Source organism: Pseudopipra pipra, chromosome 17, assembly GCF_036250125.1.
Source record: "Pseudopipra pipra isolate bDixPip1 chromosome 17, bDixPip1.hap1, whole genome shotgun sequence".
Classification (NCBI taxonomy): Eukaryota; Metazoa; Chordata; class Aves; order Passeriformes; family Pipridae; genus Pseudopipra; species Pseudopipra pipra.
The window spans coordinates 9573945-9718123 of record NC_087565.1 but is presented as its reverse complement, the minus strand read 5'-3'; the positions used below and the strand labels follow the sequence as shown (position 1 = coordinate 9718123).

At 41.9% G+C, this 144179-nt stretch overlaps 1 protein-coding gene and 5 long non-coding RNA genes across 7 annotated transcripts; 1 reads left to right on the top strand and 5 right to left on the bottom strand.

Annotated features, from left to right (window-relative positions):
* Nucleotides 1-27328: 27328 nt before the first annotated feature.
* ZFP64 (ZFP64 zinc finger protein) lies at nucleotides 27329-39474 on the bottom strand. 2 transcript variants are annotated; one of them, XM_064674187.1, is made up of 7 exons: nucleotides 38209-38749; nucleotides 38071-38124; nucleotides 37647-37886; nucleotides 36071-36232; nucleotides 34994-35056; nucleotides 34140-34391; nucleotides 27329-30518 (listed from the first exon to the last, which is right to left on the bottom strand). In XM_064674187.1, the coding sequence occupies exons 1-7, from the start codon at nucleotides 38231-38233 to the stop codon at nucleotides 29218-29220; spliced, it is 2097 nt and encodes a 698-aa protein (XP_064530257.1). In that variant the 5' UTR covers nucleotides 38234-38749; the 3' UTR covers nucleotides 27329-29217. The 2 variants fall into 2 exon arrangements, with proteins under 2 accessions (XP_064530257.1, XP_064530256.1); XM_064674186.1 differs by lacking the exons at nucleotides 38071-38124; nucleotides 38209-38749 and adding an exon at nucleotides 38945-39474.
* Nucleotides 39475-43262: 3788 nt separating this feature from the next.
* On the bottom strand, nucleotides 43263-47228 carry LOC135423688 (uncharacterized). The gene is made up of 2 exons (XR_010434884.1): nucleotides 46555-47228; nucleotides 43263-44886 (listed from the first exon to the last, which is right to left on the bottom strand). It is a non-coding gene; the product is annotated as an uncharacterized LOC135423688 (long non-coding RNA).
* An 11994-nt stretch (nucleotides 47229-59222) lies between these two features.
* On the bottom strand, nucleotides 59223-68533 carry LOC135423852 (uncharacterized). Its single transcript, XR_010434985.1, has 4 exons — nucleotides 68379-68533; nucleotides 64551-67226; nucleotides 62380-62427; nucleotides 59223-60027 (listed from the first exon to the last, which is right to left on the bottom strand). It is a non-coding gene; the product is annotated as an uncharacterized LOC135423852 (long non-coding RNA).
* Nucleotides 68534-70566: 2033 nt separating this feature from the next.
* LOC135423393 (uncharacterized) lies at nucleotides 70567-71373 on the bottom strand. The gene is made up of 3 exons (XR_010434801.1): nucleotides 71290-71373; nucleotides 71128-71201; nucleotides 70567-70686 (listed from the first exon to the last, which is right to left on the bottom strand). It is a non-coding gene; the product is annotated as an uncharacterized LOC135423393 (long non-coding RNA).
* A 60000-nt stretch (nucleotides 71374-131373) lies between these two features.
* Nucleotides 131374-132287, bottom strand: LOC135423851 (uncharacterized). Its single transcript, XR_010434984.1, has 2 exons — nucleotides 132152-132287; nucleotides 131374-131626 (listed from the first exon to the last, which is right to left on the bottom strand). It is a non-coding gene; the product is annotated as an uncharacterized LOC135423851 (long non-coding RNA).
* A 60-nt stretch (nucleotides 132288-132347) lies between these two features.
* LOC135423850 (uncharacterized) lies at nucleotides 132348-135959 on the top strand. The gene is made up of 3 exons (XR_010434983.1): nucleotides 132348-132542; nucleotides 134331-134514; nucleotides 135571-135959. It is a non-coding gene; the product is annotated as an uncharacterized LOC135423850 (long non-coding RNA).
* Nucleotides 135960-144179: the final 8220 nt, after the last annotated feature.

The following is a 144179-nucleotide window of genomic DNA, read 5'->3' as shown; positions in this document are numbered from 1 at the left end:
TTTTTTTTTTTTCCCTTCTAACTTTCGGTAAGTGACAAAGCAATAAACAAAACGAGGGGGAAGAAAGTTAAACATCTCCCTTATTTTTCTGCTTTGTTCTTATCAACCTAAGTTAATTATACTGCTTTTATTTAGAGGAGTTTGCTATGAAAAGGAACAGGATTTGAGCAGACTGAAAGCAATTTTCTTGTAAAGGTTCGGAAGAAAGCAGAGGAAATAACAACTTTATGAGGTGTTTCATGGCACAGCATTATAATAAGTTATAGTACAGTAGTCATGGTTTAAGGGACAAGGCTACATCACTAAAACCCACAAAAATAATTGTGTTGTAAGTTTTGGTCTGTTCTCTCATCCTTAGGGAGGAGGAAAAGCAGCAGAGAAATGAGTCAGTTAAGATTATGTATGTAAAATATGCAATACTAACGTTCCTTTGTAAAAATTCATCTTTTTCAACTTAATCCAGCTTTCAATTGTGCACACTCCATGGACTGCAGTCTCAAAAAATTGGATGCAAAATCTGCACATCATTTTCTGAAGACTAACCTCAACTGGGGGAGGGAGGAAATTAGGACTATTCCAACTTATTAAAAACTTGCCTGGCCGGGATGACAGCTTGAAAAGCATTTTGCAACCCCTTGATTTAAAGGTATTTTGTTGTTTTTAAGGTCGATGGGGTGGTTTATAGCTACTGTGAGTGTGGAGGGGTTGGTGTTGCAAAAGATCTGTGTTTTCTTTGCATGCACACAAAGCAGGGCTGTGCTGCCTCGGACACTGCCTTCCTTGTGACAGCTGAAATTAGACTCTGACCTGAAAACAGTGAAACATCATCTCGGCGAGTGCAAAACAGAAATGCAGGATTACACCAAAGCAAATAAAGATATGCATCGGTTAGTTGTCACCTGACTGTTTTTTAACAAACATAAATCAGGTTTAATAAGTTGGGTTACTCGTTAAGTTTTCCTTTAAAGGAACTCTGATTTCTGTACCTACTATTGACCCTGAAACGTCTGTGTGTCATACAAACACACCAATTTATCTGGCTTCTGCATATACATATATCTCCTACCTCCTGCCTGGAATTTATTTTACATGGAGATTCTCAGGGGATGTAAATCAGTAAAGCCCCATTGATTTCGGCAGATCCTGGCTGCTGGGGGCAGCTGATGTATCCACAGAGGTTCTGGCCTAGGGTGTTTATACTGCCTCTAAATAAATAAATAAGAAGCATTAAGAGGTGATTATGTTTAGAGTGCAGCTCTGCTCCCAAGCAGGTTACAGTGTGACAGTTAAATAGAAATCTGGGCTTGTTAACTACCCTTTAACAGACTTTATAATAAATAAGCTTGCCCATTAGTCATGATGATCGCTGTGGAAGGGCAGTGGCTTTCTGAAATGAAGAAAGGAATAAAAAAAGGTGGGAGGGCAAAGCCCCAAACTGCTGAGAGTGTGAAATAGTCCTGACCTGAACCACAGGAACAGAATAATCCTGCAACAGGATACTGAGCAGCTGTGGCTCAGTACAGTATTTTGCCCTGAGTGACAAGCACGTTGATACCTCATCCTTCTCCAGGAAGGGCCAACCTTGTCTTGGAGACCTGCTGGAAGCCATGGGCTGGAGAAGACATTGCCCATCCTCATGCTGGTGATTGTTTGCTGACCTTATGAATTGAGTTGCACCGGGAAGAAATTACCTTTCCTAAATCTAGAGAAGGTAACTAGTAAATGCTCTTCTTATTCATGTTTCTAATCCCTAAATCCTACTAAACTATTTGCCTCAGTAATATCCTACTGCAGTAAATTCCACGGGTTAATCATACACCAAACACAAGATTATTTGCTTTTATCCATTTTTGTTGATGCATAAAAGGACATTTTAAATTTCACTGCTATTTATCCTTAATCATCAGATGGGTAAATATGTGTAATTAGCCACACAACTTCAGAGTGTGACACACAGAGAAGCATCTCTGGTACTTGTGGGGACCCCCAGCAAGATGGGTGGTGGCCCCTGTGTACTTGAAGACCTCAGTGGCCATGCCTACAGGCACAACTGGGTGGGACACAATCACCAGGACAAGTGCAGTGGCAAGGCAGCCGTGCTGTAATTCCTCCTGAGGAGGAAACTTGGTTTCTATCACTGAAATTCCTCAGAGATCCATTCAGTTAATGTGGGACATCAGTTGCCCTTTGATGACAGAGTCCATGGAGCCTATATATGCCAGCAGCTGCTCTTTAATTATAACATTACCCCAGGACCTGTGGGGACAAGCAGTTGCAGAGCATATGTGGGTCAGTAGCTGATGAAGCTGAAATTTATCATCGGAATGATGCCCAAGTGCTTTGCAAAGCAGGAGAATGATTAAGTATGAAGGTAGCACTAAGCAAGGTTTAAAGATTAAGCTCAGATGAGAGGTATTTAAACTCAGATAATGATGTGAAAGCAATGGACAGTACTCTTGGTAAGATGTTAAAGGTTAGAAATACAAAGTTTTACAATAGAGAGGCATCTCTTGGATCAGGAAAGCCTTTCTGCAGTCAGCAATAGACCAAATCAACTCTCAGTCACACTGGGTTAAATCACAAAGTTACTCTCAGTCATTCCTGTGTAAGGGAGGTTGAATTTAGCACATTTTGCTTGTTCTTATCTTTGGTTAATTTTGTTTCATTGGCAGATGCAGATTGGACCTCCTTGTAACACAGACACAGGAATAAAACAAGCACTATATAGATATGTAGGTATTTACTCCCTGCATCTGCAGTCAGGAAATTGAAATTGTTCTTCAACAAGAGGGGGGGAAGACCTCTGTTCATAGCACATATCATGGTGTTAGGTTTCACATTACTGATTCACAGACCTGAAGCTGCACTGAATCACAGAATTCATAGATTCCTTTTCTTTGGAGAGTCAGAAGTCCCCAGGTCTGTCCTTGCTGAATTTCAACTGGGACAGTGCATTTCTAGTCAGACCCTGTCCTGAGCACACACTGCATTTCTCATTTTGAGACCATCCTTTCACACAAGAAAAAAACCACAACCAACCCAAAACTTAAATCAAGAGACTGACAGGTGAAACCAGGGTGCAACCTGGACTCACTGTATTTCACTCAGTTATGGACAACTTCACCTTTATATAAAACAGCTCAGATTAAAAGACTTCTCTGACAAATACAAGAGGAAACATGCAACAAGAAGTGACTAAGGCTTGAGTCATCCACTTGAAATATTTCCTCCTAAGAACAGTTTGATGCAGACAATATTCCTGAATATCTACAGTGCAGAATAGCTGTTATTTTTAGGCAACTGTTTGACACAAACATGACCAATGATTTTACTTTTTTTTAAACAAATTCTAACTCCTCTGTTGCTCAGTTATCCACTGTCTTTTTACTTAATGTGGAGGTTAGCATTGGACATTTCCTTAAAAATACTTCATATTCACAATATTTCACAGACTGTAACATGACAGTTGTGACTATTTAGCTGCTATTACCACCCAATTTACACTTCTTGCACTCTTCTATTGCCTTTTTAATCAGGATTTTTGATTATCACCTTTCCAGCACAACAAACAAAACACGGGTAGTGGGATGAATTTATCAATCTCCATTAATTATATCAGCAATGTGGTGAAATCATCTATTCTGTCATCTCTGGAATATTGCTTGGCTTCAGGTTTGGCTCTCTCAATCCGATTTGTAGATACTTATTCTTGCACTCATGACCTCCTGATTGGATTATTGGAATTCTTTGCTGACAGCTCCTCCTGATAAGGCCTCGCACAGGATTCAATTAATCCAAATGCAGTAGTGAAGAAATTCTGTTAAACAACTGTTCTCTTCTGGTGATGTTTATGGCCCTTGAGTAGCTGTTTTAAGGGCTGCAGAGGAGCCCTTACTGTATCAGGAGGCAGCAAACATTTCGCTCTCCCCCTGCTCATCTCTCTCATCAACCCTCTTCCTGGCTCCACAGCAAGATGTGCTGACCTTTGGGGTGCTCTTAATCTCTTTATCTACTGACCTTCCATTGTCTATCTGCCCTAAGTGTTGAAATAATTTCGTCCTTAATATCACTCTGTGATTAAGAGGGAAAATTCTCCCCTTCCTATTTTACAGTGTTGTACTCAACTCTGGAGTCTATAAAGTTAAGTTTTCACAGCAGGAGACCACGAGGAACATCACATAATTTACCATCCCTCCCTGTGGGCAACTGAGATCACTGTGGTCTTTCCACCCATAGTGTTTTTGGCTGGGGGAGGGTGGAGCAACCCCCCAGCAAAAACTCTACAGGCTCTTCCAGTAGATTTATATTGAGTCACAGAACCCTTTAGGTTGGAAAAGCCCTCCCAGACCATGGAGTCCAAGCTGTGCCCAATCCCCACCTTGTCACCCAGCCCAGAGCACTGAGTGCCATGTCCTGTCATTGCTTGGACACCTCCAGGGATGAGGACTCCACCACCTCCCTGGGCATCCCCTTCCAATGCCTGAACACTCTTTCCATGAAGAAATTCCTCCTCATATCCAACCCATTCCCTTTTGTTTGACTGGAAGCTTGATAAGCAACTGCTGTGATCTGTAAAAGCCTTACTGAGAAACAGGAGGAAAGAAGTAGGAGCCTCCCATTTTTGAGTAGAAAAGGTGAATACACTCAGAATTCAGAAATTAAAAGAAGCTAAACAAGCAAAAAAAAGTTTTAAGATAATTAACAAAAGTAACAAAGTAATACTTCACTGAATATTCTTGAGATTTAACGAGTAATACATGAAAAACTTTTGCCACTGTCTCAAGACAGGTAGAACTCAGTACTAGCAATGCAGCCTGGAGTGCAAAGACACTGCAGTCAGGAATGCTGGACAGACTCTTCCACAAGATCAAAACTTAAAGCATAAAGTTTGCCACTTACAGATTTGAGGGCAGTATTTACTTGGGCCTTCATCTCTAAACGAAAGAAAAAGTCTGGATGACACCTCCCTTTGCACAGGATGTGACTGATTTCCCTGGGATGGCACCTGAAGCTTAATGTTTGCATGGACCTCTCCCAGACCAAGATGAAAGTTCTTTTTTGTTTTCCTCATAATTTTGAAAACGTCTTTCATTGTTATTTTTAATACAGCCTATTATAATGACAGGCATGACATTTTTATATCACAGTTTCAACCTACTACAATATCTGACTTCACTGCCATACACCAGAAAAATCAGGAAAAGTATTTCTGTTCTTTTTGCACAGAACATTGATTATATTTTTTAGTCAAAACCTTAACTGGGGTAAAAAGCTTTCTCTTAACTGATACAGATTTTAGACCTCCTTGGTTGTATTTTCAGAAACTAGTGGGATGGAGAACCTGGTGAGGCAAACTACTGCATCCATTGGTGTAAGGCAAAGAGGAGAAGCTGGAAGTTATCCATGCTATGGGTAGCCACGTGTCCACACATCCTGCTCACACACAACCTGAGCAAATAGTTTTAAAATTCCAGAGCCCACAGTATGTGTGGGAGGGATGAGGGGACCCTCATGAATCTTCCTAGTAAATCCTGAGGCTTATCAAATATTTATCAAAACTTAGCAGCTGTTTTGCCAAGGGTTTATGATAGATAGAATTTAGATAACTTCTGAAAATTAGGAGTGGATAATAAAGTTCACATGAGGAATTTGTTGTTGCCATTCAGGAGCGTGATCTGGCACAGGGTTCAGAGGTCCTGGCCTACTGATATTTAGAGAAACTAACATTTCACTCCAAATTTCAGCTGAGTATATTTTACACCACAGAAAAGCAAGCTTGTGTCAACGGAATCTAATGTAACCCAGAGCTCAGAATCACAGATTCAACAGGTGGGGTTGGAAGAGCCCTCTGGAATCACCCCAGTCCCACCTCCCACCCAGACAGGGTCACCCAGAGCAGGTGACACAGGAACATGTCCAGGTGGGTTTGGAATGTCTCCAGAGAGGGAGACTCCATTTCAGTCCTGAGGAGCTGTTCCAGGGCTCTCTGCCACCCTCGTGGGAAGAATTTCTTCCTCAGGTTGAGGTGGAACTTGTTGTGTTTTAGTTTATGGCCACTGCTCCTCATCCTGTCACTGGGCACCACTGGTACCATCCTCTTGGCTTTGCCTTTGAGATATTTGTCTGTACCCATGAGATCCCCTCTCAGTCTTCTCTTCTCTGGATGAAACAGGCCCAGCTCCCACAGTCCCACACACTACTCTTGGGTTGATGCTATTCCAAGGAGGCTTGGGAAGCTCTGAAACATCTGTGGTGGAGGACTTTGCTCCTTAAAGCACAGACCCACCATGTCCACAGCCTGCAAACCTGAACCAGCTACTTCTCACTGCTGCCAGGCAGGTGTCCTGTTCTCCTCCTGCACATTCTGAGCTCCCCACACCACCCTGCAGCTCTCAGGAGCTTTGCAAACCACCAAGCCCTGGAAGGGCCATGGGCACCAGTGTCCCAGCAGGACACACCAGGCTTGATCTTTAGGGGGTAACCAGATGCTTTAACTAAAACCTGCACCTCTGTGGCCAGTCTGCAGAGAACAGAACAAAGATGGATGGGCTAACACCCACTAAAGCACTGTATGTTGTGGCCTCTTTTTTCCAAGTAAGATGTTCCCAGCCAGTGGATTATAAATGCCATGCTTCATTACATTTTAAACAATAAAAATGAATGACCCATCTCCAGAGTGTCATATTTCTGGAAGGGAGGATAACCTGTGTGGTTAGGAACATGTCCTAAATCTATCTGCTCCATTAACCTTTGGAAGTTAGAGTAGTTCTAAGGTTTGAGAAGCAATTAATATCTCACAGGCAACAACATTCTTGGATGGATGACCCAGGATTTCAGTTACACCTGAGCAGAAAGTAATACCTCACCAAGCTCTCACAAAGGAAAAAAAACTCATTTGAAAGTGCAGTGAGAGGTCATAAAAATTGTGGATTACTTTAGTTAGTCATTTGTAACAGGTAAATGCATGAGTATAACTTCCTGGAGTGGGGGGAAAGGTCTTTATGATTTTTCCAGGGTTATGAATACATAAATAACAATGGTCACTTAAGAAGGACAGAAGCTTTGGGATTAACCTTTCTACACATTTCTGAATAACCTGTTGACCCAGCAAAGGATTTTTTTCTTGTTTGCTCTCCACATCAATCATATCTATAGGAGATGTAAACATTTCACCATCTAGTTCAAAATGAAAACCAGAAAACAATCACTCGACCTTTACAATTACTTGTTTACACTCAAGCTGCCTTTTGGTAAATGCCTTACTGCAAGAACTCTTGTGTAAGGAATGAGGAGTTTTGACTACGTCATGTATTTGTCCCAGTTCAGACACGAGTCCTTTCTCCAGGTTCACAGTGACCCTCCCCACTGCTCAGGGTACAAGAAATCCCCTCCCCACTACAGCTTCTCCTCCAGGATGGGTTTAAACTGTTGTTCTGTCCAAGGTGGGGTGTGTTCTCCAAGAGGTTCTCCCTTTCCATGCTCACATCTGAGAGTGGGACCCCTCACACACACCCTCAAAGGGCATCTCCACCTCCCCAGTCCAGGGCTGGGAGCCTGTGCAGTTGGGTCATTAATAACAGGCCTGAACACTAACCAGCAAAACCCCAGAAATTTAAGATTAGATATGTTCTAGTGGGCTCTGCCAGTGTGAACATCAAGCCACAACACAGAAAATATTTTTCTTTTAGACTCTACAACACGCAAGTTTGACTGGGGACAGGAGAGGCCCACATGTTTCAGGCTACATTATTGTGTGCCAACATCTGGACCTTACAGATAACTTACCAAGCTTTCCCATGCAAGCTTTCCAACATAAAAATAACATTATTTGTCCAAAGTGGTCAAATCAGATAGCCAGCACAGAATCCCATGAAGACAGCAACTGATTTCTGCTGGCATTGGGATAGGCCTTTGTTGCCTACCAAATATTGAGTAAGAACTAATTAAACTCAGTTTAGACACTGCCTCACCCAGGAGAGTTTAGCTCATGGTTCATTTGTAAACACAGCTATTATTTATAAATTGTGAGTCAGATGGAGGGACACAAAAAGCTCTGCACTGTTGCTTTATAGGAGCCTTCATCAAGTAAATAACCAGTGAAAAGAAAATCGAAAAGAAAATCAAAAAGAAAATGGACTCCAGAGCAATGGTTCCGTCCTAATCACAGCGAGTACATTAATCTCTTAATAACACATCAGGTTACCTTTAAACTGGGCTAATTCTGCTCTTTCCATAAGCTTTTTTATGCAAGGGGTTCTTTCTGGGTTTAGCTTGTTCTGGTTTTGCTTATGCCTTTACAAGGTAGGCATTGAATTCAGGTGCTCAACCAGTTTCCCCGTGGGCACCCAGCTCTTCCCATTGGCTTTGTAGGGCACCCAACTCTCATCCTGCAAAGGATGGTCATCTTAAACCATGGTTCAATACCACAAAGCATTCAGCATGGAAAAGCAGCTCATGGCACTGCCACCCCAGCTGTCCCTCCTGTTGGACCCAGCCCGGGAGATTTCCAGCCCTCCCATTCCACCACATCAGGACACTAGTCCAAGCTGAAAGCAAAATAATGCCCAACAACTGCATTGGTCTGTCAGAGAGGCCAGAACACAACAACAGGATAGAAGAGGGTGGTGGAGGGAAGGGAAGCAGGAGCTGATGGAGCTGTCCTTGCCCTTGCAGTGCCCATGCCTTGGCTGAGGTGCCCTGAGCAGCCTCAGCACCCACATCCCTACAGGAAAATCAATGGGATCAGTCAAAGAGGCACCACTGACTCCAGTGGGTTCTGAATAAATAATTTTGAGTCTGAGATAATTAAAGCAATGATCTGTTCTAACTTGTCACGTCAATGAACTCATACCACCCACAGCCATCTGCATTTATGGCCTCACATCTACATCAGGATCTACTTTACACTCAGGTTTGTCAAAAGGAATAAGTGCAGTACTTGGGATGTAAAAATCATCAAACACCAAATTGTACCTTTAATTTGCACACACATTTTCCATGAATGCATATGGAAATAAGTAAACCAGAACCTAATTACCTAATCAGCAGTGCCACCACTTCTGTCTGCAGTAAATGCACATCCAAATTCAAAGTAATCCAAATGGAGACTTCAGAAATACAAAAATCCCAGTTTCCCTCTCCTCCTCTCCCCCACCTTTCCCTTTAGCTCAAAGTGGACACCACGGGCTGCATTTCACCTTCTCTTCAAAACAGTCATGATTAAAATATTCCTTAAGAAACAATTCTCCCCTCACTACCTTTTGCTCCTGCTGGAGGGACGTGAAAAAGTGCAAGAGTTGGCAACACTGAAAATAAGCAATGCCTTTAGGGTAACACAACCTAGGAATTCCCAGGCATTTAGGGTTTACATTCAACTCTGTCAAAGTGGAAAACGGTTTCAATCTAGTCCATCAAGTCACAAACTAATACTTTATCACGGATACATTTCAAGGAGGCCAATAAATTAAAGCACATAAGGTAACGAGCTGGAAGTTCATCACAGTGGGGGGAAACACCCCAATTCCTTGCATTGAGAGTGCAAAACTGGATTCCTGGTTATATACAGCAGATGCTTTTATTAATGTCCAGAGAACAGCTGAAGTGGGGCAGGGACTGACCCTGGGCTAATTTGAACAAACCAAACCCAAAGGAAACTTGTGCTTTCATGAAGCATCTCTATTCACATTCCTCTATCCCAAGCACGATTGTTTTTGGGGAAGAAAACTATACTGTGAATGGATTTGAGGTTTTTATGCTATTGAATTGTTTATCTCTAAAACCAAACTTTTGGGTTTTGTTTTTTTCCCCCCCCTAGAATATACACATTGCCAGAAGTTCCCACAAGTTAAATGACAGAATCTTCAAATGGCCCCAGCACCAAAGCTCACTGCTAATGAGTTGCAGATCTGCACCATAATTGAACATGCAGATTTCCACTTACAAAAGAAGGATGTGGTCAATAAGAACAAAAAACACTACAGAGCCAAAAAAATAATAATTAAGAAGAAATTTGCAGGGTCGAGAGTACAGTAACTGACATAAATATCAGCCTAATTGCTGAAGACGCGATTCGTGAAAAGACTAATCAATATGGGCAGTGTTTCATTCTTTGTCTGACTCCAGCAACGAGGTGATATCAGCTTTAATTGTACAATCCCCGAGAAATGTTTGCGAGGGCGTTTTCATGCTTCTTTCCCCTTTTAAAAGGCAAAGGACTTGGGAAGTTATTTTCCTTCTCTCCAGAAATAATGCACACACGCAAACAAAGAAGACAAGGGAAAAAAAAAATGACACAACTAAAAGAAATTAAGCTTGCCATGATGTCTGTGTTTCATGTTAACAGGCTCACTGTCCTGCTGGGTTGTCCATAATACTCTATCACAAGCACTGTCAGGGGCCCATGCTGGGTGGCTAATTAAAACAATTACAAAGACAAAGAAGGTATCAATAGCATTCCAAGCAGCAAACAAAGAGATAAAGTAGTGAAGATTTAAATCATCAATGGTTGATCTCTCCAGGATAGTTTTGATGTGGGGACCATGTCCCCAACACTCTCTCTCCCCTCTCAAACCCAGGGAGCTCACTGGGTCACTTGGTGTTATTTCATCACAAAAGGTGTAGGAATGGTTCGTTTTTTAAAACCAGTTTCTTAAAATTGCAGTGAAGTGAGGCTTTGCTGTTTGGGAGTTTCAGCCTTGTAAACTTGGGATAGTTTTGTGTTCGGTTTTACAAGATGATTTGTTTAAAGTTCACTAACCAGCTCTTACCCATAACCCCCATCTCTTCCAGCAATTACAGGCATAAAATAGAAAAGCTTCACTTTTAATTCCAAGTTTTTACAGGCGGGGGGATAAACATATATCATGGAGGGAATCAATAGAAGGAGAAGAGATGGCTGCATAAATTAGGCAAGTCTCTCAGATTCTGTTAAAGATTTTCCCAAAAGTTTTGATAAAGACAATTCCACAGAGCAGTCTATATATAGAAAAATGGTAAGCAAGCTTCAAGTGTTTGCAAGCCAGGCTGGAGTAATACTTTAGACAAACATGCTTACCTTGAGTGAAGAGTGTAAACAGTGACAGTTGTTTTTCTCATACTCGAAAATAAAGGCAGCTTCTCCAAAAGGGCCGTTTCATTTCATACAATCTATATGCCCCAGCACAAAATGTTACTTTACAGAAAACCACTTTTGGACAAAAAGCTTTTGGAAAGCCTTTGTTCTTCTGATTTAGTTATCTACAGGACAGTTTACCCAAGGCTTACTTCAAACTACAGAGCCACGGTGGGTTTGTATAGGCAAAAAGTTATGTGAGTTTACTGGAGTTTCATTTGTTAAATTAATCAGAGTAAAGCAAAGAGCAGGGCTGGGTGTGTCAGCTCTGTAAATGCTTTCTGACTTCCACTCAGCTGTTCTTTCAAACATCAGGATAAAGAGCCAAAAACTCCAATTAGCCAACGAGAAACCTTGAAGGGGCAATGGCAGGTTTTTCTGATTACTTCCTCTGATGGAAGCAAAGTGATTTGGGATGTAATAGTTACAGATCAGCAGCTGAAATAAATAAGTAAATAAACTATTACCATGAAATACTACAAATATGTTGGTTTTTTTTTTCATAAGAAGTGTGCCTTCAAAAATGTCTTTAATAAACTTGGAATAAAAACTTGTCTACATAAATGTGCAGTTTCCCTCCAAACAACTACTGCAACCATTACTATGAAAACACAACCACTCTAATTAAAATTAAAAACTGAGGATGGTAAAAGAGAAGCTCTGTTTTTAATGGATTCTGACAACTCTGTAGACAGCCTGAAAAACCATGATTCGTCTTGAAAGAAGAGGGTAAATCTGATTTTCACTGCAGTCTCCGAGTCCATTTTTATATGTGGAATTCTTTACTGATGCTGAAAGATCCCTATAACAGGGAATAGGGGACAAAAGGTAGTTTTATAGCTTATTAAACATATTTTTACCTGGGAAGATTATTGGGTTCATAGCCTCAGCAAGCCAAAATGTAACAGAAGTAAAAAATTCCAAGCTCTGAATTAGACTCTCACAATTTATTTTGAGAGAACTGAATGACAGGAAAGGTCTATTTGATTTTTTAACACATCCTAAACTAACTATGACATTCTGAACAGGTTTCAAGAAATGATTGTTGTTATTATTCTTTCATAGCAAAAGCTCCATGAAACCTCTGATTTCTGTTGGGAGATTTCATGCCAATTTTGTAGTAACTTCTACTTGAGCAGGGTATGAATAACCTGAGGATTTCATAAATTAATGACTCAAACTTCAGAAGGATTAGGCTGACACTGAACATTCTGGCCACGAGCTGCTTTGCCAAACAGAAAGAACACATTCCTCCTAACGCAGAAACATAAGCAAATGAGGAATTAATTTAAAACCTCAAAAGTTTTCTCACTGAACAGAGGCTAATTTGTTATCTGGAATCCAGCCCCCACCAAAACTGGCACTGGCTAGATTTTACAGCAACACTTCTGCACAGCTCCAAACCAACCTCCTTCCAGATGTGCACCGGGATGAAGACACGAGGCTGTTCACTTTGTAAAGTTTGATAACAGCAGATGATTTCAGCAATTTCTGCTGGTTTTGTGCCTCAAGGTATCTGAGGAGGGGGATCAGACCATGCTCTGCCTCACGTTCTGTGGGTTCAGGGGTTCTGTAGGCTCGGTGTTCCCAGCCCGTTGGTGACATCTCACCTGGGTGTTCTAGATCTGCCTCCAAGCACACCAACAAATCCTCCCCTCTAAGCACTGCTCCCATGTCATCCTGCTGGCTCCTGACATTGATCTATTTATTGGTAGTTGGTATCATGAACAAGAGAGGCAGATTAGGTTCAAGACTAAATGTCAGGCCACTGAATCACAGTAAAGAAGGAAAAAAAAAGGAAGATTTGCTGCCCATGTGTGTGCTGTATGGTTAAGTTGTTGCTCCCACAGCAAAATATCCTCTATACATTCCCCTGTGTTTTTTTCTCTCTTTGACAGTTTTATAAAGTCTCTGTTGACCATTCTGGTTGTAACATGGGAAATGTGAATTAGTTTTCTTAGCCATAAGTTACAGATATTAACAAAATTACATTACCCAGCTTTCTGAAGAGGCTCCATCCACTTCATTTTCTCCTCCCTGATTTTTATTAACCAGTGCAGTTGCTTTTAACACATCAGGGAGAAAGACAAGGACTTTAAGCCCTGTTTGTATAATAATGGAAACACTGTGGTTGCTAGCTGGGGCTAACTCTTAAAACATCCCATCTTTGTCTCTGGCCACCAGCAGCAGCTTTATAATCCCTGACCCACAATAGTGCTCTGTAATACTCTCCTTGGCCACTGTCTAAATTCATGACAAGCCTTTCATCATATCCACAGAAGAGAGATTAAATTCATATAACTGCTAATGGCAGTTCATGCAACTGCTTGTGAAAACCCCTTATTGGAGCATGGAGGTTCACTTTGTAATAAATATCTGAACCCAGAGAGGCCTGTTAAATGTGTGTTACAGTCAGAGGGGCAGCACCTACTGCTCAGTGCTTGTGAGACTGTGGGCAAGGAGATCTGGCTGCAAGGCTGCCCCACAAAAACCTCCTCAGGTTTGCTGCCCTACATTCACTGGGAAGAGCCAAGTTGGATGGAGCTCTGAGCAACCTGAGCTAGTGGAAGGTTGTGCCCTCCTTCCTCTCCTCTAGCAGAGGAGGACACAACCACTTCTCTTGGCAGCAATCTTTCACAGGAAGGATGGGAACCCTCTTTCAAAGAGTGAGACATTTGGGATGCTTCTGGGATATCAGTCACAGGTGAACACTGCTGGCCTCCACAAGGCAGTCAGGCTGTCCTAAAGTTGTCTTAACGCTTCCTATTGCACTGATTTAGTGTTCCAAGCTCAGCACAGCCTCTCACCATCCTGTTGTGGGCTGCTGAGTTTTCTCTGTGCAAACAGCACGAGTCTTGCACCTCCCAGCACTTGAAATCTCCTGCCAGAGCATTGCACCAACATCACAGCCTTAGGGAAGGGGATTTGATCTAGCAAAACAGTCAAAATTCATTTTTGGCCACAGTTCTAGAACTCTGTGTGTAGTGCCATGTTTTCTGACTGTGTGACTGCTGTGATTTTTTGTTCCTCAGAGCAAGAAGAGTTTAGCAGGGTCTGTCTTGGCATTGCCTTAGATAATTTCAAAAGTCAGAGCATCCCTCAACAAAATTTCTAGGGGAAACAAAACTAAAGTTGCTAAATAACAGAAGAACCAAAGCTGCTACATTTTAGACAATTTTAATGGACATAAAATTAGAAATTCTGTAAGAAATAATTCCTTCTGCTTTTAATAAGAGCTTCAGAGCTAGAAACCTTTTCTATTTAATCAACCTGCTTAAAATTCTTGCCTCCAGCAGGAAAGAATCTCAATCACAGGGAGACAAACATTCATTAAGCCTTGTACAATAAACCTGCTCTGCAGCTGAAGTGCTATTAATATCATTTTACAGAAAGAGGAAATGGAAGAATAGTGAGATGGGAGTAACTTGCTTGGGGTCACAAAAAGGTTCATGAAACCATGGTAGAGTAGTAAACCTTGAATCAGAGACCTCTACCATAACCCAGAGCCAGCATGGTCCCTGTGCCCTTACACATTACCTGGTGTTTACCAGCCATTACTTTCTTTATTTTAAAACAATAAATTTTATAAGATGTGAATATATTCTTTTCTTGAAGATCTAAACATGTAACACCAGTAACTTCATAGTTTCACTCCACAATGTGAAAGCAATTTTTTTAATACTCACTTATTTTCCTAATTAATGAGCACTATTAAAGAGGTGTTCAGTCCCCTCTCATGCCCAGAATCTTTCTCTCCCCCAGGAAAGGTAATTCTGAGGAACCTGACAGACAGCAGCTTTTCCTGTCCTGGCAAATTGTGCCAAGATAAGGATGCTGTGAATTCTCACCAGGTGAAAAGAGGCAAAATCTGAGCTGTAGGAGGATGGCTTTGTCAATATGACTCCTGTCACCTCAGCTGCTGGAATGTGGCTCGTGGTTGTCCTGTTTGCTGCTGGGAATATGCTGTGCAGGAACAACAGATGGCTCCTGTAAAGCCACTAGTTAAAATAATTTTACTGGTAAGGAAGTAAAATGCAGACCAGATCCCAATTATTCACTGGTAGAATTATAAGAAGAAAAAGTTTATATGAGAGAGGATGAAGGAGTAGAAATAAAAACCCCAAACCAACAGATGCAATAGATTTTGTCACAGATTTGTACTTCAGAAAAGTGTGCTTTAAAATTGGGAATTGACATATATTTTACTTATATGAATAAGATACAAAAATGGAGTTGTTCATACTGTATTACACTGGCTGGTCAGGAAGCAGTGCAAGGAGAGCTTAAACTGCAGCATCTGACAAAATATTAAGAAAAATCACAATTACTTTTGTTTTAGAAATACAATATCTGTTTAACAACTGTAATTACGGACAAAGGAGCTGAATGATAGAATATCTTTCCCAGTTTAACCTTTATTCATTGCCAGATGCTCAGGGGATATGAAGCATGTCTTAATGCACTGGAGTAGAAATTCCATATTAAATTCTAGTCATTGGAGTGCCCAAAGACTTGCTCAATGGAGGAGACAGTTCTGGCAGCAGGCCCAGCTCTGTGGATGGCAGTGTGAGGGATGCTACAGATCTAATTCAGAGATCACTGGGAGTCCTCAGGGGTTGTTATTTTGGTAAAGCTCAGGGCAGCATCAACGAGATCTGAAACAGCTGAGAGCTAAACAATTGGCAGCCCAAGGCCTGGCAGAGGTAATCATGCATCAGCTGGCTTAGTATAGTCTTACCCCGCTGCAAATGTAAAATGAAACATGAATTAACACTGTTTACAGGGGTTTACACTGGTGGATTTCACCAGAGATGTGCCACCGCCCAGCCTTGCAGTCAGTTACAGCAGCTTGGTGGAAAACAAATAAAGTTGCACCAAACTTTGGCTGACTCCTCCCTCCAAGCTTATCCAGGCCTCCAAAAACCTCCCTGCAGCATCCCACAGTACCGGGAGCTCAAGGACCTGCCCTGGACTAGGGATAAATCAATCCTCCCCCTAAACACTTTTCTACCAGTCTCCAGTTACATCCATCCATGCACCATGCATGTTCAGTATTTCATTACAAACCATCACAGCCCAAAAGAAATGTAAAACAACCAGGATTCAGCTCAGGCAAAGCAGGGGAGAACAAGCAGACTCTGGAAACAAGCTGACCCCACAGAGGGGCTTCAGCAGCTCAGAGCAAGGCTTGGGGAGAGCAGGGAGAGGTGAACTGTGAAAAAAGATGGGGGTTTTATGAAAGAGGAGTGAAAACACTGAGACACTTGGCATAACCCTCACAACAGAGGTGTTCAGCTGGGCCCTCACATGAGGAATGTTTGATGCAGGACATGCACCATGAGCTGACAGGGACTGATTTCATACCCAGCACAGCTTTCTCCCCGAGCACTTCCCAGTTCTGGAGGTTTCCTTCTGCTGTCCCTGCAGAAGGAAATGGAAACTAAAGGGACTTTTAGCCTATTTAATTAATGCCTGTAACACTAGCCAATTGACATCAGCACCTTGTCTGTCACTCACCGTAGGAGGGGGAGATGTGTTAAAAATAACAGCCTATTTCCGCTTCTCCAGCCCCAGCTCCACTGCAAACCAGCAGGAAAAGCCAAGGCCAAGTCAGTTAGTGACATCTTAAGGCTACTCACAGAACTGGCTGAGTGGTTTATTTGGATGCATTTTGAATTATACAGCAGAAGGGTCAGCATAACAGAGAACTTACGGTCAGAAACATCTGGGCACCACTTGGTAACATGCTGGTTATGCAGAGACTGGTGGCGAAATATGCAGCTTAGAAAGAAAGTTCAACTTTTTAAAAAATAAAGATAAAAAAATTTAACCACTCCACTCCTATTATTACCAGTCTTTCTACTTTTAAAATTGAAAACAAGTGTCTCTAAGTAACATGGATGCAAGAAGGGAATCTCTGAGGCATCTCTTGTCTTTACAGAGAAGCTCACTTCAGGCTCGTGGGTTTAACTTCACTGTGTATGAATGCAGAGAGAGAAACTTCCGAAGGGTGAGTCAAAGCTGATACTGGTCTGACTCAGCCCTGGAGAAAACTGCTTCCCTCCTGTGATAGGGAGCAGGCAGGATGTGATTGGTCTTATTAGGGGGTGGCCAGCCTTTGTGACTGTCCCCATCAGTTCAGATTGCAGAGTTATAAATGCAGTTTTAAAACAAGGATGTTTTGAGAAGATTATTTCTTTCGTCTTCTTCTATTTGTACGCCACTGACGGAGCAGTAGGTGCTTTATAAATAGGACAGGGCCACTTTTGTCACCCTAAAATTTCCCATCCCCAGGAGGACTCACCAATATCAGCCGTGACTAATATTGGGCAGGACATTCCATCCCAGAGCCAGCCCAGCCCAGGGCTTGGGCAGGAGCCGAGGAGTTCACCCAGGTAGTTCCAAGCACTGCTGCTCCCAGCTGCCTCTTGCTCTCTCCTGGAGGCTGCTGAAAGCCTGGCCCCATCATCCTGGCTCTCAGCACAGCACAACAGCTTTAACCACCAAGGATGACATCATTTTCTCTAGGAAGATAAATCAGAGCAGCCACAGGGAACCCAAATGCTCCATAAACCAACTGCAGATACCACAGGGTACCTCTGCCCCAGCAGGTGACCAAAGCAGGGAACATCAGTGTCTTACATGGGAATTTCTCAGCAACTGTCAGGGCAGTAAGAAGGAGCTGGGACTATCAGAAAACATGATTTCAAAGGTGGTGGAGCTGGTATACAGAGAGAAGAAGGAAGGTGGATGTTCTCCAGCTGCGGCCTGTTGGTCAAAGCACACTTGCAAGGGACAAGAAGCAGCTGGTTGATCCTGTGGGCTTTACCCAGCTTGGCCTTCAGCTGAGGATGGTCTGAAAAGAAATCAAAGTACTGAGTACTCAGCAGTTATCAATATAAAGTCACTGATCTAATTCCTATGGGAATCAGACTGCAGAGAAGAGGGGGGTCATCAAAAGTCCCTGTTTATCTCTAATGTAGAACACAGCTACACCTCGGCAAAACAAGCAGGCAAACCTTTCAGAGGATTCCAGCATTAAATTACTTCCTCCAGTCTCAGAGTACCATAATTTATGTACGACACAGCTGAGAGGATTCAAAGGGTGAGCTGTCCTGGGGGATGTTTCATTTCACAGCCCCTGAGTTCACACACAGGCAGAACAAGCTGGCTGAAAGGAGAGGTTGCCCTCACTGAACAGAACAGGCTCCACACCTGCTGTCTGAGGACAGCTTTGCTTGTGTCCGGTGCAAAGAAACCTTATTCACTCTTTCAAATACAGTACTGGCTTAAAAACAACTTTTTAAAAGCTTGACTCATCTCTGCAAATGATTTTGATATAGCTTGCTTTGTATGCTTTTATATGACAAGTTTAGCAAGACAAGATGTCTGAGTGGCTACAGTCTCACACAAGAAAAAGAGGTACAAGGTTTAATACCTCTCAGGGAGACATATCTTTACCTCCTGTGGTAGAGATGTTGTTTTGGGAGCAAGAGTTTATAGGCTCTGTCACCACTGAAATGAGGGCACCTCTTAAATCACTGAGCACAGAAGAGTATCAGCCTTCCTTTGTAAATACGAGTAAACTTGTTCCTTAATCTTTACTAGAGGTTTTATTCATTATTTGGTGGATAAACTCCCACAAGAACCTCCTGCAATGGACAGGCTGGTGGCTGTGGCAGTCTCAGCTTCCTGAAAGGGTGTCTGTGAGAGTCCAATCTGCATTAGCATTTATATGCTTGATATATAAAGTTTCTTATTTAAATAACTGAGATGGTTGCTCTTATCAATTCACCAAACAACGTACCCCGGTGTCTGATCCCTTTAAGCCACGGCTCGATTTTGTCAATCAAGCCTGTTAGGACCTCTGGCACACAAATGACAAATCACAGTGTTACCAGAACTATTGACACACATTTTTAATACATAACTACTGTTGTTATATATAATCAGAGCTGATAGACTTCAGCATAAAAGGGTATTTTAAAGTGCCAATAAAACCACTTAGCTTTTACAACACACTGCGTCGACTCCATTCCCCCCTTCCTCCAAAAAAAAACCTTTTCTTTTGAACTAAGCAATTTATATATTGGGTCAGTGTTATAAAGTAGGTATTTATAGCAGATTTCAATTGAGTGGGAGCTGGAATAAAGGCAACTTGCTTTTAAATGCAGCACGGAGGCATCTTTGCAATGATAAGATTATCAGCTGTTTGTACATAGAAGATGATGTGGTCACTGAGGGGCCTCACCTTGTTTCTATAACTGTAACCAAATTTATTTGCTTTTCTAACAAATCCCTTACACTGCAATTTTTCTTAGATTCGTTCAATGTGAACTGAGCAATTTGTTTAGCAAGTAGGAGCTGGACTAAAGAATTTAGCTGATAACACCACACTGTCTTAATTTAATCCTTTTCTTTCCAAAACCCACAATAACTGCATCACCAGGCGAGTGATAAAAGCAGCTCTGAGCTGTATAATCACTGTAAGATGATCACACACAGACAGTTGGCCATAACTTGTGCTTTGTCATGCCTCAGTCATGGGTTTGTGCTGGAAATCAGTTTGGTATTGATGGCATAACTCATCAGCAATGTTAAACAGCCCCCGAACTGCTCCTGATTACCATAGTGACACCTCCTCCTTCAGACAAACCAGCTCAAAGAAGCAGGACAGGGGCACATAAAATTAGTGAACACCCAGATTTTTACCTGGCATGAATACAGTAAATTATATAAAATACTTAAATTATATAATACATTTAAATGGAACTTCTTTAAAATTAAGTTTTTTTGGGAGTCCTCTTCAAAGAAATTCTCTTTCGTAGTTGTTTTCCGCCTATAATGAAGAAAGAAAGGGAGGAATATTCTTAATTTTATGGTACAGTCTATGTCTAAATATGAGCAAAAATAATGATAGTCTTTGTGATTTAAAGAAATTAACACCTTTCTAGCATGGAGAGGTGTAAACCAGAAAAACTCTGATGAACTGGATTTTCTGTATGAATTAATACTGCTTTAATGGGGAGCATGTTTGTTTATTTGTGTTTTTAAAACTTGCTGTAAGTTATCACAGTAAACAGAAGAATTGTTTGGGTGGCTTAGTTTTTCTCCAAATACAAAGTGTTTCTGTTTACCAAATGCAAAAACTGAATGCATACAATGAAAGGGCAAATAATAGAAATTTGCACATGCAAATAGGCCAATTGTGCATGAATGGGCCAAAGACTTCTGAAACAAATCTGGGAAAACTGAACCCAGAGCAGGAAACTGTCACGTCAAAAAGGAAAAAGAACAAGTAAAGTTGTTTTTTCTGTTCTTTTCTGTTTTCTGATTTCTGCACCAGTCACATGACAAAGCATATTTTAAATAGGGATCTGACCTAAAGCCTGGTGAATCCAATGGAAGGATCACTTCAAAGTTCAGTGGCTACATGGATAATATCTGCAGAGCTTAACAGAGATAGAAACTTGTATTTCTGTGCATGGATTTTATGGATCCTACCTTTTCAGGAACACTGGATTGATAGCTGGATTTATGATTAAAGACTTATGCACAGGGGTAGGAAAAGAGGATTAATTCAAATTTAAATACTTTGCTGCAACTGCTCTGTACCAGCTGGGATTTCATCCCTCAGTCACTGTGTCCTCATGGAGGGGTTTTCCTTAAAAAACTGCATCCATCCCCTGTGCCAGGAACCTCCTCCTTCCCTGCTGCCAGTCCTGCCCATCTGCTCCCATCCCATCGGGGGACTGGAGGCTCAAAAAAATGCCCCAGCCTGAGCTCTTTCATGGCACAAGCCTTGTTTCTGAATCTGCTGCCTCCTTGGCTTTGTACATCCTGAATAAATAAAAAATGGGGGAATAAATCCAGCAGGGGAAGGATTTGTTAAACATCCTTCGTGCACTTTTATTAATTTTATATTGGAAGGAGGATATGATTTAACTGGGGGAGGATCATTGCTAATTCATGGTCCTGCCCTGAAGGACTGAAGGATGAATCAAAGGCAGGTGGGCTTTTCATTGGGTTTGATACCATTTTACCATGATCAATGCGCTGGTCAGCACTCCTGAGGGAGCTTGGGATTTATTGTAGAGGATTTATAGAGCTGTAGAAGTTTAACAAAAAAAAAAAGAAGGAAGAAAAAGAAAAGGAAAAGATAGGCTTAGACTTCTTTTACTTCATTACACAGGAATATTGTGCCATTGGAGAGGAATTTAAACTAAATTTAAACAAAAGCATTTTCTTCCTGCAAAGGATTTGGTATTGAGAGGGAAGTGTAAGGTCTGCACTCACCTTCCCTCTCTGAAACACTTGGGCTTTAGCTCAGTTCCCAGGTGCTTCTGACTCCTCCACCCGGGCACTGAGCTGCTGAACCAGCTCTGTGATCGAGTTGGAGTCACCAGCAAGGTTCAGTTCCTGCCAGGCTGTTGTTTCATGGCTACACCTGCATGAGCTGGGCCAGGTGCTATTAAGGCTGCAGAAGTACAAACTACTTCGACTCCATACACCTTGTGTAGGTGATTTCAGAAAATCATAGGAAAAGGTGAGTAGAGGACAAGGGGCCAGTCCCTCATGGTGGCTCTTGCTCGGGATAAACACCTTTTCTATTATCCCTTCATCATCAAGTATCCCTAATTCTCTGCCTTCCTGTTTTCCTTAGAGACAGATGGACATTCCTTCCTTGTTCTCCTGTTTCTCAGTGGGTTCTATGCTGAATATTCTCCCTTTCTGTCCCTTATTTTTCCTTCCTTTGGAAAAGTCTGGAAAACTGGACAGTGGTGAACTGGTTTGGCCCTGAGGGACTATGCAGAGGAAATGAGCAGTGAGTGTCTGTGGCTCAGTTTCCATGGCAACAAAGACTAAAACCAAGAAAAAGGCACCTTCTCATAGCTCTTGAGATGTTTTGGAGCTGAAGAATTCCTTGCCCACCTTTTCTCCCACGGCCTGTGGAAGCACAGGACAGGGACCAGTGGCACTTGCACGGACAACAGGCTCAGTCTGAGGTTGCAGCTGGAGATTACAGCTCCTCTAGAGCACATTTTAGCATGAGACAGAGGGGTAGCTCCCTGCCCACAGCCTCAGAGCCCTTGACGTCAGCAGGGGAGCAGATGGTGGGGCTGGCCAGCAGGGCCAGAGCAGAGGCTGCATCTGCAGCCCTCGAACAGTTCTGTGGTCCAGGACTTTTCCCTGACTCACACAACCACACAGCTCAAACCCTCTTTAACTATTGCCATGTAAGGAGTCCTGGAGCACATCAGAAATTAAATAAGATGGTAGTGAAGTAAGAAAACCTGAGTTATTTTTGGACAGTCTCCTATTTCAGTAGTTTTCTGTTGGGAAGAGCCTTTCCCCAGCGTTCCTGTTGGTAGGATGGCATTGACTGCTGGCTCTATCCTCATTGAGTGCTCTTCTCTACATGGTGCAGTTGGGATGCCAATATATCATGGCCATAAGTCTTGGAGAGAAGCCCAAGCAGTTCAGGCAAAGAAGCCAACAAAGAAGTTACCTGTGACATGACAGGAATGTGTAAGGAAAGACCACTGCTCAGAGGGCACAAGAGGCAAAGTAACAATGGCCAAGCACATGGGCCACCTCTGGAGGGTCCTCCAGCCTGCTGCAGTTCAGTCATTCCACAGCAAAATGGCAAGAATATCATTGCTGAAGGAGCCTTCAACTATGCAACCTGGAAATGTCCTCAATGTCCTTTTATTGCTCCATCTGCTCCCAAGATAAGCTGTGGGTAGAAGCCTGTAGCCCCTCACCACGTAAAAATCCATCCGGCCCATAGCATTTGGCATGTTGTGAGGGAACCTCCTTCTGCCACCGCTGTCAGCTTTCTCCTTCTGCCACTCTGATGATTCTTATGAGGGCTGTCAAAATTCAGAGCCCACCTTCACCCACCCAGGGCCAGGGCAGCCCCTGAAAGGCAGGATCACCTCGGTGGTGGTGGCACCTCTCCCTTGATCCAGGGTCTCCTCACCCTGATGGCACCTGACCTGCCACGAGGGCTCAGCTGCAGATGTGAACTTGGTTTTCCACGGAACTTCTCTGCTGTAGCTTTGTCATAACACTGGCTTTACCCAGGTGGCCCCAGTGCTTTGAACTTTACTCCTGAATCCGAATGAAATTCCAAATGAAGCACAAATGGGAGCCATTGACACTGTACTGAACTTTTAAGGCTGACACCCTATTTAGCAACTTATTAATGCTGGATCTTTTGAGGGAAGCTTTCACTCACCATCCACTCTAAAGAGCTTTGTCAAACTGTAACCATTTTAATTTTACTACAATTGCCCCTGGAGGAGCTGGTGAAAGTTATACCAGCTGTACATTTATTTTACTGTTTTTACCTCCCCTTTTTTCTGATCATCAGTCTGTCAAGGCTATCGAGATTTACATTTAAATGTAAAACTGGACTGTCCACCAAATAGCCTTTGAAGCTATTAGCTGTGAAAGATAATCAATTGGGAATGGGCCCCTGCAGAGCACTTTTCAAGCAGAGTCATCACCAAAAAGCAATTTTGCTGGCAGGCTTTTTTTTTTTTTTAAAGGAAAAAAATCATGAACATTCCCAGCTAATTAAAGTTCTATCAATGGCTGATCTACGCAATCCTACAACAAAAGCAAAATTTAACATTGCTTAGGCAAATTAATTCACATGATAAATTCTGAACTTTTTAGCAGGGACTAAGCAGCAAGGATTGGCAACTTTTTAATAATCCCCCAGCAACTGTATGTAATTCAAAAACCAGAATGATCCAGTATGCCCAGAGATGAGGAAAAGTGCTGCTATTTAAGAGAATAAGTCTTACATCAGTCTTGTAAAAATTTAAAACCAAGGTACACTTTTATCACCTCTTTAGCTTTACAACTTTAACATGGCATTGCTGCTTTTCTCAGACTGTGTCACCATTTGTAGTCCCTTCCCTTTATTAGAATAAAAAAGCATGTTTCACAAAGAACTTTAATCTATTAATTATGACTGCTATGCATTATGCAGTTTAGCTTTATGCATTCCTGTTCTTTCAGATTTTTCCTCTGGGCCATCAGGAAGCTGTGACTATCTCCAGAATCTATCTGGGTATTTGCATCTCACTCATCACCGAGGTATCCAAGTTATTCTCATCCTCACAATATACTTCTGAGGTGCACCTTCTCCAGGTGGGGAGAAACACAGCAATTCAGCAACAGAACCCCAGGGAAAATACATATTACTAATATAATGGTTAAATCTGGCCAGCAACAGTAAGTGCAGACACACTTTGGAAGTATGAAGTTGTGATCTCTGCTAAAAGGTGTGGGCTGGATATTTTCTTTCACAGTCTGGCATTTAAAAGGTATAAATAAAAGCACCAGGTGGAATGAGGGGATGGCTCAGGGCTGGGAGACCCACTGGGCATCTCTGGCCTTGCTCTGCCTCACCTGGCCCAGGACTTCCCAAGCTTCCTAAACTTCCAGTTTGTGATCAAAAGCAAAATGACAGACAATTGTCTGACAGCTCAGAGCACCAGGGGTACACAGCCTCAGTCTGCTCTGCAGGGCCAGCCTATTATTCCACATTCTGCCTATACAGATAACACAGATTTTAACAGCTTTCCTTCATTTTTGAAAGACATCAATGGAAACTCGAGCTGAAAGTGTTTGTCTCTCTAAGCTTTTTTTAGGTGTCTGTCACATCAGGTTTGATAAACTGAAAGACACTGATGAAACATGTTTCATCCAGGAGCACAAGCAGGCATAAATGCATCCTTGTATCCTCAAAATATAACCAAACCAAAACACACTAACCAACCAAAAACATACCCCCAAAAAACTCTACAGGTCCTCAGGTAATTATTTCTCAAATAACGTTCAACTTTTACTTACAGAATCCACCCACTCACTAATCAAAAGAGATTTCACTTTGAGGTTTAAATGAGGCCTGAAATTAGGAACTTAGAGAAAACACCTCTGCCAAAGCTGAATCTGCAATAAAACAAAATTCCTGGTTTTTATAGAGGGAAACACAGCTCCTGAAATAATAAATAATTATTTATTACTCCTGGAATAAATTATATCTCAGGTCACAGAATTCAGCCTGAACAGGAGTATGTTACCCTCATGGTACACAGCATTTAAAAATCCAACTCTGCTTTGCCATGGACTTTTTGACTTCCCCACAACATTATGAAGTCTCTAAAAGATAAAAGACAGCCATGTAACCAAATACTGTATGTTTTCTGAGTCCTTCTCCGTGTCTAGCAACTTGAATAAAGACAAAGGCAGAATTGGATACCTGAGAGAGAAAAGAAAGCTTTTCCTGAGAGAGACTTTTAATTCACAATGATACCTGAGCCATTATTTCCTCAGGTCACTATAGAAACCTTTATCACCTTATGAAAGGTCATTGGGTAAGTGACAGGAGACATCAGTTTCTCTTAACAACATTGGTTTCTCTTCTTAAAATTTAAATAACAAGGCTAAAGATTTTCCAACTAGAGATGTAAAAAGCCATTAGAGTATCCAGTCAATATTCCTGAAATTATAGGATAGAAGTCTTTCCATTGGGGACATAGCAAATATTTTTACAGGCACCAGAGCACCAAATGGCAAAAAGGACAGCTGAGTCTATTTTGACCACCAACAAAATAAATAAATAATCAGAAATACAGACTAAAATAAAGGTATCTAAAAAAAAAAAGAAGCCTTTCCACAGTTGTTTGTAATGTAGAGAAAAAATGTATTGGCATGGCTCTAACATTTTAAACCCCATAACAGAAGGTACTTTCCAGTGCAGTCAGATGATAATAGCAATAAATAGCTCTGCCAAAATGATTGGGAAATATTTTGGTCTCAACTTTTTAACTGCAAACCCCACGTGTATTCAATATAAGTTTGGTTTTGCCCCAGATACCAAAGGACCCAGCTTTGGTTTTAGGTCTCATCTCAGGTGAGGACTTGATCCCATTCACCCATCCAGGAGGGGCATCTGCATATCCAGTAACCCCCCTGTGCACAGGACAAATTGAGGCTGGTTTTGAGCAGGAATGTGCCATTTTGATGCAAATGACAGCTAAAGTTTTTATCCAAACCACCTGAAAGGTTAAGCACCACTGGCAGGGCTCAATCCGGAGTGCTGCTGGTTTGCTGCTCAAACTCAACACCGAGCCTTGCTGGGAACACTGAGATGGGGCTCACTCCCACACCAGCCTCCCCAAAACACAATTAAAGGTGTCCAAGGCAAACTTTTCTTTGGAGTTTTCTTTTCCTGCTGAGCGTTTCTACCTCCCAGAAACACGAGGGGACAGCACATTCGAGCGGGTCTTGCGGAGGGTGAGCCTCTGCTCATGGGATACTCGGTCTGGTTTTAGAAAGCAGCATCATGGAGTAACAGCAACAAAATCCCCAAAGGCTGGGAAGGCCCAAGAGCAGGGGTTGGGTTATTGAAATGCACACAGGCCACGCTCCACTGCCTGCCCAGTGCTCTGCCTCTGTGTCACCTCAGCTCTTTAAGCAGCCAGATTTGCCCTCACGCAGGAGGGAGGAGGGAACACGCTGTAAACTCACACTTGGGACCCCACAACCAAACTGTGTAAAAAGCACAAGTCTGTGCAGAGAATGGAACCTGCCAGGGATGTCCTGGAGGAAGCAAACCTTGGAATATTTAGTTTTACATTTCCCTCTCAGAGCCAGTGCATCACCCATTGTGTAACCAGTGAGCAGGACTAAGTCATGCTCCTGGGGCTCAACACTTACCAGGGGAGCTTGGGGATCTCCAGGCAGCAGGAACAAAAATTCATCCCAGTATTTCATCCTGGAAAAAGACAACTTGCTCCAGAGCTCTGAGGCTCTGGCAGATCTCTGGGGAGGGAGGGATAGGATTTATTTACCATGTGCTCAAAAGCAAGTGAGCTCTACAAGAGACACTTGTTATGAATTACCAGGCTCTCTCCAGGGATAGTTCTGTTGATAACATGAAGAATGTATTAAATGAATATCAGAGATTAAAACAATCTGCTTCTGCCAGCTCCAAAACACAAAGACCATTACTGTCATACACAGAAATAAAGCTGGAATATTGGAAGAGAAAATTGAAAATAAATTGCCCCCATGTCAGCCTGGGTTATCAGCTGCTTTTTTTTTTTAGGGTGGAGGAAAAGAAGTCTCTAGATTGTTCACTGAAACATGATGCAATCAGCCTAACAATGTTAAAGAAGCAGCACTAAGCTTTGTCTATTCATTCACACCATTTTATTATCTTTCCTGTTTATCTTCGAGGCACAGGCAGGACCAGAACCAAGGGGTCTTTACAATATGACAAATCTGCTGGTTTCCTATTTTAGAAGATAAAGGAGGCTTTTTGTGAAACTGTAGTGCAGGTAACAGAGCTGTGTAACCTCAAGTGTGACATTATACTGAAGGTGAGATCCCAGGAGGTGCATCCCCTGGCACCCTTGCAGGGCTGGAGGCAAGGGCAAACACACATAAATTGCAGTTCAAACCATCAACTTCCTCGGAATCCCACATTTTGTGGCATTCTTGCAGTGCCCGACAATTCTGTAGCTGTCAACTGTGTACAGAATACGATTAACAAACAGGGAGTAAAAAATTATCAGTTTAACATAAATTGTGAGGTAAGTTTTGGCCACAGATCTGCTTCATGTAGAAAATGTTGGACATTTCTTTTTATTTGCTGTTTTTTATCTTAGGTGAGAGTAAGATTTTTACAGCCAGGCTTTTTGTAACGTCTTCTAGAAGTGAATTTGGAAATGCTTTTACCGGGTAGAGTTAAGAGCAGGGAACTCTTAAACAGGAAACATCATCCAGGAGAACAGAGCACACTCCAAAGTTTCTTTGGGCCTCTGGCACCACCTATGGATGACACAGAATACTTGGAGCTCAGGAAACCCTCCCTGCAGAGTTCACTTACACCAACGAGTATGGGAAAATCAATTGCCTTTTTTAGTTGCCAAATTGTGGTACATTTGCACTTAGAAGTTTGTAGGCTTGGTGTAACTTTCTACACTCAAAAGCCTGCCCACCTTACCCACCAACATCAGCACTTTGTCCAACTACAGCTGTCGTATTAGTTCTTGTCACATCTCAAAACTCAGATATCACAGCCAAACTTTTATCTTAAAATCAGATTACCACCCCTTTGCAGTCATGTACAGCCACCAACTCTAACCCCTCAGCCCATGGCCACCACCTCCTGTCCCATGTCCCAGGCAGAAGTTTCCTGTCCAGCTGGAGCCCTTTGAAAGCTCCATCAGCAGGGTCTCTGACGTGCAAGCCCCACATGAGTGAGACTCAAACTGTAAAGCACTTTTACTACCCATGCAACTCCAAACAGGCAGCATCAAAATAAAAACAAAATGTTAGGAGTGTTTGTAAAAAATATATTTGCAGTCATTTTTCTCTTTAAATCACAGGTGCCTCTGACAGAGATCACTGTGCCAGGGAGGGAGATAATTTGCAATTGTGTTCTTGCTAACAAAGTTAGTTACTACTGATGAAGGGACAAAATTCTTTTGCTTTCTAAAAACAATCACCTGGTCTTCTGCCTAAGTATTTCCAAGTGCCAGGTTCCAGCAATTTCTACAGATACTAAGGAACAGCCCCACTAAACTTTACCAGGGCTGGATTAGGCCCAGTAGTAGGGATTTCTTAGAGATCAGCCAGGAGCAGTGAATGCACACACAGCATGGAACTGAAAGACACTTCACTAAAATAAACTTCAGAATGGCTCAAACTTTTGTCTTTTTGTGTGTGTATAAAAGAAAAAGACTGCTGGGATAGTAATTCAGCATAAGGTGAGGCTTTCTTATTTTAGGCAGCATAATACAGGAGCCATACTGTGGGAATCTCACTGCTTGGGGACACTGGCAACAGCTGCTTTGATGCTCAGATTTTACAAAGAACACAGCCTCCCATCTCAATAGAGGCACATAAATATATATAAATACATCCTCCTCTTCAGGAACAAGAATGTTTCCATGTACAGACAAGTAAAATGTATATTTGGCTTTGGAGGATAAGTCCTGCAGTCACTGATGTCCTATGGATTTCTGCTGAGCTCAGCACTGCCTCTGAGAGAGAGATGTGAGCAGGAACAGTGTTTGTGACTAATCTGGTATGGAGTCTGCTGGGCACAGCAGAGCTGTGTGTGCTCCACTCTGGATGATGGAGTAGGTCTGCTTTGGGGCTTCAGTGTGGGAGGAGGAAGAGAAGATGGGAGGAGGGGGAGCTGCAGTGGACACCGTTATACTCTGCCCCCCATCACTGACCACAGTCACTTCTGTTGCCCCTTCCTGTATCAAGGCATTCAGGCCCTCCAAGTCGGAGCAGCTGATGCCGGAGCTGGTGATGAAGGCCTGGCTGGCGGCAGCCTCGTGGCTGCTGACGGGGGCAGCAGGAATCAGAGCCTGGTGCAGGGCACTGCCATCACCCTGGTCGTGGGTGGTGAGCAGCACTGCCGGCTGTGCCACGGGCCCGGTGTCCCCTGAGGCCATGGCAGAGGGGGCTGGGGCCACCAGGCTCACCTGGCCCAGCAGCTGCAGGCGGCCGTTGGCCGGCAGCTCCTCCTGGCCCTGGCTGACCAGGGCAGGAGGCACCACGTTCACCGAGGCAGCCTGGACAATGCTGTTCGTTTGAGGGACCTGGTGGCCCACGATGATCTTGACCCTCCCCTCGTTGTATGGAGAAACCTGAGCAGGCTGCAGTGGGACCTGGAGGTGGCTGACGGTGATCGGGGCGCTGTTCTGCCGGCTGGGGTCCATCTGGAGCTGCAGGACAGCCAGCTCGTTATTTTTAGATCCATTATACAGACTGTGCTGCTTCTTATGACTCCTGAGAGAATCTTCTCGGACAAAGGAAGCATCACACAGGTCACACTTAAATGCTTTCTTGGCATCCAATTTGGCAACTTGCCTGGAGCCACCTTGCTTTGGCCTGTCTCCTTCCTTCTTCTCCATGGACTGCTTCTTGGTCTTGACTTTGTCTCCATGAGCTTTCCTGACGTGGGTGGTCAGGTTGCTGCGCTGCTTCGTGTCAAAGCTGCAGAACTCACACTTGAAGGGCCGATCTTTGCAGTGGATCCTCTCGTGCACCTTCAGCGCTGCCTTGTTGGAGCACGAGTAGCTGCACTCCGAGCACTTCACTGGCTGCTCGGGCTGGTGAGTTCGGATGTGTTGCCGAAGGCTGGTTTTGTTTCCACACTGAAAGTCACACTCTGGACACTTGAGAGTGTTCTCCATGCTGTGCTTGATCCGGATGTGGGATTTCAGGTTGCCCTTCATGGCGCAGCGGACCTCGCAGAACTCACACTTGTAGGGTTTCTCTCCGGAGTGCACACGCATGTGCCTCTTCAGGTCAGAGTTGATCTTAAACTTAGCAGGGCACATCTGACACTGGAAAGGAGCATCTCCTGCAATACAACCCACAGCTCAAATTACAATGAGACACTGAGATCTAATGAATTATGTACAGGTGACTTGTTCTAAACTCCCAGTGTATTTTCCAGATGACAAGAACTTCAATGCACAGGATTATCACCCCGTCTGACATATTTGTGTGCAAACTCTCCATGAGCACACCTGCCCACATCTGTTGCTTTTTCACAACTGACCCTTGGAAAGTCTCCATTTTTAGTTCATTTTGTGTATAAAACTGCTCAGTGTGCTCCAGAGAAGTGACTGAAGTATCTCATTTGTCTCTCTTTAGCAACAGGATATCTCGACTAGCGTGTAAAATTAATAAAAATAAACACTGTAACTTTAACAGCTGCTGTATTTTTAAGTCTAAGGAAACAACATAAACACATCCATGCCTCAGGATTACACCACAAGACTTACAAGGAGGCTTGCAGGTTAACTTTAAGCCTATGTAAAGGGTAGGCTGCTGCAGAAACAAGTGCTTAATGGACACCAGCCTTACTGCTCAACCATATATACCTTAACCATATATCCCTTACTGCCTTCCCTGTACATTTGCTGAGTTAGATTAGTTGACCAGAAAAACAGATGAGTTTTTTTGGCCTGGTTCATTTGGCTGGCACAGGAAGGCAGTGGAAAATCCAGGACAGAGGGAGATGTAGGGACAGAAGTCCATACCCGGGTCAGTGTCAGCTGACTGCACAACCATAGCAGTACCACAGTTACAAGGGAAAAAAAGGAACAAAGAGGGATCACAGCTACGTAAATTCACCTGGAAAAGACAAATGTGAGACTGTGAAAAAGTATGTGACTCTGGAGAAATGTGTTTACATAGAAAAGTAACACTGAGCTTTTGTTCTTCTGGCATTGCAGCAACCAAGACAGAGATATTTGCACCATGTATCACACCCAGTAATGTTCCACAGGTCATAGAAGATCAGTTTGCATTCAAACTCTTAACTGATAAAGCATGAAAAATGAACACACATCTGCAAGGTCTCTGTAAGCCTGTTTATGTGATTCTCCCTAATAACCATTCCAATTGCCTGGATCTAACCCACTATTTTGCATTTCCTTTATTTGCAGGCTTATGTCACAACATGCATGACCACGTTAAGGTGGAGCTCTGCTTAATGCATAATCAAATCCAGGGTAAAGACCAGTGACTTCATTCTGAAGTCATTAAAAAAAACAAATCCAAAGCAAGCTTAGCAACCTAACTAAATAACTGTTTCCTTTTTCTCTTAATCTAAATGTGTAGTTCTCTAAAATACCTGAACAAGAAGTCTTTAGGCAGGTATTATTTTGAAAAAGTGGAAGAATTGTGTTATTAGGTACTAAGACACCCTTGGTGAGAGAAGGAAAAAGAAAGTGTGTTTAGTTCAACAAACATTTATCCTCTTTAATAATCAAACTGCAAATGGCTGATTTATTTTATAAGTTAATATTTTATAGAGTTTGTGATAGCTGTATAATTTTGCATAATTTGCTTACCCAGCTACATATGTCACAGGTTTAGCTGCATATTTTTCAAATCAAGTTGTGGCCTACTGTGCTAATCCATGTATCTGTTTAATAATTGAGATACATAGTGTACTATCTGTATTAAACAGATTTTATTAATGAAGATGCACTGTTTGTTCATCTAGTTTATTTTACAGTCTCAGCTGCACACTCAGCTACTGAATTTTTATCTGCTTTGCTGATGAAGGCACAGTTCGTATTTCAATGACTTAATTTTCATATACAGAGTAGCACAATATATGAAAAATATATATCTCAATACATGAAATAAATTACTAATTTTACTGAATAAAGCAAAGTATGCTGGTTCTGTTTGCTTAAAGAATGGTCTACTATGTGTATTTCTTTACATTTCTGCCCATAATTGACACTGCCTGAATATACCTAAAAAAGTTGTGTCTGACCCTGGAATTATTAATTCTAAGAGAAGTTTTACTCCAATTAACAGGAAACTGATGTTTAGATGACTAGTTCAGTGAGTACTGCTGTGCAGGTGATCTCACTCTGAGCAATGTAGATTACACTTACCTTCTAAGAATAATTAATTAAATTCCAGTAAGCAATATATTCTACATACCAGTCCTTTTCTCCTAAAATTGGTTTTGTGCACAACAGCTTTGTAACCTGACAGGGATGAAATGATTACTTTCAAAATTCTTGCGCCTCCTTTCAGCAAATTTGTGAAGATTTGTGAGGTATAAAAGATTCTTTTTTTGTTAGAGAAAGAGTGGTTTAACCCTCCCCTCCTTCACAATGCACAAGGGATTTATTTCCTTTATCTACTCAAAACAAATCCCATCTTGCACACATCCAAACTGCTGTTGTTTAGGACTCGAATCCAGAATCAGATGCAGGACAGGTTCAAAGCTAATCTAATAATCACTGAACCATAACCACCTTGCAGCTAAAATTCACAGAACTAATCAAATGTATAAAAGACAACACAGAAAGTAATCCATTACCCTGGATTAGATGAAAAACAAAATACAGAGACAACTGTACGAAGACAACAGTACAACAGTATCTTTACAGCAAACCTCTTCCTGGAACAGATATAAAAAAGACAGACATTTGCAAACAAAGCAAATAGAAAATGATGCAATGGTTATAAGCCTGGGGGCTGAAGCTTTCTATCCATAGAGCAAAAATTCCATGAGCAAAATACAGTTCTGGCTGCTCATCCTACACTGTTAATGTTCATCAGTCTGCACAGGGAAGGTACCACACAGAAAGGTCACCAAAAATGTCACTTAAATTGCTAATTACTTGCTATTTTACTGATGCAAGAAAGATTAAATTATGCAGCTAAGTTTTGTACTGATATAACTAGTTCAATTATAAAGTAGTTTCAGTGTTTCTAATAGAGTGGACCAGATCTGAGAGACACAGAAACCTCCATGCTCTTAATCAATCAATAAATTAGATCCTTCAGTTCTACCGGTCTGAGAACATCTAACAGGCAGTTTCAAAATCAATTTAGCAGAAAGTCTACCAAGAATCAGACCTGTCTTCTTATTGCTTCCAGGTATTTTTAGTAGAGCTGGATTGCCCTACTAGATTCTATACCTAAGAAGTTCACAGAAGGTGGATGCACCAGTGATTTTGAGAATCCGAATCAGCCCTTTTGGGCATCCTGACACTTGCATAACTTTTTAAATTTTCCCTAGGACCTTCAAAGCTTTAGAGATCTGAATTTTAGCCTGTAAATGTAGAAGACCCTTCCAGAAGATTTTACTAGGAGGAGATTAGGGTTTTTTGCTTAAGGAAGGTTTCCTGCCTGGAAGAAGACATCTTTCCCAGAGACAGTTTCAGATGTTTTCTCCTCCTGCATTCCAGAAGAGCTGACTCCTGGCTATGAGAGAAGATAAGTTCTTGTAGGCATGTTTGAAGGCCCCCACAGCAGGAGGGTCAGGGATGACAAAAGCCCTGAGAAGAACGGGGGGTGTGTCTTTTCCTTGGACCGGTGCAGATTTGCACCGAGATATTAAACATGTTCTCGACTTTGGAAAGAAATTCCCCTAAATCCTTCCACTGCCTGGTATTTTCGGGGTGCCTGCATGCATTTGACCCTGACAAGCCTGAGAAGGTACCTGTGTGGGACCTGAGGTGCACAGTGAGCTGGCTGGAGTTGCGACTGGCGTAGGGGCAGATCTGGCACTTGAAGGGGCGCTCGTTGGAGTGGATGCGCTGGTGCTTGTTGAGGCTGCTGCTGTCGGCGGCTGCGTACTCGCAGTGCTTGCACTTGTAGGGCTTCACCCCCGTGTGGCACCTCATGTGCATCTTCAGCTTGTCCTTCCTGCTGAAACACTTGCTGCAAACCTCACACTTGTGGGGCTTGTCTCCTGGAACGAGCGGGAGGGCAGCGACACGCTGTGAATTTTTGTGTCATAAGGATGTTGTGATAAAACAAACACACACCAAACACTCGATAGAAAAGGGACTGGTTTTCAGAAGCTGGACACTGCATTTCACCAGCCATCCTATTAGCTAAAGAGTTCTTTTATGCTTCAGAAAGCTGCAGGCAGAGGTGCAACGAATTTAGCAGATCCTTTGGAACTTTCTGCCTTTACAACTCTGATATTGAGGTTTAGGGGGAGGGGAGGTAAAATTATAGAATTACTGTTTCATATGAAGAATAAACTTCTGGGTTTATGTACTTCCACCACATAAACACATGCTCCCTGATAAACCCATGGTCTGCACCCCTGTGCCTTCAATCAGTGTCCAGTGTTCATGTCTCACAGTTGTCAGTGGGACTGCCTATGGTGGGACATGGCTTGCCCAAAGAGGGCAATTCTTCAGACACAGGGCAGTACAATACTAAAAGGTACAGACTTATGTGTACATTCTGTCTGTAGAGACGTTATTTCATAGGAAAATACCTTTTGGCAAAAAGATAAAAGGAGGAAACAACCCAAAACTAAAATACAGCAACTATATAAACCTGTGTGTGTTCGTAGGTGACGTTCCATATCCTTCATGCCATAGGAAGTCTTGAACTGGCAGCCTGGAAATGGTTAAGATCGAGACCATTAAATTCAAGGAAAATCTAACAAAACAATAAAAATACACTACAAAATTCTAGGCATCTTCTTTATTTTCAGTAACATTTTTTTAAAATTCAGTATGAACAGAGAATGAAATCCCCATCTCGTTTACTCACATCTGCTTAAAAGAGTGACCAGCTTACTTCAGTTTTCTAATGCTTCTCCTTGGAGGCAATCCACTCCTACCTTTTTCTGAAAGCTTTGGAACAAGGGTCACTGGAATCTCTGCCTAGGGTCTGAGATGCTCTTCACTGGGCACAAGGGATGCTGGGGGAACTAATCCATTCCACATAAGACTTCCAGTTAGTGCAACTGGGAACTCAGGTAATAGCTCTCCATTCAGGAATTCTGTTCAAGTGGAAAAGGCTACAGTTCTAGAGCAGAGAAATTAAAACTCAGCATCTCAAATGTGCCTTTCAAATTAAGGTAAGTTTAAGAAAAGAGATGGAACCTTCTGCCACCATGAACAGAACTACTCAGCTACATGGATGGTTCTGTGCTCATTTTCTGTGTCCTGCAGGGTTTTCACTCATTAGGTCTCCAAATAAGAGACCATTTTATAAAGATGGCTCAATTCATCCTTATAAAAATGCTAAATGATCAAAGGCAAACCATGAAATGCCAAATTCATATATGACATTTCTCTCATACAACAATGGTAGTCAGCAAAAAGGTAACAAGATTCTACCCTCACATTGGCACAGATGTGGGCAGAGGCCAAAGTCTCCACTCAAACCCACTGCAGCATCACCAGAGGACATCACAGTGCAGGACCAAAGTCTAAGGACATGTGAATTCAACAGGAAAGCTACTCCTGGTATCACTAGTAGTTCATCACACCCTCAGTAAACAGGTTGTCTTCCAGGTTCTGCACATCTGAACTGCTCAAGACAGACAAATCTGCCGTGTGTATTCACTACAGGACACCTCCCACTGCTCAGATGAAAAGCAAGGAGGTACAAACCCCATCTTACCTGGGTAGCAGCAGTTTAGTTTCTTCTGTGTGAGGGAGGCAGTGGACTTTTTGGACCGTGCTTTAGGTGGTGTGGACACGACAGCAGCAGCTGGAGGCTCACTGCTCTCACTGGGCAGGTAGGTTTGATAGCCATGCTCAAAAACAAACTCTGGGGCAGAAACTAAACACACAAAAAAGCTTAATTTGAGAACATTAACTTCTCTAATCAGAAAAAAATGTAATTATTGTCTAGTTTCATGAATTACTTCTACATTCTGTTTTTTTTTCCAGCACCATTCCTGTTCCTGTGTTCCTATTTACCTGAGGGAGGGGGAAAGGAAAAAGGCTTTTTTCTTCCAAATATCAAATAAAGCCATATTTGTTTTTCAACACTGGCTGTGCTATAGCCCAAAGGAGAAAAAAAAAATCCTTATTTACGTGGCAAATGTGGTCAAAATGGCATAAATGCAAACAAATTTTTTTATAATTGTTAAAAAAGTTCAGCCTCTTTCAACTCTACTGTTTTTAGCTGTTACTCACAAGAACAACAGGTGAAACTATCTCAGCCAAAGTAGCAGCTTTTAAATCAATGAAACAACACTGTACCCCAAAAGGGCAAATGGATAGAACTGCCCTCATTTTAAAGATGAGTAAATATGAAGCAGAAAAATGACTCATCCAAAACCCACACTGAGTTGAGGGATTATAATACAAAAATTCCTGGAAGTGAGCCCTGAATTCAGTTTGTTTCACTGCTCTTCCAGATTCTCTGCCTTAATCTGTCTATCCAAATTAAAGTCAAATAATTTGGATTTTAGTAAGGTCCCACACCAAAATAAAATAAAACTATATATAGAAGGGCGAACCTTCATACATGGAACAAAATTCTAAATTTATTTAAATGTCTCTAGGATCGGGACCTCACTTGAGCCTTCACATAGGCAGAAATTTTGAGCAATATTTTTCCTGCCAATTAGTTGTGGGAGCAATGTTAGAGAATGCAGTGTTCTCACAAAAAAAAATGCCTGGATTGGTGCCTGACAGCAATTCTGTGTCTGTTTTTCATCAAGAGCACTCGTAAAAAAAAATTAAAATGCAGAGTAATTTCATTATTTTTCATAAGTATTGACAATTTTAATTAGTTTGCACAAGTTGGTTATACAACACAATAGACTTGAGCAATTCTCTGCAAGAGTGTGTATCTCAATTAGCAAATTAAGCAACTATTGTCACTCCAAACCCAAGGAGGCAGCACACCACTATTTTTCTTTCTTGGGTACATGACAACTAATGTGAAAACTGCTGTTTTAGCTGAGTGTGATGGGGACACATGAACAGAGGGCTGCGTCATGTTGCCACTTCACAGAATCACAGAATATGCTGAATTGGGAGGGACCCACAATGATCATCGAGTCCAACTCCTGGCCCTGCACAGGACCATCCCCAAGAGTCACACCCTGTGCCTGAGAGCATCATCCAAATGCTCCTTGAGCTCTGGCAGCCTTGGGGCTGCGACCACTGCCCTGGGGAGCCTGTTCCAGTGCCAGACTTGGCACGAGTCAAGTGCCTCCAAGCTGCAGGTGTGACACTGCTACCTGTGATGGTCTGTGTCTCCGAGGCGATGGTCCTGGTCGTGGTCTGTGCCTGTGTGGACGGCACCGTTTCCTCCGACACAAACTGGACGGTGCTGGTGGCCCCGGCCGTGGCACTGGTGAGCTGGCACCCGCTCTGCTTGTGCCCCACGAAGGCGTCCAGGTTGTTGAACTGCTGCTTGCAGATGCCGCAGATGTGGATGTCGGGGGTGAGCTCCACCAGCACCGTGGTGCCGCCGGGGACTGCGGGGACAGGAGCGCGGTGAGGAGCTCAGCCCAAGGGAGTGGGAGTGGGTGACACTGCTCCCAGGGGCACAGGGACATCCTGCTGCCCTCATGACCTGAGCTGTGGAGTCACTGCAGGACCCCCAGGTGGGGTGGGGGGATGCTTCCCCAAAGGGCTCGGGGTCCTGCAGGGGGTACTCACCCAGTGGCTGCAGCATCACTCCACAGAGCCTGCCTGGGACCTGCGGACCACTGCCTGGGATCCATGGACTACAGACCACGGACTACAGAGCATGGACCACCATCTGGGATCCATGGATGACAGATCATGAACCAACACCTGGGATCCATGGACTACAGACCATCGTCTACCACCTGGGACCCATGGACTACAGACCATGGCCTATAGAGCATGGACCACCATCTGGGATCCATGGACTATAGAGCATGGACTATAGAGCATGGACCACCACTTGGGATCCATGGATGACAGACCATGAACCAACATCTGGGATCCATGGACTACAGACCATGGCCTATAGAGCATGGACCACCACCTGGGATCCGTGGGCTACAAACCATGGACCACTGCCTGGGATCCGTGGGCCATGGACCACCGCCTGGGTCCCAAAGACCACGGACCACTGCCTGGGGCCCACGGACTATCAATCATGGACTATGGACCATGGACGACTGCCTAGGGTCCATGGATTGTAGACCATGGACTATGGATCACTGACTGCCTGGGACCCATGGACCACTGCCTAGGACCCATGGACTATGGACCACCCCCAGGGAGCCATGGACCACCACCCAAGACCCGCTGACCACTGACCACTGCCCAGGACCCGCGGACCATGGGCTACACCCGGGCTACCACCGCGACACCCCCGCCCTTCCCGGCGCCGCGGCGCTCACGCAGATTCCCGGGTTCCCCTCCGCCCCCCAGCCAGGTTCCCGGGCTCCGCTCCCGCCCGTTTCCTGCGCTACTCAGGTTTCGGGGCCTGCCCAGGCCCCGGCTCAACTGGGCTTCCGCCGCGCGGGCCCCGGAGCGCGCATGGCGCGGCGGCACTTACACTGCACGGGCCCGGGGAAGGCGGGCGCCGCCCCCGTCGCGCCACCGTTCATGGCGGCGGGGCCGCTCTGCGCCTCCCGCGCGGGGCTGTGGCCGGGGGAGCCGCTGCCGCCGGGCACCGCTCCCGCCGCGTCCCGCGGCCGCCGAGCGCGGGCGGATGTGCGGGAGCCGAGCATGCTCAGTGGCGGCGGCGAAGCTGCGGCGGTGCCCTCAGCGACCGCCGGCCGCGGGCAGCGACAGCCCTGAGGAGCCGAAGCGCCGTTGTTAAACCCCAAACCTCCAGCGTTAAACCCAGGATTAAACCTCTCTCCCTCCCGAAACCTCCAGCATTAAACCTACTATTAAACCCCGAGCCCTGCCCAAACCTCCAGCATTAAACCTGTATTAAACCCCGAGCCCTGCCCGAGTCGCCATCGTTAAGCCCCAAGCCCTGCCCGTGCCTGTCCCCGCTGTGGCAGCGCTGAGGCGGCCGCGCTCCCGCCATGGCCGCGGGCCGAGGGCTCGCACTGCGCCCGCACAGCCCCGGGTGTTAGATTAGGGCTTTAATTAGCCCGGCAGAGCTTGAGGGAGTTAGGGCTGGCACTGGGGTTAAATCTTGCGGTAGTAGAAGCGGGGAAAGCCAGCCTCAAGTTTTGGACATTTCTTTTGGGTTACATCAGAATCAAGGCTGCGTTCTTGCAACAACTCTATTCACAGTCTTTTTCAGCATGATGCTCCAAAGGGCCACGGCAGACCTCGATGATCAGGACGGTATCTACATTTGATATTGTACTGATGGAAGCCTCATCAACCTAAGACAACTGAAGGCCCACACTAAGACCTTAAACCAGCTGCTTTATGCTGATGACGCCGCCCTTGTTGCCCACACAGAAGCAGCTCTGCAGCGTTTAACATCCTGCTTTGCAGACGCTGCTGAGCTCTTTGGGCTGGAAGTCAGCTTAAAGAAGACAGAAGTTCTCTATCAACCGGCACTTCAGGAAGCCTTCCATCATCCCCACATCACCATTGGCCAATCAGAGCTCAAATCAGTCCAGCAGTTTAATTACCTGGGTAGCCTCATCTCCTTGAATGGCAAGATTGACAGAGAGATAGACAACAGGTTAGCAAAGGCATAGAGTGCCTTCAGAAAGCTTCATAAAAGAGTATGGCGTAATAAACACTTGAAGAAAAGTACCAAGATCAGTGTTTACAAAGCCATTGTGCTGTCCACTCTTTTATATGGATCTGAATCATGGGTCATCTACCGCTACCACCTGCGTCTCCTAGAATGCTTCCATCAATGCTGTCTCCGTACAATACTTAACATCCACTGGTCAGATTATGTGACCAATACATCTGTTCTAGAGCAAGCAGCAGTCACAAGTATTGAGGCCATGTTGATGAGAACACAGCTGTGCTGGGCAGCGCACGTCTCAAGGATGAAGGACCAACCACCCCCTCCTTAAGATCTTGCTCTGTGGTGAACTTGCCACCGGCTGCCGCAAGAGAGGAGCCCCGAAGAAAAGATACAAGGACTCCCTGAAACAACATCTCAGCCTTGGCCATATTGATCACCATAACTGGTCTATTCTGGCCTCCAATTGGGAAGTCTGGAGACACACCATCTATAACGCTGCTGTTTCCTTTGAGAACACACGCAGGATCACTCTTGAGGAGAAAAGACAACGCAGAAAGAACCGTGCCTTGCAGAATATACCTGCTAAAGAGTCTTTCTGTTGTGCCTTTTGCAATCAGACGTGTCTATCTTGCACTGACCTTATCAGCCACCAGTGTACTTGTAACAGATGTGGACAGAGCCTTTCCCAAATCTTCGTTCACAAAGCCTAGCCATGAAGGAACATCAGAATCACACAGAAGTCTGGGTTGGAAGGAACCTTAAAGCTCAGCCTTTCCCACCCACCCCGTGAGCAGAGACACCTTCCACTAGGCCAGGTTGCTGAATGTTCTAAATGCAAAGAAGTTGAAGTAATTGCTCATTACTGTTCTTCATGCAAAATCATTTCCTTTTTTTTGCTATCACAACACTGATAACTGCCCAGAGAGCCAAAGTGGCTGCTCTGGCACGATTACTAAAAACCCACTCTGATATTCCACCTCTTTTTACCAAGCCTTAGGAGCTCTCCTTTGTGTCACCGTGGCTACACAGCCAGTCCCTACAAAGCATAGCACAGAAATAAGAATATGGTTAGTGCTGATGAGACTATTTTGGGAACAGATCCAAAAGAAATTAAATCCTAGTAAAAGTAATCAACACAAATCTATTTTTTTCCACAGTATAGATAGAGCTGTGGAACTGAAAACTGACTTTTAACTCATTTTGTTGTTTTTTCCAGAACACTGTGACCCATTTCCAAAGCTGACAGAGTGTCTGCCTGTCTGTCTATCCACCAATTATAGTTGCAACCACAGGTGTGCTTTGGAACATGGCATATATTATCTTTATCTCTTTCTCCCCTAATTTGATGCCTTTTCATTAGGCTGCAAGCCTGCTGGCCTTGATTAGAAAAGAATAGGCATTGTGTGTTGTTAGAAAGCGGATTTTCACTTACACAAGGACCAGCGATGACAGCAGGGCAGGCTGTGTGCCCCTCCTGACTGCCAGAACAAACACAGCAGGGAAGGAGCCCATGGATGTGCTTCTCCTTCCCCCCGGGTGTCAGGACAACAATACTTAAGTGATACAGGACGCTCTGAGGTTGCACCACTGAGTCAGATATGATTGGTTTCGTTTCTCGTGTGTTAGTTGCTACATTATTCAGTTGGACACTATTAATGAGATGCGTTAAATTAACGTACAGGAAAAGCTTCAGGGAGAGCTGGGCTGCTCCAACTGGCATCCAGAAGAGGAATTCCCTCCACCCTTTCCATCATTCCTTCCAGCTGCCTTGCAGAAAGCGTTTGGTCAGTAGCAAACTGAACTGCTCAGTTCCCTGTGCTGGCAAGGGCTGGAGGCATTTGGAAGGGAAGATCTCTGTCTTGGACTGCACTTGTGCTGTTCTTCCCTCCTCTGGTATTTCCCAGCATGCTGCAAAGATAGCCAGGCTGGGAATGGTCAGGCTCTTTTTATGGAGGAGAAGATGAGATGGGGCCAAATTAATGTATTTCATAGGAACATATGAATTTTGGTAATGATTGTGCTGGTTTTTCATGTCCAGGCAGCTCTGGTTAAAACCAGAGGGAGAAAGGCACCTGCACCAGTAGCTTGTAGTGCAGGCACCTGTGGTTCAAATCCTTGGCCTTTTGTATCCTAAGGGAATATTAACTGTCAAATCACTCTCAGTTTTTTTTAATATATGGTTAGAAAAAGTAAAAACAGTCATTGAGCACTGACTTCAACGCAGTGCAGAGCTTGAAATACTTAAAAAATTGCCACATGCATTTGGGGGAACAGTCACCTTCCAGAAAACAAGTGACAGGATAAGAGGAAATGGCATCAAGCTGTGCCAGGGAGGGTTCAGGTTGGACATCAGGAGGAATTCCTTCGTGGAAAGGGTATTCAGGCATTGGAAGGGGCTGCCCAGAGAGGTGGTGGCGTCCCCATCCCTGGAGGTGTCCAAGGAAGGACTGGATATGGCACTCAGTGCTCTGGGCTGGGTGACAAGGTGGGCATCGGGCACAGGTTGGACTGGATGGTCTTGGAGGTCTTTTCCAACCTTGATGACTCTGTGATTCTGTAATTCTGGCTTTGGCATGAACACTGGAAACACTGTTATGATCTTATTAATAACTGATAACACTCACAGATCAGGGCTTTATCGAGAGATGTTCTGGACACTGAGTTTCCATTTCAGTGGCTGAGGATTGATGTCTGAGAGTGTAACACTGCGCTGAGCACTTGAGTCATCGAGCCCAGCTCTGCTGAGATCACACTTGACACTATTTCCAGCCTTTGAGGCATAAATCAGCGTGCATGTGTAATCCTCGTCACCCTTAACCTGACTGAAATGAAAATACCGCAGCGCTGCGGGCTCCCTACAAGTGCAGTGCAAGCAAACAAGGCCCAGAAAAGACTAATGTCAATCATGAGAGAGAAGGAAAAGAAAAATCAGAGGCATAAAAAAGTCAGGGCTCATGAGAGCCTCGGCGACAGGCGTTCCCAGGCACAGTGTTGGACAGCTGCAGCCTCAGTGCTTTCCCAGAGACAGAACAACAAGAAATGTGTAGACTTTTACCTTCATACAGAGCTTCCATCCACACTGCCATTGTCTAAGATCACACAGGAGCAAAGTATCCTACCTTGGAAGCACAGAAAAAGCCATCCCCAAGTAGTGGGGAAGAGAGTTACCAGCTGAGCCAGACAGGAGAACAAACCCCAAACCTTTAAATACGATACCATTTATTGTTCTGTTTGCCTTTCTGTAGCGGGAGAAGGGTTAAAAGGCTTAAAAGAGAAAAAGAAAAATATATAAACTGGTGATATAAATATATAAATGGACAGAATATATCAATAAGATGCAAAAAACCCCAGAAAACCCCAACAGCATTGTAAGGAAAGAATATAAACTCAGTTGCAAGCTTGTGGTCACCAAAGAGGAAAACCTTCTCTCTCTTGAAGGCCCTGGTGCAAGAACATCCCAAGTGAGATTGGGATGTGGCCTAGAGGACAGGCAGAAAAAGAAATGTGAATTGTAATTAAAATTTCAGATGTTGAAAGTGGAGAGAAACAAATGATGGATTTAGAGAAAAAAGTCACAATAACTTAAAGATTCAAACCCCAATTTTTAGCATTTTAATGGATAATGACACACAGAGCAACATAAATGCTCTGAGCTCAAGTTAATTATGTTAAAATAATAGGTAATCTGTCTCTGTGTTGATAACATATAATTATGATGATTTTTTCAAATGTTTTAAAATAATGTCATTTCAGTTCATAATGCAAGGGAGGGATGTTGCTGTTTAATGTATTTGCTATTTATACAACATTTTCAATGTCATCACTTTCCTGTACAATAAATAAAGTTGAATTAATCAGTTAGTACCTTAAGATATTTCTTACTGCTGTATGAACTGTAAAATAACTCAATGTGAAAATACTGTTCACTGCAATAGCACATTGACAACTGTGATTAAAACTCCAATGAATACTGGAACAAAACAGAAATGTATTTTTGTGTTGAGTTGTCTAATCTTAATTGTCAGACCTGAATCCACCCAGCAGAAATGTCAGCTGTTTATGGGGTTAACTGTGCAAATTTGCTTCAGTGTTTTTCCCACCATGGAAAATACACAGAAATTGGGATAGAAAATTAAGGAAGATAATTTCAGGATGAATTCAGTTTCCTGCGCCTCTTATCTCTTTGCATTTCTGTTTCAAATATTTTTTTTTTCCTAAATGCAAATTGCCTTCCCTCATATGACCAAACTTTTAAAAGAAACTTACATTCTGATGATGATGAATCTGTCACACCTAACAGTAAGCTCATTAATTTATGGCATACATTTCAGCCCTTTTTTTATAAATATAAATGTACAGTAAAACTCCACTGGGATAAACATGATAACAAATAAATGCTGAATCTAACATTGTGCAGCTCCAGTCTAATATTTAGTCATTTTTATTATTATATTTGAGTTAAAAATGGAAAGCAACACCAGCAGAGGGACTCCCCTGATACTCCGTGGAGCTCTCCCTGGCAGGGCAGAGAGGTAATTTTATTCCAGAAGATTTTGAATGCTTTACAAGTAATAGGAACCAAGTGGGAAAAGCATATTCCATATTTTAGTTCTGACATTCTCATAGAAAAGAATATATATAAAAAAAAATTAAAGATTCAAAATACTTGCCTGTGATTCAGTACCTAAAGACTTCCTTGTGTTTTTCAGAATTCCCTGGGGACGTGTAAATGTTCTGGAGCTGGAAGTGCCCGTCAGAGCTGGAGTCACTTATGCCACTTTATCAAACTAACGAGCCATTGAGTGATGCTATTCCCAGGTTCAACTCTACCGAGGAGGGAAAGGAGAAAACAAAACTGAAATTTAGACAGAATGGAATTCCTAAGAGCTGGGACAACTAGAATTTATTAATTCATACCCCCCAAACCTTACAAAAAATAATCTTCTTCCTTCGGTTTTGCTCTATAAATCTTGCCATCTTTCTCAAAGTCTGTGCATGCAGAAGGCTGCAGAATTCTGTACAAGCAATGCCTATCAATGTGCCACAGAAGCACAGTTTTTGGGTTTCTCCTTCACAGAACCAGGTGTGCAAAGGTGCATAGACAGGGAATATTTCACTGTCCAATGGCAGAAGGATTTCTGCTTATGTTTGGCTATTAGAGATCAAACCTCTCCAACTTTTAACAAGATTTCTTCAGCCAAATTAGAAGATAAAAAATAGATAAAAAGAGCATTCCTTTTGTGTTGCATAATTATCCCTCAGTTATTAAATACCACGTCCCAAACCATTGGAGCCACAGCTCCTGGCAACTGCCAGCTTTTCTTAGGAGAAGAGTCCTGTTCTGGGCTTAGTGGGATTAAGTGAGCAAGAATTGAGTCTCTGCTTATGCCGTTGTCGTTTACATTTGATATTGTTAGAATGGTAAACAAAGTGTGTGAGACAATTAAAATTTGCACACAAAGGAAGTAACTGAGCCATGACACAGAGGAGAAGTACAACACCACATCTTCTGCATCAGAACTAGTGTGCATTTGAGCTGTATGAACACGCTGCTGTTTTACAGAGCCTCAGAGGATATTCCAACTAGAAACTCCTCTCTGCTGATCTATAATTATCAGGTATTTAGCTTGGTCAGTCCTGGTGTAAAATAAGAAAGTATTTTGGTTTTGCGTCACAACTTAACAGTGCTATTAATGAACTCTGTGCCACCCATTGCAGAAAAAAAATTTATAATCTTTCTGAAAAAACCAGCTTTGCTTTGTGTTCATGTCACAAGATGCTGGTACTTCATTTTTTCAGGCACTGAAAATATCATGAAAAGGGTAACAAACACGAGGGGATGGCATCTGAATTTCCTTTAAAATGATGTCTGCACACAGAAATCACAGCCACGAAAATACTATCTGAACTTTACTGCTACTCATTTTCATCTTAAAATTAAATCTTTATCAGGGTAATATTCCCCATGGTCATATGTGTTTGCTTTCCAGGAATCCTGTAAAAATTCATTCATCTGTTATCAGGCTCCATGAATCTGAGAGAATGTGGCAGTGTATTCATCCAAAGCAAATTTTGAATGTGCATTGAGAACTAAAGAATCAAATTTATTTGTTCAAGAATCAGAAACATAAGAGCATCTTCCTGAAGAAGCCAGAATAGCAAATACATGAAATATATTTTCTCATAAAGAACTAGACAAAAATATCTTTTTATGATAATATTGGAAGTAGTTAAAAATGAAGTATCTGTTGGATACAAAAAATTATTACCTTCGATCTGTTGAGTGACCCACCTGAAAGATCTCACAGGAATGATAAAACCGTGATGAAAATGAACCTTTCATAACTAGGATCTACTTTTGAAGCAGATTGACTCTCTGTTTCTGTTAATTTTTCATGACTTAATATCAAACACGGAGAAAAATAAAAATAGAATTATATTTACTGTGTTTTCCTCGGAAAATGGAACGTGAAGCATTATCCACAGCCTCTTACCTTCTCTCCCTTTCTCCTTTAGGACCAGCATAGCTCTTCTTTGCTGCAAAATGGGTATTTTTGAGTTTCACTCGGGGGCTGTCCAGGAGAGGGTGCTCTTTGGTTGGATTTGTCATTTTTTCCTGTTTCTGCGGAACGACTGATACAATTGAGGATACTTTGAAATCTCCTTCCACACATTGTTTTATTTTAGGCTCATTAGTATGAAATTCCATTTTAAATAGCATAGCCCAGCTCAGAAAACTTCAATGCCAGCATAATTTCTTGCTCAGCCCTATTAAGCAAAACACCAAACAAGTTTAAATTCCAAAGGTCCTTTGTGTCTCTTGACTAGCTGCTACCTGTATCTTATGATATAAAGGTAACTTCAGGTAATATAGTTGCTGTTCCCTGGGGTCTTCATAAAACTCTCATGAAAATGAGATGCACATCTTGCAAGGATATTTCTGTTGAGTGCTCACAAAGAAAAAAAATTCTCAGAAAAACAGGCAAAGAAATAAAACCACATTGCTCACCAGAATCAGCAGCTTTTCAGTTTAAAATAACTTGATTATTATTATCTAATTAACAAGCTCCCCCTCCTTGGAGATGAATATTTTTACCTGCATTTTGCATGGAAGTAGGAAAGGAGCAGAGGGGAGCGAGCAGTGGTGGCCGGGCTGGAGCCAAACGTCCTCCCTGAAATCCAGCTGCCATTTCCAGATCCTCAAACGTCCTCCCTGAAATCCAGCTGCCATTTCCAGATCCTCAAACGTCCTCCCTGAAATCCAGCTACCATTTCCAGGTCCTCAAACGTCCTCCCTGAAATCCAGCTGCCATTTCCAGGTCCTCAAACGTCCTCCCTGAAATCCAGCTGCCATTTCCAGGTCCTCGTCACCGCTTCCTGTGCAGGGCATTTCTACCTCCACCCCGTCACAGCTCAGGACAGTCACTGAAAGTGCTCCCCACTCCATTTCAGTCAATGCTTTTATGTGATTCAGGGTTGATTTTGGGTGGCAGGGGTTGGAAACAGCCAGACAGCTCTGCTGAGGGCTCAGCTGGCTGGGCCATGGTAGAACCTTTCTGCTCACAGAGCTGCTTCAGAGTTTCCACTTACACCCTCATGCCTGCAGCTCACATTTGTAAGGCAGGGACTGTCAGACTCACCAGTTTGTGATGTCCTGTAGTAATTAGTTAATTATGGGTCCTCAGGGAGAATAAGGCCCACCCCAGGTTTGTGGTACACACTCCAGCATCTGGGGAAGGAGATAACTTATGTCCTTGAGGATCACAGCTGCTCATCCAGATCATTCCCTACATACTCACGTGGGCATTCAGTGTATCCTGTGTGATGGGTCAGCCCAGAGTGTAAATGCTTGTGCTGGTCTCTTTGCCCAGGGTTTTTTACCCCAAATTGATCTTTTGAGTGATGGAGAACTTCACTGTCCACTTCAAAGTAATGGGGTTAAACTTCTGAACAGAATCACTGAGGTTGGAAAAGACCTCTGAGGTCACCGAGTCCGCCCTGTGCCCAATGCCCACCTTGTCACCCAGCCCAGAGCACTGAATGCCATATCCAGCCCTTCCTTGGACACTTCCAGGGATGGAGACTCCAAACCTTGCTGGGCAGCCCCTTCCAATGCCTGAACACCCTTTCCATGAAGGAATTTGTCCTAATGTCCAACCTGAACCTTCCCTGGCACAGCTTGAGGCTGTTTCCTCTTGTTCTGTCCCTTGTTCCCTGGGAGAAGAAGCAAAAAAGGTTATCTAAAGCCAATTCATCTTAAACATCTTCAAAATTTGATTGAGGTTAGTGACAATAAACAGCTGCTATCAACACCATAAAGTGTTGTTTCTTCAGAAAGCCTGGGGAGCAACCTTACATTTATGGTTGTAACTGAATTAGATTCAGCAAATTTTGGGGGCTACTTACTTGCTGTGATTCACAAGCCACTCACACATCCAGCTAAGCATAAAATAGTTGGTCAGCTCTTAATTTTTGAGGAAAATGCCCCTGCACATTTTTATAGCTGACATTCTTTGAACATCAGCAGAAGTCTGTGTGGAACATTCCAGTGAGAAGCAATCAGCATTTTGTAGAATTTATGGACAAATCAGTTTTGTGTGGGGTTCCCACTACCAATGTCTCCTTTTATATTCCAAAAACCCTGGGCTTGTACATGTTGTGGTGCTGTTGTTTCTCGGCTGATGCTGCAGCTGTTCTGTGTGGTGGGTAAAACAAAAGGTTTTAATTAAAGCTGACATTGCTGCACCTTGTGCTGCCAGTGACAGTCCTGTTGAAAAGTATCATGAGAAGTGTGGAAGCCCACTGCAAGAGTCTGTGCCCCCCTGTTTGCATCCCAGCATCAATGTGCTTCCCAATCTGGCAAGTGAAAACATCCCTTGGAATTTTTTTTTTTTTTGATGGAAAATTACTTTTCTGACTGAAATCACCCTTCAAAGTGTGCAAACAAATAGTCTTCAATGCTAATTTTGGCCAAAGACTGAAGGAAAAAAAGGTCATTTGGTGCTCTCAGAGCTATCAGCAAACAAGGACATTGTCTATCAGTTCCCAGCTAAATGTTTCCAGCTTTTCAAGGAAAAAGAAAACAGGTTCACAGATTTAACTTTTCCAATTAAAAATCAATTTTTCTCAGAAAGCCACTCTGATTAGTTTTAATGAGAGGTAAGCAATCGTAAATGACATCCTGTGCCTACAAATTACGCGGGTGGGTTCAGAGCTGCCCTGCAGCCTCCATTTAACACCACGAGGACCTGGAGCACCGTCTTGTTCTGTGCCACTCTGACATTTCAAGGATTTGCAGGAGCCAGTTTACTGCAGGGCAGTGCCCATTAACCCTGCCTGGCAGGGCACGGGAATTCTCAATTACACCGTGCCGTGTGCCCTCTCCCCGTCCGCGCTTCCGTTTAAAGCTTCACTTTTCTGTTAGAAAGGAATTAAAATATTTACAGGCAACCCTTGCTCGTGGAACTGTGTGGAGTCCCCGCAGTGGTTTTGTGTCCTGTCGTGTCCGCAGCATTTGGGGCTTTGCTGTGCCAAAGGGAATCTAGGGAGGGATCCAGCAGTGTTTCACTGGAGCACTGCCCCATATGGACTTAATTAGCCCATAATTTCCTAATGTATGTTGGAGATGAAGCTTAAATGCTCCTAAATTGTGGGGAAGAAAGCATGGCTTAAAACTGCTTTTTCTCCACAACTCGTTTTGTGCACTCAGCCAATAAAAGAATTCTATTCCTGATTACATTATTTCTAATTGTAAATATAATTATGAATGCATAAACTGAGCCATTGAGGCATGCATTTAATTCTGAAACCTGAACTCATATTTCCACTGACATATACCAGTGAAAAGTCAAACAGCAAAGGGTTTCCCACTGATAAGAAATTGCAAAACTTCTGTAACTTCCATTATTCTGATAATGGTCATTTTTGTTTACTGCTGCTCAAAAGTGTCCTCAGAAGCGACCAAACTCAGAGTAAAAAACCAAATCAACAATAATTTAATAAATATAAATTATTTGGAAATATTCTGGGGAAGTCTGTAGTGATTGACTTTCTTTAGTGTCCCATATTTTCTAATTAGAGGGGGAATATTTTCCAATTAGAGAGGGAACACTGGACACAATGGAGAGTGGACAAGGTCTGGCTGTAGGCAGGACACCAGCCCGTGGCCATTTTTACATTTTTATATGTTCTTATGCTCTTCATTGCACAGGCAGAAACAGAACGACAATCCCAGCCTGGAGGAGTTTCCAGCCCCTGGAAGATCAAAGTCGGGCTGCTCAAATCCTGAAAGATAAAACGACTGAATTTGCTTTCTCAATGCTCCTGTTTTTTTTTTAATTGAACATTCAACTGCCAAAAGTTTTCCAAATCTGCTCTTCTCCCCTGACACCAAATCCCACAAGTTTGGAAGGTGTTGTAATCTGGAAGGAACATAAGGGAGCATGCAAATTCCCCAGACTCTTGGTCAATTCTTAACCTTAAGCCATTGTTGAGTTTGCAGCTGCCACACTGGGCTGGGAGAGCCCGAATGATTTATGTGATTCCTACATGTTGGTGAGAGATCCCTCTGAATCTCTGGGGTGAACAGCACGGGAACCTCAGGGTGTTTTTCCTGTAAAGAAGCTGAACAAAGCAGCTACTCTTTGCAGATTGAAGTGCAGAACTGCTGAAGAGAGAAAAACCCACCAGGGCTGACCATCACCTGCTATCACTTCATTACCTTATTTATGTTCCACGAACGCTTGGTGGCATCAGGCAGGAGCCAGGGCTGCTCTGTACAAGGTGCTGAACAAAGACAAGAGACAGTCTGTCTCCTAAAAACCTTGCAAAATAGCTGTAAGATGGCAAACAAGTAGGACCATATGGACATGCAAAGCAATGTTAGGAAGCAGGAGTCAGCGTGGCGGTTCAGCATGACACGAGTTCTGATCTGCTTATGAGGAGAATGGATTCAGGCTACACTTGATAAGCTTATCTTGAAGTAAGACAGAAGTTGGGCTGCTGCAATTCCTGCCGTTTCACTGTCATTATACAGCTGAAAGTCAAGAACTGTCAAATTACATGAATAATATCTATCCATATTTAATACAGAGAACTGTTGACAATTGCCTCTCATCCCTCCCTTCAGTGCAGAAGCCCCACGAAACAGTTCGGAGTGATCAGACTGAATATAGGCAAATCTGTAGCTGCATAACTACACTGCAGATAAGAGCCTCACTGTGTCTAAAATGGAGAAAAAGAGGAGATAGCAGCAAACACAAAAAACTAGAGAGATAATTCTTCCTGGACCACAGCAAGGAAAAATGTTGGAGATTGTGCTGACACCACTGACGTTACAAATGCTACGAGGCTGAGGATAATGCAGACTAGACTTTTCCCCCCTCCCCGTTTCAAAACAATCACATTATATCTTCTCATAAGATATGAGGAAGATTGTTATCTCGCATAATGAAAACCAAATGACAGGCAGATAAACTTAGTAGCTGTTTATAAAGTCTTGTACAGTATTCTCAATGGTCCCCAGATAAGGAAATCGCATAATTGAAATGGCTGGAAACAGCATTAAGAAAGCATAGAAGAGGAAAATAAGGAGATCGAATGCAGAAGGCAGACAAATTTGAGATTACTGATGGAGGCGTTCGTGCAAGGCACTTGGATCTCTCGTGGGAGTTGAGCACCTGCTTCTCCCATAGGCACGTGTTGCCTGAACCCACAGCCCTATTTCCCTCCTTCAGCGACCCCCCCCTCATCCTCACCCATCTCAAGGACTCTGAGGCTTTACAATTTGGCTCCTGGAACGACCCCCAGGTTTACCTTTTGTTTTGAATTCTTTGCCCTTTAGTGTCTTCAAAGATACCTTTGCTTGAGCATCTTCCAGAAATTGGAGGCACCAGCTGCTGCTTACTGTTCTCTTCAGAAACTGGCAAAATTCAAGTCTTTTCCTATCTAAATAAACAGCAAAGTGTTTTCTTAATTTTCTCAAGTACAGAAAACCGGGGAAACATTTTTAACTGTGGGTAGAAGAATAGCACAGAGTTTCTGCTCTGAGGCAGTTTTAAATGGAAACCACATTGTTAATGTGAGATCTTCTGGAGGTCTCAGACCCCACAGTTGAACATAAACCTCATACAGAGGACCTGTGTTGTGTTCTCCAGTGCAACATCTCCAAGGAACTAGAATTCAGGTCACAGTGGAAGTCCTTACACTGCAATAATCTCTAATTAGAAAAGGAAGAAAGAATTCAGCTGGACAAATGAGCTAAAATCAGGAGAAACTTGAACAAACATCTCAAGCATTAATCATTTATAGAGAAAGAAGAAGAAAATCATCAAAATAATTGAGCAATTGCAGACAAATGTCACAATGCCTTGTATTGCCAAAAACTCATCATTGGAAATGTATACGTCTGATTTCCAGGTTTATTAATGAAACAAAAAGGCATCTACAATAGATAAATAATACATCATATGGAATTCACACAGTCTATTTATAATAGAGATCAGTGACACCTATCAACTCACATTAAATCACATCATGCATATTTTGCCTACTCTGCACATTGTCAATCTCTGCTCCCTGTTTCGCTGCCGCCGTCGCTACATGGAAAGAAAAAGTACTGCACGGAGCAGCTGAAAGGAGCTGTTTCAAAAATCCCTGAAAGAATGTGTAAAAGAACAGCCATATTTATATGCTTTAAAGGCAATAGTTCTGTTTCACCTCTTAGTTTTCCCAGACATGAGTGAAGTCTGATGTTACAGCAGGTATTTGGCTCAGAAATTGGAAAATCAGGGTCGTACAATGAATCGAGGTCATGGAATGAGTCAGTGGCAGGTTTGGGACTAGAATTGGGGTATCAACCTCCTGAGCTGTAAAGCTGAACTGTCTTTCATCCCTGACCTGTGTCCTGATGGAAAAAGTAATGAAGTGGATTCTTTGAAATAAAAGAAGTTTATTTTTGAGTCCTTATGAGCATCGCCATTGAAACATAGCTTGGGCTTAGAAACATCCTTCAAAAACAACATAAATAAGTTATTTTGCAGAAGAATTATTTACCATGAGAAGAGATAGAAATTTATAAACCAGTTCAGAGATCTGTAGGGGAAACAGTTATCATTTACATCGTCAGGAAGGGGGTCTAAGGGAGCTGAGAAGCCTGAATTTTGCGTGCAGCTTTTAAAATATAATTAGCCATGTAACATAAATAGACGTCACTGGCTGGAGTAATGTCTGTGGCAAATAAATAACAGTCGAACACAATAAAACTCCCTGTAATGTACTCTCTTGTAATATTGATGGCAGCATATGGCAAACATCTGACAGCTGTTAAACAGATGTGGCAATTAGCAAACCTTATGGTCATGCTGTTAAGATTATTATGCAACACGTTCTCCAGTAAAATTAGATGACTTCCTACTTTGGGTAGCTTTACACATGTGGAGTGCTGGTCTAATGTCCCATTTAGACAATATTGCTCGCTAATGTCTCCTAACCCGTATTTTTTTAGTTGATGCCTCATAGAAGATTTAGAGAAATCCAGAATTTAAACAAGAACAATATCAATTCAGCTGTGTAGCAGATACTTCAATTATAATAGCTAATGGACAAATTGAGAGATAAAAAGACTTTTCTATCATGTTGAAATTCAATGAACAGTTTTCAATTAGGCTCTGAGTATAAAAGGGGAAAAAAGGAAGATACTTTTCCTTGATGTTAACATTGCAGGAAAAGATGAGAGTAACTTCGCTTTTTCATTATACAGAAGAGGTGCATATAATGATGCATATTTAAATTATAAATCAGGTCACTATCTGCCAAATGAAAGCAATATCAATTAGAGCTAGGGTGGATCAGGCTTTAAAACTCCTTATATTTAATGACAAAAGTATGACTGTTACCCTCACCCAGCCAACAAAGGGATAATTTAAGGCAGTAAGAAATCAAAGAGTGATGTCACAAAAATAAGCCCTCACAGCTTTTTGGATGGTATTATTATAATTAATAGACTTCCAATGACTTTTTTTTTGCGGGTTATGGGCTTTCACAAAAGCATTTATTGCAGGCATAAAATATATAAAACTCTAAAGAGTGGGTTTGACTAAGGTTGACTTGAGGGTCTGTAGCCTTTCTACTACAGTAATTCCTGTAAAATCATAGTTTCATTTATAATCTCAATTTATAACGTTGAATTTATGCCAGTTCATCTGATATCAATCATGATAATAGCATGATCTATTGTATGTCACTTGTGCTAATGCAAATTAAATATCATTACATTACAAAAAAGCCTTATGTTAAAATAACATTAAGAGTGTAACTCATCCAAAAAAATTAAGGATGAATTAACAATTTGGGGTTATCATATATACAGATAATAAATGTAAACCCGTGCATATCTTGTATATAAAATTATATACATGCTGAAAAAGGAAAAGCTAAGCAAAAATAAAGTAGATTAAGGCTTGAGTAGTAAGATTAACACTGATTTGCCCCCCTTCATTGTAGTTAAGGTCAAGTAGTAAGCAGTTTATTATCTTTCTTTTCAGCCACTGTGGTTTTGAACCTCTGTCTTTGACACAGGAGTACTGGGAATCAGGTTTTAAAAATCTTCAGATCTGCAAATAAAGTCCTTTGAATACCTCTATGTCTTTATAAATTACATACTCACATGCTTATTGTATATGTGCATTTTGGGTATAAAACTATCCAATTCACATCAGCTGAAATAATTTATAGGTACATCCAGATAATGTAGTTCTGAGATTCAAGTGTACCCAAAGATATTTTTGAAAATTGTAAAAAAATAGGGGTTTTTTTTGTTACTTTTAAGATTGAGTGTCACTGAAGTCCATGTCCACTCTTCCCTGCTGAAGTGGCAGGACTGTCTGTCTAGATTAAGTAAGATGCATTTCCATGCATAATTGCAGGAACTTTTCTGCTAAAAATTTGGGAATATCTGTAATATTTGTGAAAACATTCATACTGTAAATGTTCTGAAGTTTTAGGAAGAATCAGAGTTTACCAGCCTTGCCTCTCAGTGTTAGACACCCTTTACACAATGTAAAACACCGAGTGGGGCTTGGTTGCGTTTTCTTCTTGAAATAAGGAGCGAAATCACTTTGCTTGGAAATGTTGTTTGTGAATTCTCCTGGCCTTGGAAGTTCTGTTACATTTCTTGGCTATAAATTAGACATGGGAATTTTCTTTTTAAAGTTCCCTGCAGTGATAAAATCCTGCCCATCCTGTTCTGGCCTGACCTGTGGCTCTCTGTGCTCTGCTTACAGTAAAGCTCCTGCAGACATTGTGTTTATTACCTGTGATGGTTGTATGATCCTCCCTTTTATTACAGTGACTGAGCATCTTGCAATCATTAGTATATCCACCTGTTTAGTTATTAAAACATCAGAAAATGATATTGCTTTCCTTTACTGATAAGGGAGTGGAGTATAGAGGGGCCCAAGGCTGCTGCAAGAGTTTTTGGAGTGACCTATTTGTGGCCTTCCAGTACCTTCCATACCTGAAAGACGGAGAGAGACTATTTACAAGGACCTAGAGTGACAGGACAAGGGGGAATGGCTTCAAATTGAAAGAGTGGAAATTTAGGTTAGATATATGGAAGAAATTCTTGGCTGTGAGGGTGGTGAGGTCCTAGAACAGGTTGCCCAGAGAAGCTGTGGCTGCCCCATCCCTGGAAGTGTCCAAAGCCAGGTTGGATGGGGCTTGGAGCTACCTGGACTAGTGGAAGGTGTCCCTGCCCATGGCAGGGGGTGGGAGATGTTGTTTAAGGTCCCTTCCAACCCAGGCCATTCCATGATTCTGTGATAGTAACTGTGGAAAAAACCCCATCACGAACCTTGCGAATCCCCAGCCAGTGTCCCGCCTTCTCTGCTTTCCGGGAGCCTTCATGGAAAAAAAAGCAAATAATTTTTCAAGTCGTGGCCTCTCCAGGGAAGCTGAGATTGGCTCATGTTGTACTGGGATCCCTTTCTCTCCTTCCTGATACCTGGAGGGAGGGAAGCATGAAGCACAGTCCTTGCAGTGTGCCTGTGGCACTTTATATCAGGGTTCAGCATCTCTGGGCAATGCTTTTCCCGAGGTTTGCGTAATTAACTGCCCTCCTTAGAGGTGTGTAGAAGAAACTCAGAAGATCAAAACTAGCAAGAGCCTCCTGTTACACACAGCAGCCTGCTCTGCAAAGGCATATTCATTATTTCACATTTTTCCTCCTTCAAATGGTGGCACCGTTTGTTTCAGCAGCAGAACTGACACTCTTCACCGCTCATCGCTACAGATGTTAGAGATATTCTTTAATGTTGGAAGGAAACACAAACCTCCTAATGGAGATCTTGGCAGCTAAGTGAAAGGAAAATAGATTGTTTTAAAATATATTTATAGGTCTTTTAACACATATATACTCTGACAGTGATTTGGTAGTTTAAAAAGTCTATTATTAAGTTTGTTTTAACACCTCTGTTTACGAAGTTTCATGTGCTTCTTTCCTTACCTACTTCACATATTTAAATTCCAGGCTTTCAGTTGCATTTGGACGTAGCTCAGCCTAGTTTCATGTACCTCTTGAAAATTTTATCCCAAGCTAAAGTAAACCCAGTCCTTGTGCTGAATTTAACTCTTTGCCACAAGAGGAAGCCAAGTGTTTAACAGCTTTCAAAAAGGTCTTAGATCTTCCCTTGCGTTTATATAGGAGCAATATTAAGTCTGTCTGTCCATGATATAACAATTCCTCAGATGATAAGGTGACCAGTAAATGATCCACACATGTACTCTACCACTTGGTCCCTGCATCTGCTTAACTTTAAAGAAGGGAGCAAATCTCTGCTCACATTACAAAGTTCAAACATGTGGATACAGCTGCCAGCTTGGGAATACAGTCCTGGTTTTGAAAAAACCCTTTCCTCCCATTTCTGCCCACTGCAAGAAGCTTCCTGTTAGATAGTGACAGAATAAACCAGTTGCAAGAGTTTTCTTGTGGCTTTCCCTCTAACATCAGGTACTGGCTGGTGTCAGGGATGAGAAACTTCAAATACACATCTGGTTCCAGATGGAAATTCTGCTGTGGTAATGCACCAAAATGATGCCTTAGAAAATGCCAAATTCTGAGGTTTCTTCACATTCCAGAGAAGTCTGACAGCCCGAATCAAACCCTTCTAAGTGTGCCCTGGATTTCCCATGAATTATTCAGTCTGCAAATAATTTATTAGGTGAATTTAACCCCCTTTTTCTGTTCACGGATTGCCCCTGAGCATCTTTTAGTTTTCTCTTTGAAATTATTAAGTGGGTATTTTTAATGAATAATTTTGAGGACCAGATTCTCCATGACACTAAACCTTTCAGATCTTCCTGCAGCACGAGGGGCCTCTGTGCTGCTGTACAGGTGTGATGGGTCTGGGCTTTACTCAGAAACCTCAGAAAAGGGTGAGGAGACATGTCAGAGCTTCACCATACCTACTTGTCTAACTATAGACTTTGATAACTTTGCCCTTGCACGATGCCCCAGCAGCAGAGCAGACACGACCCAGACTCTTGTGCTCCACACCTGGCTGGGGATGCACCTCCCAGTCACTCCAGCAGAGGACTGGGAATCCTGCCCTGCATCTGCAAATCGATGCAGACAGCTCACCAAGGTTGTTTGACCTGAAATCTAATCAGCAAACATCCTCTGCAGTAGCCTCCTTGGAATGCTGAGTTGCTGTAAACAAAAATAATAAAAATAATAAAAATCAGGGCTTATGGTGTCAGAAATTCCATGGAACATGGGCAACAGTCATCTGCCAACGCTCATTTTCCTGTTTGACAAGAGGATCAGGAACACATCTATAAGTAGTTGATAGAAAACTTAGAGGTAGCAGCAAATGAGCAACTGTCCAAAACTCTTAGGGAGGTCGTAGATCAAGTTGCATATTTGGTTGGTAGAAGCAGTGAATGCACTCACAACTAATTCCATTCATTGGGAAATAAGAACAGAAAGAAGATGGAATGGAAAAGAGCAGCATCAAAAGTGCCAGCACGAGGAAGAGATAAAACCAAATCAGTATTCAAATTACATGCATGTCTCAATTTTGCTTTGTTATTGTGTCACTATTTTGAAAAGCCCAAATTATGCTCATAAAAACTTAAGCTATCCATACATATGTATGAAAGTATTCAGCTTCAGCAGGGTTGAGACAGACAAATCTGGTAGTGGGATTCTTTTCAGGTTGCAAGAAGCAAATAATAATCAAGTGTAGTTGAGTTGTGTGAGATATTGGAGTCCTGGAACCACCTCCTTTGTCTTGTTCTTCTCCAAGAGACAAGGAAAGGTATGAATATATTTTGCTGTCCCATCTGGGGATTTGTTCCTGTTCTGAGTGAAATTGCAATGTGCAATTCCAAACATGTTCTGTCCTAAATTTGCAATGAATATTTTGTAAGTTAGAACATAAACCCCATCTCACCTTATTTAATGTGTCTGGAGTGTCTCTGGGTGCCTCAGAGAGTGATCGTTTAGAAGGAATTTTATAAAAGTAGAATTAAAGTTTTCCAAAAGGCCTGAGAAGGCAGCCCATTGATACACCTGCAGCAGTTACAGTTTGGCACAGACTCCTGGGAGGTACCTACGTCTGCAGAACTTCCTCTCTGTGATGGAGAACGTGGGACACATCTGCATTGTCTCCTCAGACCTGCTCACCTCTGAATATAAGCTGTGAGAATGCAAGGCAATGAAAAGAATAATAATATTTAGCAATTTTCTGGCTCTTTGCAACTTCCAACGGCTATAAAACATTCACTGACCAATCCTCACAGCACCCCAGTGAGGAAGGGAGGTTACATCTACCACGCACATCTTCACAGGGCAACATTGTCCCTGTGTGTGTCACCCAGTGGTTTTTCCACAGTGGAATAGATCTCATCTTGAAGGAAGGTGCAAGTTTTTTTTCCCCGTTTTTTTTTTTTTTCTTGATATTCACCTCCTCATTCCACGAAAAGGGAAAAGGTTATTCACATGGAAACCCAGGCAAGCCTAAAATATGGGCTAAAACGTGCTTGTTTAAAGCATTTCTGTGTGAGAAGAAAAAAAAAAAGGCGGAAGCATATGCTCCAGAAAATAAAAAGCAAGAAACAAGTGCAGATTAAGATGACTCGAAATAATATGTCAGTGATACCCATGTCACCAAAAACTAGAAGACTGATGATCTGTGTGACTGAAAGGAAGCAAGTGGGCGGTGAGAGCAGAAAAGGGCTGTCAACCATGAAGATAATGTTACAAGGACCCACGCTTTAGGTTTCCAAGCTGAGGAAAGAACTAGTTCCAAATGAAATTAGAAGAATTTGCATTATCTCAAGTCAAAATTGCACATGGGGGAAGAGTTCACATAAAACATGACGTGGAGTATTCGCAGTGGACAGAAGCGAGTAGAGGGGAGGGATGCTGAAGGTGACTGGTGAGCAAATATCCAGATTAAGGTGTCTTTGCTGTTTACTCTTCCCATTCAAACTGATCAGGTGAATTCATAATTGAGGGTTTACCCCCTTTAATCTGCTTTAACAGAAACAAATAAAAGATACTGGAGATGCCTGACTCTCCCAGCTCTTGTCCACCTTCACTTCAGCTCTGTTCTTACAACAGTGACATTTAAAAAATATATTCAGGGATGTGGTTGATGGCAAACATGGGCAAGTGGAGTTCATCTGCTTCTAATTTTGACACTATACTGTCACATGTTATAAGTGCTGAACAGATGATTATACCTGTGATTTTGTTTGTTGCTGCATCAGTTCTCTTTGGTCTCCTCTTCCTACAAACACCTTCAGGGTCTTCTCTGTGCTGTCTCTCCTACATGAAAGGCAAAGGATTCTCAGCTTCTCACTCTTCTTCCTCTTCCCTTCAGAAGATCCATTTCTGTTAGAAACTTCTGAGAGAAATTTCCCACTGTTGGAAAGCCAGGGCTGTGGTCACTTTGAGAGCTTTGACCCTAAATTTATAGAATTCAAGGAAAAGCATGAGAAATTTATAAAACCGTTAAGAAGTTTGCTAAATGCACATATTTCACTGCTTTCCCTAACTTTTGTAACTGAATTGTCTTTGACTGCAGCCCCCAGTTTTGATTGGAGACTTGTAATATAAATATTCAAGAATAACAACTGTAATAAAAATGGGTAACGTGGCTCCACCCCTTCCTTCAGGAAAATTTTATCCCACTGAATGATTGCAAAGTAGCCCCAATTCTAAGTGCCTCTACTTCAATCTTCAGGATATTTCTTAGGAAGATTAGAATATTCTCCCCTGTTCTGTGATGAATTAACTGTGTTTGGTCATATTTTTTGAGGGGGGCAGGGGGAATTACCATATCACTATATGCACAAGAGATCAACTGTATGATTAAAAATATTTATAATACTGATGTGGAAAAGAATGATATGTTAAACAGATAAGCATATAATAATGCATGTCTTACCCATAAAATTTAATTTATCCCTTGGGCAGGGCATAAACTTTGCTCAAGAACAACATGTTTTCCATCTATAGATTGCAGAGCTAAACTGCTTAATTTTACAGCAAATTGATCACTGCTGTAATATTTCAGGAGCAAAATGATCCTCAACAGTCAGTTCAGTTTCAAAAGCCAAAATTTATAGTTCTGCTTCTGATTTAGTGATAAGGTTTTTTAACATATTGGGCATTTCATCACTTTCTATCGGGAGTCAGCGTTGAACCAACAAAGAAATATTTTTTGAAATCAACAACAACAACAATAAAAAAAAAGGAACATAAATAATATACATCCAACTGACAGAAGAGTTTAATATTCCCTTCAGATGGGAGGAAATTACTCAGGTTCCTGTCCTTGTAAACACATGTCCTGGCCCGTTCAGGAGATGCTGTACCTGCGGCATGGTTGGAATTGCTCAGACTCCAGAGCCCAACTCTCTTCCCGAGTGCCAAGGAAACTATTCCACTTATTTCCCCAAGTGGCTAAACTTCATTTCACCCAGTGCAAATAAAATTTAGTGGATCTAAAGTTATTTGACACTTTTGATATGTTTAAAATAAATGTAGAGAGATTTAATGATGTGAAAGTTCATGACTCAGTAAAGATTGCTCCCTAGCTGGGGTCTTACGATAGACACCTATAAAATCAAATTATTATAATCACAGGAGTCATGAGAAAAAAGTAGGCCCTGCTGAGCTCTATTCACAGAGTTTTTGCATTCATTATACTCCTTCTAGTTATGAAACAAAGGGACGAGGTAGGCTGAAATCTCAAAAGGTTTTATCAAGTAATTCTTTGCAGCAGCTCTTTGTGATTACTACAGAGAATTTTTAGAAATCCAATTCATATGCCAAGAGAAGAGGAAAAAGACACATCTTCTTCCTTACCTCAATGGGGTAGTAAGTGCTCGTTTTTGAACAATAATCCCCCAATTTAGGCACACTGGGAAAATAAAAGTAAAGGTAGGGATTTTATTTGTTCTCTTTAACGGGGAGTGTTACTCAGCTACCTCTGGTATAAGTTACTGGGAAAAATATCCAACTTAATGACATTATGTGTGATGCAAAGGTCAGGATTTAAAAGGCTAACTCCCACTGACTGATGTTGTGTGTGAATTAGGAGAGAAATAGCTTTAAAAATCCTCCTTAAACATTCCTCTCTCCCCCATCCATTCCAATACCTACTCAGCAATACCAGGTGGGTGTATTTTGGTGAGTGGCACATATTTACACACAGGAGAACATGTATATGGCTCTTTTATAATCAAGAAGATTATTTCCCAAAGCTGCTATTGCCTTTATGCAAGTGTCTGCACACTGACCTGGGACACACTGAACGGAGACATAGTAATTAGGTCATTTGCTTGGGCCTGATGTTTCTTTGGAGGCTTAAAGGGTAAAATGTCTCTGTGCACAGTGCAGAGTGTGAAGGTCTAGTTTTCATGGTTGTGCTTTATAATAAAAACAAGAGAAAGGGAAGGATCAAAAGCCAACTTTTTTTTTTTTTTTTTTTTTGGTGAGCAAAACAATATGGGTGCACATTTCACCTGCAATTATTTACAACTGGAGTTTAGATCAGGGAGATGTCTAAATCCTTGATGGAAGCTCCCAGGCAGCAGTGCAGACGCTTTGTCTGGCCACAGTGTGTTTGGCTCGATGGGATTATGCTGGGGAAAGAGATGCCAAGCACTCTGGCTCCCTTTAAAAACTGAGGCAAAAGATTTCAGCTGCAGGCTCAACTGATTTAAATGCACATGTTCTTTCTCAGCCACATAACACCCATTAATTGTCCAAGCATGGAAACCCTCCCATGTTTCTGCTAACAAGCACTTACCCAAATAATTCAGGAACGTGGTCCATATCCCCAACTTGTGCAGCTTTACTGAAAATAGTGGAAAAAAGGTGATTTATGTTAGCCAATATTTCAAATACATTTTCTAAGGCTCAAAATCCAGCTTTGGAAATACATGCAAGATCTCTAATGGAAGAATGCAACAGAGGCTGTGAATCTACTTTTAATTACAGGGTGAAGTGTAGAAAATCCTTTACCAATCAGTTGCAATTAAAGAAAAACTGTCTGAGGACGATTTCGTGGGTTTGTTTTACTTCTCAGCATCTTTCTCAGGTGGTTTTCAAATTAGATGCCTTCTTCAGGTTTTAAGCTTTACAACTGTGCTCAAAGACCTGACCATGGTAAGAGGTAGCATCAAGGAGTGTCAAGTCTGGGCTGTGCTCAAATTAACTCCGTGTCTGTGTGCCTGGAATTGTCCATTTACGAGTAGCCTCACAAAAACACACCGATGGGCATAAATCACATCCTGTAATTATGCTTGTCAGGGAACGTCCAGCAAAATATTTTAATGAATGTTTGCGTCTGTAATGGCTGTGTCTGCACCCAGATCTCAAGGTGATAATCAGGTGGAATTGCTGCATGCTGAGCCCACCATTTGAAATACAAAGTACAGGTCTAGGCTCTTATGAAAATGGGTTCACATTTGGAATGTCTCCAGAGAGGGAGACTCCGTGCCTGCCCTGGGGAGCTGTTCCAGTGCTCTGTCACCTCCATGGGAAGAATTTCTTCCTCATGTTGAGGTGGAACTTGTGGTTTAGTTTATGGCCACTGCTCCTCATCCTGTCACTGGGCACCACCAGAAAGAGCTTGGCACCATCCTCTTGGCACCTGACAGACCTTTATGGATGAAGTGGTAAGGATGGGGATTACATTTCCGAGTGACTTTTGCTAAAAGCAAGTTACAATTAGTAACAAATGGAATGGAATGAATTAAAAGAGAAGTTGCTTAACAGTGAACAAACAACTCAGTGCCCAGATCTTTGCTGTGTTTCAAACAGGCTGTTATGAATATGGACCTCCTGTGTATGCAAAGTTCAAAAGCCTGACATAGATATTTCCAGGAAACAAAGGGAATTAACAGTGTAATCTGATATTACATACCTGCAAGTGAGTAATGCAAATAAAGCTGCTTCTGTACTTGTTATGGGGAAAATAATATGACTTTAGTATAAAGCACACATTGCATTCTTTTGTGGAAATATATAAGTATACATTATTCAAAATTCAAATATTAATGATCGCATAAATATTCTATGATCTTGGCTATTACTTTCAGAACAAACATTTTAATTTTAAGATGTCATATTTGTAAAAGCTGTATTTTGAGTAAGAAAGAGAGAGACAGACCCTTTTAAAGGTGTCTCAGTGTCTTGCCATGGTATCTTTGCTTAGCAAATACATGGCACGTTTAAATTTCTTTTAGCTCTACAATGTTCACCTGCTGAAACATTTACAATGCTACTATTGGGGAAAAAAAAAAAAGGTATAGGAGGAAATAAAAAGCAAATGTGTGTGTGTTTGGGTGAGCTGTGGATGTCTGAAAGTTCGTGCCCGTAGGTAGAACTAGATTTATGAGGCTGGGTTTATGTGTGTAAGTTTAGAACAAACTTCAAGGGTATGTCTGAGCAGAGCAGTGGGATTATGTGAGTAGCCTATAAAACTATATCCTCCCATCACTGCAACTTTGCTGAGAGACCTTTCCAAATTAATCAGAATGGAAGGCGAAATAATAAATTATAAAATATTAAGCACAAATGAGCCTTTTGACTTGTCTAGACAGTCTGGATCAGATTTTCAAAGGAAGCTAGAAGAAAATTTTATTCATGCCAAAAGTCAGCTTTTGTATATGCAAATGGATAGTTCTTACAAATGCTGCAAGTGGATTTCCAGATACTGTTTCAGGATCAGCTGCCAGATCGGAATGAGCTGGATTTTCCAAGCACTCAGCACACGCCCTTGCAGCCAGATTCCCAGATGAGCTCAGCAATGGCATCCCAGTGGGGTGGGATCTGGGAAGCACTTTGACAAAGCTGGGGCTTACTCATTTCATTAAATAGAAACAAAGTGCTTATGGAAATCAGGAGTTTGTGGAGAGTAATGAACATATAGAAATGGGCCCTGAGGTGTTTTGAGAATTTGCATGTGACTCTTACCTCTTAATATTTGTTGATCCTGATCAGTTCCCAGGGCTACCCAGGGGATGAGAGTTCCTTCCATATCCTTGTGGTGGGACCTTGAGCTCTCAGAGGGTCTGGAGCCCCCCGTGAGGATCCCTCCATTGCTTTCTTGTGAAGCCCATCAAGTGCCAGGTGTACAGAGAGATAGACCAGCACAGAATTTCTCCTGGAAGGTCTTTAATCCTTCTCATGGTTCTTGGCTTCTGCTGCTGGAGCACTTGTGGGAACCCAGGCTGGAGCTCCCCCCAGGTGAGCAGGGACTCACTCCCCACCAGTGATGCTGTAGCTGCTCCGTGCTTCATCCTGGAGCTCCCAAGGAGCCAGGCAGCATCCAAGGCATCTTGCTGCAAGAGCAGCCACTGCCTTTTCAGCTCTCTTGGTTTCAGTAACACAACACAAAGATCATTTGTGTGGAGGACACCGACGTGTTTCCCCTGCCCTGTTTCATTTACTTAGTTGTAAAAAAGTACAACCTGCAGTCTCACTTCATACTTGGAAATCATTACACCTCCAAAGCTTGTTTTATCGTGGCTTTCTTGAGCAGCATTCATTTGTTTGCACCTTTGGCAGCCCCATTTCCTCGGGGTGGGATGCAGTGTGCTTGGGAAGTCTTCTCTTAGAGGAAGGAGCCATTTCAAGGAGCACAGTGAAGGCTCTGATTTTCCAAGGAGTTGGGACTTGGTTGGACATTTAAAAGAATATCTAATTAGCACACATCTGTCACAGTGGTAAACAGGGTAGTTCCAATCATTTGTGTGCACAGAGGCAAAAAGTCCCTTCTAATACTGTTAAAAAATATTGAAAAGTCAATCTCAGGATGGCTTCCAGAGGGGCCAGAGGGACTATTTAAGAAACAAGATGCCTGGAGTAGGATGCATTGGAATAAGATGATATGACAGCCCATGCATAAAGATGCTGCTCACCCTTTGGTGACCACAGCAGTTACTGGGTGTACATGCCATGTTTGGAACACTGGTTTGCCTTTGGCAGAGCAGAGTTGGAAACACCTCTGGGAAGCTCCTGTTTTCTTTTCCCATTCTTCTGGGGATGGGCTTTGTTTTTTTTTCCCATTCCTCCTGCCTGGGTCATGTTGGATAAAGTGGATCCCCTGCACGGTGGGGACAGGCCCTGAGCTCCACAGGCCCCCAAACCACATTTGGTTTGCCATCACCTGCAGCCAGGTGATGAACACCTGCAACCAAAAAACATGGTGAACCTTCCAGCTCTTGCCTGATGTCATGGAGAGATAATGTTGCTCAGCTCAGCAAGCTTCTCTTTGCCACATTTGTGTTCATTGCAAGGTTTTCACTTACTTGCTTTTCCTTCTGTGCCTTCCTATTTGTCCAAGCAGAGGATGTGTGCATATCATGCCATATTTTGTGTTATTGGGCAAGTTTTTTTTCTTCAGCTTGCTTTACATCATTTACAAATTCTTGGCAGAAATTCCCATCAGCCAGTGACTAGTTGGCAGAATTAGGAAATGCTTCTTGTATTTGCTCTACAGAGAAGTGCTGGATAGTGTCCTCTATAAAATGAGTGATCAGCATACTGATAGCAGGAGCTTTTTATTGCTTAGCACTGCCTGGGTAAAACTAGACTTCAAGCTTGCAGGAATAATTCTTCAGCCAGTGGGGCTGACTTCTTGTTCATGCTGTTGGCATCCAAAACTGCTGCTGACCAAATGGTGCTCAACAGGGTCACACCTCAAGGATGCAATTCATTTTCCTTCTAATTACTGTTCTGCTCTCAGAGCCTGGACCAGTCTCTTTAAAGACAGTTTATATAAAAGCACTCCAACTCAGGGAAATAACCTTCAGAAGCTTAGCAGGACCCCAAGCAGGACAGGGGGAGCTACAGCTCTGCTGGTGGGTGGCTTCCAGTGAGCAGCTCCTTGGTGGACACCAGAGGTTTGTTTGATTTAACACCAGATCTCCTCAGCAGAGGAGGATGGTGAGGGTAGTGCAGTGGTTACCAGCTGCTTTAACTGATTTACAAGCCTGCAGTTTGTGGTAGGATTGCTGTGATATCTGATTCAGGTGCACAGTTTGGCAGCTTGGCCTGCTCAGGGAAATGGAAGGTTTGGGAAGGTTTCTGACAGTGTTTCAGCCCCAGATCACAGGGACTTGCAGGGAGTGGTTGCTGCTGGGAGCTTTCACTCACATCCCTGTCAGGAACAAGGAATAAAGTCCTTCTGCTGGTGAATCTCTCAAAATCAAATCTTCCACAGTGGGTTTTGGTCCGTTCACTCAAATTTGACTCACATATAAATTCAAAAGTATTTCAGACTGAATATCAGGGTTTGACCCTTCCAGGGTCTCCTGTAATTCTGACACTGTTGGTTTCTCTGCACACACGGTTCTGCCTTACATTTTACCTTTGCATTTTCATCTCCTGTAATTCCTTCTGATACATTTCACCACATGATCTTCAGACAGGATTTGTGTTTGCTCTCGGGCTGTTTCTCCTGTCCTACATATGTCAGTAACTTTTTGCAGAGTCAGACTATCTTCCCTGAAGAATTTTCTATTGTCATCACTTCTGAGCCCCACTCCAGTTGCTGCCCCTGTTAATTCCCTTAAAAAGATGTTCAGTTTTGTGCCACCAGCAGGTCTGTGTTGTACTGGCTGTCCTCCATCAGCTGCTCAGAGCTTCCTTTGGCACACAAAATAAAACATATTTTCCGGACATAAAAATCATACAATGTCTTGGGTGATAGATCACGCACATAAATACAGATATTAAATTCTTAATTTGTTATTAAATTCTTATTTGTTATGTGTGTGCTCCTATGGAGTTAGTCTTTGTTTAATATTGTAACTATTGAGGATTTGATGATACTCCTCAAAATAAGTACATGCCTTGCCTTCTTTATACATGCACCTGCTTTTTCAGCCCAGAATTGTAACACAGTGCATTACAGAAGGGAGGTTTTCATAGACACAAATGGGAATTAAGTGTCCAATTCAATTGACTTTTAATTGGAGTTGAACAACTAGAAAGCCTTTGAAGAACTCTGCTACACTGAACCTCTTAATTTACCCTGAACCTGTTTGTTGATGTAAATCCCAACTCCTCTGCAGCAATAGGGAAAGGTTTCCTTTTGCTCCAGTAGCCACATTATCATTCACAAAATGTCCAAGGAGCTTGGTCTTAGTACAGTTCACATCTGGCTGAGAAATAAACTTGCTCTAATTTTTTACCTTGTAGTCAAATAGTACAGAAATGTCATTACAGTGAGAGGGAAAATCAATCACTTTTAAAATCATCCCTGTTTTAACAAATAAGTTATTATATGTTTCGTTCAAACATGATTTCCTGTTACTAAAAATTTTCCTGTTTTGGAATGGAAATGGACAAGGGATATTTTGAGTAAAAAAAAATTATTTTAAAGCTATTTCTTCAAATGATAGTTGTACATGATACATACCTTAATAAAGTCCAATTGCTGATTAAACAAATTACAGGAAATTTCACATCTTTTCCCAGGTCTTTTTGGTCTGTGAACATCTTGATACATATATAAATAAATAAAACAATTCTTTAATATATTAGAAAAGCAAACATCAAAACCCAAACTGTTTCTGATGAAGAGTCAAAAAAGAGAAGTATATTTTGCATGCTCTGAAAAGATGACCAGTGTTTTAGAGATTCTGGCTTAAGTCACACAAGGTTTCCTGAAACAAGGATAAGGCAGAAACGCATTTTTTCTACAATTATCTCTCATTATTCTCTCAAATCCTTCATGTGCCACAGCATTATTTTAAGGCAGCCTCACATTTGCTTTCATTTCTGTTAATTTGGTACCTGAGGTGGTGGTGCAGGGGTTGGTTTTCAGGTGCTGTGCTCAGTTCCTGGGAGAAGGCAGAGTCCTCCTTGCGTGGATAATGTGTTTGGCATCTGCACATGTACATCAAATGCATATTTTACTTTCTTCCTTTGTATTCCACGTCTACTGCAGCAGATAAGAGTAGACAAATGCACTTTCATTGACAAAGCCTCACAGGCTGCTTTGGGGTGGAAAGGATATTTGGCGATGGTATCTTGAATAGTTTGTCCCCTCTGCACCATGGCAGGATTGATTGCTTTATCAGGAAATGATCCCTGATGGATGAGGATTGGGTCTGGGCATCAGTTAAAAGTGAGGATGATAATTCAGTTTTACTGATGCCACTGAAAGGGGAAGTTAATCTATTAAATTGTTTAGAAGTTTTACAATTTCCCATGAAGTGTTTAAAGCAGAGCTTCTCAACCTTTGCCACTGCATGACCTACTCTTTTTCTTACCCTCCTTTTTATCCATGCATAGAGCATGGAATTAACCTGGTGGCCTCCAGCACACCATGGAGGGAGACAAGAGGATTCCTCCCCCTGTTAAGGACATAAAGAATCTCATGTACACATCAAAAGGAACGGGGAGATTTGTTATGAGAGTTACAAATTATAGGGGCTAATAATTAAAGGTGGTTTGTGTCACATCTGATGTCAGGGCTGGGACAGCACCTCTCTGAGATCAGTCTTGGATCCCTGCCTGGATCAAGTTGTGTCTCCTGTTTTGCTCTCACCTGCTTGAGGTTCTTCAAGTGACCTCCTTGTGCATGTCCCCACTGTCCAGCCTGGCACACTCAGGGTCCCCACTGGATCTCGCTCCACTGCTCCTGGAATCAAGGAATCATAGAATGGTTTGGGTTGGAAAGGACCTTAAAGAACATCTCATTCCACCCTCTGCTGTGGGCAGGGACACCTTCCACCAGACAGGTTGCTCCAAGCCCCGTCCAGCCTGACCTTGGACACTTCCAGGGCAGCCACAGCTTCTCTGGGCAACCTGTGCCAGGTTCCCCATCCTCACAGGGAAGGATTTCTTCCCAATATCCCATCTAACCCTCCTCTCTGTCAGTGTGAAGCCATTCCCCCTTGTCCTGTCACTCCAGGCCCTTGGAAATAGTCCCTCTCCATGTTTCCTGTGGAAAGCCACAATTAGGTCACCCCAAAACTTCTCTTCTCCAGGCTGAACAATCCCAATTCTCTCAGCCTTTCCTCCCAGCAGAGCTGCTCCATCCCTCTGATCTCTTGGTGCCTCCTCTGGACTCTCTCCAACAGGTCCATGTCCTTCCTGGGAACCCCACAGCCTCTATCCCAGTACTTTACAGCACTGACTGGTTGGCATGTGGGGTGTCAGAGCCACCCCAGCCCAGCCCACAGTCCTGTGACAGGGAGGAACAGATGAGAACTGGCCTTCTGGACACAGTTTCTTTCCCAGGGTGCTGTTGCTCTGTGCCACCTCAAAGGCAAAGCTCGTGCAGAGCCAGCCCAGCCCCAGACTGATGAGGCACAGGGACAGATGGAAATGAGGGAAAATTAGAATAAAAGAAATTAATATTTGACGTGTACAAGCATATGCACATAAATATAAATACATTTATATCTAAAATCAAATAATTTCTCCCCAGAGTGAGCGAGCTGTAGTTGCTGCTTGGGTTGTGCTGTCACTCCTGAAGGTGATTGTAGAGCCCCTCAAATTACAGCACAGCCTTTTACCCACCCTGGTGCCACCCACCTTCCCTCTGTGTCGAATGTTGATTAGGAAGGTCTCTGAAAGCTCAGCAGAGGAAAAAGCTGGAAGACAGAATTATGATAATGGAGAGAGACAAAGGTACAGAAGAAAGGGAATGGATATTATCAGCATGTTACATTTTCGTGCAAGAAGCCAGACAGTATTAAGCTGTTTTGAATAATGCAACTGACAACTGCAATGAAGAAAATTTGCCAGTGTTGGACTCCACCCCAAAGTATCCGATTTAGTGCACATCTGACATAATGGGCCAGGGATGAGATGCATCAGAAATTCAGTTATAGAATCCCAGAATGGTTTGGGTTGGAAAGGGCCTTAAATTTCATCCAGTTCCACCCCTTGCCATGGGCAGGGACACTTCCACTAGCCCAGGTTGCTCTAAGCCCTGTCCAACCTGGCCTTGGACACTTCCAGGGATGGGGCAGCCACAACTTACGGTGAGAAACCAATGGCAGAGTCCTCTGATGGTTGAAGATCAGTGAGAATCACCACACAAGTTATCTGATTTGCCAACAAGTCACCAGATTGCTGTTTCCCCTGTTAACTGGGTCAGGAAGTTTTTCAGAGAAGACAAAAAATTGAAAATGGAACGTGAGGAAGTATTTAGAAATAAACACACAAGCCAAACAGTTGGCTATTGGTGGGATGGTATAGGAGAGGATGGATCACTAGGAGGGATAATGGTCACCAACCAAAGCTCCTCTGTGGACAGTCTGCCCTCTTAATGAGCTGAGCAGGCATTATCTGACATGTGCTTAGTTATCACTAGCAGGGCAGGATTAGGTCAATTAATAGAGCTACCTGTGTCATTTTTTTTGCCTGAACAGGTTTTCACTGGAAATTACTCAGTATTTAAACCCATTTTTTGTGTGGAAATGTATCAGTTTTGAGTAAGTGTTTATCAGGAAGATTTCTTGAGTGTCAAGAGGATTTTCTAGTCCAAAGCAAAATAAACCACAGAACCAATGGTAGGTAAGACACTCACCAGCAACAGAGATGTGAGTTCAAATGCCTCCATGATGTTGGTTGCTTGTTAAGATTACTCTTTTGTAGGTCCTCCTTCCACAGAGAGGAGATAGAGAGAGCAATGAAGCAGCAATCAGAATATTTGGAGTATTTCTTCCAGCAGAGAAAGCATTCTCTGTACCTGATTACACTGCAATGAGGGGCAGCCACTGTCCACTCACTCCTTCCACGTCGTGCTCAGAGCTCACTGCCCTCTCTGGACCTGGGGAGGAGAAAGGAGACACTGTCAAAGAGCCCCTTCAGAAAAGAAAATGATTTGTTGCTGATTTTGTTGCCAGGTCAAGCAGAAATCTGGCTGTGTTATTCCCCTCCCAGCAGGCTCAGAGGTGTGCTAATGGATCCAGGGGACCACAGTGCTAAGTTACTTGCAAATAACTCTTTCCATGGATGTGGTTGGGTTGGTGGGAGGGAGGCAGAGTTCCCTCATCACTTTAACCATCAGCTGTTACAATTCCCCTTCCCGTCCTCACACTGGCCAACACAGAGGTGAAAATTGTGAATAATATGAGAAAAATCAATGTTTGGGAATGCATTTCTGACATTTCCAGTGATGAAGACACAGAGGTACTTGTGTCATCCTCCTCCCCCAGACATGGAGTTCCTAAAACTGAACCAGATAGTGCTGGTCCAATCCCATGGACACCACTAAAACTCACACATGAGCAGATGAGTTTTGCCCTGGAGAAGATCTTTTTAAATCTGAGTTTAGTAAGTTGCCCCAAGCAGGACACTCTTTTGGAATGGTCATTTTGCTTTCTGAACTAGCCTTTATTGTCTCTGTCACAAAACTTACCTGCAGATCATCAATGCACTGGGAAAATATGTGGGATCTTCAGGAACCATTTTTAAGCAGCAATAACAAAATCAGAGTGATGGTCCCTATTCAGAGAGAAAACAAACCTTTGCCTCAGAGTAAACATATGGGGAAAATAAATAAAAATGTCTAAACAACCAAGACTGTCTGAGCTCAAAGCCTCCATTCATCCTTTGCATCCACACTACTCAGTGGAGAAGAAGAAAGAGTCAATAGAAATGAATACATTTGTAGAATAAGATACAGTCCACATAAAGTAAAACCCTGACTGCAACTTTGCCTCAAACTGAGCAGAACCTTTTTCAAGTTTCAGAAAAGTTTGAATCATTTTTCCTACAAGTGAATAAGATTTCTGCTGCTTCTTTACTTCCTGATTCAAGCAGAGATTTCAAAAAACCTGATGAGCGAAATATTTAAGTAACAGAGGATGCAAAGGGACATCAATGGTTCAGGGAATGACAGAAGAGTCTGGGATTGAAAAGCTCTGTGTTCAGTTTGAAGCTCTACTCCAGAGCTGCTGAGAGACTGGGCAAAATAATTCATTACCAACCCTTAATTTCCTTTCCAGCCCTTATTTATTCAGAATGTAAGAGAATCTGGCAGCAGAGAGGGATGCACTGGACCCCTTCCTACTCCAGTAACAAACCACAACAACAATAGTAACAATTGTTATTGTTTTGTGTCTTTGTGCCAATTCTAACTTTGTACTCTCAGGCTTAGAGGGTTATTTTCTTCTACATGTACAGTTCTGCAGTTATTCAGCAGCTTTGCAGATTAAGTGCCCAGCTCATTCCTACATGCTCTGAGGTTCGTACACACTCAGATCAGGTGAACAGTTACAAAATTCTGACTCAGCACACATCCAGAATTAGGAGCTTTAACTCAATCTGAACCATCTTTGTGGCCTCTGCTGGACCCTCTCCAGTAGCTCCTCTTGAACTATGGAGCCCAGAATTGAACACAGCCCTCCAGATGTGATCCAGCCTTTATTTGATCTCTGTAGCAATGCTTACCTGCACATGTACAAATACACCACATTTTCATTTTTCCCAGGATATGAACATTTCTCTTGCTGGGAATCCAAAGCACCCTGGGCCAACATTCCTGCTGGCATCCCGGGGATCCAGTGTGTGCTCCTGGCACAGGGGCCATTAGAGGGCAGCCCAGGCTGCTCTGGGAGTGCTCCATCACCTGCTCCTCTGCCAGCTTTAATAGGCTTTGTCTGGTTCAGGGCAAACCCTGTTAGGCATGAAAAGGCTCAGCTGTGTGAAGGAACTTGCACTGACAGCTTGTTCAATGAATAAGATTCTGCAGGATAGTGGGATTCAGCTGTTTTGGGAAAAATTATACACAGAGACATGCATTTCACATTTTTTTTGCTGTCTTTTTTTGTCAGGTCAAAATAGGATCTCAGTTTGCTGAATGTATCCTGGGCTGAGCTGCACTATCCCTCATGGCTCACGTGCCATTTTCTCTGTGATGGCCCAACCACATGAAACAACACTCCCATGGCATTACAAAACACATGCTTTCTGCTGTGTCTTCTAATACTTTGATTTTACAGAATTAAAATGTCCTACGCTATTAGAATATTCTATTCTAAATATTTTACAAATAAATCTTGCTAAAAAATAGTCCTGGAGCAGCAGCACTGGATGATGGCAGTGGTCAGTGATACCTGTAAGAGCTCACCTGCACGTGCAGGACTTCAGCCTCTGCCAGAGGATCAGCTCCAGCCCGGGAGTTGGCACCTAGACACAGAATCCCAGAATATTTGGGGTTGGAAGGGACCTCTGGAGATCTTCCAGCCCAACCCCCCTGCCAAGGCAGGGTCACCTGGAACAGGTGATTAAGGAACGTGTCCGGGTGGGTTTGGAATGTCTCCGGAGAGGGAATCACAGCCAGTTCCATCCACCATCCTCAGGCACGTTCGACGTGAACTGCAAGTGTGAGAAGGCCAAAGTAAGACCATGTAGTTACACGTGTGCAACTTAAATAATTAAAGCCTCACATGCCAGTGATGTGAATATAAGGCAGCTTTTATTTCCTTACAAAAAACGTTTCCATTTCTTTTTTGCTTCAGCTCGCAGGTAATGGAAACTCAGTTTTTGCTGAGCTTTCCTAGGCAGTGAATGGGATTGGTGTGTTTGGGTCTGGCCCCAACTCCCAGTGACAGGGAGAGGCAAGAGAAAAAGGGTCCTTTAAGTGCATTTCTGTTTCTCCAGATCTTGTCACCGACACCGTGTGCAGCTGCTGGAGTTAAGATTAGGGCTGCAATTATTTTTTGCTGACTCTGCCGGTCTGAGCTTTTCCAGCAGAATTTCTCTAGAGGGCAGTCAGGACTCGAAGCTGCCTCGGAATAAATATATTTATATATATAGTAGAAATGACAGATCATCTTTGCACAGCAGTAAAGGTTACAAGAGTGGGTGCACATGTTGCAGTGTAGGGTAGAACAGCTAAAAGCACATAAAGCACACTGTACACTCTCCCTCCTCATAGCATCACCCAGCCTGGTATTTCATTGCACATTTGTATTGTAAATTACTCCAAGCATTCTGCTTTGAGTCTTGATGAGAAAGGGCCTTTTTGTTAGGGAAGATTTAGTTTGGATTACTGGAGGGTTTGATAGCAGGGAAACAAACTGGAGAAATAATTCAAGGGTCCAGATGGAAACCTTTGGTTAACACCCTCAAATTGCTCCTGTGACTCTGACCTGCTGCTTCCAGAAAAGTGGGGATACCACAGTTAGACCTTGGTCCAAATACAGCACTTGTGACCATTCTCTGGCTCCAAAATTATGTTTAGCAATGGCAAATGTAAGAATACCTGTGTAATGCCTCCTGCAATCCCTTTTGGATTTTCATAAATTAGGTGGGTTTACTGGTAGGAAAGATATAAGGTAATACTGAAGGTATGGAAATTTTTTGGAGCTCTTTTGCACCATCTCCATTATCTTTGCACAGCCTATTTGAAGATGAACAGTGAGGGCACCTCAGGAGATTAAATCTTCAGTCAGAACATTCCAAAAACCGGGAAGACATCTGGTTGGAGAAGGGTATCAACAATTATATTATGGCCAATACTTGATAATAAGGTGCCCTTACTTAAATCCAGAATTGAAGCTGTTTATAGGCTTGATGATACCATGAATAACAAAAGATCTTTGTGCCATTCTATGACATCATTACACAGCATAATAGTGGCTTCTCTATTTCCATGTAATAACCATTTACTCCTGGTTTTAAATAGGGCAGGTGTGGTTGAATCTGAGCTGTGCTGTTGTCACCAGCTGCAGGCAGGCTCACGTTTCTGCAGGTGCCTGTTTTGTCCCTATAATGAGACATAAAGCTTAGAGCTGTGAGAGGTATAATCAGATATAAAACTCAGAGATCCAGTTGTTTACGGTGCCCAAAGTAGTTGAACCCTAAAATCTGAGTTCACCCTGGTGTGTGGATGTGGAGAACCTAACTGAAAATGGGATATATGAATAATTCAGGGGAGCAGATGGATTTCTTACCTGTGCTACAACAAGGTTCCTCAAGTTTAGGATTTGCTCAGGAATTCACAACAGCATCTCTGCTGCTTCCTGGTGTTTTATTAACTTCCAAGGCACATGTAGAGATAAAGGCATGTGCCCATCCCTTCCCTTTTCCTCTTTACTGTGCTATAAACAACCCCCCTCCTTCAGCAGCATCCTCAGACGTCTCAACTACCTAAATCTTAACTACTTGCCCAACTACTTGAGTCGTTGTCATCTCTTTCAAGTCAGATCTCTCCAAGACCATTTTTCTCCTGGTCCCTGAACTCTCAGTGCCCAAACTGCTCCTGAGTGGAGCTGCCAAGGGATCTTGCAGGCTCTGGGTTGCTGCTGTGTGCTCCAGACAGGCACTTAACCCCCAGCCTAGGCCAGGGATCCGTGCAGGAATCAGGGAGCTGCCTCTGCCCGACACATCTGAGCGGTTCACACACCAGCAGTACCGTGCCTTTATGTTTTGAGAGCTTCAGATGTGCATCATCATCAACATATGTGCAAGTGCTATGCCAAAAAATTAAAAGTCTGGGGCAAAAATATCAGTGGGGTACTTTAAATAAGCGACCAAGACGCAACTTTTGAAAAACAACTGGTTCAAGCAGAGAATTGGGATGTTACAAACAACGTGAGTTTTTATTGTAAGATTACGTTTTTAAGGAATACTAAATTTAGGATCTAAAGATGCTCATACTTGAATATATTTAAATAATTACTCTGTGAAATATTCATCCTACAATCTGTATTCTTGCTTTTCAGGTGTCTTAGCATCTAACAAATCTGTATTCCTGACCTTAAAAAGTATGTTTCTTGCCTGAAACAATTTTAAACAATAATGTAAGATGCCATAAAACTTGAAACCTCCTATGTCAAGTCAAGAGGAGATTCATCCAAGATAATTCCTTCCACATCTGGAAGAGAGTTTAGATGCTTTTAGCTCACCTTCATTCAACATTTTCACCTGAGACCTCTTCCATTTCCTCTCACTGGCCAAGTGTTCTCTCTTAGGCTGTAGTGGGGCAAACATATTTTAGGTGTGGGTTGACAAATGTGTTTTAAGCAGCTCCCAGCTCATGTGAGAGTCAGTGCTCTGACAGTTTTGGTGGTGTAGCTGTTTGCACACCATTTATGGAACCATGCTGAAGATTTGACCTCATGCAAACCCAGTCCAGGTTAATTCACCAGTCCAAGAAAAGGCAGCAATGGAAAAGGTGCTCAATACTAGAAATGAAATCAGGAATAATTTCCAGGAATGGACAGGTTTTGAAGTTAGAACTTTCCCCTGGTTGACACTGAGATAGAACAGACATTCTTCCAGGATTCTCATGGAAAATGGGTCATAGCCTTGTGTCTTGGTTCTCACTGGGGCACCCCAACTGACAGTGGGGAAAAAGCCCTGTCCCCTTTCCACCCCACACATTGCCTGTGATGAACATCAGCGTTATGTGTTTACATCAAAAGTGCTCAGGGAGCCTTCACTCCCCCAGCAGGTTATTTGGGGCGAGCAGTGAGGCCCATAAATAGGGTTAGAACAACCCCTTCCAAAGAGGAATATCCACCTAAAATAGATCTATTTCAAAGGCAGTGGCCCAAGAGTAATTGCTGTTTGGGGTCCTCAATATAATTCAAACCACACTGTCTCCCAGAAAAAGCTTTTAGTTAAGGGGCTGTGATTTTAAGGAGGCTTTATACCCCATATGTGCACTATGGATCATGGAACTAGGAAGCAGTAAAAGTTCAGCACAGCTACTATACCAGAGACTGACAGCATTATGACTTTTATCAGTTGTGTGAGAAATAAGTCCAGCCTTAGTAAGACAGTTAAGCCAATATGACCATACCCTGTGCTCCAGATTTACAGTACACAGTGCACCCTTTACAGCAATTGTTTAGAAACCAAGGGCTTGAAAACCCTCCTCTGGTCAAGAACAGGTCCTTTTTCTCGAGTTCTATTGAACTTCAGCCAGAGCAGTCCCAAAAAACCACATCAGACTGAGAGAGACCCAGGCCAACAAACATATCATTTCACATCCAGTCCAACCTTATGAATTCATCATCTGGAGCTACCTGGACCAGCAGAACAGACCTGGACCGACTTATTCTTGCCTCTACTGATGACATCTTCTGTTGCTCATGCCTCAGTTCCCCCAGTATATAACTGTAAAGAGTTTTTGCAAGGGCCTTTTACACCTGTAAATGAAAAACATGTAAATGCCACGCGTTGTTGTCATGAAAAGTATTTTCCTGGGCTGCTCAAAATCAGTAGGAAATCCATATTGGACCCTGCTCCTGGACTGTTATTGCAGAGGCACTTTTACAGCAAGAGTGCTTTCCTCCAAAAATATAAAGGCTTGAAAAGACAAAGTAGATAAAGTTTAGTCGGTTCCTCAGCGTTACTAACAGTGAGAAGGCAGTGAGGATGGTGATTTCAGACAGGTACCTGCAGGGAGATGTGTGCCAGGATTCAAGGCTGGTGATTCATAAGCTGTTCGTCAGGAGCTGTTAAATATCTGCTTCTTGCCAACGCTCGGTGTTTCAGTCTGCCAAAGATACTGGATAAACAGTCACTGTAAAAAATTTATAGTTTCTCTGGGGAAAACAAAAGCTTTTTGTGGCATAATGCAACATCATAAATTAAAACTTTTTTTTTTTAAATTAAGAAGTTACATCATGTTTTGATGTAATGTGATGTGGCAGGTCATGCTTTTAATTTTAATAAGCTTGAGAAAGAGAGAGATATTAAGATTTGGGAGTATAAATATTGTTTCTGAACCTGCAACTTCTCTTGTTGCAGGCTGGCAAAGCAGGTTCACCTCTGCCATCTGGGTTCAAGTCTTATTTCAGGAAAACAATCTGAAATGACTTGTGGAGGTATCAGCAGCAGTTAATGAACTGAACTTCCACTCCATAGACCTCCCAGGAAATTGCCAAACAGCATTAGCACTTCTGTAGTATTTGTCATACTCAGGTATTGCTGTGCTTTAAAAAGCACATCATCCCCAGCTTACCTTTTTGGAAGCCTCCTGTAACTTCCAAGTGTCTTCAGTTTTAAAAATTCCAGTGTGTGATGCAGGACTGTGTTTCAGTGGTGCTCACAGTAAGTGCCTTCAGATTGCAGGAGCATTTGCAGGGCTCCAAGGGCATCTCTGAATAGCTGGTCCTTGAACAGAGTCATCTCACTTTGGAATTCAGGGCCAAACCCCATCCTGTCAGCAGGCACTTGAAGCTGGAGGTTCTTTTGGCATCATAAGGTTATGACAGAGAGCAGAATTCGTGTGTCTCTAAACTGATGTGAGCCCTCAGCACTTCTAGGCCTGCAAACAGGTACAGAAAATTCTCCTCCCTTATGAGCAGTGGACCTGGGTCCTCTTTTCTTTTCCAGAAAAAAAAAAGTCATTTGTTTTTATGCATGATCCAGCACAAAAGGAACATTAACCTTCATTTTCACCTTTGGTCACTGCTGTGGGAAGTGCAAAGGGTCGGGCACATTGCAGGACTACACAAAGGAGAAATAATCACCTAGTCAGCATTTCACCTCCCGAAATTGCTTCGTTTTTCTTTCAACTCAGTCCCTGAATGATGTTTATTTAGTCATATCTGACACGACTTTACTGGATGGCCATTGCTCTGCTCTCACTTACTGGCTCTGATGTCACCAGATGCAGATCCTGGAGGGGGATTGCCCTCATCCCACGTTGGCCTTGGCTGCAGAGGGATCCTGGAGCTCTCCCTGCCTCCCTTGGCAGAAACTTGGCACTTCCTGGAGGAGCTTTGCATAAGCCTTGGGAGAATGGAATAAGAAATGACTCCTGTAACCCAGCTGAGTGATGTGGTTCATTTCCAGCCACTCAGACACCACCTCAGCCTCTGCTGAGCCAGAGGTCATTGGTTTGAGGCTGTTTCAGGCACTTGCTTTTCATTCTCCTTTCTGATTTCTCTTTTCAGTCCTCTTATTTATCTTCTTAATAGTTCATTTCTTCCATTCTAACTCCCATTTTTATATTTTTAATCATATTCAGAATAGAGGAAAAAGGGTGACCCATTGTCCTCATAAGTGACATCCAGTCTATGACTTGACTGACAGGAGGTACCATTAGAATAAACATCTCTCCTCTGATGGAGACTATCCATGTTAACATTTCTGTACTCTGGGCTATATATTTGATCTCACAGAGCTGTAAATTATGAGTGACTCCATCAAAGTCAGAGGCATTACTCCACTGCTAACAGGGTGTAGGTCAGCTCAGATTCATGCTTTCAGGATTTCAGATGTCTCGCTGGGGTATTGCTGCCCACTGCTGTCATTCAGTCCTGTGTGTGCTTGGAGTCAGCTGGCAAAAGGACCTGCTGCATGAGCTTCTCACAAGAATCACTGCCTTGAATTTCTTGAAGATCAGGTTCACACTGGTGTTTGAACTTGGCTGTGGAGACAGACCAGTGCAACATGTTACTGTAAATCACATCAAGGCAATATCAAAACACAATAAAAGTTAAACAAAACTCCTGAAATAATTTTCTCTGTGTACACAGAGTATGTCTCCTAAAACTGACCTTTCAATTCAGAGTTCACGTGGCAAGTAAACTACTGGAGACGGAGAAGGTTCGGCATAATCAGCTGAAAACAACAGATTAAACATGACCAAAGTTAAACTGTGAGTAGGAAAATGGTTTTGCCTTCAGCTCCACAATTTCACACTCACGTTGTATGACTGGTTTCTGTGCTGGTAATTTCTTTATATTAGAGAAAGCTATGAATGTTCTGGAGGAGGCTGCACTGTTCGAGGGGGCTCCGTGGGAAGGAGGAATGCAGAGTTTGATTCATGCGAGAAGGAATGTGCTCAATTGGAATAAAGTTTACAAAACTCGTTTCAAGAGTTACAAAACCACTGTGAGATCAAAACTTGCATCATCAGACTAACTTGGAAAACAGAGTAAGTAGCTGCAGAAATTGGTATGTAGGGAAAGTGGGGAGGGTCAAAGGTGGAGGAGCACTTAAATCTCTTTGTAACTGATAGAAGACAGAAAGAAGATTTTTAAGAACTTCATACTTTGTATTCTCTTAGATAATGAGAATATAAAACGTCTGGTTTTCATCTTTTTTACACTTATGTAAAATTAGGATCAACTCAACAAGTTAATGGAGTTACATAGGTTTAAATCTGGCATATGTGAGATAAGAAACAGGCCTGTCAGTTCATTAAGGACTTCATTAACTGTGACTGGAATATCTGGCAAAGCCTGTGTTCCTGCAAATAAAAACATGCTTTTGAGGCCACAGGAAGGTATCCTGTGTGCCCCAAAGTGTGTTGTACAACCAGCTGCCTATTTTAAAGGCTAAAGCTAGAGGGCCCTGCATAGTTGTGTCTGGGAGAGGGTGAATGTGTGTTGGTACAGCCACAGGAATTGTGCCTGGAACAAGGTGGATGCACAGGCAGGTGAGTCTGACCTATCATCAGTGCCAAACTGAGCATGGAAAAGATGCACAGGGCTGCATTCACAATCCATTTAAACTTTGTCATGACTTCTTGGCTTGCAAAATTCTCGTGTTTATGTTTATCTCACTTAGATGGAAGTTAAATATATAACTACACTCCACCATTCTGTGTTTTCTGCCCAGGGATATGCTTGTGGTCTCATGATGCTACTCAACCCACTCTGTACCAATTTTACTCAAACATCAAGATAAATGTATATTAAAAAATCCATCCCCAGGAAGGATCTGAATAGCAAAGGAATGAGCAGCTGCCTCAAAAACTTTATTCCCCTTCATGATTGATGGGCTCCATTGCTTCAGCTTTGCTGTTTGATCAGATGGAAAACGGTGTAAATATCCCACATCCCAAAGAAGTTTGGAAGAACTGAAATTTTTTGGTTCAAGTTATAAGTCAAGCAGCAATTTCCCAGAACAGCCCCTAATGAAAGCAAAGATTTTCTTCCTTTTAAGCACACATCAGCCCAATCTAATTTACTAGGGAGCAAATTCACTTTAGTGCAGAAGGACAATCCAGATGTATACACTACTTATGGCCTTGTTAAGGGAAAATTGGGATAAGTGGTACTAAGTGGGTGCATAGATCTTAAGCTTGTCCTCTTCAATAGGGTGAATTTTACCCTTAATAAGAAGTATAAGTAGAGCATCAGTGTTGTCCAGATTCTTCTGAGCATCATTAACTGAGTTTCACCATAAAGATGTAGCAGGAAATGTAAATTAATTGAGCTGTTTTACTAGTTATACACTTCTTACTTTTTGCTTCTCACTTGTAAACTGTGAACTCTATTATGTCTTGTCCAAATTATGCTGAAGAAAAGGTTTTGAATTCATTTCTATCAATCCTTCCTGGGATTTCCTTATGCATTTCTACTCAATTTCTGCTTTGTTCTGCTGAAAATTTATCATATCACAAGGAAATCCTGCAGACACTTAATTTAGTCTTCATGTGACTTGCTACGTTTGTCCTTGAAAAGGTCTCCAACAGCCTCAAATGCAGAGTGAAGCTCAGATATGCATATTTGATACAGCCCTCAAAACAAACTGGATCTTCACAGCCACAGTTCCAGCCATCAGGGAAGGGCCCATGGCAACCTTAACCTGGGAGAGATTCAAAATATGCCTGAGGGAGCACCAGAGGACAGTTTGGCTGCATTTTTCAAGCTGTCCTTCCTTTAGACAGCACCACCAGACACGTGAAAGGCCCAATTCTCTCCTTCCTGAGGTATGTTGAATGTAGTTCTCAGACTGGTGTAGCTCTGGAAATGAATTTGATTTCAGAGAAGCAGCTCTGCGAGGGAGAATGGTGCCAGGGAATGTGTAACAACAGCTACAGGCTGCCAGATCTCCATCCTGGAAAAGGGAAAGGAAAAGCCTTCAAAGATGGTTGCAGAGCAATTCTAACAAACCTTGTCAAAACAAAGCTGGGGAAGGGTCTGGAAAACGTGTCCTATGAGGAGCAGCTGAGGGAGCTGGGGGGGCTCAGCCTGGAGAAAAGGAGGCTCAAGGAGGCTCATTGCTCTCCCCAACTCCCTGACAGGAGAGTGGGGTGAGGGGGGTTGGTCTCTTCTACCACGTCTCAAGTGAAAGGATGAGAGGGAATGGCCTTAAGTTACAGCAGGGGAGCTTCAGATTAGAGATTAGGAAATTTTTTTCCCTTCAAGAGTGGTCAGACACCTCAGGGAGGTGGTGCAGTCGCTGCTCTGGAAATGTTCAAGAGGTGTCTGGATGTGGCCCTTGGGGACGTGGTTCAGGGGTGACTATGGTGGTGCTGGGTTGATGGTTGGACTCGGTGATCATGAAAGTCTCTTCCAACCCTGATGACTCTGTGAAAGCTGTGGTCTGACTCTGCTCCTCTCAGTGTGGTTGCATTTCTGGTTCCTAGAGATGGTCACTCCTGTCATTCCATTGCCCATCATCCAAACCTCAGAGGGATGAGAAAGGACAATACTCCAACAATCCTGAGCAGTCACTTGAGAGAATTTCATTAGACGTTCACAAGTAGGTGTCTTGAATTGCTAATAAAGCTTGGAAGATTCTCTTTTCCTGTTTTATTATCTTTTCCCTTTTTTCCAGCTTGACCCCAAATCGATCTTCTTGCTGGTTCAAAAAGCCTCCTTGTCCCAGGGAGATGTAACTGACACCTTGGTGTGAGAGTTAGCGAGTTTGGCTCATGGCCCTGATGTCATTTTGTTGCTTTGTACATCAAAAGAACGTCCCCTGACACAGACGTTGGTTTTACCTTCGCTGGAGTGACTCATCATTTTCCCACAATTAAATTTTTGAGCTCTAATGCAAAGCAGACTTATCTGCTTTGACAGGACAGTACAGAATAAACAGAAAAGACTAAATTTGTATTGGCAGCTACCACTGCGCTGCAGTTATGAGTAATCCAGCACAACTAGAAAGGACACCAAGAAATCAAAATAGATTCAAGTTGCTGGAGAGCCAGAAGAGAAGCAATAGCTGTTGATGTCCAGTAACTCACTGGTTAGTGATGTATCAAGACACTGGATGGGAACAGCAGCAATAAATGTTCCTGGGCTTTCTCCCCTGTCTATTTATATATATATATATATATATATTCCTTTAAAAAATATTTTTATACATACATATATATAAAAAGACTTTTTTTATACACACACATATATATATGTATATATATATAAATATGTTTTTATTTCTTAAAAAAAAACATATGGCACTGTGGGTAATTTCTATGTGTGCTACATATACTAATGGGGGAAAAACATCCTTGTAATTTGGACCACCATTCAAACACACTGATTTTCCCTATCCTATGCCCTACCTCACTCAGACCAGCACTTCCCACACAGTTTCCCATCTGCCCAGCTGTCCATTTCCCACTAAAAATCTGGGATGGTTGGATGCTGCTGATGTGTGACCCATGCACAGCTACACACTCCAGTGGCTCCAGGAGGCCTCCCTGGAAACCATCCCTCCCTACACCGGTTTAAATTCAAATTTAATTTGTTCTGGCTCCATGCTAAAGACAATTACATGGTGTCACAAGTGCTTTTTTGCCATGGGATGGGGGACATCTGCCACACCTGGAAATGCTGGTGGAGGAGTAGGGAATGAGATTTGTACACAAAAAAATTGGTTGGATCTTATCTTGGAGGTCCTCGTTTGCAGAACTGATGCATGAACTCGGCGTCTTCAAAAACTATTGGCAGGAATCTTCAAACTGAGAAAAGACATGCCCTGAATTCAGATGGGTTCAGTTCCCCCAGGCCCATGGGCCCAATGTTTCTGACTGGCCACCAACCAGCCAGAAACTCTGGGAATGAGGACAAACATGGAATTTCGTATTATTTTCATATCACATGATTCCAAATTTACGTGTGCAATTACACTGCCTGCACGTGCAGATCAATAAACAGGATGTACAAATGAACACAACTCCTTGGCTCACGTTTAAGCAAATTAGGGCATGATTACATACAGTTAAAAGTTTGGATTCTAAACCTTTGTACACTTCTGTTGTCATATTTTGTAATTGCTAATTGCAACAGTGTCTGTGCAGGGTATGTAATTCAACCTGACAAGTGTTTTTAGCAGCAGGTGAATCAGACCAGTTATTGAAACAGCAAAATTGAGAAAATCAGATAAAAATGCAAGGTCCAAAGAGCCTCATTCATATTAGATATAACACAAGCTGGAGTAAACACAGAGAACTGTTAACTTTACATGTCAATAAATAATTTACATAGTTTATAAGAAAACAGAATGGCTTGGCACAGTTTTGACTTTTGAGCATCATAAACAGAGCAGTAATACTGCACAGCTCCACTCATATATTACTATTTTGGACTCCTCACCTATTGTATTCTGTGTTTAAATTGGAAAGCCTTGAACATTAATATACCAGACACAAACTTCTCACTTTTAAAAGCTCATTACCCAGCAAGTTACAAGAAGGAGCATGTGAAATCCTATTTCACTAGGTTATATAGAGTCTAATTTTTAGTCTTTAAGCAACACTTGGCATATTTTCTTCAAAACTAACACAAGCCCCTATTTACAGTCCATCATCTAAGGATAGTGATGGGTGGAGAAAGCTGTGAGAACCCAGTGGCACTGTGGAAATGCAGGTTTTAACCTTTATGTCTGCACTGGAAACCTTGGGAACTCGGTGTGAGCACTGTCACACGATCCAGGCCAGACCTGCCCACAGTGCCCAGTGCCATCAGTATGCAAAGGGTTCTCCTGAGGAAGATGAATGGATGTGGCTCTGTGCCAGTGTGTTTTTGGACTGCCATGAAGAGGTCTTCACTTTTAATTAATTTTTAAATAGGAAGCATCAAGGACATGATATCCTTAATGAGAAGTACAGGACCATCGTCCCTTTCTCTTGTCCTCTAACCCGAAATGCTGGTGCTGGGTGTAATGCAGGAGCACCTCTGTGAGCACGTGTTTGCATGGGATAGAACAGGACAGGATGTAGAGGTGACCAGGTCAGCACCTCCTGCAGGGACCGGGGCTTCAGATTTGCTTCCCAGACCACTGTGAAGTGATCAGACAATCTTGGCTTCCACAGACCACGTGAATTCTGCACCCAGTTCTATGATGAGCAACACAGACTCTCATGTTCAGCTGCAAGTTCTGCCTCTCTTTGTGGCAACTTCGCTAACAAAGAACAAGCAAAAAAGACTGATTGAAGTGGTCTGTCTCTCTTACCTAAGTTTTACATGATGCTGGGTACTTAAGACCTATTATCCTTTAACCCTCCAAGACAGAGCCTGTGTCAGTTTGCTCCTCATAAATAACCCCCTGATAAAGTGACCATGGCCTTGGAACAGCAGGAGGCTTTCACAGAAGGGCCCTTTTGATCTGCCTGCCCCTGTCCTACTGAACACCTGTATCGTTGGGGCTGAGTCTGGCAGGAGCATTTCACAGCTCATAGCTCATGCCTTGTTTCTTTACCCTCTGCCCTGTTTACCACAAGTAGTTTTATCAGAATTTCTTGACTCCCTACAATCAGTTAATAAATAAAACTCCCATAAACTTATATATGTACATGCACAGAAAAAAATAGTCCTTCAGTAAATATTTGTGGCCAAAGTCAGCCCATGCAGCATTTGTAAATTAATGCCACAGGCCCATGTCCTTCACACTTTTGTTTTCACTTTAAGATCCTTTCTTAATAAGGAATAATGAACATCAACACCCAGTTATTCAGTAAAGCAAAGCATATAAGCAATTAAAGTAAATTAAATTAGCACAGCCAAGCAAACAAAGCAGTAATGATTCAAGTCCTCTGTTTAGGCTGCAGCCAGTGATAGACTGAAGAATAACAACACATTCCAGTAAAGACAATTACTATTAAATTTATATTTTTTGAAAATCTGAAACACTGAATAAATACTAATTTTTGTCACAAAAGGTTCCTTTTAAATAGTCTTTCCCTCTCACTTCAAAATGTGACAAATCCCAGGCAGAATTGGTCTTTTATAAGCTTCATTTTATGGGAGTATATTCAGCATTATCTTCTCCATACAGTTTTAGCTTGTACCCTCCTGGGAGTCTCCACCACTTTCCTTGAATGTACTAAAACAAGGATTGACCAGTCCAAAACAGTAAAGGATGAAGGCATTAGAGAATAGTCTTGGGTCAAGAATTATTATTGCTAGAGGCCTCCAAAATCTAGTTATGGGTTTCAGCAAACCCTGTGGGCTCTTATGATAATGCTTTTCTACAGTATTATTGTTATATGGCACTAAATCAGTCAGATTCATGAGCAACAAGAGGTCAATGTCTGATTGAAATTCATAAGGTCAAAAAGGAAACTAAAAATCAATTTATAAGATATGAAGATTTAGGTTCAAACTATATCCATGAGCAATAAAATTTCACATCCATAAATGTAAGAAATCAGTTATTAAACTTGAGGGGGGGAAGAAGACTTATTAAGTTTTACACACACATAAGGCAGCTAACACATAATTTTATCAGACATTACTGAAATCCTATGTGTAATATAAGAGATGATGGGCTAAAATGCTAAATGGTTTAGCACTAAATTATTAAGTGATGTATCCCTAAGGTATTAAAAAGATAAGAAATGCAGAGCAGGTGTCTCTCCCACCAACTCTTGATCACTAGTTTAAGTGCATATTGATAACAAATGTACTTTAGAGGCAAAATAGTATTAGTAATATTTTTGCTGTCTGAAAGCCTCATGTCAGGATGACTAAAAGCTTCTACCTGACAAAGAAATGTTCGTATATATATAAAATATATATATATACATATATAAAATCATGTTAAGTGTTAGCTCCCTGTAGAACAGAAAAGAACCTCCAATGTATTGGAGTGAGTTTGATACTTACACACAAGTAAATAATATAGGTGGGATAACAACTCCATCACGCTGAGGATGAGAATTGCAGCAAGCACTCTTACCTCTTCTGAAGGGAAAATGCATTTTTATTAAAATTACAGATTAATGGAGATTCCTGTAAGCCAAAAGGTATAAAATGGGATAGTGCAGACAACTGTGGTTATTTGAAATCTTACCAGTGAATTTCACAAGAATTCTTTTTTCCTTTGCTATTGATTTTCTATTTCTGGGTTGGTGATTGCTCAGCGTGCTGCTCAGAATTGGTGTTTTGGTCTCTTGGTACATCTGGTCTTGAAAGCAAATTAAAATACCCAACCCTGAACTGTCTCTACTTCAAACCTGCCTGGTTTTCACCTGTTGGAAACAACTCATATCCCTGTCCCCCTCCAGGTTGGGTCTTATCCCATTTCCACTTGTTCTGGCGCTGCCCAGGTGGGTCCAAGGGTGGGTGTGGGATGGGCCAGGCCTTTATTTCAGTGGATTTCAGAGTATGTCCAGCTGTGGGTCCCAAAGAAAATCAGAATTCCTCTATCTGAGTTGGATATTTATGTAGTCATCCAAGGATAATGTGAATGAGACCAATAAAATTTGAATATAAGCTTTAGAACAAGGGGAATTTAAACCAGAAATGAACAGGGTTGGTTTTTTTCCTCCCTGTAATATTTTGTTTTTCATCAGCCTTTCCAAATCAGGGACCAGCGTTCGGTTTTGCAAGCCTGGCTCTCTGGATGGGGATGATAATAATTACTTCTGAAAGATAGAAATATGAAAATCTTGGATAATAACATGGCTGTAGGGATTTAATGAATTCCTGGGGGACTACCCAAACTGTAAGAGTGGCCAGCATTACATCATCGATAGGGATATGAGATGTGTTCAGAATAATCATGTAAAATTAAAGCAACTGATAATTTTAGAAGTTTCTCCCTTTTTTTTTTCTGTACATAACAAACTTCCATTGCTTAGGATTTGTTAATGTAATAAGCAACCAAAAAAAATCAGGTTTTACAGGGAAAAAGAACATTCTTGTGCTTGTTTACAATGATTCTTTAGTAAGATTACCTAAAAATGTTATGATTGTTATATTAGCAATATTGTCATTTAGTACAGTTTAAATTATAATACAAAAATTATGGATAATTATGTAAAATTATACATTCTGTGTCTAGCAGGATACCTAAACACTACTGTAAAAATGAAATAAGGATCTATTAATGCAATAAACCTACTTAATAAAAGTTGCTTTCATATTCAAAATCAAAATATTAAAGCATGCTCCATATCTGAAAGTCAAAAGTGAAAGAATAAATTAACTAAGGTTAAGAACCTTGTAGCAGCTGACTAACAAAGCTCTAGGGCATTATAAAATTTCATGCTCTTGTAATAAAAAGAATAAAGAATTGGCTGGAAGACCACTAAAAGTTAAAATAAATGAACATAAAGTAGATGAAAAAGCTTGACATGGCTGAGACCACAAATGTGTAAAGACCAAAGACACAGTTTTAAGCCATTAGAGGACTGAATTAAATGCAAAATGAATCCTAGTAGTAAATTAATAGAAAATTACAAAGGTAAATGAGCTCTGTTTCACAGTTACAGAAAAGTTTTTATACAATTTTTTTCTGGTACTTGAAAACATAGAAGTGGGATGAGTTAAATTCTGGCACATGCCCAAACCAGAGACAGTTCTTAATACTTCTGCATCCAGAAAAAACTCCATATTTTATAGACCAGACAGAAGCACGAGCACACAAGATATTTTCCAGTTAGTATAAGGTGGGAGCAAATCACCATTTAAGTTGTTATTAAAAGAACTGTTTTCTAGAATGTGTTATTTTTACCTTTAAGCTCAATCCCACCTTTACTCATGGAAACCTTCAAAAGCAACGATAGGAAAAGGCCAAATATTTTAGACTTGTTTTGTTATTATTTCTTAAAGTGGGTAAGACTGAGAAGGGAAGACCTTAAAAAAGGTGGAGTAAAAGCAAGATGCCAAAGAGCATATTAAAACCTAAAGCAAAGACACAATGCAAGGAAGCCAAAATCTCTTACATTTGCAAGATCAAATATAGTCAAAACACGGAAGGAAACAAACCTCTGTTCTTGAGACATTCTTTGCTCACCAGCATCACAAGTGTTTGCCTCTCTGGCCACTGGTGTATTTGGAAAACCTGTTGATGATGAGAAAATCGGCAATTATGAATCTCATCTGACTTCCTAATTAAAACAAAAAGGGGGGTGTGGGAAAAGAAAACACCTTCTGACCTCAAAGCATCAGTGCTTTGAAACCCAAAATGCCCCAAGATGGTTTTGTAGGTGAAGCTGGATCCCTCTGCTCTGTTTGCAGTGCCTGGAAATCTTTCTGCTCTTTATTCCAGTGGTGTATTTTGCCTTTGGAAGGTACAGTCCTGTGCTGAAATAGGGTCTGGTTTGCTCTTTGCAATCCAATGTGTTCAGAGTGCAATTAATCACTGCAGGTGTGATCCATCTGTCTGCAAATGTCTCTGAAAAGACTTACCATGTAAACCGAGTCTCACTTTATGTTCTGGAAAGTTCTGAGTAACACAGGACCAAACCCCCTGTATCATGACACTAAGTCATAGCCAGATGTAGGACACTGTTTAGTGTTTAAAAATTAAATTCTCCACCATGGGCTTCAAAACAAATGCACTGCAAGGGGTTTCCTAAAATCACAAGCACACATCTTTGCACCACCAGCACGAGCGATTGGGAAGGAAAGATTTGTGGGCAGTGTAAGTTTGTCTCTTCAGGAGCAGAGGTACAGAGGGGCTTTCAGGGCTCTCAGCAAACCTTCTGAATTTTGGTTTCAGCTGCTTTGAGAAACTGTCTTCCTCCAAATGTTCTGGTTTGGTCTTCGTGCTCTTTGTGGGTGTTTCACCCAGTGTGTGGGAATGTCAGTGTCACAGTGTGACTCCAAGTGTCACCTCTCTGTCATCTCCACAATTACCGTTCTCCTTTGGAAAACAGCTTTCTGGAGTGTATGAGGAGGCACATTCCAGTGGGAAGCCCATTCCAGCCATGTCTGTGAGTGGTATGAGAAATGCTAAGAGAGGGGCATCCTGCTCTAAAAGACAGGGATGCACTCCTGGGCAAGGCATCCCTCAGAGATGCAGGTGTACAGATCAACAACAGGAATTCTTGTAGCCACCAGATTTGAAATGGTGCAGATTGGGTGGGCTTTGTGACAGCCACACAAATACATGAGAGAGGATCTAATTGCTTTACCAGTTCTAGCCAGGTAGAAAAAACTACAGTAACTTTTGGGTGGAAAACTTGGGAGTTTGATAAATTTAAAAGGCGCAAATTAAACTCTTTGGAAATTAAGGAGCTGGTGGGAAAAGCTGGAGTTCAGCAACGCTGGTGATGAGAGACCATCACTTCTCTTCATTAACAAACTGTCCTGTTCCTTTTTCTAGAGCAGAGCTTGCACATCAATCTGGCCATTTCTAATGAGATATAGGATAGCACTGCGCGGGCCAGACTTGCTTGTCAGCCACTGCCTGATGGGTTTAAAGTAAGAAATGATCCTTCATTAATTAACCTTCACTTGCTATGTAGATTCACTCATTGAGATGCAGGTAATTAAGCCAAGGTCATTTCAAGGAGCCACAGAGGAAAAACAGCAATGCAAAGGTGGGGTGGTTGTTTTGATCGAGGGCTCTCACTGCAGTTGTTTCAGTGTGAGAGTTACACATTCAAAAGTGGCCTTTTTGGGAAAAAGAAAAAAAGAAAAAGAAAGCCACCCTGTTTTTTAATGTGCCACCCCAAGGCTAGATAGGTTTTGGACTTTGCTTTATGGACTTGGTATTTGGGGTAGATTAGGGAAAGAAGATATCAGTAAATTTAAGAAAATTCGAGGTGAAAAAAATAATAATATATGGAACAGAGGCAGGAATGAGCTTATTGGGAGGTCTTGACAGTGACTGAAATATCCCTGCAAAAAAGACTCTCAATCTTGGGTCTCATTTAAAGTAATAGTCCCCAATTAAAACAGAACCACTTCAGTTAGAAAACTTTCTGTAAAAATTAGAGGTGTAATTTGTCTTGGTGCTCAGATTAATTTCCCTGACTTTTAACCCTTCCCGACGTGCTGGTGTAACCCTGAGGAGAGCTGGGCAGTGCACGTGGCTGCTCCCTCCTTCACAGGTGTAAAACTCCAATTAGAAACCTCTGTAGCTCGGGGATACAACAGCATTTTGTGCAGCTCCTCCAAATTAGCTCTTACATCAGTCCAAGGCATGTGAAGTTCCAAACTTTGATCACTGTTGAGAGCCAAGTGAATATATTGAACCTGCAAATAGCCTTTAGCTCTTTCCAAGTGGTTCCCTTATAATTTGAGTGTTAGATTAAAGTTGCATGTTATGGATTTTAATAACTATCTTCCATTTGGTTTGCTGAGCACCACTTGCTGGGGATTATATGACCTACTCACCAGCATGTCCCATTATGGGCACTTAACCTTGAAAGTTGTAAAGACAGAACATTTAATCTGTTAAACACAGTCAGAATCAGAAGGTTATATAATTACAGGTAATTTGGCTTACCACTTCTAATGCTCCTCAATTATGAAAATAAATGTGACAGAAAATTTGCTTCTCAAGAAATGGAAAAGAAATGAAAAATACTTAAAAAATTCAAGTATTAGAGCACAAAAATATTTGTGGAACTATATAACTAAATTTGTTTCAATTAAGGCCTCCAGTGATCATTAGTAAACTTTTACAAGCATAGATATGCAAAGAGCAAAATTTAGTGCTAACAGCTGAGCAGAAATTCCTGGAGCAGATAAGAATGAATTTGAAATTCCTTTTCCACAAATATTCCTGATAAGTATACATTAGGGCATTCAGAAAATCACTACCTCCTTATGGAAATTCCACAGCTGGGCAAACAGCAAATTGTTTTCATGATGAAATAAAAAATCAATACAATTAAAATCTTCTAAAAAAGAGGAAGCAATTCACTACAGAAGAAAAGGCCAGATAACACATAACAGGTAATAACCAAAGCATTCAGTTTTTATGGTGATGAGGGTAGTATACAATTCTATATAGATTACAAAGGATTTATTCTTTCTAATTTTAAGAAAATTGATGTTTCAATAAAGAGATATTTTGGGGGTCATTTTACCATGCGCAGGTGTTTCTGTACCTTTAAAACACTGACTTGAGTAAGCAAAGAATTCAGGTGTATTATTATTATTATTGCAAATTATTATTGCATCAGATTGAAGGAGGTGATCCATCCTTGTAACTTGGTTGTTTATCAGCAATAAATACTTGAGAAAAGTTTTACATTAAACCTTTAAAGTGGAGGTAAAGATTGAGATCATAAATAAGATACAAAAATCTAAGTGTCTGATAATTTCAGCCTAAATGTTACTTTTCCATAGGGAACCAACAAGGAACCAATGCCATGAAAAGGAGGAAGACACCCCGTGGCTGGATTAACATCTACCACGTGAACGTTCTTGACACACAAGAAGATGCCACAGGGATCCAATTTAGCCCTCAAAACCAAACTCCTACTTTGTAAATGATTTTGTACAGGAAAATAAATACAAGATTAGCATTTCTGATCCACACCCAGAGTGCCTGGTGGTTCAGCATATGATGGGCACCAACTCAGACTCCCTTAACCTGTGGCACAGGAGGGTCACACAGGTGTGGAACAGCCACGTGCCACTTGGGTTTGCACTTGGCACATTTCACAGGAGTCACAAGAGCTGCAAAAATGAGCAATTAAAACTGCATTTCATTTGGAAATTTGAATTTTCAGCACCACCAACATTTTTTTTTTCCCAGGAAGGCAACACTGTCAAAATGTTTTGTTTATGCAAAGCTCTGAAAAGGAAAAAAAAAAGCCAAACAAACTAAAAATATGAAGTCAGCTGAACCTGAACGGAGCTCCAATTACACCCATTTTTTTAAAGCTTTTGCAAAAGTGTTTGAGCTTAATTAGGTTAAGCTATTTCAAAGCATGCCCAGTTGTTGTAATTTGTTTATGATACAGAGTTGCTCTTTGATCATGAATGTTCATTTTTATAGAAACCCTGTTATCAGTCTCTGGATAAAAAACAAAATGAGCAGTGTTTGTGGTAAGAAAATTTAGAAAAGTTTAAGGAGCTCAGAAACGAGCTGTCTTATTAATAAAAGAAAGACATGGCTTAATTTAGCATGTGATGGCAGTAGGGTAAGTAAATTGTTTTTTAGGGAAGAAAAAAAAAAGTGTGTTAATTTATCCATCCTGCCCAAGACCTGGTGTTGGAGTAACTTTAGTAACCTGAATGTTACTGGCTCTCGGATAAAGCACCTCTAATATCTACTCATAATTTTTATCCCTTGAAATCCTTCCATTTCCATAGAAAAAGAAAACAAATTACTCTCCAGCCTTGAAATTGCTGTTTGATTTGGGTATTTTAAAGAGATTTTCCCAGAATGGTGAAAAAGGTACAATTCAGTGTAAGTGTCCCTACGAAGATACTCTGGCTCTTCATTTTTAAAGGACAAACTGTAGCTGTGGTTGGAATTGGGTAACAAGAACATCCTCAGACCATCTTTATTTAAAAGCATGAATCTGGGTTAGAGGCTGTGGGCTGCCTTTCAGCTTTTCTCCTTTTTTTTTTTTTTTTCCTGGTGTTTTTGTTTAAATCTTTTACGTGGTAAGATGGGTGCATTAGCTGCACGCTTTTCTAGCTGAAGATCATCCAAAATACATGAATACATCGTGGCCTTTGGGAAGGGCTGTATTCACAGAGCATTTAAATGAGGTTTTTTCAGATATTGCATGAAGATATTTTTGCACTCTGAGGGGAATAATGCAGATCTGTCGAAGGTTCCCTGTACCAGCACAGCTCTCTCTCCCTGGAACATGCTACAGAGTGGAGAAGAGCTACATATGCAAAAATTGAGGTTTGAGACCATATTTTAAAGCTGTGCTCAGCTTTTTTAAATTATCTATTTATTCTTTAAATCCAGCTGATAATGTAGGTGGCCTGTGTGCATCCTTGCACGTCCAAGGATGCCAGGATGGGTCAGCTCTGTGCAGTCTCACCTGATTTATGCACAGATTAGTCACGGATGCAAATTAGACATGCAATATTTGTACACTTTTTTTTAAACCTTGGTCTTAATGACTCACCTCCCAAAACAAAACTAATGATGTTGAAGAGCAATATGCAAATATTTGCTCTTTGACAATGACATCTTCAAGAAGCAGCCAAGACTCCTGTATCATTAGTAAGGCCAATCAACCCACTCATAGTAAACAACTTAGTCAATGAGCTGAGTCTCTTCTGCTGCTCACAATTAACTTTGAATTACTTTCACATTTTTCAAATGTGTTCAATACCCAACATTTATTTTGAGTTATGGCCAGATTTAAGAAGGTATTTTTATCAACAGGAGCTGGACATGTTGACTGCTCAGGTACTTCTTCAAAACTCACTATCTCCTAAGCTCTGCCTGTATCTGATGCTAATTTTTGGTCCTTATGGTGGACAGAGACTCCTTTTGTTAGTGGTCTCTTCACTTTTGGACACTGAGATGGGTTACTGAGACTGAGTGGACTCAAATCACCTGGTGTTATTTTTGCTCCAATTAGGCTGCATGGAGATACTATATCCATATTTAAAATCTGCTTTCCATAAATGTTATGCAACATTCCCTTAAAAATTGCTGTTTCAGTTAACATTTCTGCCCATAAATCAGTCACTGGAATATTCAGAGAAAGCAAATATGAAAGGGGTGTGAACACAGCTGAAGGCTATTCAATGTTTTATTCAAGGGAGTTTTCATGGAAAATATTTTGAGGTATTTGCTTAGTTCTAATCATTACCATGGGACGCCCTGGAAATCCAATAGTAACAGAAGTGCCAAAACTTGAAAGCAATTAAATATATTTGAAGAAAGAAATTCTCGTTTTATGTTTGCATTGAAATTTTGGTGCAGGAAAGAGGCAGCCCAACTGAGCCAAATCCCACAATTCTCTCAGCATTCAGGGCTTTGGAAGGCCATGGATATACCCTCAGCTCCATGAGACCCTCTGTGACTACGAGCTTTTGTTTGCTGTCAGTATTTTTTGCCAGGGCTATTTGCTGTTTGAATTTCCTGTGAAATATTGCAGTCAACAGAGTGTTTCCCTCCAGAGATCCTGGTGGGAAAGCACCACGTTCTAGTTTTGTCTAAATCCAGGAGAACAGAACAGTGGAGTGTCAAGGACTTGGCACTCAGAGCTCTGCCCTGGGTGACAAGGTGGGGATGGGTCACAGCTTGGATTCGATGTTCTTGGAGGTCTTTTCCAACCCTAATGACTGTGATTCTGTGATGTCTGAGCTGGTGCTGAAGCAGCTCAAATACTAAGAGCAAAATCCCAATGTATTTGCTGTGGGCTGTCAGCCCAAGCACGTGGCCCCTCTGTTGGAGGTCGGGCACCTTTAGGAGGTGCAGGTTGCCCAAAAGGAACTGAACCTGTGCAGCTCCTATTTCAGTGGGAGTCAGAGAGCTGATCAGATCACAGATGCCCTCAATAATGTGATGAATGGCACCTTCAATAGGCTACTGAGACCTCCCCGTGGTGCTGGGGCTGGGCTGTGCCTTCTCCAATTGTACTTGAGCAGCCAGAGCTGCTGCACGTGCTGAGATGTGAGGAGGGTTTTCGTGCCTGTGAGAGTTCAGCCCCGAGCTGCAGCCCAGGGTTAGGGCTTCTCTTGCTTTGCATTCCAAGGGTTCTTTGTCTGGGCTGCGTGTTCAGAGAGATAACAACAATGAGAATTCATGGAAATTCAGTGCTCTCCTCCTCCCCGCCGATAAAGCACGAGATAATGAAGTCATTGCGTCTGAAACGTATCTGGTCGAATTTTGGAAGGCCAAAAATATGAAGGCATTTCATAAATCAGGCTGGATGGATGAACTCTTGCAGCGCAAAACAGTGCCAAAGAACCATACAGGGTGGTTTTTTTCCCTTCAGGATTCAGCACTTAGCAGCTATTCAATTACTGTTTCAAGATAAAGCCGAATGCAACAGCTACTTTACACTATACTTCATATTTTACCCTCTCATGAATATAGAATTGCACTGCTGATCACACAAGCATCACACAGCTAAGTCCTAATATCCACATCCTCAAAAAAACTGTTTCTGTGCATAGTGGTTTCAACTGAGTTTGAACATCTGGACTTGGACATGGCATGAAAAAACCACCATTGTTTCCTTTAGGAGTGGGACTTTCACCAGTTCATAAAAAAATTGTAGTGGGGGGATTTGTGGGATGTGCCCTCCAGGCTCTATCTGGGGTATTATTTAAAAAAAATAACAACCAGATGACAAAGGAAAACTGTCTTGCATAAATAACAGGCAGTAACACAGAACGTGATACACAAACAGAAAATCTGAAATCAACGTAAAATCTGCATCCTATTCCTCAACATGCACTGTCTGGTCCCAGCTCTGCCATCAGTTGCAGGGTACAATGACTTTACACATTGTAATTGAGGGTGTAATTGAACCAATTTTCTATAATCTTCTCTACATCCCCAAAGCAAACCCTGAGCTACCCCAGAAACACATTCACATTAACTGTCTCCAGGCTCCACTTCTGTCACAGAACTTTTCATTCCAATCTTTAGTTTATAGTGGTGTCATTAAGAAATATTAGAAATGTTAACATTTTAATATAATGAGGTAGTGAAACTTTTTTATTTTTCTTGCAATATCAACTTTCTGGAAGTTATTAAAACCTGACATTTTGTAATAGGCAAGTAAAAAAAAATAAACCCACCGACAAACCCAAACAAATGGAAAGAGGAAATTTAGATGCAGATACTCAAAATACCCAGTGCTGATCTGCTGAACCACAGGATAAACTTTGATTCTCCTTGAGGTATGAGATGAGGGACTAACCTACACATTAGTCCAGGGAAGAAGGAGAAGTCACATCTTTTTCTCATTCAAAACACTCATTTTAGATATTTAGATGCTGAAGTCAACAAGGTGCTTCAGCACATGCCTGAATCACAGCCCAGTCAGTTCACTGGGTGCCATAAAATAACATTTGATAATTTGTACAAAGCTTGAGAGACGGCTGGTGATTTGTTATCCGTAAATCCAATGAACTTTTGACATGTCCTGTTGCCTGGGTGAGGCAAGACATCCATTCAGTTACTAATGGGGGAAAGTTGAGGCCCAATATGATTTGTTTTCCTGATGTAAATGTTGCACAGAGCCATATTTTGTGAATGGGTGATAGATCTAATGAAAGCATTATCCCTTCCCTACAATGCTGAAGTGTAATGAGATGAAACATTTCAAGGTGTTTAGGTGCTCAGAAACACAGGTGTGGACTAATAAAAATCCTTTTAAGCAGCTACTGGCAGACTTATGCACTTTAAATATCTGGTTGATCAACTTATTCTCTATGAAGATGGCAGAAGTTGGTCCTTTTCCCTCTAAAATAAAATAAAATGGCATATTCAGAGAATGCTGAATCATGCAGGATGCAAAACTCTGCTTTTAAAGGTATTTTTTTTCCCTGTGGGGAAAATTCAAATTGTAGAATTCTGACTTAATGTGGAAATCTGGCAATTTCAGTGAGGCATTAGTTGGGAAAGTTTTTTAGGTCAGCCTGGGATGGTGGATAAGGGAGGAATGAGTAACACTGCCTCTGAGTAGCTAAAGCCCTTGTGGCTCTAGGATGTTAAGAGAGCAGCCTCAGCCTTATATATCTTACTTAGTCAAAGAATATATAACTTCATCAGAGTTGGCTTCAGCTTTCAAGTAGAAATAAACCACTTCTATTACTGGAAATTAATAGATACTCATATTACAGCAAAACATGGAAAATTTTTTGCCTTTCTGTGTTCATAGCTGAAGGAAAGGAACAAAAGCAAGAACAAACGTTAAAGAGAGAAGCGGCAGAAAAAGCAAAAAAACAGCAATGTTTGTAGGTAAACCCTCTTTTTACTTTTAATAAAATGCAAGCCTAGTCTCAGTTTGGCAACTGTTTTCCCTGGGGCAGGCTGGGCTGAGGGGAAATGCTGGAATCACAAACTCAGAAGTCATCCATGGGCTCGCAATACTTGCTCATGTCAGCTGAAGGCTGAGCACACAAGGCAAACACAGCTGGTAACATCATCCAGACCCTATCCAAGACTCCCTGTGGCACAGGCTCATCCAAGGGAGCTGGGAATGGGCTCACACTGATGCTTGCATTGAAGGCAACTCAGTTTTATACCCACTCACTGCTATTCAGGAGAAATAACAGCAGCCTGGGCCAAGCTTGAGTTTAGTTAATACACTCTATTCACTTGATTATTGCTAATATATATATACCAGTACAAACCAAACTAGGGCACAAGTTAAGTCTGCACAGGGGAAATTAGAATGGTTTCTTTTGTCAGCAGCACTTGCATGTACCAAAAGGGCACTACCATCAACTATCACCATGGCCATACTGAGGATGCATAATCCAAATCACCTGGAAAAGCAGCATTACCTAAGGAAGGGCTGGGAATCACTCCCCTTTGATCTGGTGTCCAGGAAACCTTCCAATGACTGTGAGGGCTGTCTGTGCCTGCAGCACAGCTCTCCCCACCCTCCCCAGAGAGCTGCTTCTGGTGCATCTTATAGAGACACTTTCACAAAAAAACCTGCATCACATTCCACTTCCAGAACTCACGGTGCCACAGCCAAGAACATCCATCAGTATTTGGAGCCTCATCCCCTGCACGTGTAGACCCAGCTCTTGGAGTACAGAGAGATAAACTGCAAACATTTTCAGAGATTCAGGAGAGAGTATCTGGATGGTCTAAAATCTGGTTTCTATCTTGACTCCAGAGCTGGCATTATTGAAATAATCCTTGAGATGACCCCAGTTGTCAAAAATCAAACGGGATTTATAAAATACTCTAGGATCATTCTAGAGGAAAGGTGCTGTAGAAATAGGAGGTGTTATTATTATTATTACTATAATAAGACAAGCTCCCCACGTCCCTTGGCGATAATGCAGCTCACTGGTAGGGATAAACTATGGAGCCAACGTGAACCAGATTATTGCCTCATAAAATGGGACACCTGCCCTATTATCCCTTAAATAATAAGTACATAAAACAAATTTGACTGTAATAATAAAACATAATGGTGAAATATTTATGGGTAATTTTTCAAGGCAGCACACGAGGATTAAGCCACACGATTTCTGTTGGCTTTTACAAGGGTTGCACTGGTAAATCCTCCCCGTGAGGTCCTGCAGAGCCTGATCTGTGAGGTGTTTGAAAGGCTGCAGAGCCTATGGTAACGTTAGATGGAGATTTTAAAACATGATAAACAGTCACAGAATCCACCCTTGCACCCAGTGGGCAGAAAGGGAAGATGTACTTGGAGCGATCCAGCCAGGAACGTGCTTATTAGTGAGGAAAACATTCCAGTCTGGTCTGTCCTCCCATTCAGGTGCAGATAACGCAGTTGTGCAGGTATTAACAAGAGCAAATGGTTAATTAAGGCAGCTCAGGAGCTGGGGCCACCGTTCAATCACAGCAGCCACTAAAGAAACACAACAGAAACACAGAAATGCAAACTGGGCTTAGATCTCAGTTTGCAGATGAACAGTCCTGAGTCCTTAATAAAAACAATATCGAGTCCTTAATATGACAAACTAACAAATAATATAAAGAATTACTTCAGGGATATAATCAGATTACATCTTTTACATCTCAGAATGTCTCACTTACCTCTCACCTTTTCTAAATTCTTGTAACTGAAAAAGCCACAGGGAGAAAAAAAAAAAATCCCATTTTCTGATTGTTCATTTGGCAGAACAGTGCAGATAAACAGGTTCCATAATTCCTTTCATACAGTTATTTCCATATTCATTTCCCTACTCTTCTGTGGGATGACTTCTGATAGAGCAACAAAGAGAAGAAAATAATTTTTAAATAAGGAAGTGTATTTCAAAGCCAGAGAATCTGTTAAAGGCATCTGAGGCAGCAGAACCTCTAACCTGTGAGTACACTCAATGTACTTTAGATTTTAAGTTGTCAGGGTCACATTCTCAGTTTTTGAAAAGCACTCACGTCTGGCTCCCGAGACAGAGCCTGATTTAGTCTTTTATAGGCACAGAGTACATGCTCTAATTAACCCAACTTAATTTTTGAGCACAGTCCCAATGTCTAATAGCCATGATGCAATATTTAGCAGATTATATCAGTTATTATTTTATAAGACACCAGATAAAAATAAAGAAAATATCCGAATGGCACCTTCCTTTAGCACTGTCTTCCAAATAACTGCATTATTTTGATTTGCCTCTTTTTAAAGCAGGATGGGGGTTATTTAAAGCCTGGCTCATTTGCTGGTTTCATATTGCTGGCACTTCTCCAAGCCAAAGGAAACACCTAATATTTTCCATGGATGTTCCTTGCTGCTCGTGCAGCCTCACCTCGGGTGTGTAGGGCTGTTGTGGGTGTTCGGGGTGACCTGCACAGCCCCATCCACCCATCAAGGGCTCTTCCCACAGCCCCCAGGTTCACTTTGCACACTTGCATGATTAAAACCACTGCCCTCCTGCTCCTGCAACCATTGCCTGCCCCAATCATGTGCATTTTGACACGTGTATTCCCCAATCCTCTAACACAGAATCAATTTTACGCCCTCAGAGCTGACACAGACACACACACAACTCACGTGTGCGTGTGAAAATCTATTCATGCCTCGCTTTTTGTGTGCTGCCTCACTGCTTGAAGAGTTTCTGTGTTTTCTCTTTGTATCATTCTGGCTCTGAGTACTAAAAGCCACATCCTGTTATGTTTGGTTGCTAGGTGGAGAAATGTTATCATGGGCTTCAGCAATAATTTATCCATAGAGCTAGAGGAGCTGTCATGTACTTCTGACAGTGAGCTGCAGCACTTTATCAGCTTGCCTGTAAATCAACCGTGTGTGGGTGAAGATGCCAGCAATGTTTGATCTCTCTCAGACACTCTAATAATCTGCTTTTGTCTGATTGATTCCTTCACATCACCAAGCACATTGCAACCGAGAGTGGAGTGCCCTCTGTTTATCTCCGTTGGTCATCTGCTTGAGGGCAACAGGGCAGAAAATGCTGTTCTCGCTGAGATGTAAGAGTTTTTTGGAATTAGGGGCTTTACATCATATCCTGGAGCAGGTTTAGTCCAGTAAATCAATGATAGCAGAATTGAATGCACCATAAATACCTCAAACCGTATCTCTTACAAGAATGTAAGAGTAATTCATAGAAACAGGAAAGGTAACTTTGCTGGGAAGAATTACGACCCCTACAAGCTCGAGACATGCAGGTCTTTTACGGGCTGTGTTTACATCTCCCCTCCTGAACTTGGGGAGGAACGCTCTGCTCTGGCATTTGGTTGCAGGCAGTTCAGAGAGAATATTGAGCAGAGCAGGACGCTGTCAGAATTGATCACTGCCTCTCACACCAAAGCCCAAGTTTTTCTAAATTTCTGTCGAGTTCCGTTTCCCGCAGGAGATGCCAACGCGGCGGCTCGTGCTCCGCACCGCGCTGGAGCTCCACACGCCTGGTGCTGTGCAGTGCCTGCTGCCAGAACACGCAGAAAGGAGGCAGTCTAATGAGCAGCAGGAGGAGGGAGAAGCGTGTGCCTGTTCCAGTGGACAAATGGATCTGACTTTGTTTTGTTTTGTACATCCCACTGTTCCCCCGGCTGAAAATCAAGAGCTCTCCCGGTGGCAGCTCGCTGTGCGCTGCCCGGGGATCAGCAGCACACTTGGATTCCTGACCTCTGTGAAAGCTGAGGGTGGGAGATATTGAGGATGTGATTGACTAAACCCCGTCAGGAGAAGCATTTGGTTGTGGTGTCCCCTCTGTGGGTCACAGTGGGATGGCACAGGCAGCAGGATATTTGGGGAATGCACTAATCTCAACCCAGTACACCAAGGGGAAAGGATGGTGTTTCATAGCACCACTGAATGCTAAAAAAGGGTGACAATTCACACTGCATAATGTATTTGTAATTGTGCTTAAGGCAATGAGAAGGGAGGAATTCATGATATGATTCTGGCATACGGTGTAGCCCTCTGTGGATGCTGGAGGAGCAGTTACATCTCCTCCAGAGTTATTGCATTGAGCACTGGAGCTCCAAGACAGAGTCTTCCTTGGCCCATCACAGGGATTTCCCCAAACTATCATATAAATGCTTATGGAGACTGGTTTCATGGGAAGGCAGCCCCTTCCTGTTCCCCAGCTGCCTGACCACACAGGCAACACCTTTTACGTGCAGCAGAGGGGCCTGTGCTGCTCCTCCAGAATTACAAACCCTTGCAGTGAAAGCCAGACTTCCATTCACAAGAGACATTTTTTTCCCCCACACGTCATAAAAGCAAGGAGAGTGATAAAAGCAAGGAGACCTGAAGTTACAAGGTGTAGCAGGGTGTGTTCTCTATTCTTTCACCAGCAGGCATCATCAAATGACATTTGGTTTTACTGACTATTACAAAACACATGCTGTTGCCTCCTCAAAGACCTTAAGCTGCCATCCCTTCAGCACCGCATTGGAATGCAAAGTGCAGGCCCAGACAGACTCATGGACACAGACACAGACAGACTCATGGACACAGACAGACTCATGGACACAGACAGATGTAACACCAGAGACCTCATGGCTCCTGTGCACGCAGCACATCGGGATAACAGAGACAAGCTGTGAGGCTTTTAAATTCAGAGCTCTGTTCTAGTTTGGATACGACCACCTGACCTCTTCTTTAAGCCAGTTACCTGCAGGCAATTGTTCTGTAATTCCCAAAGTTTGCTAGAAAACAGAGTCAGAACCCTACTGGCTAAAGTCAGCAGGGAAAGACTGAAAGGTCCCAATTCTGGCTTTATTTATGTTGATTTAGAGGTGGTGGATGTCCATGAAGTCTGTGTTCAGATTGGCTCTGGCACAAATAACTGAATTCTAAAGCCTCAGTGGTCTTAAACACACTCGCTCTAAACTGCTCTTCAGTTATGTCACAAATCAATTAAAATAAACCTACTATTATGTCTCAAATGCTACTAATTTCTAGTATTGCAATATAAGGGTTGGCACTTTCCAAAGGAGAACGAAGAAATAAAAAAAAAAAAGGAGAAAAATGACAAATAAAAGGAGAACTAGAAAAGAGGAAAACGGAGCATGTCTAAGAAAACTACTCTTCCAATAACATCAAGATATCCTCAAGGGAGATGTATAAGTGGAAGATATTACATGGCTGAACAGTAAATATCACATTTCTTTTTACAAGCATGTTTTTGCATTTTATTATATCTTGACTGGCAGATTCATAAATTTTGAATATCCAATCTAAGAAAAGACAGGCTTAGGATCTGCTGGTTGTGCACTCCATGGGTCTAAGTGGTCAGTGGCATTTTGTTATTCCATAACAGATTTATTAATTAGTGAATTATGCTCATATCTAGGAAATGTAATATGTGTTTTCACGAGCAAGTGAAAGGAATTAATAAATGCTTGTCTATATTTAGGATTTTAGTTCTAGAAAAATAATTACTGGTATATTCATGGCAATAAACAGCTCCAAGTGCTCTCTCTGCCACCCAACATCCATGTGGCACTTTGTGGCACGTACTTAGGGGTCTGTAAATAGATGCAGCCCCAAAAAGTACAGAAAGGAGCTATTGGGTAACTCTGGGTTATTCAACCTCCTTATAAAGCATTTTGCTGCTGCTGTCAGCCAGCAGTGTGTTATTTCCTGAAGTATAATCCCAGAAAAGCAGCATTTCTGGATCATCTACCAAACTGTTGGCCAGTGCTGAGTGATTGATTGAGGTTATGACATGACTTTTACAGACAGCACTTCCAGGACCGATGCAAACACATGGGACTTGCTTGTTATTTTGTGGTAAAGAAAAACACTTGGAGATGGGAGGTGGAATTTCCGCCAGCTGGGAGACTTCAATGATTTGACATCGGGCTGTTTTTGTTTGATGGTGGGAGACAGGTCTGATGAAACCTGACATACAGTTTACAAGAATAATTAATATCATCGGTGTGTTAAAGGGAAAAACCTCACTCACACATTGACGTCAAGTCATTGGAAGATACATTTCCTGTAGTTTTGGTTTGTCCCAGGTAAGTGCCCTTGTGCTGAAAGGAACAATTTTCTTTGGTACAAACTGCCAAGGCAAAGCAAGTGATTTCTTGCTGGCTACTTTGAGAATATATTGATTTAGACCCAACCAAACTGGATCTACCTTGTCATATATTAAAACTGTAGTCAAAGGTTGTGTGTAGCCAGGACACCACCAAGATGACAAGTTTGGAGCAGAGAAAGAAACATCTTAGTTTACAAATACCATTTGTAATAGAGTTGTTTCATTTTTCGGGGGTAAATCTGAGACCAGCATGTCTCAGCTGTAAATTCCAGCCTGAATAATTTCCCATGTGCTGAGCCTGCTACTTTACATTGGTGATCTCAAAGTCCTTGTAAAGAAAGGATTCAATTTGGAAGCCTAAATAGAGACTGTTCTAGTAAAATCATATATTGGTCAGGCATATATTGGAACATGCTATAAATGAATGAGACCTCTGAGAACAGGGCCAAAAGCAGCACTATGAGGGAAGAGCACAAGCCTAAGTTTATCCAATAAGGAAATAATAAGGATATGGGTTAATCCTTAAATCCTGCCTGTATGAATAATGTTCCTGTCTTCTCCTGCTCTCTGCCTGCTCAGGAACCACTGTCCAAAACAATCTCCTGACTTCTTCTGGTACAGGAAAGAAAGGCTTAAGTTCTTCCCTTTCAAGCTGGATAACAGCATTGACACCCACTCAGGTTGCAGAGTGGGAACACTCAGATGGAGGTAGGGGGATCCAGGTTTAATTCTCTCCTGTTGGAAAGTGTCATTACAACCAACTGACTTAGAAAGAGAATGTAATTTTCATCAGAAGTTTCACTTGACTAAAAAGGGGGGAGATGTGGATGGAAGGCTGTAGAAAAAGAAAACATGTGCCTTCCTTTTCATCCTGATGGTTATTTCCAAAGAACAGTTCCACATTTCACAGCAGAGAGCCGCTGGATAAAGCACAGTTCTTGGAAGAGTGACCCCTCAGAGGGTCTTCTCCCAAGGTGTGCACCCTCCTGGCATCGTGAATCTCAAGGATTTTTTCTGCACAGTAGCACAACTTCAGCAGGAAAACTAAAAATTTTCCTTATGCTGTGCAACATAATCCACAATTTAGGAGGAAGGATATACTTCCATAGAGAGGAAGTCTGGAGTATTTCAGTTCCTTATGTCAAACCTGCTTGGCTCGGGTTTGCTCCTTGCCAGGCAGGTACTCTAAGGAGGAGTTATTTTGTAAAAGAGATCTTCCTACCTCTTCCTGTGTTTTAAAAGAGGGCACGTGCTCCTGGTGCCTTTTCTAAAGGACAACAAGGTAGTTTAAGAGACAAACATCTCCTGAAACCAGTCCCTCAAGGGGGACCTGCTTACATGCTGAGATGTGAGGTGAGTATTGGTCTAACCTGCCAAAATGGGGTTTCATCTGTATCAGCCCTAAACCAGCCCCAAACCACAGGGTTGGGAAGGCACTGTAGGGTAGATGTGCTCAGCAGAGCAGAAGTCACCAGGATGGCTGAATTCCTGTGTGCCTGGACAAGGGCTCCGTGTTGCTGATTTTCAGGGCTGCAGAAATATTTACAACTGACATATCTCAGTAGATCAAAGGAAGCTGCTGCTGCTGCTTAGCATTTCTGGCCTGTAATCTGCATTAATGCCTGTGCTCTTTCCAGATTTGTCTGAAATGTTAATGAAAACACTGAATTTGCCCCAAAGCAGCAGAAATTTGGAGAAGAAAGTGGGACGAAATTTCCCATTAATATCACTGGATCTCTTAATGTGAGCCAAGCAGGTGGTGGGTTACAAACCATAATGAACTGACACCTTCTCTCCCCAGAAAGGTGCACCAAAGCACTGCAGCTGAACCTATTTTAGATTGTAAAAGTGCAAATGAACTGGCAAAGCCTTACAGCTGGGGAGATGCTGCAGGAAAAGTTTATTTTTTTAATATTCAAGTGCAAAGGTATTGTTCCCCTTGTTTCTACAATGAGCAAATCACCTATTTAGGACACCAGAGGAGGCTAAACCACCCCAGCAGGTGAACCTGCAGCCCCACTGCCCTCTCCCTCCCTGCAAGCACTTCACAGAGTCACAGAATCATTTAATTTTGGAAGAAACCCCCAAGATCATTGACTCCAACCTTTGACCAACCTTGTGTCACAGTGAGGGGCACCAGATGCTTCAGTGCTGGTATCAAACAGAACAACACGGTGCTTGATCCAGTGAAATCATCAAATATGTGAGCATCTGTTTCTGAGCAGACAGTAAAAAAATATATATATATAATTGATATAGAAAATTCAATGAGAGGTATTCTGCAAATAGAAATTAGCATCTAATGGCTCATTTCTTGTGTGTCTCACTCTTAATGTCCTCCCACGACACAGAGGATGTACCAGGAATCATCAGGAGAGTCTGAGACCATGCTATAATGTCACACAAGGCAGAATCATGGCAGCTTTTACTGATCCTTGAGATCTAGGTGTGCAAAATCCATCAGTGACAGACAAGGCATCAAGGACTGAGGAGAGAGAAATTCATTTCAGCAGGAGGTATTCTCAGTGCAAATGAAAGCTGTTCTTCTAGATGTGGTATTAGGGAGACAGGGGAACTGTGAATTGAGTATTTCAATACCTATCCACCCATAATTTTAAGCATTTTTTAAAAAAAATGAAATAAAGAAAAATGAAGGAAAGCTCTTTTGTTGTATTCAGAACAATCAAACACCATGGGACTGGATGGCTTAGGGAACTGTTAATGGGATACAGACTATTTCAAGGTCACTGGTTCAAGTCTAGCTCAGATTAGTAATAATTGGAAGGCATTATTACTTGATGGCTGTTCAGCAGTTTAAGTGACATGGGATGGTGGTCTTAATGTAGCATTGAGTGAACACCTGTCTTTAGCACACACACAAAAAAAGCAGATTGCTGATGTTAATTTAGTGCTTTTCATCGGGAGTAAATTTAAAGATAAAACATAAAACAAATAAATGCAAGTAATTTCTAAACAGTCCATGTCATCTACTTTTTCAAATAAGTCATTGATATCTCGAAGTCTGTAAGGCCCTAACACAAAATCCCAGAACCACTGAGGCTGGAAAAGCCCTCCAAGACCATCGAGTCCAATCTGTGCCCCATCCCCACCTTGTCCCCCACTGAGTGCCACGTCCAGTCCTTCCTTGGACACCTCCAGGGAGGGGGACTCCAACACCTACCTGGGCAGCCCCTTCCAATGCCTGACCACTCTTTCCATGGAGAAATTCCTCCTGATGTCCAACCTGACCCTCCCCTGGCACAGCTTGAGGCTGTTTCCACTCATCCTGTCCCTTGTTACCTGGCAGCAGAGCCTGACCCCCACCTGGCTCCCCCCTCCTGTCAGGGAGTTGCAGAGCCAGAAGGTCCCCCCTGAGCCTCCTTTTCTCCAGGCTGAGCTCCCCCAGCTCTCTCAGCTGCTCCTGGTGCTCCAGACCCTTCCCCAGGTCCATTCCCTTCTCTGGACATGCTCCAGCCCCTCAAAGTCCTTCTTGTTATGAGGGGCCAGAACTGGACACAGCCCTGGAGGTGTGACCCCACCAGTGCCACCAGCACAGAGGAACAAATATATTTAACATATGTTAAGCCCTACCCAAGAGGTTTTCTCCTCTCCCTGGTACTGGAGGCAACAGCCTTTGAAATGCCTTATTAGAAAACCAGGTTGGAACATAAACCAGTAATTAATGAATTAGATCTTCCATTGGTCAATCCAGTCACAGACAACACTAACCTTTTGAGCACGGGGCAAAACTGCATCCATGGATTTAGGATAGGATGAGCGATTACCCTGTGGTAATTCAGAGGAAAAGTGTTGTGCAATGCATTTGGGGTTTATGATAATTCAGTAATAATGACAGACCTTGGGCTAAACTGCATGCTTGGAATTTGGTTCTCTATATTATATCAAAAATCTTGGGTAGACATCTGTAGTCCGTAAAACTCACATAAAGGATTTCATTGATTTTAAAATTCATTCAACTCCCCCTGAAAATCTTATTGTCTCTCTCTGGGTTTTATGATTCAACTTTTATGAATCAAATTTGCAAACTTTGAACTTATTCAGACTTTGAATGTGCTCAGCCGTATAAAAAGCCAAAACAGTTTCTCCCAAATAATCCCAATTACTCTCAACACTTAATTGGTATTAATTTATTTAATTTGAGCTACTGCTGAAGAAAATGATTAAAGTGCTTTCATTGGGATAGGGTTCTGAATGGACAAGTATTTCACATTATCTGCTGAAAATCCATTCTAGTGGGTAATGTTTGCTATTCCTTTCACATACAATTATTCCTCTCAGTATTAATCAGACAATTTTTCAAAGGTGTAGTCACGAAATTGGACTGGCTCCATGCCTAATCCAATATATGTTGCTCAGTAAACATATATCTTGGGATATATGTTTATATCCCAAGATATATGTTTTCTAGGCAACTGAATTTTAGCAGAGTGACATAGTCACAGGCAGGAACCCAGCAATACAAACTGATATTTTCTTGATGGAGGACTCATTGCTATGCAAAGCTATTTTTAGTTTTGTGCTTAACATGTTTTGGGTGAAAAAAACCAAACTGGAGGTAGGGTATTTTCCTAAGTAATTCTGCGCTGTATATGCCATGTTCAGGATGTGTCAGTGACTCAGGGCTTTAAATAAAAACACCAGACATCATTTCCCTGTTTCATGCTGCATTACTCAGGTAAAAAGAAAACATCTCTGCAAAGTCATACTGAGTAACACCAATGTACAACTGCCTGTAAGAAAACCTCCCTGAGGGTACAGGAGTGAAGGGTTCATTCATCAGGAATGGAAAAGTTAGGAACTTAGAGTGTGCAAGGAATAATGTGTAATAACTCTGCTGAGACAATAACCTACATTGAAATCAAAACTGGAATAAATTTTGAATTCACAGTGATAGGTTCTGTAATATCTGATGCTCCTCAGCCTTACTCAGCTGAGGAAGATTCGTGAGATTCATTTTGTAGGATTTTCAAGCTAAATTTGTAGGCTAAAGAGCCTCAGCTAATCCACAGAGTGGTATCACTAATACAAGGTTGTGCTATGAATACGTTTAAACCAGAGGTTTGTACCTTGAGAAGCTTTTCATTGGGATCTGGTCTGAGCAGACCCCGTTCCACACTCCTCAGGAGTACAGAAGATACCTGAAGTCTTGTCACAACAGCAAGCCCTTGTGTGGCCAGAGTCATACTGCAATCAGTTCAAGGGAAGCAGCTCTGAAGGAATATTTATCAGTTTGGAGACAGAATGAGATCCAATTCTTTCTGCTTCCCCATGTGCACTCCTGGCAGGGGCGTCCTGGGGGCACCTCTGGGACCATCCACATGAGCAAGAGTTTGCAGGATCAGATCCAACCCCAATCCACTTTCCAAACGCATCCCTGTCTCACACAGACACTTTAATCAAAACATATTTCTCCTGTTTATGCATTTATAAATGCAGTACCTGCTTTTACTTAAGAATCAAGCAGCGGATGCAACTCGTTTTACCCCCTCGCTCCTGCATTTTGAAATATTATTTTGCTCTTAATTTTCAGCCTCCTCCACCTCCTCCTTTCATTCTCTCCCTCTCTCTCTCCCTTTTTTTATTTTGGTTGGTGACCACAAGTGTAGTTTCAGTAAATAAAGCTGGTGCTTGATAATGTGGAACGGCCAGGAGCTTAACTCTGCCCTTGGAGATCGCTTACATCAAACCAGCAATCAAAAAGTGGTGCAGATAAAATTTGTCATCAGGGATTTCCTACAAAAGAATTACAGTGGAGAAATAGCCTGATCGATACTATGGATTTTCACTGCAGGGGCTGATAGTCCAATTGCTGTGAAACACTCACACAGATAAAAGGGCACGGCTGCCACTTTGTTACAGACTGCTGACTCAGCCCAAAGCCTGGCAGGTATTTATAGGCCAAAGTGATACAGAATTATCACCTTGCAGTGCCCAGCTCTTGTTAGTTCTGAGATTGCCTCCCTTTATGGGATTGCTAAATGCAGGTGAATGGAAAAATGATGGCTAACAGCTGTCAAAATGCAACAGAATGAAGTACTTAAATCTTTTTTTATCCATTAAAAGGGTAACAACCAAACATACATCATAGTGCAGACGTTGTAATGATATTTGGGGCCAGTAAACTAGGGGTTATAAACAATGTACATCCCATCAAAATGGGAAGGAAAATACAAAAGGGAAAAAAAAGCAATAATAAAAATTCTTCTTGTTACTTCACAATATGTAGCTTTGCCATCTACTTTGCTGCTTTTTGCAGGGATCTCCAGGCTCCTGGTTGAGGCTGCTCAGACCAACCTCCATCTCCATCAATATATGATAATTTTATACCTCATATACTGCAGGGAAAACTGCTTTAAGAAGACACTGGGGTGGCTCCAGGAATTCTTCTTCATTGTTCTAAGCCAGTATTTTACACCCTCCCCAAGATAAAATGCTGATGGATATCTAATATTAACAAACTGCATCAAGGGCTCGTTGACTTCAAGGACTGTTTCACAAACACTTACAGGACCAGACCATGATGGAGGCAAAAGAAACACTCTCATCTTTTGGTCCAACAGGTAGCACAAAGCATCTCTGTCCTGGTGACCAGCCCAGGATTGACTCTTCTCTGCTCTATTACACCTCTAGTACAAGCCTAAACATGTGTTTAAAGTGACTTAAAACCAGTTTGAGAACTAGTTCAAATGTATTTTTTACAAATAATTTCTTAGCAGAGACAGAGCCAAATCATGCTTAATATTTATGATTTTTTTTCTAACCTCACAGTCCACCTCCCAGACAACTTAACATCCACTTAAATAATCTTTTTCTAACATTCCCTTGCAAAACTGTGACATCCTCAGCATATCACCTACTCTTATATCACCACATTCATCAAATTGAGAATGTTTCTTTCACTTGTAAATACACAGCTTGTCTTGGTGTGTGAGCAAACCAAAGTTTACCCTTTTAGCACTCTCAGAATATGGATGGTTGTAAATACAAGCAGAGAAGTGAACATCAATTTCCAAACACCAAAGTGAACACTAAAGAAGGAGGGAGGGATGGGGAAAAAGAGGAGAAAAAAAAAAAAGAAGATACATTTGATTTTCACAACTCTCACTCATTTTTTAGTTATACAAAGCTTCATATTTAGCCAGTTTGTAAGAGCCAAAATATAGCTGCTATTTAAGTAAGACGAAACCAGAGCTTAACTGTTCCTAAAATGTGGCTGGAGGGGCATCTGATCCAACACAAGCCCCGGAGAGTGATATGGAGTACAATAAAGCAAGCTGGCTGGGAATCTGCATCCAGGTTCCTCTCACCTGGAAGATGCCCAGGCTAAGTCAGTCACCCAGACCCTCCTTGGTGGCTGATGGAAGTAGATGGTTGGTAGGTGCACCCAAGAGAGGGGAAGCCCTGGACTGTGCTTAGGACAGGTATGAAAGACAGATAGATCTGTATCTCTCCTCATCCTGTACCATGAGAGGGTACCCAAAGTCCCTATTAAGTGAGAGGAGTCATCCCAATTGCTTAGAAGAGGCTCACAGATCCATCATGATAATACTTTGAAGATCTCATTTAGCTGTTTTTTTTTCCTCCACTAATAATGGTTTTAAAAACATCTTAGGTGTCTTGGAGAAACACCAATAGGAGGATTAAAAAGCTGAAATTTTTAAAATGTCTCAAGAAGGTCATGGCGAGCAGTGGCTGAAATTCAGAGCAGTTTATGTACCTAATGCCTTAGACTTCATTTAATATCAGAGCTTTAAACTCAAATAAGAAATACTGCACAAACTCCAGCTATATTATTCAAAATAGCACAAAGAACCTGGACTTAGAAGTTTTCAGCAAGTTTAACCACAACTGTTATAACTGCAGGAGCTTTGGGGTGAAAATGCACAAGGTTTAAATTAAAATACTAAAACATAAAACAAAGTATTAAATTAAATAATAATTTGGTTACCTGTAAGAATCACTGCAGGTTTCTAAACTAACATCTTTCCTAACCAGGAGAGAAGCCACACCTTTCTCCGTGCTCCAGAGGGAAAATTACTGCAGCACTTGTCTGAACTGCCTGGTGCTGGTGGAATCAGAGCTGCTCTCATCACACTGTTGTTGGATGAAGTTTACTGTCACTAGCAATAAGCAGTAGATAAAAGGAGGGAGGGGAGGGGGATAAGAAAACAAAAGGGAAAAATAGAAGCTAAAAAATTCACCAGAGGTGAAAAAAAAGGGGGGGGAGCAAAAAAGAAGATATACATAAACTAGCTGTTTTTGTCTTTCTAGTTGCTATGATGTGCACAAAGGAAATAGACTGAATAAAATCACATCTCAGGAACACCAACATAAATTCCCCCTTGCTTTGACAAGTACGTAATTTTGTGCAGTGATGCTCTTCACATCTGGAGAGTTATGAGGCAATTTCATTCCCATCTGACAAATTTACAAAGAAACATTAGAGAGAAGGGATTAGAAAAGCGAGAAATCTTTATAGACTTTTTCCTCAGGCTGTATTTTCCTTCCATCTTTTGGCTCTTCCTTGAGGAATATGTATGAGTGACTCATTCTGTATGAACGCCATAACTGAAACACTTAGCAGATAAGCAGAACATGAAATGTGCTTTAAATCAACTAATTGTATTTACATTATCTGGGAGGGCTGATCCTGATTGGCTAAAGTTTGTAAAAATTTGCTATTGTGCGTTTTCTAGATAACAATTTAAAACCGGGCAAGAAAAAAAAAATAAAAGCTAAAATATTATCTCCAGAACTTAGCTGAGAAGACCATGGCAGGAAAATAATTTGCACTTGCAAAGCACAACACAGCTTCAAGCTCTGATTGACCTTTGTGCCCTCATTGTGGTCTCATGAAGACCAATTTTACACATTAGGAGACTGAGGCAGATTAAATGATCTCCTAAATTCAGGGTGAAAATAAATGCCACTAGAAAATGGGACAGGGAAGGACTGGTTGGGCTGAGCTCACTCTTCTGCTTCACAAACAGCTTTTCCAATGGCACTGAGCTCAAGAAAACCTCTATTCCACACAGGCCACCAGGTACACATTGATAAAGTTCATACTACTGAAGAAAAATCAAATGGCAGGATGAGATGAGGAGAGAGCAAGGTGTTGTCATTGTTAGTGCCTTGTCAACGTCTGTGAAAGGCTGGGAATCCCTTGGCTTTGTGGCTGCACCATTACACCTTTTTTTCTTCTAAAAAAAGAGAGGCTGGTTCAGCCTTCTCTTTGCTGACAGTGGATAATTCTGGCACAGATTATTCTAGGAATAAATGCTAATAAGAAATGCTGTAAAGGCTTTGCTTTCTCCTGCAAGGTTTTAAAAACCAGCCATGGCTCGTTGTAGTTATACTGCTGAACACATGTAAGCTGAGCTGATATATGGCTACTACAGGATATCAGTATTTTATGTTCTATGTGTAGCCAGTATAGTTTTTATCTTATTTTATTCTTTTTTTTTAAACGCCAAAATTTTAACATTGATTGCTCTTTATTGCTGTAACATCAAGGAACTTCCACCAGGGATAACCCAGGCCCTGCCAGTCCTGAGCTTTTGTTTCTCCACAGTTTAATGTGGGTCTCCTTGTAAGGTCATTTCAAGTGCTGGATGATGGCACTTCCCTCCTCCTTTTATTAATGAAAATTATATGATGCTGCTCGGAAGTTCCAAAACATATTCCTTTCTTGGCACAAAGATGAAATATAATAAAATGCAGATGCTTTCTGATACAGAGCACAGATGAAAATGTTTTATAACCACGACTGATGGAGAGAGGAAAGCACAGGGGACGCGGTTCCTGGGCCCCACTGGAAAGCCCCAAAGCAATCACTGCAATCTCTGTGATGTGACAGAAGAAAGTCAGGACAGGGGTATTTATTATCTTTTTCATGGGACCCAGGTGGACCTCCTGGCAGCCATGTTTATGACTCAGGATCCATTTTAAAATAGTGAACCATAATAAATGGAAACTCAGATGTGTAACTGGGCTGGATTTAAACATGTTTCAAGTTTTACTGTCTCTGCATTTGCAATCATTTTTGCATGGAGGACAACACTTCAGAACAACTTCTGACTCTGCTGCTTCACCTTTTGTGTTTCCTTCATCTGACACGTCCCCTTTCCCTCCTCATGTTTTGACAACTGCATGAACTGGATAAAAACCTCTGTTATGAGACTTTTGTTCCAGTTAAGGAGTCAAAGGGAGACTTGAAAGCCATATCTCCTTTTCTAATTAATAGACAGACGAGAAAAGAAACGTTTCCTATGCTTTCCTTAAAAAGAAAAGTTTAATCATTTACTTGTCAGGACAAGATATTTTCTTCATGTTTCAGATAGAAGTGGAAGCAGAAATGTTTGCTGTTCCCTGCCCTTGATACACAGTTTAGATATTCCTTTTCCCTAAGTCAAGTAAACATAGGGCAAATGTCCTTTAAACTTTGAGACAATTGTCAGAAGTCGTTATGGAGTGGGGCTGTCTCTTTGTTATTCACTAAACACATTGAGAATGGCCCCTAAAAACGATACAAAAGAAGAGAGGAGGGTCCAAGCCAAGGAGTCTGTAACCTCATCTGCCTGTGGCCTTCAGGAGTTCAGAGATATTTGGGGAAAGGATTTTGGTTCCAGCCTGTTGTTGCCAGTAGAGATGGAAACTGTAAGCTCAGCTTAAGATCTAAACTTTACATTACTTAGGTCACAGCTCAGGTCTGGTTGTGCAGCCTGTTCAGATGGGGTCCCAAGAGCGTGGCTTCTTACCTCAAGGCTTTCTTTGCATAAGAGACAAAAATGTTATGAGAAAAGATATTACTTCTACCATTTCTAATATGCTCTGACAAGAAGATGACCACAAATCCAAATGAACTCAAAATATTTTGGCATTTTTTGCCCAATCCAGAAATCATGAGTATAGGAAAACAAAAGAATGCAGCTATCAGAGATGACACACTCAGGTGAATTTAAGGTCAGCATTCATTCTAACCATGTTGTTTGTCTCATCAGCAAGAAACAATTGAACTGACTCACTCCCCTGAGCAACTACAGGATGTTCTCCAAAAGCAAATCCCCTTTTACACCTGCTCTTGGCTCCAGTGGATTTCAGAGCATGAAGACATTGAGCCTGGAGGGGAATTCAGTGATTGTCCTAAACCTGAGTTTAAGGGAGCACAAAGCCTCCCCTCCAGCCTTCCCTGGGACACACACACATGGTGCAGCTCCACACGTTCACTGCTCTGAGCCACCTCTGGTCCCCTCATTCTGCAGGTCATAATTTAACACTTCCCATGGAGAGCTCTCCACTCAACCCTCCAAAATAATGTTCTAAGTCAGGAAAGTTCACACCTCAGTTTGCATCACAAATAATTTCCGCAGCTTCGGGGATTTCCTCTGAAAACATTTAAATCTCCTTCTAAATATCAGTGTGAGTTAATAATATGTATACACGATAATAATAAATGTTAATTTATATAATAAAATAGATAATAGATAAAATAAAATTAAAAATAAAATAAATATCAATATGAGTTAATAACAATGATATCTAAATATGAGTTATCAAGGAGCTTATTTCTGTGGAGAACATCTTTGCAAGTGCTGCTGTGCTCAAATTTTTGTACAACCCCTATGACTGCCTGAGTTCATCTGGCTGATAGCTGGGTACACACAAGATATCTTAAACAGAAAATGAAATAAATATATAATTATGTTTTCAGGAGCACGATATATATTAAATAAATATATGACTATGTTTTCAGGTATAGCTTACCTCTTTGAAAGCTTACTGCACACCCAGCTGTCTTTGAAAATTAGTAGATGGAATTGAAGGTGGAAAGCCTCTTTAAAAGTCACTTCTGAAAAAAATTAAAGAAAAAAGTTCTTGAATTCTTTTTTCTTTCTGTGTGTGTGAGACATCTAATCATAGCAAAGGTAGTAGAAATCAAAAATTAATATTTGAATTATTTTGATCCTGATAATCCCCAATTGTTTTGAAAGTAAATTATATTTGATAGTCTCTCCAGAATGTACTTACAAATTCATAGGAGCGCCATTAAAATACAGCATTAATTAACATCCACTTTTATAAAGTGCTTCTAATATTGTGTAAACAAGCAAGAGTTGAAAAGCTTATTTTTAACTTATATCTGCATATGCAGTGTGATCATAGTGAGTTACAAAAATACCCAAAGAGCACTGGGAAATGAATTTTCACAGTTTGTTTCTGGTTGAAGACACACCAAAGTACCTGTCTTTAATTTGAGTAGCTGTGAACAAAAGGTACTTGCCAGCTTGCTTTGCATCGTATTTATGTGCTCGTGTCAGTTCAGCCATGGGCAGAATACTGATGTGTCAATATTTGTTAGCCAAAACGAGGATAAGGAGCTGACTTGAAATAACTTAGAACAATCAGAAGCAATTGGGTGGTGTTGCATTGGGTTAAATCAGGTTGTGCCACGTTATATCTCTTAAAAAATAAAGCCAGCTGGGTGGTGTGCTCAGTACTCCACGTGCAGCATCTCAGATTTGCTGCAGGACCAGGAGCGGGTTTAACCACCTGCCAGACCTGCACAGACCCCATCCACACCATGGACAGAGAGAGGGAGAGCTCCAGTGGGGCTGTCTGGGGAGAGACAACCTACAGATGTACACATCCAGCCTAGGTTTACGTTTAGTAACATTAAAACCTCTCAAAACTCAGTTTTACTACTTGAGATCCCAATGGTTGTGGCTTAATTTTCAGCCATCTGGGAGATGCTTGAGTTCACCTTGATTTTACTTGCAACGTCTTGCTTTTAGTGCCTGGAATGTAACCCAAACTTCTAGAAACCAAAACTTATTTGTAATAGTACCCAATTAATCTGAAATTGGAGGCCAGGTCTAAAATTTACCCTGTGACTGGTGTCAATCACTCACAAGATACACTCGCTGTAGAACAAGTGCTGGTGGGGAGCTGCTGTCCCCTCAGGAACACATGCAGGGTTAGGTCACAGAAACCTGTTTGCCAAGATCTCCACAACACTAAATGTTGGTTTTTGGGTTCAGCTGAGCTCATGCAGGGGCTCTGAATAGCTAAGTCTCTAAAACTCTATAAGTACAAAAAGGACCTGCCTAAATATCCCCCCTGCCCAGGTGTCACTGACACATCCTGAGTTATACTGATACGGAAAGGGACTCCTGAAGGATCACGGCCCACAGATATTCATGACAGATCTTTTCAGCCAGAAGACCCACAAAACAACTGCTCCACACCTGCTCTAAACTCAGGACTGAAAAATACCTATCAATAACAAGCATCAATAACTGACAAAGAGCAGCAAAACTGCGAGTACCACAAGGACAAAGCAGGAGAATGCAGGGCAGTTCACATTTCTTGAACCCTAGAATAACAGCAGGGGTCTTATTATGGGAAATCTTTACCCTTAAGAGACATATTGTTTCAAAATTAAAAGCTTTTTTTTTCTTCCCCTGCTCTTCTTTAAAGGGACAACTCTTTGAACTGGTCATTTTTATCACTTTCTGGAAATAGTTATTTATGTCCACATGCATTTTTTATAGTGGTAACAGTAAGAAAACATGGCCTGTGATGCTCCAGAGATATGAGAAATATGCAGTTTGCAGGTGGAGGTAATGCCTTTTATTAGATCAACTGATTAGACTCAAAAAAGACAGACAAACCTTCAGAAAGACAAGCCCTTCTTCAGACTTTAAATGTGATAGACATCTTGAAGACATTATTATAAAAGCTTGATATGATGCTTTAAAGCACTGCTTGTTCCTAAGATCACTCAAGGACTCCTTCAGAAGCTGGAAGTCTTCAAAAATGATCCAGGAAATGCTAAAGTACTCTGTGCTTTTCAAAGGCTAAAAAAAAATATCTTCCTGTTGTGAAAGAACAATAGGAAATGAATTTGCTGCTTTTTTGGCTGAACACTTTCCAAGTTACATGTTTGGATGATTACCCTTCTCCATTTTAAAGGGTAATGTTTACTGAGCATTTACAAAGAAATAACAGGCTGCTGAGAGCCAGGTTTGCTTTCCTGAGATGTTCAAATAACCAGTATCAAGAATTGTTCACATAATTAACGTCAGGCAGAACAGCTCACAAGTACTTTAGAAGTTCAACGTTCACAGCCCTAAGCAACATCTGAGATGCAGCCCAGGAATTTAAAGGTGGAAGGAATCTCTCTTATTCAGACCAAGCCCAATCCCTACAGTGATTAGATTACTCTCAGTTCTGTGTGGTTTCCCCTGACCTTCCAGGCTGTGCAGTGCAGTGGTGCTGGTTCACCTCCTGCAGACTCCTGGAGGTGCTGGAGAAGCCATTTGGCAGCACCACGTCACTGAAGAATATCCATGTGCAGACAGAAACTCCCACTTGCTAGTTTAAATCAGCTTTCAGTAGCTTTTGTACCACCAAAATAGCACAAAATATATTTACCCCAAGCTCGTGTCCTAAAAATTCAGATCCCCGCTAGGAATGCCAAATGAACTGAAACCATACTGGGGACAGGACATCAACAGCCAAAATATTCTGACCTTGAATGTTACATTCTTCCCCATTTCTAGTTTTCCTGCACCATGTTTTCTTATTCTAGTCCAGGTTAGAGCACGTGGCTGCTGGTTCAGACTCAGGTTTTTCACCAGTGATCTTGAAGTGTGATCTCTGGACAAGTCACTTATTCTTCTCAGCCCTGAGTTTATAACACTTGCTAACCCCAGAGAGAAGCTACAAACTTAGTTGGTATATAAAGAGATCCAAAGATGGAAAATATAAAGGAAATGCAAAGTGATACCACATTTCTCATTTAAAATGAGTGGGTGACAAATTGCTCATCAGATTGTACAATTTGGGTTGCTCTTACTCGCTTGCTAATTAACTAGTCTGACATTATGTTTCCTCCCTCTTGCATCCACCCTGCCTCTGAACTAATCAGGGTTCAATGACAGCATCACTTATCCCAGGACACATTCCAATAATTAAGGTTTGGAGGACATCTTGCAAACTCCATCACATACCAAGATGATTTTCTCTCCCTCTACTGCTGCGTATCTGACATGTGACAAGACAAAGCCCTGCTCTCATATACATAACAGCAGGAAGCTTTCCCACCTTTTAATGGCTCACTGAATCTCTTCCCCAGCAACTCTGACAGTGGGAAAGTGCACTGCAAAAACGACTGTGGCTTGAGAAGTGAAACCTCACAGGCCCTGGACTTGGGAACAACAAAAAAAAAGCATGTTACCAGAAGCTGGATCTATTGCTAAATACAAATTTTTAGTGCAGGAACACACGATCCTCCAAGCTGGGTTTTACTTCCTACACTCTTTTTCTCACTACTTTATTGCTTCATTTGAAGCAATAAACACATTTTGGCTTTGCATAGGAAAGGCAGCACAGGTAGGGGCACCTTATAGTCATTTAGGGAGGGAGACAAGCCAGTAAGAATCCTGGCACTTGATTGCTCTTTGAACCTTCATATGCAGAAGCAACGACAAACTGAATGCTGGTCTTTGCACTGGTGTGTGCTCAGAGTATCTTCATTAGTACTGACAGAACCATTCTGACTTTCCCCACCAGTAACTGGCTCCCTCTGCTCTGGTTCTGTTGGCTCTGATTTAATTCAGGTGCACAAGACAACAGGGTCAGCCTGCCCAAGGTCTGCAGGGACCAAATTTGAGCAAAGCTGGTCGGTCATTCCCTCCTCAGATGTTTTCTCCCTTCAGCTCACACCTCCTGGGAAAAGCCAGTTCGTGAGCTCTGTAGGAGGCACGAGCCACTGTCTAAGCTTAAAGTCTGGACTTGGCAAGAGCAAAAGCTGATCCCACAAATTTGGTTTGAAACCAAAGGTACCAATTAGAATGTGGCTGCAAACACTCTTCTTGAGGAAGCTTAAATGTCCTGGTGATCAATTCTCCTGAAAAACAGATGGAGAGACCTTTCATTTTCTCTTGGTGCTTGATTCTGAAGCACTATTTTCATCAGCACCAGAAAAAAAATAGGAGAATATTGGCTTGGATTCCACCAAAAGCATATTTTAGAATTGATTTTAATGCAGTCATGATTCTGCCCATGGTACAATTATGTCCCCTCTGAATTTCAATGAGTAACTTTAGACTTGATAGTAACTTATCCAGGAGTATTTCACATTTTCTCTCCTGGTTGAGGGCACTGGTTTCTGATCTTTCATTGGTTCACACAAATGTAAGGATTTTCTTTACCTGTCTCATCTGAATAAAAATAATCTCAAATGCAACCCCTAGAAAGAGCATTTGCTGTGCATGGGAATGGGAAAAAACACACAGTCACAATCTTGGTCTTTAACTCACCTGCTTCTTTTCACAGCATCCAGTATTACAATACGGGGCATAATAAATGGAAATGCTCATTTCTTTTCTGCCAGGTAGTATGAATTACATCCTGGCAGGAAAGGCTACATTCCTCACCCTGTGTGGTGGGGACATGAATGAAAACGACCCTCCACCAAAAGAGGCAGAGGAGCTGCAAGTGGTTGTGGAATTGGGAAAACTTTGCCCATGTGACTCTGCAATGAGCTGTGTGTTACTCAGCAGGCTGCTCCTGCTTCCAACACTGGATTCCATAATCATACAGAGAGATCAGGAAAGGGAGTATTCCCTACAGACAGAAACTCATGGTGATGGACAGTTCCTCAGCTGCTGTGCATCAACATGCTTTAATTGACGTGTGCAATATTACCCTGCTTCACACATCATTATACCTGTAAAGCCTCCACCAGACGCTTCAAATAAATTTTTTAAAGTAAGATAAAAAAGATAATAAAAGGCAAGTTTGTGCCCCTAAGTTCTCCTAATGTGACTTAACGTGGTAGGCAGAAAATGGGAGTAGGACAGAGGGCCATGGGAGCCTGAACAGACTTGTCCAAGGACAGAGATGAGGGGAATTTAACTGAGGTCAAGGAGCACATCCAGTATTGCTGCTGCTGTCTCCAGGCTGAGGCTGGAACTGTTTCTTCTCCACTGTCTTTTGCATCATCAGGTATTTGCTTTTTTTTTCATCAAAAAAAGTACAACAAACCCTCTGTTTCATATATAACTTTCAAGGTCACTTGCATAAAATGTAAAAAAAGCTCATTTTTGTTGATGGAATGGCCTTTTGCTAATGAGGTAATTAGTGATATTACAGCAGGAAAAAAGGGGGGGATTTCTTTCTCCTTTTCTCCCTTTTTGCAAACCCAGTGAAGTGGCAAATTTTGTCGCATTTGCTGTATGTGCACAATATTTCACCCAGCTCCACAATGTAATGTGTTTTTTGAGTAGCAACTGTATTTGCTGAAACTAAGTTATAATAATTTGATGACTAGGAACAAGATTAATTCAAGGAACTACTATTCTCATGACAATTGCAAAATATAGTAGGGGACAGAGTTAGCGTGAGTGAGTAAAAATGTTTAGGGCATCTTACTGCTCCATCAGTGAGAAGCCTGAGATGGAAAAATTTTCAGCAAGCAGATTAGGGGGTCACATCTCTTGAGGTGCAGCAAGGTAAGCAGTGAATTTCTCTATAAGAAAACCAGGAGCTGCAATGAAAACTATCACTGGAGAAAGCATGAATACATGTACAATAGAAGGATAAAAACCAGTGAAAGATATAATTACATTAAATTATAGCAACTGCCATGTAGAAGTACCAATGAAAGTAACAAAAAGAATTGTCATTTCCTTTAGAAATGATGTTTGATGACATCGCAGAGGCTTCACATCTCCTCACACATGGAGATGTGCCAGTTATCCAACATCCAAGTGGAAAACAAAGAGCCCCATTCCAGCCTCAGTTACAGTACAATTGGGAACAGCACTTAGCTTGTCAGTTAGGATGTGACAATCAAAGCTGGAGCTCCTGCCTGAACCATCTTTGAAGGGAATTTTGGTCTTTTTTTTTTTTTACCCCCAAAAAAACCTGTAACATCCAGCACAAAGCAACACTGACCTGTCCCTTGATCTCTCACAATATAAATAACAACCACCAACAATGCTGGAAAGAATTCTGAAGAAATGGTTCACAGATTAGCATTTTCATAGTGTAAGTAGACGAGACCAAATTTAGAGCAAGTAAGTTATGCACACATGTTATGTAGAGGCCTAATACTCACTGAAGATAAGGAAGTAGTTTTCAACTGCGTGTACCAGAGAGTTGGAATTTGGAAGTCTATAAATATTTTGCTGAAGTTATGGAAGAAGAGAATTACAGCACCAAAAAAAAAAAATAAATCAAAATTTGAGTTAGTAAGAAAATTTCTGTTCTGAATCAGAAGAAACCCCATGTCCTTTTCTCCTGCCACTCTTGTGTTAAAAAAGCACTTTCCTCAAATCAGATGTAGGTTTAAGTGGTTTGGCACCTGCTGGGATGTGTTCAAGTTTCTCTGCACTGTGGTTTTACAAAGAGGTTGTGTTGGGGATCGTTCAGTTACTTCTTTTGAGATACTTTTACGCAAATGAAAGAACTTAACTCATGTGCCCCACATTTCAGGTGCTACAGAGCATCCCCCGCTCCATGGGGAGAGACACTCTCCTACCCCAACACCTCTGATGGGTGGGTGATCACAGGGTTCATCCTGGATTTGAGGAGGGAGTCTGTCTGCTGTTAAAAAGCTTTCAGGTGTTCTGAAGTCAGCCTCTGTCTTACTTTGAACAGATGAAACTGGACATGAAAAAACCCCACCAATTTTCCTCAACAAACCTTGAAAACATCCTCTTAATAAAACCATGAACTGGAGAAATTGGCATTGCAGTTGGGCAGCATTCCAGTGTAAAATTCCCAGCCAAGCAGAGAACTGATCCCTTTTAAATTTTCTAACACCTTGCTCACTGCTGCACGTTGTTTTACCCGTATGTGCTTTATTTGTGGGATCCCTGCAGAAGTTTTAATCAGCGAGGTCTCAGTGCGAGTATATTTTCTGAATAGAAACTACGCCTCGGAAAATGACGCACAAATTTCCTCGGCTTAATGTCAACACATGCAAAAGAAGGAGTAAGTGGATACAAAATGTTATCTTGTAATGTCAAACCCTCATGGCAGGGGCGTGTTGGCAACAGAAAGTGCAAAGCAATGAAAGATCAGCACTGGTGAGTCTGAAGTTCTCTCCATCGAGGGTTTTGAGCGTAATATATTGAAGCTCGCAGAAATCTGAGTTGTAAAACTGGTAGAGCTGTTAAACTGGCTTTCCTTAAAATTATGAATTAGTTGGCCCATTTCTTTTAATGGCAAACAGTGAATCTTGGTTGTCCATCAGTGGCTGGGCTCTAAATTGGGTGCTGTGGGAGCAGGAGAACAGGACAGAAACCTCCTGTGAAAGACCTGGGGCTCCTCACACCTCGCATGAAACTGCCTGGAAACAACAGGGGTCCCTCTGTATCGAACAAAGCAAAGCACACAGAGATCCAAATGGTAAAATGGAGCGAACACCTGATCAGGATACACCTTGTTGTCCTGGTATTTGTTGAAATGGGCACAGTGAGATCATGTGTGCTTCACTGAGCAGTTACCCAGACTGTTGTGCAGTTGGTTATATTTACAGAGAAACTGAAATCTCGTGTATGAAGTATTTTACAACACGAGGTCAAATTAGGGTGAGGAAAAATTAATATCACTCCGTTGAAGTCAGAGGAACTGTGCCATTAATTCCTGGCGTGTTGCAGGAACAATGCACTAACAGGAGGATGAAGGGAGATGCCCATTCTTGTTCTGCTAAAGAAATAATGAACCCTCTAATTTACTGTTTCCAAACCAGCTTATTCCATTTTAGAGAAGAATGCATTGGGTTGTGCCTAGACACCAAAACTGAGAATATCTATTATTAATTTACTTTTTATGTATTTTTACTGTAACTGGCTGATAGCAAAACTTAGGGAGAGTGTATGGTCCCACACAAGCAGCTGTGAAAAGATCTCCCAGAATTCAGACAAACGGCATTGTTAATAGACTCCTCTTAGTGAAGAGAGAAAACATGGTGTCAATCACACGTGCTGACAGGGTGCAATTAACCCAGCATCAAATTGGAGAGAGATGGATGGGACCAGATGGTCCTGTTATCCTAACAAAGGATTATACAGCAAGTGTCCTTCGGAAGAAAGAGTGTTTTTTAACACAGACCTTTGGAACACGCACAACAAAAAATATGATGAGAACTAAAGGGGCATTACAGAAAAAGATGGTTGAAATACGAATTCCAATGGTTAATTATGTGCTTTAAGTACAAATATATGTTATATTTTGATCATAATGATGTCTGCTGAAATTTATCCAAAAAGGTCTCCTCAAGAGATTGACGTCAAATAGAATCACTGGAAATAAAGTCAGCAAGGAATGATCAAAATATGCTGGTCCTAGAAAAATTATTTAATTTATTACCCTAAAACTGCCTAAATGCTGCTCTTCTAGTCTGATGAACTTAGGGGAAATACATATTTTAAAGCTCAATTAGAGAGCAGCAACTGTACCCCAAAATGTTCCCAGAGCATTGAAGTGCTTGGTATCATGGGATTAGAATTAAAACTCTACCCCTAGATGAGACAGACTATTAATTATGTGGAGGATATAATCAATTTATGCAAAGAAATCAGGCAAAACAGGTTAATAAGAGGAATTTCTGACACAGTAAAATCTCAGCTAATGTTGATTGAAAAAAGAACACAACACTCAGAATTACTGTCATGTGGAAAATGCACAGCAATACTGAAATCCCAAAACCTGGGACATACCCAGTGTTACCACAGAATCATTAAGGTTGGAAAAGACCTCTCAGATCATCAAGTCCAACCTGTGCCTGATCCCCACCTTGTCGCCCAGCCCAGAGCACTGAGTGCCACGTCCAGTTCTTCCTTGGACACCTCCAGGGATGGTCACTCCACCACCTCCCTGGACAGCCCCTTCCAATGCCTGATAACCCTTTCTATGGAGAAATTCCTCCTGATATCCAGCCTGAACGTCTCCTGGCACAGCTTGAGGCCATTTCCCCCTGTCCTGTCCCTTGTTCCCTTGGAGCAGAGCTCAACCCCCACCTGGCTCCCCTCTCCTGTCAGGGATTTGGAGAGAGTGAGAAAGTCCCTCCTTTTCTCCAGGCTGAGCCCACCCAGCTCCCTCAGCTGCTCCTCTTAGCACTGACTTGTGCCTTTCCTAAACCCTTTAGAACACAGGTCTTAAAACTTGGAGCCTTCTGCTATCTCATGGGTCACATGATTTTCTTCTAAATCCATAGATCCAACCACAGCACAAGAAAATTTTGCACTGTGGGTTTCCAGGGTAAGGAAAAGTCTGAAAACAGAGAAAGGAGCACAGTGCTGGTTATGTGTTAAAAAATAATAGCAATAACATTCTGATATGAAGCTGTACATTTGACTATATTGAAATAATTACAATAATAGTTACATTTCAATATTTTGAGGGAATTACTCCATTCTTCCTAAGGAAGGTTTAAAGCTTTTTAGCCTGAAAAGAAAAATGTACAAAGGGGGCTTACAAAGGATGTGGGATACAATCCATTGTTACCTACTGAATCACTGAAGAGAATTGTCTGCTCAGACTCCCTCACTAATTGAAGACTGAGCAACCCACGCCTTCAGTCAACAGTACTGTTATATCTTCTGTTCTTAAATCAGAAAAGCCCACGAGGAAACCATGCAGTGGTGCCTCAATTAACCAGCTACGTGACACAGATTTGGGCACCTATGGCTTAGCCAAGCACAGGGTTATTTCTGAGCATCTCGGAGACTTCAGAGCTTGGAAACCGTTTCCTTCGTGCTTATTATGTGCACTCAGCTAAAAAGCAAAGCCTCCAGTCACTGTGCAAGGCTCCAAGTTTGTGAGACCCACACTATACAGTAAGTTTTCTTTAATTTAGATATGAGACTTCCCTATTTTCATGCCCAGGCACCATTCTTTTCCAAGTGCTCGTGCATTCTCACTGAATTATTGATAAGATCTGGACTTTGTACTTTCTTTGGTCTGGATAAAATTTCTTCATCAAATTGGGTTTCACAAAAAACCTACCCCAAACCCCCCCAAACAAACAACAACAACAACAACAACAAACCAACAACATAAAAACAAACCCCAAAAGAGCCCAAAAAAACAAATCCACAATAATAAACCCCTACAAACTCGCCCCCCAAAACAAACCCCCAAATATAACTGTATGATTTCTTAATGAAAAAATATCTGCCGTTAACAAAAACATAATTTCTAATCACAAACAAGGAAAAAAAGAGGGAAACAAAAGAAGGAAACTTATCCCTGAAAAAATTTCCACTTTGATGTCACTGTGGTGCTTCATAGGAGTTGTAGTTCAGAAGTGCCACGGTACCACTTTCACGAATAAAGTTCCCTGAGTTTTCTTAGTTTATGATTCTCCTCCTTTTCTAAATTCCACAAGATCTAGGCTTGTACCAGCAGGTCAAGAATTTCCTTTCCTCTCCTTTTTCTTTCCTTTTTCCCTTTCCCTCTCTTTTTCCTTTCCTTTCTCCTTTCCACTCTTTTTTCCTTTCCATTCTCCTTTACATTCCATTTTCCTTTCTCCTTTCCTGACATCATCCTGCACAAAGCCAAAGGAAATATTTTGCAATGTAGATCAACGGAACCACAATTAAAAAAAAGGTGACCTGCTTGATACCTTTTCAACATTATCCAGTCAGAAGAACATCAGCTCTCTTCCAACTAAGGAAATTATAAAAGATCTAATCAGCAGATAGAATATAGTCATAGAAAATGCACATCAGCACACCTTAAAGAAAGTAAAATAAATCTTGAAAGTTTAATATCCCCCTTTCTTGGACCTAAATAGGCCCCTTTGGAAAACTATTTTATTGTTTCTCATTAAATTAGAATTGTGCTGAGATGCCACTATCTACCATTTCCTATTATTATTAATGTAAAAAAAATGAAATCACTGCATATTCAGCATTTCCCCAGTTAAAACTAGTCAGAACGAAAATCTGAGCTGTGTTTTTTCTTAATTCATGCTAATTTAAAAACAGAAAGTCCTTTACTTCTTTCCCCCCACCACTTTGCATCTGCATTTAAAGACAGCAATATTTTCTAATGATAATTAAAACCTTTAATTTATTGGTTTATTACTTCTGTCCTACATTTGCAGCTCTTACAGAAACAGCTCAGAGACATCACATGTGTGAATGTGCTCAATTCCTCTCTCATTAACCTCAGAAACACATAACCACTCCCAAACAACTCAGACCAGAAGTCACTGGGTTTTCCTTGTTTTTTAAGCTGTTGATGACACCACAATAACGTGTCCTGAGTCTGCTGCTCACCAAAATTTCAGCTTTTGTGACCCTCCTGTGTTTAGCAATTACTGCTGTAAAGAGGAGCTTGTCCTGTTTCATCATTTACATATCAGGGGATGTTCTGTTAATGAAATGTTAATATTTTTGTGTAGTTTGCTCAAGGCAGAACTCTTGAATCAAGTTGGCATTTTTATCAAGAAAACAGAAATCAACAGATATACATATGGATAAGATGAAATTCTCCCAGTATACACTGAAGACTCTTCTTAATAATGCAATGGTTGGAACCAACGTTACTAATTTGCCCAAAGACTCTTCATTTCTTATTTGCTACCAAAACAGAGCTACTGAAATTTTTCAGACATTTCTGGGTCTTATTCAAGATTCTTTGAAGTGAGGATGAGTCAAGTCAGGGCATGGATGAGAAGAGCTGGAGAAAGAGGCCAGGCTGGACGGGGCTTGGAGCAATCTGGGCTAGTGGAAGGTGTCCCTGCCCACGGCAGGGGGTGGGATGAGATGAGCTTTAAGGTCCCTCCCAGTCTAAACTATTCTGTGATGAGTAGGAAGACAGGGAATGTGGTTCACTAGACCAGGTTGCTCCAAGCCCCATGAAGCCTGGCCTTGAAAAGCCTGGCAGAGTTCACTCAAAATCACAGCCTGGCAAAGTTCGTGCAGGTTGATGAAGAAATCTGCAACAACTCTTATTTTGACCATTAATACTTATCAATTCCTCACTCTGTGCTGGGGAGGAGGAGGACACCCTGGCTCAGGCTGTCCGTGTCCCTTGCAGATCTAAGCTTTTATAGCAGCTATTCTCTGCCTTGGCAGAACCTGTGTTTGGAGATCCCACAGGCTCCTTGCAAAACCCAATGTCTCCTCCACTCCATCATTTGGAAAAGACTTCAAGAGACACGCACACCCTTTGTCACCCCCTTCTTTGGAAAAGACTTCAGGAGAGATGGACACCCTCTGTCACCCCCTTGTTTTCAAACTGTTAGAGAACTTTGGAGCATCTGCAGCTAAAAAGACACCCTGAGATCCCAGGAGTTCATCGGTGCCACAGCTGCCTGTGGCTCTGTGCCACAGCCTTTCTGCCTGAGCGACCCCGACAGGCAGCGGGGTGGGCATGTGGAGTTTTTAATAAGTGTCAGAAAACCTCAAGTACCAACGTATCCCTAATGCTGCTTTTTGGCATCGTTAACCACCAGAGACGAGAGAATGAAATTGAAATGTCTGTTCCCAGGAAAAAAAAAAAAACAAACAAAAAAAGCCATCTCGCCTGGGCTGGGTGTGAGGGAATGAAGGGCTCGAGAAACCTGCACGAGGATGAGGTTAAATCCCTCCCAGCTCACCTGCCCCAATCCAGCAGGGCTCAGCTGCAAATTATCACTAGTTGACATCCACAAAGGCATATGTTTCAAAATAGGCTTTTTAGTTGCCTTTTGGGATGAGTTACCAATGGAATTAGTTGGTGGCTTGGCTGCACCTCTGTTTATTATGTTGAGTGTTGACACTGTGCCCTGTGCGACAGGACATGAAAAAATGAACACTTATTAATGTGGTTTTGGAGATGATTTTTTAAAATATATGTATTTTAAAGACTATCCTAGCTCAAAGTTTTAAATTCTTTTTAAGGTGAAACTATACCTGTCTTTGGCCAAACTAATGTGAGAATTTTAAGGAAGGAAGTTCCTGTTTCTTTTTTTTTTACTATTACGCTTCACTGAAAAAACTGTATTAAGCTGTGTTTTAAATCAGCATTTTCTCAAATTGAAGAGCAACTGATGCTAAAGTATCTGGTAGATTATAATACTTGTAATTTGCATAAAAAAATCAGTTTATCACCAGTGTTCTTCCTAGCAAGGATTTCTAAAACCAGTGGCTAGGAAATATTGTTGGTTTTCAGGCCATACTTCATCTAATTATACAAAAGCATATCCACAGAATTGCAAGGGTTCATGGAAGAGATAATCAAATCACAACCATTTGGCATGAAGGAGATGCTCAGTGTGGAACTGCTGATACAGCAATTTAATTAAGGCAGTTTAGCAGCTAAAAAGTTCTTTAATAGAAGTCACAGGTTTACCATTTTTGAGTACAGAAAGGGAAACTGAAATTAAGAAAAAAAAACAAACCAAAACAATCACAAAAGCTGATGATGTCAGATCTTCAAGATGTGCTCTGTTTAACAGTGCTATTAATTTCTTTTTGGAATAAACATGATTCCCAAATGCTCAGCACTATCTTGAATTATTTCAGATCAGTGGAACTAAAGACAAAGTAATAATTTCATTTCAGAAAATATATTTCTGAATGTATTCAAATACATTTCTAGAGACATCGTGCAGTAATTTCTACATTTATTTATGCACAAGCAAAAAGGGCTTTATTTTCAAAATCAGATCTTTATGACCAAAGCCATCATAAAGATTCTTATTGATTTCAAAGATGTTTTGCTGATTCTCATGTTTGAAATAGAACAGATTTTTTTTTTCACCTTTGTAATGTTCTCCTTTTGTTGTAGAGTGTTATTTAACAAATTGCAATGAAAATTAATCTAACAGCTATTCTTTTAAAACTGTGCAGGTGCCGCTGCAGGTTTCATAAGAGACTTTAATTGAAAATTTGGACCCAAATCTTAAAACCTGACAGAGGTGACCCACTGAATTTTACCTAGAAACTATTTGAAAGTTATATTAATGTCAATGTTGAGCACTTTAGTGCTGCTTTTTGTTATGGAAAATATGGCTTATTTCACTGGTTAATGGTCAATTCTGTGTGGGCCAGAGCCCTGTTAGAAATCAGGGAGTCTTCATATAAATTAAATGCTGGGATTGACCTGTTGGAGCGAGTCCAGAGGAGGCACCAAGACGATCAGAGGGATGGAGCAGCTCTACTGGGAGGAAAGGGGAGAGAATTGGGATTGAGCAGCCTGGAAAAGAGAAGATTTGGGGTCACCTAATTATGGCTTTCCAGTGCCTCAAGGAGTTCCAGGAAAGATAGAGAGAGACTATTTCCAAGGGCCTGGAGTGACAGGACAAGGGGAAATGGCTTCACACTGACAGAGGGCAGGGTTAGATGGCATACTGGGAAGGAATTCCGCCCTGTGAGGGTGGGGAGGCCCTGGCACAGGTTGCCCAGAGAAGCTGTGGCTGCCCCATCCATGGAAGTGTCCAGGTTGGACGGGGCTTGGAGCAACCTGGGCTAGTGGAAGGTGTCCCTGCCCATGGCAGGGGGTGGAATGAGGTGATCTTTAAGGTCCCTTCCAACCCAAACCACTCTGGGATTCTGGGATTTATGGCTTTAATATTATGTTGTCCTGATTATCATTAAAACCACGTTGATATTAAAACCTGGGTGTGGGCAAGGACTGAGGGGACCCCGAGGTCAGGCTGGCCTGATACAGCATCTGCATCACCAGGTGTGGGAGTCAAGGATATCCTGATTTTGCAGGAATAACATCTCAAGCCTGGTTTCTCCTGTCTCAGCTGTCTCTGTGCTTTGCTCCACTGCTGGAGACGGTGCCAGGAACTGTAGGAATTCTAACATATGCAGTGCTTCAAATTTGGGAACACTTTAAAGAGATCTTATTCTGAGAACATGAGTATTTAGCATTTTCCAAAAATCATATCCTCATAATGGTCTCTTGGTGATTGCTCCAAAGTGGGAATATTCACAAGTGCCAGTCCCTTTGGAAATGTGAGTCCATGGGGGATTGCACAAGAAAATATGGAGCAGAACAGGGACTTGACTTCAAATATCTTCTGGGCTTAGACTCCCATCGTTAATACTGGGTCATTCCACGTAATGCCAGTGCCTAAATCAGGAAAGCAGGGAACATGTAACTAAAGTATTTGTAAAAATATAAACAACAAGGAATGTTGTGATGAGATTACTTTTTCTGAACTTGTATTGGGCTTTTTTTTAAACCAAAACTCCATTGAAACAGGTTAAGCCTTTCCTCTCCCAGTAAAGTCACACATTGTTACTGCTATTTTACATGACAGATGAGTTAGGTGGAACAATTCCCACGTGGAATTGTGGAATGTTTATTTTATTTTTATCAGTCCTAAACTTAATGTTGCATTTACCCAGGCTGCTTCCATCAGTGGCATATATAAATACCTCTGCCCAAAAATGTGTGTCAGCACAACACACCAAGGCTTTTTTCCTCCTGTTATTTTATATTATGCTCTATTAAATCCTGGATGTGTCACCTGGGCTCAGCTTACAGATTAACTTTACTTAAGCTCAGATTTGCCCACCATGCATTTTAAATGTTACTGTGCCTTGCTAAATGCCCAAGTTTTGATGGTGCAACTGGTTGTTCACCAACTCCTACCTTCATGCATGTTGAAGATGATTTTGCCTGTGGTTATAGACAGCACATTTTGGTCCTCTAACATCTGATTTGTACAGATGCAAAGAACAGCCAGAAACCAGAGAAACAGCAACTCCCCAGACTGGGGTTAAAGTGGGTTCCGTGTGGAGCGTTGTCAATAGGTTCCTTGTTGCTAAGGAAACTATTTCCTTGGTAGCTGCATGTTTGCCACATCTTACTAAATTGGTGTCAATCTCAAGCAAAGAACAATGTGTTGTGGCATCACAAGAAATTAAAACCCAAATAGGCTCGAAGTTTATTAAATACTGACTTGAAACAACCAAACAAACCGAAAACACTCTGTGGTGACTCGTGGAAAAACTCTGCATCACAGTCACCAGCTGGCAAACAGGTAAATGTGTTTGTATAGTAAATAGAAATCTTTTGTCTTCTAAAAATTGGAAAGGCAGTCTTTCACAAGAATGCACTTTTTAGCTGTTGAAAACCTCAGGTGATGCACTCCCATGGCAGCTGGTTTTATGAACAGGAATGGATGGGGCACTACGGCATTATTTTTTTCTTTGTACCAATGCAGACCTTAAATAATATTTTTACCTTCTAATATTAATTACTTGGTAATTTACAACCTCAAAGTGGTTAAAGCAGATTCTAAGTGCACTGGTAGAAAATCAGCAATATAAAAATACGCCTCACACTTTTGTGCACAATTATCGAGAACAGTTTGTAAGGAAATGATCAAACCTAAATCTACCACTTTTTGTAATCATTACAGCTCCCTTCCCCTAATCTATCAAATTCAAACCCAAAGAACTCACAGTGTTTCAATATTTGTGATTTTTCCCCAAATGACCCAACCAGTAATTTTTTTTTCCCAGTCACTGTTTGGTCCAGAGTCAACAAACCCAGACTATGGCACATTCCTTCTTGCTCGTAATGATTTCACAACCTTGTAAGTCATAAGAAAAGGGCAATGAACATTTTTCTACACTTAACTGGATTTTAGAATAAGAAAGCAACAGAAGCACTGCAGAACAGAGACTTCTCCAAAAGTGAGTTGCTGAAAGGGAACCAGTGCAAAGAAAATCCCAGGAAATATGCCACAACCAAAGCCTTCCATTTTTCTGCTCCTTAGATAAGCCTTAATGCTAACATTAATTATTTGCATATACCCACATTCGGAATTCTGTTTTCATGTGTCCCAACTACATTGAAACAGTCCCTAGAGCAAAAAACTCAAGGAAAAAAAAAATGCACTGAAAATAAACAGAAACTACATGGATGTTTCTACTATATGGATCATTTAACTACCAATAAAATTTGGGGTTTTAAAGCATTTTTGATAGTATTTAAACCTCTTCTACAATGCATCTATAAACTCCAGGAAAAATATTTTTCCTCTTCAGAAAGTGCCAAAAGCATAACATGCTATGAAAGCTTGTAGGAAATAGAAGCAAAGGAACAGAAATTAAAGACAAGAAGTGATCCGTGAGAAATTAGTTTGATTGACAGTAATCCCATTTCACAACGCACTGCAGAGTCTGATGCAGAAGAGCCCATGCACTCCTTGTTACTTTTCTTGGAAAAAGTAAAATATATTTTGCAAACACTGGCAAATCTCTCCTTAATCCACCAGGTCTGCTCTCACTTCTGAGAGTTTCATAGAATCAGAGAATGGTTTGGGTTGGAAAGACCTTAAAGCCCATCCAGTGCCACCCCCTGCCATGGGCAGGGACACCTTCCACTAGCCCAGGTTGCTCCAAGCCCTGTCCAACCTGGCCTTGGACACTTCCAGGGATGGGGCAGCCACAGCTTCTCTGGGCAACCTGTGCCAGGGCCTCCCCACCCTCACAGGGCAGAATTCCTTCCAAATATGCCATCTAACCCTCCTCTCTGTCAGTATGAAGCCACTTCCCCTTGTCCTGTCACTCCAGGCCCTTGGAAATAGTCTCTCCATAGTTCCTGGAACTCCTTGAGGCACTGGAAAGCCACAGCTAGGTCACCCCAAATCTTCTCTTTTCCAGGCTGATCAATCCCAATTCTGTCAGCCTTTCCTCCCAGCAGAGCTGCTCCATCCCTCTGATCACCTTGGTGCCTCCTCTGGACTCATTCCAACAGCTCCATGTCCTTCCTGTGCTGGGAATTTTAACATAATGATGTCAACTTTCACACTTTTGTGCAGCAATCAAGACAACATTGTGCCTGATGCTGCCCTTCACCTGGATCTTGTGTAGCTGCTACTGACAGAAACAACAATAAAGACCATAGTTCTCCTCTCAGTTTTCAGTGAGCTAAAGAAAACAACAATAGCAATGGACGTAAATATGGTCTGTTCAACATTTGATCCCACTCCTATTTTCACTAAGGTGAGAAAAAAATCCAAGTAGGACAGGAAATTTAAAACGAAACTATGCAGGAGAAAAAACCCACGTGTACATGTTTAATGAGATTGTGAGGGAGGAAGCAGAGAGCAGGAACTGGCTGTGACTCTGGTGCAGATGAGGTAAAGAGCACACAGCTGTTTCAACTTACTCTTGTCCAGACCACCTCTGTTCAACAGGAACTCTGTTTTAGAGACTTAGAATCGAGGGAGGTTTGGTGGTGGAATGTAAAATCTCAGCAGAGACGAGCTTTGCCACATGGGAACAGTTTCTCAGAACACTTTTTGCACAGGGGCAATAAGGTGGATGTGGGATGTAACTGAGCCAGCAGGATCCATGTTTCCTAAACCAACCCTGCTTCATGCAGAAGCACTTCAAACCTATAGGAACTGCCCCAGGAATGTGGTCGTGAGAAACAAGTCTGAATGAACTGCACATGACTGACAGCACACTCAGTGCAGCGGAACTAAACCACAGAAAATCATCACAATTCGTGTCTAACTAACTTGGTCTTTCAGACCTTTTCTTTTTCTAGGCATGTTTTAACATTTGAAGCTGTCCTAAAGCCACCACCTTTTTCTGCAGCTTCAGGAAGAGGGCAGGTGCCTTTCATTTAGATAAGTGTAACCCTGATTTATCAAGAGTGGGTTTCGTGACAGTTACTTTGTGTACCTAGATGCTGTTTGTGGCTGCCTTAACGATAATGAAAATGTATTGTGCTTAAAGTGAATGGTTTTTCAAGTGCTTCTGTTTAATTTGTATTCTTGGTGGTTTTGTGGATCGTACCTCCAAAACTGATTTGCTCCACAGGAGCAAATCTATCCTGGCCTCTCTTCTGCTAATTTAACAGCCTGCTACTTAACACTGGAGATCAGAAATGCTATGAGATATGGGAAATAAAAAGTGTATCAGAGGACTTTAATGGGGACATCAAGGTTAATATCTGCCTATGCTCTTTCTTGAGAAACTGCAAGCAAGACAATTTGTTGGTTTGGACCCGAATTTTATGTTTAATTACCTAAAGCATGGTTTCTTTAACAGCACAGCTCCCCACCCATTGCTGCCACCCAGAGAGGAGCAGAGTCGCTCTGAAATCCATCAGCTGGGACCTGAACCAAAGGTTACACTCTGAACAACAAAGTCAAGCACACCATGCAGAGGGCTGATACGATAGACCCTAACAAAAAGACTTCACACCAGGCTAACACTAATAGGAAACTGCTGAATATTCATTAAGCCCCTCTGAACCAGCAATATTTTAGTTATCGTGAGATCAAACTGCACAGAAGATCAAACAATGAAAAATCATTTCTTGGCACGGGTCCCTCCGACACTTTATTTCCTCGCAGCCTGGAACTACAGGGACACGAGAAGTTTCCTGGAACTTCAAAATAAAAGCATTGCAGAGAGCTGCTTGAACAAGGAGAGTATCACAGTGGCATTTTGGTATCATTGGCAGCCTTCCTTGATTATTGACACCCCTGCTCCTGTAACAGCCTGCAGAGCTGCAGCCAGAGCCTCCAGTATTTGTCACTGTCACTTCACAAGTGCTCGGCATTGTTCAGGAAATTGTATGTGTAAAGCAAAACTGCCTGTGCCCGACTCCGACAGGGGAGGGGGCTTGAAACTGAAACAGAGGTTTTATGTGTCCTATTATGTGCCCCAGCAAGAGCCATAAATAATTGTGACAAGGATTTTTTTTTTTTTTTGGTGTTACATGTGAAAGTCCTTGACTGTGCCTCCTGCTCCAGCTCCCCCCTCCCTCCCTGCACTACAGCTGCCAAGCTGCATGATGATAGATGGCACTATGCAGCAAATGACAGCCCGATAGATTTTTTAGTTTGTGCTTTAGAGAGAATCAGATATGCTGTATAAAGCAATAAAAAAAGCATACTCACAAGGTGGGTTAAAAATAGCTGGCACAGCAGTAGATGAGTTTGCTGTTTATCAAAAAGTTAAATCTTCACATGCAAAGTCCAGGTGATGTGTTAATTCTTTTAAATCTTAGCAAAAGTAGTAATTTTTAAGTGATTTTCATAGACAAACCTATGAGGTATAATTTTTTCCCCTCTATCTTTTAATATAGAAAGCACTAAAAGCCTGGTTTTAAACTTTTCTGAGTAAGGACAGCACACAAAACACAAGGGGGAATAGACTTGATCTTTATAATGACATGAAGAAAGTCCTGAATCTGTACAAGGTAAAAGTTGGCTTTCAAATCAGATCTTGAAACATGAGCCCAGGCTCCCTGTAAACTTTCAGTCATCAAGCCCCTGAAGTCAGCAAGACTCTACTCTGAAATTTGATCATTTGAGAACAAATACAGCAAATTATTTTTATCCTTGATAGATCATGTCTGATGAAAAACACATATTTAGGTTTTTATGATCTATTAGCTTCTCTTATATGCTAAAATGTAATCATTTTGGGGTGAAAAAGCAGCCAGCAACAATGAAAGTGGGAATTCAGATGTGTCAGAGTTCTCAATGTCTGTGGAATGTGCATTACACACACAGGTAGCCATCGTGGTCATACAGCTATAGGAGGAGAAGGGTTTGCAAATGCCTCTGTTCTGTTCACTGGTAAATCTGACAATTACAGATACATAAGGCAGCAGCTTTTCCTCATGCTGAATATTTTTCAGTGATTGAATATGTCTCTCTGAAGAACAGGATGTTCCCCTGCAATGCACCCTGTGCACAGCTGAGATGTGCAAACTTGGAAGTTGTGCTGTCCTTTCCACTGGATGTTAACTTTCCCTGTTTTCCTCTGTGCTTTCTATTGATCCAGAGCCTGTAACAAATGGCCTGGCTTCCCAGCCACCTTGGAAATGTCATGCAGGAGTCAACAAAAATACTCAGTGTATGTTTTATAAAGAATTACAGCTGGCTCTGAATTACTCTGCCTTTCATCTCTGCAAGCCCAGCCTGGTTGCCATGTATCGATGGATGAGCAGAAGTACCAGGAAATGATTCAATGAGCCAGTGAGTTTCCCAGTTCATGGACATGACAGCCCAAGACATACTTATTCACCCTGCCTCTGTCTCCTCATACACTACACTTGAAGCTGCTCTGTAATTTAAGAGTACTCAGTATATCAGATCTCAACTGTTTTTCCCCCCTGATTTCTGATGAATCATGGTAGGAAAGCTGTGGTTTTAGCGCTGGAGGATGTGACATAATGCAAAACAGCACAAGAAGTATATTAAAAAAATATGTCTGTCAGACTTTATATTGCTGGAAGGGGATAATTTGAATTATATGCCCATAATTCAAATTTGGGGATAATTCAACACCCAAACAGATACATTTCTAGCTGTACCCAGTCATCTGATATAATACTGGCTGTTGTTTATTACTCACTCATATGTTGTTACAGCATCACCTCCCCATGCTATGCTTAGGGGACAGTTTACATTTCCATAATAAAATCCATTTTCTATAGGTTTATAACTCAGTTTACATTTCACAAGGCTGCTGCCTGGCATATGAATTTCAGTTCAATTCCTTTTGGTTTAACTAAAAATGAATTTCAAAATACCTTATTTTAAAAAAAAATTAATTAATGCAATGAAGAAGTACATAATATCACTTCCCAGCCCAAGGAATTCAAGTAACACCCAGCTATTCACTCAAAAAATGACCTGTTAAAGTCCTCTTTACAAGAAGCTGATGGATTTAGGACCAAATGGAACTACTTAAATAAGCAGATGTTCTGGCCTTGCTATATTAGAGATAAGGGAGAACAGTAATAAAGCCCAATGCTTTAAAGGAGAGAGGGAGCATCTCTTACAGGATGTGACAGCAGCAATGTACAGACACACAGCTTGGGTACCTGGTACCCCCCCACACAAACAGTGCCCAGGGGCCTCTCAGAGGCTTCCTGGGTACTAAACTCACCAGGGACAGGACCTGAATGGCCTGAAGTTGTGTCAGGAGAGGTTTAGGTTGGATCTCAGGAAAAGGTTCTTCCCCCAGAGGGTGGTTGGGCACTGAACAGGCTCCCCAGGGCAGTGGGCACAGCCCCAAAGCTGACAGAGCTTTGGACAATGCTCTCAGGGACAGGGTGGGATTGTTGGGGTGTCTGTGCAGGGCCAGGAGTTGGACTGGATGATCCTTGTGGATCCCTTCCAACTCAGGATATTCTGTGATCCTAAATTCAACAAGGGATTGAATCACTTGAGGAACAAAGGTTCCCCCCGACTTCCATGCCAATGTTTCCTTCAGTGCCCAGACTGAGAAGTCTAGGGCAGGTGTAGATGTTATTGTTTAAAGAATAAAACCATAAATATCTACTTCAGTCACCCTGAGAGAGGCAGGCCTGAGCTCCCTGTCTCATCTAACACATCCCTCCACATGCCTCTTCTATTTTCCACACACTCCTGATTTCCACCACAATATTCTCTGCCCCCACATTGCCATGCCCTCACTGCACAATTAAAAGGACGTGTATTAACTTTTTATTTCCCTATCACTTTCCATTTTCTCAGCATTTCTGACCGAGGAGCACTAATCAAAGCTGGAGGAATTGCCTGGGATCCCACCACAGTGCCTGATTTAGTGCTTGCCCACCAGAAGCAATGAACTAAAGACTGAATGTATGTTCCTGCTCAGTGGAAGAACTTCTCCCAGTTTCCCAAAGGTGTCTCTTCTGTTTGCTGAAATACCCTGAAATAACAAAATATTCTCAGCCACATAAGCGGAAAATAACTGTCTCTTCACACTGACACCCTTCCTACCTGTGCCCAGGAAGCTGTTACAGCATCAGCTGTGTAGTTATGAGTGTTAAAATGGGGAAACAAAAGGCTTTTCTACCTCAGTGAGACCTGTGGTGTGGGACACACATGAGAAAATGTGAAACTTGCCTCTAATACCCGTTCATCAGACCATATAATCATGCTTGCTGTTTTTCCTGACTAGTTCTGGAAAAAAATAATTATTTATTTTAAATCTGTTAGAGAATTTAATGGAAAACAGACAGTTTTGACAAATATAGGGCCGTCTGAAATGGGGGGTGTCTGTCTCTGGGTGCAGTGACAACTCCAACCTTTCCCTAACCCCCTTTTTGCCTCTTTCAAACAGTGTTTGCAATGCTGCCAAGTGTCTGGGAGGATCCAGGGGTTACATGGAAGACAAAGGTAATGCAACTGTATTCCTAATTCTGGGATGTGCCTCTCCCAGATCCCCCTGAGCAGGAAGAATCAGGGAGAGGGGTGCACTGTGGCTCCTTCCCAGGCAAATCAGACCTTTACTGTCTCATTGTGCTCAACAGGAGCAAGGGTTATAAAGCAGGTTTAGGAGTCTGGATGCAACTTTGGAACATTTTAAGCTAGGGCTGGTTCTTTTGGTTCTTACAGTGTTTGTGATCTCAGCCTTCCTGACCAGGGCTCGTCTCAAACAGCCATCAACAGATTTTACACAGGTTGATACATGTGTCTCTAATCATCAGAGCCAAACTAGGGTTGCACCTCATAAACATTGTCTTTCTTGGAAGAAAATGTTTTCTTTCAGGTCAAACTGAACCACTGGGCAAGGAAAGAGGGGGAAAGGGGGGGGTTTATTATGCATGTCTAGTCTGTCCAAGAAAAGACAGGATTAACAGCTAATTTCCTGCCATTATATTTCAGCCCCAAAGAAAGTTTTTTCAAAGAAATGACTTGCATCTCAAAATGACTTAACATCTGCAGCGAACAAAGATGAGAATCTCACCAGGACACAGCTTGAATTCTAACTCCTCCTTTATAGCTCTTTCTACTATGGTAGGATGAAGTTGCTGTAAATCTTTCCAAGGAATAAAACCAGCAAAGAGTGCCTCTACCTGAGACCAGGGCCCTCTGCCAGGAGCAGACCTCAGTCTTTGTTTCCAATCCTGGAGGGATGGACTCCACTGTCACAGGTTGTAGAGTTTGGAGCCAGGAGCTGCTTCAGTTCCATGAACCCACCCGAGTCAGGTCTCTAGTGATCCCGTTTTAAATGACTGTGGAAGCTGATGGCAATTTGAAAGGTGTATTTAATGCTGAAAATCAGCTCAAGGCATCAGACTGCCTAATCTGCTCCCTAAAAAATCCCCTTGTCCACTTCTGGTGCCCTGACATCCCACCTGTAGACACCTGCCTGTCACCTGTCCACCTTTGTAATCCAAATGTGCAATTGTGCTCCTAGAAAGGAGGATGAAGCCACTTGAAAATCTGTCCTTGAGCATCTCAGTCCCTTGTTTTCTTTCTGCAACAGACTATTCCAAGTTCTTGAAGAGATGAAAGAAAGAAAAGCAAGTTCAGAGCACTTTCCCCTCTCACCTTAGAACTTTCATTTTTCTTTTCATTCACAGGGTTCAGAAAAGGAGGAGAGAGAAGGAATAAGGAGAACACCACCCTACATATGACCTGTAACTTTCTGGGAGTCTGGGCAAGTCTCTGCAGGTCCTTCCCCCAGAGGGTGGTTGGGCACTGAACAGGTTCCTCAGGGCAGTGGGCACAGCCCCAAGGCTGGCAGAGCTCAAGGAGTGTTTGGACAATGCTCTCAGGGACAGAGTGGGATTATTGGGGTGTCTGTGCAGGGCCAGGAGTTGGACTGGATGATCCTTGTGGATCCCTTCCAACTCAGGATATTCTATGATTCTGTGACCCTCTCCTTAGCCAGCCCTAAATGTTCTGTAAAACCTGCCCCCAGAGCCCTCTCTCACCCAGGGCAGCTGCACTGCAAGGCTCTGTTGGCCATTCCTGCTCCGTGGAGTGGGACCAGTTGCACATCTATGAATTGGTCCTTTGTAGAAACATCTCTCTCAGCACCTTGTGGTCAGTGGAGCTGTGCCAGTCCCCATCAGCAGCACACGTGAGCCCCACCATTTTGTCTCAGGCTTCAGTAAGATAAATGAGTTTAATTCATCCTTTGTGTAAGTAGGGACAACTCCTAGAAATTGCACCGGAGTTGCATGCCTTGGCTTAATCCCTAAATTCATTCCTCTAAACAAAAGTCTGTCTTAACGTCACTGTTCTTATGGCTGTCATTAGTGGGAGTTACTTGTGACATATACACTGTAAAAATTCCCCATCTAATAGTCATCACCAGAAAAGATCACTGAAAGCACTCAGTGATATGGGGTCAGGTTCTGATTGCAGCTCACCACTGCCAATGTGAAAAACAGAGTCTGTGGGGACTTTGGTTCACAAATTACATTTGCTCAGAGCCACATAACAAAAGAAGTCAGAATCTAGATTAATTATCATGATTATCCTCCAACTCAGAAGTCAGTCAGTGCTCAGTCACGGATTTCTTTTTGAAGGCTTACACAATTGCTGAGGGGAGTTTGCAGCTTATGCACACGAACCTCCAAATGTGCACAAAGGCCAATAAATAAAACAAAACAAAACCAAAAAAAATCTTAATTCCAAAATTAGTGAAAAAGCAACACAGTGAGAGCTATGTATTTAACTCTTCCCCACACGCACAGAAAGTTGCTAGGGAACGAGCCAGCGCTCACAAACTGCCACTACAATTACATTTACAAAGAGCTGACAAGGATTGACCTTTGCCTACTCCTTCCTGTCTGCCTTTTACCAGGCATGGAAAAGCCTGGTGGCTTGACAAACAGATTTGATGGGCACATTTGCAGACAGCAGGCTGTCTGGAGGGGTGAGCTAGCCCTGTTCCATGAGTCTGCTAAGAACTGAAGAAGCTTTTAAGAGCTCCACGACTGTCAGGGTTGAGCTCCAGGAAAAGGTGGGCTTCCCTTTATGAAGCTTTTCCAAGCTTTGGAAGCATGAATATTTTGTTTAGTTCTTCCAGCCAATACCTGATCCACTAGTTTTGTCACCAATTAATAAAATTGCAGTATAATTCCTGGAAAAAATGTAAATAAAGGCTCATATTACCAAATGTGCACGTAGAAAGTTTGCCAATGCTTTCACAAGTGGAAGCTGTGAGTTTGCACAAAGTTGCAGGGGTTGTGTATGAACATTGTTGTATTGAAGTGATACCCCAAATTCCACTGAAAACCCCGAGGATATGCATAAAAAAACTTGTGCATATTTAGTATCATCAGCTAAGAAATTCTGTGCCATTATCTGTATATTTTAATAATTGCAACTTTCAATGGTAGTGACATAAAAACAATTACTTTTTGAAATTCCTCCGTGTATCTGCATTTGAAACTACACAGCCATTAAAAACAGTCTGTCGAATTAAAGGTTGTGCAATTAATTAAGTGCAAATCCTGTAAAACTGGACCAAGGAGAAAATTCATCAAATGGGTGAAATATGACCTATCTTGTCCAAAAGACAAATATGTTTAAACAAAATATGAAAATTGATGACAAAATTACTGGTAGCAAAATGCACACAGAGCAAATATGAGACAGCTGTACTTGGATTGAGCATGGGAGGTTCACCCCTACAGAATTTGTGATTCATTATCTCCACTGCCTTGTAAAACTTTTCCTAGTTAATCTCCAAAGTACGGCCTTTGTATCTATGATAATAAAAATTCTCAATAAAACCCCATATAACTGTTTAGCAGTGATTTACTGCCCCTCTCCAGAATCAGATTAAATCTGTTATAAATTGGATGTGGGTATCCAGCAGAGCTTTCGCTCTGCCACTGGGAATCTCTGCCTTTTGGGACTCCTGCTTCCAACCAATGACCTGGTCCTGCTGGTGTGACCTACGTGGGGACGGCCTCAAGCTGTGCCAGGGGACGTTCAGGTTGGACATCAGGAGGAACTGGTCATGGAAAGGGTGGTCAGGCATTGGAAAGGGCTGCCCAGGGAGGTGGTGGAGTGCCCATCCCTGGAGGTGTCCAAGGAATGACTGGACGTGGCACTCAGTGCTCTGGGCTGGGTGACAAGGTGGGCATTGGGCACAGGTTGGACTCAGTGATGCTGGAGGTCTCTTTTAACCTCTGTGGTTTTGTGTCTTCTTACCTAAATATTTGCTACCAGGCAGGAACAGAGTCCTCCCAGCTTTGACAGCCAGGAACAGGATGTCTGGGCCTTGTTTAAGCCACATGACCTTCACAGGCTGAGTATTGGTAAACCAGGTCACCATGTCCTGCTTGATCTTTGTGCACAGGAACTATATTTTAAAGAGTTTTACTGTCAAAAATAAAAACAACCTCAAAATGAGACTTTTTATAGTTTACCCACAGCAACCCATTGACAAGGAGAGCTGTAGATTCTCTGCCTGACACAACTTAAAGGTACATTTTCAATATCTCAATAAATTCTTCAAGCAATAAGGCAACAGTTGTCTCCTGTTGCCAGTTTTGGGCACAAATCTCCCTGCAGGAATATCAACAACTTATTTGCTAATGGGCTCTGACTGGAAACCAGTGGCATACTGGGGAGCAGGGCTTAATCTAGCGTTTAATATTAGTTAGATCAGACAAAAATAAGATACAGAGTAAAGGATAAGAATAGTAAGAATATTAAGATATGAAAATCAGGGAAACCGTAGGTCATTTATATTTAGTAAAGAAGAAAACATTACAAAAAACATCTGGGGGAAGCTGCAGCTGGGATGGACTTTTCCATGAGGACAGGAATACCTAGAGGGTTCAGGACTATCATTTTTAAGCAGAGAGAAGGTTTTCCTTCAGCAAACCAAGGAGTAGAGAGTGAACCACCTTTGCTTTACCTCATTTTTCTTGCAGCCCA

What these genes read in the sequence shown, in the direction of transcription:
- ZFP64 (XM_064674186.1), bottom strand. Translation starts at nt 39,119, where the DNA reads ATGCTCGGCTCCCGCACATCCGCCCGCGCTCGGCGGCCGCGGGACGCG. An exon ending in CTTCCCCGGGCCCGTGCAGT is followed by an intron (nt 37,887 to 38,944) that starts GTAAGTGCCGCC and finishes CTGTCCCCGCAG; the next exon opens with TCCCCGGCGGCACCACGGTG. An exon ending in ACTAAACTGCTGCTACCCAG is followed by an intron (nt 35,057 to 36,070) that starts GTAAGATGGGGT and finishes AACCATTTCCAG; the next exon opens with GCTGCCAGTTCAAGACTTCC.